The following is a 142,144-nucleotide window of genomic DNA, read 5'->3' on the forward strand; positions in this document are numbered from 1 at the left end:
AATATTAGCTTCATACAACTTCATTTTAAAAAGCCTATGCATACTTACTAAAAGTAAATTCATTCATACCTAAAGATACATAGACTGCATTATCTCTCTCCCAAACCAGATATCCTCTTAGTTGGTAAAATTTGGGTTTAGAAATCCTATGAATTTAACTCTACATTTCAGTTAAGTTATCCTTGGTTTCTGTTTCAGTTTATACCTGATTTTTATTTATGTCCTCAGGATGTTGCAAACCTCAAATGCTACTAAAAATTTAAAATTAAATTATATTGGTGTATTGTTTTTTAGTTATCTCATCTACATTTAATTTATTTGTCCAGGTCAGTACTGCCCGTCTTTTATTAAAAGTGCTAGGGAACATGAATTATGTCTATATGGTATTCTTCATAGAAGTTCCTTGGGATTTTTAAAGAAATTCTCTTTTAAAATGCTATCAGAATTATATCTAAATTGGGGCAGTCATGCTGGAATATAGCTTCGGAAAGGTGCAGACAGAGGCAATGAAGGATCAAAATATATAGGTATTAGAGAAGAAACAAAACATAGAAACTCAAATATCAGGCAAAGAGGAAAAGTGGTCAATAAATTCCAAAGAAGTCCATGATAGGAAGAGACAAAAGTGGCAAAGGTAGAGGTGACACTGCAGGTGAGGGCCTGAGGTAAACATGCCTGTACACACCAGGCTTGGATTCTTGTCTTTTATCACTTTAACATTCTGAACAACCCAATCAATGCAAATGCAGCATCCTAGTCCCTTCAGCAAATCTTTGCAAATACTCAATAAGTATCCATTTGAATACATCACATAGATGTTTACATTCAGTAGAGAAATTTGAGAATTTTCATCAGGATATACAAAAATCGAGTTTGGTAGTTTGTGGTCTAACAAGTCCTCCTACTCAAAAGCAAAGGCTTTATCATGAAAAAGGCTGTTCAAGAGGGGACAAAGAGACAGAGGTTTCAGAGACAATGGGAAATAGTGCACCCACCCAAACTTATCTATGCTAGCCTTCTGGCCACACCTAATTGGACAAGGCTAGATTTATGTGCTTATTCAACTGGGTGTCACACAAAAGAGGAATTGTTTATTTCAATAACCACACATTGGAATTCATGGTTTTGATATTTTTCAGGACTTCGAGATAGGCCCCTGGGTAAGCAGAGTTCTTATTTCTGTCAATGGAGTTGACGACGTTTTAAACTATAATTTTCCTTTTAGTTTATAGTTTTTCACTCTCTGCTATTTATGCAATAAAAGTCATTGATCATATACTATATTTAAAGCATTGTGCTCAGCATGGGTGGAAAGAGATGAATAAAACAAAATCCCTACCCTAAAGGAACTTAAAATGGGCAGTTATCTTTGGAAACAGACCATCACAGAGGCAAACACATATTGCCACTCCAACAAAAATATTTAGGTTTTTAGTTGGTTCAACTTGCCACATTTATTAAGTGATTTGACCTATCGGAATAAATTTAAAAAGACATTTTATAAATATTATATAGAGACATACGTGTGCATAGTATATACAATTGTTACTATACTTTTACAAAGTTAAAAGTGAAGCAAAATTACAAGTGGCTAGGCTCATTCTTGTCATTCATTTTTATTAAATTGTAAGGCACTAGAAATATAAAAATCAGCCTGAGATTGAAAATTAACAATGATAGTAACTTGTGGTTTTTCTATAACCACTATAATCTCCATTCTCCAGTCATGCATCAACAAGGAGCTAAGTCAATGCAATTTCCTTGTGAAATTCACTACCATCATGAGGTTTGTATTTTTCTTTTTTTTTACTTTAAGTTCTGGGATACATGGATGAATGTTCAGGTTCATTACATAGGTACAGATGTGCCATGGTGGTTTGCTGCACCTATCAACCCGTCATCTAGGTTTTAAGCCCGGCGTGCATTAGGTATTTGTCCTAATGCTCTCCCTCCCCTTTCCCCGCAATCCCAGACAGGCCCTGATGTGTGATGTTCCTCTCCCTGTGTCCATATATTCTCATTATTCAACTCCCACTTATGAGTGAGAACATGCGGTGTTTGGTTTGTATTTTTTAAGTGAATCTAAAGAAAGCGTCAGACAGCATGGCCAGGATAAAAAAATACAATAGATGTGGAAGACTCATCCTGCTACCTTCAGACAATATCTGACAGTCATCTTATTGATGTATTTTTGGGGTCCCTCCTAATGACATCCACTTCCATTGTCACACACAGGGTATTTATTATATTGAAGTATCAGGCCGTAGACAAATGGCAACTAGCATATCTGCATCAGATCTATGCAGATGATCTTAGAACATATGGACAAAAAAGGAAAGTTCATGTTCTAGAGCATATTGTCCTGGACTTCAGACTGTAAAGCCACTTTGTGTTCATTCGTATATGATCTGTGCTTAATATCTGGAGCAGCCTGAGCTCGGAAGAGGATTTGTAAATGAAATTTTCCCCACTTAATGCAACTCATACCTCATCCAAACTTATTTTACAAAAGCTAAGATACCTAATCTTCAATCAAATTAAGATCTCTGGTCCCTTTACCCAGGTTTTCTCTCCCAGAATATTAACTATCCCACCTCATATGCTTGTTTTAGTTGCTCCTGTGCACAGCCTATACCCCAATAACACTTCTCTTATGTTTTTACCAGTTCACAGTCCATGGTCCTTTTACAGTGCCCATTTGGAAAGCCTCCAAATTTGTTTCAATGTAAGAAATCTAGTTTTTTGCTTTGTACACTCAGGAAACAAGGAGAAAACCATTCATTGTGAAAATTGTTGCCCCTACAATTTTATGGTTTCTGGCCTCGGCTGGACCTATGATGTTTTGCTTAACCCTTGTGTCTGCCCCATCACTCCTGTTTGCTCATGTTAGCCCTTCCAAATTTTTACAACTTTTCTTAGGCTCTATGTTCTATCCCACTTGCCACAGCCCAGCAGATGATTTCCTCCTACCTCCCCACCTTGTTCTTGACTGCGCTTTTACAGTAAGCTTCCTGAAACATGATTGATCTTTCCCTTCATTAGCTTTGTTACTGTTTTGGTAAAGTCAGTTATCATTTCTTTCCTGGATAATTGCAATTCTCTAACTGATCTCCCTGCCTACAATCTTGCCTTTTCCTGGCATCTGTTCCTTCCTGTGCAGTATATGCATTCCCTCTAATCCTACTTCCATATGCTGGTACCTCTCAAAACCATACCTCCTGCCCTGACTGATCTCCTGAAATACAGATCCATAGTTAGAAATACCCCTGAATACTCCAAAAGGACATTCTGCAGGCTTCAAATGTCTAATATGTCAAAAACTAAATTGTTTAAATTCCTGCCCTGCAGCCTACTCCCTCTTTGCACTAAGCTATTGAATTAATAGTGCATGTTAGAATCTGTTAGTCATCGTGAGCTTTCCTTTTACTCAACAGTCTCCTCCAGACATCAAGTATAATTACTAAGCATTGCTGTTGCACTTCCCAAATCTCTCTTGAAGATCATATCCTTTTCTCTGTAATCTCTTACCAATGCTCAAGCCTTTCATCATTTTTGGTTAGGATCATGAATATAGCCACTAACAATTTTTGCTTCCTCAAAGTCACTCCCCATTGGTACATCTTCCCTAGGGACATCCGAACAAAATTTTTTTAAAAAAATAAATAGTTCATTATAAAAAGGCTGGAAGTCTCTGATAAATCTTCTCACTACCATCTATAAAAACATGAAAAGATGATAAATAAAACTGTTAATTAAGACAGACAATAAACTATACTAGAATTCAGAAAGCATTTAGAAATAAGTCAAGGGCACTGCCAGAGTCCAAGCATGGCTGCCCACCAGAAAGGAGAATGCAATATACATTTATTGAGCACCTACTGTATGTCAAGCAATCTAGTAGATACTTTAGATAGGAAATTAATTAATCACAACTCATTGGATCAAAAATATACTATGCAGAGGGGAGCACACGATATCCCTTGCACTAGGCACAGGTTTGAGAAGCCGGTAGAGGCTCCCACCTCCACCACCTACACCTAACCTCACCACGAAGACCTCCCTGTTCAACTCTGGTCTAAGCCTCCAAGCTTAGAACTGTGCAGACAATATAGTGTGGGCATAATATTAATGGCACATTTAATTCTAGAAGGTGTACTTATTTAATTCTAGAAGGCATACAAGTAAGTCATTACAGGTATAGGTAGAGACAAGATTTGTGGGAGAAGGATATATTGCAGAACGTAGTTTTTAATGTACATGTGTACACTACAGGCAGTGGAATGTAAAAAGTAAATTACATCTTAGATAGATGTTTATCTATCTAGATGCACTAGATAAACTCTGCAGATAGTAAAAACTGGGAAAGAACTCCATACACCAACCAGTTATTATAGCCATAGAGAAGTAGAATTAACCATCACTAAAGTAAACAGACTCTGAAGCCAAAAGGAGAGGCACATATCCAGTGTGTCGACAAACACCAAAAGTGAGTGAATAGAAAAATAAAACTAATAAGAAAGATTAAAAACTGGACTTCTAGGAAAAAAAATAAAGAACAACAGCTTGGAGAAGGTTGCATTACATTTAAGTTCCAGTAAAGAAATAGAACTTTAAAAAATAAATTTAAACTGTATATATTTATATACATAATTTTTTTTTTTCTTGATGAAGTCTGGCTCTGTCACCTAGGTTGGAGTGCAGTGATGCGATATCAGCTACTGAAGCCTCCACCTACCTGGTTCAATCGATTCTCCTGCCTCAACCTCCACAGTAGCTGGGACTACTGGCACATGCCACCATGCCTGGCTAATTTTTGTATTTTTAGTGGAGATGGGGTTTCACCATGTTGACCAAGCTGGTCTCAAACTCCTGACCTCAAGTGATCCACCCACCTCAGTCTACCAAAGTCAGGGATTACAGGCATGGGCCGGCCTTAGACTATATATATTTGTTATCTTAATTAGAACACAAGAAGTCAGAACATTTATAAAACAGAAAAGAAAGCCATAAGGGTGAGATTAAAAACCAGCAGAATCATAGGAAAGAAAGAAAGATGAAATGAGGAATGACTGCTTTCTTAAGCTAAAACACAATAACAGAGATAAAATCCACATTGGAAGGCATAAATGGCACTATCAGCACTGCAGGGTCTCAAACCGGTGATGCAGTAAACACGTTAAAATAGTCTTCCGAAATATTGTAGAAAAACAAGAAAACTAAAAGATAGATATGTAGGAGAGGTAATGAATGTCTAAATAAGCAACAATAGTTAACATCTTTCATAGCATCAGAACATCTTTCAAAGCATTTTACAAAAAAATGCATACATGCTACACATTTAATTTTCTCAACAACTCATTCCTGTATGTATAGATTTTAAAAGCGACTTAGAAAAGATTAAAATGACTAGCCCAAGGTCACAAAGTTCATATGGGGAGAACAATTATAATCAAGGTCATTTGACTCCAAAGTCTGTTGTTAGTTACTATGATATAATGATCCTCAATAAGAACGTCTAGGGGGGAAAAAAGCCAAAGGAAAAAAAGAGAATTTAGCTTATAAACAACTTGAAAAGTTACATCGAACATCAGAATAAATCCATAAAAATAAATACAAACTACACAAAAATTTTACATTATGAAAATAAAGAAAGAGAACAGCTTACATAGCTTTTTTTTCTGCAATAAAAATTGGCAAAAGCAGTTGGGAGAAAACTTTTTGAGCCAATAATTTAATACTCATCCAAGTTATTCTTCATCTGTGAAGCCAACTGAAGCACATTCTTAGATACTCAAAGGTTCAGAAATATACCACCCTTATAACATTTATTTAAAAAAAGACATACTCAAAAAATGTTTGCACTACACGTTTAAGTAGAAACAGAGGTTGTAAAACAATAGCTGTTAAAATATATTATGCCCCATAAATACATACAATCATTGTCAATTAGGAATTTTACAAAAAATAAAATACTACATACAATTTAAACCTTTTAAAATATATTTACATATCTTTACAAATATGTAATATGTGTAAAAAAATCTTCAAAGTTATATATCCAAATGTAAATATATTTTAAAAGTTTTTGTTTTTGTTTATTTGTTTTAGATCATTTTTGTTTTCTTGTTTTTTTATTGGGTTTTTTTGGCAACCAAGGAATTAACTAAAATCAGGAACTTAGGAACGAACAATGATAATATTGAAAAATGATGGTAAGTGCTGAGTTGTATTAAACATAGAATCAAGTTGAAATATCCACTTGATAGTAAAACTAGGAAAACACAAGAAAAATAATCATGTGCTAATAATAATCAATTATAAAACCAATGTTTTTTAAAAAATAGTACCTCAGTAGCAAAGGGCCAAAGAGAGTAAAATAATCCCATATATTTCATCATATGTGTGGCACATACACTACCAAAAGAAAATAATAAAACCGAGATCTTTTAGAAGAAGATATTTTAGTGGCCAGTAAAAAAACAAAAAGCTATTTGTCCTCCTGAATTAAGAAAACACAAATTTAAAAAACAGTAAAATGTTATTTTTCACATGTGAACTTGGCATGAAGTATAAATGTATAACATCCAGTGCTGTTGGAAGTATAGGTAAAATGAGTCACAGTAAAACTCTGTACATGACGGCAGATGCAGGGCTTAGGAATATCTAATAAAATTTGCGATGTGTGCAACATTCACCCCCAGGAAGCCCACTCATAGTATTTCATTACCCCAAAGAAATATTTGACCATGAGCATAGAGAAGCATTTGTAAAAATATTTTGGGGGGACATTATTTGTAACAGCAAAAAAGGTAAAACTTGGCTCTTACTGCTTTGTTGGGAGAATGGGCAGGCTCAGTGGAGGGTATGCAATCCCAGGGCAGCAAGAGTGAGAGAAATAGGAAACAGAGGCAGGGGAGCCAGAAAAGCAAAAACAAGGTGGGTCAGTGTGAAGCTGGCATAGCCTCACAGGAAGCATAGCAGGCCATATGGAGCACCTCCATTTTGGAACAGTTGGGAGCTGGATGGGAAGTAGACTAGAAAACCAGCCCTCACATCTCCTATTCTTCATTGGTCAACTCTTCCTCACAAGTCCCTGAGTTTCTGGCTTGTATTAGTCACCCCCTTTGAATAGTCAGATGTCATGCCCAATGCTCAGTGCTCCTGTGAATGCAGAACCAGTGGAGAGAGACAGAATTGTCAGGTATTTAGATAAGCTGAGCCCAGTTTAGATGCTGCTGCAGGTCCCACTTCTTCAGGGGCAACGAACGAATCTTGACTTCTTGCCAGGGTAACCTGAGACAGCAAGTGATATTTGGGGTGAAGTGACTCCTCAGTGACATAGCCAAAGATCTCTACTGAGAAAGTGGCTAAGACCCTGGGAAGCAGATGGGGCCAAGTGAATCTGGGAAGGTGCATAAATGTTTAATTCTATAATGTGTTTATTAAATTATGTAAATATGCTAAGTTCAGAATTAAAACTGAATAACTAAACAAATTTACTAATATATTTTTACCTTCACTAATAAGGGAAACAATAAAACTAAAATTTTTTAAATGAAAGTTTATCACTAGTAGAATTAAAAATGGGGTACTTACTTTCCAAATTTCTAAATAAGTAAAAACTAAAATATAGTTCACAACAGAAATAAAAGAGACTTCAAGGAAGCACAAAATTATGAGGCATTAAACAAGTACCAAAAAGAAAGATCATACGTTTCAATTATACTAAATCGTTAACACCCCATCAGGAGGCAAGGAGACATAGATAATATTAAAGCAAATAAATAAACCAACATCCAAGTATTTATTGGCAAAACACTCCTCATCAGTTCTTAGACCTCTCAATGCACAAACTAAGACATTACTTTCATCTAGTAATGCAAAATATTGCTAGCTGTCAATAGAAAGAGAGCCCAAATATGCATAGATTAAATATAAATGAATATTCTTAGAGTCTACGCAAAAAATTCTGCGTAGGGCTGAGCAATCTGAAAGTCTGACTCTAAATGTTTTATTAAATTATTTGTGACTGGGCGTGGTGGCTCACACCTGTAATCCCAGCACTTTGGGAGGCTGAGGTGGGTGGATCACCTGATGTCAGGAGTTTGAGACCAGCCTGACCAACATGATGAAATCCCATCTCTACCAAAAATACAAAAAAAAAAAAAAAAATTAACCAGGCCTGGTGGAGGATGCCTGTAATCCCAGCTACTAGGGAGGCTGAGGCAGCAGAATTGCTTGAGCCCAGGAGACAGAGGGTGCAGTGAGCTGAGATTGTGCCACTGCACTCCAGCCTGGGCAACAAGAGTGAAACTCTGTCTCAAAAAATAAAAAATAAATAAATAAATAAATAAATAAATAAATAAGTAATTTGTAACAACATCCAAGCTATCTATAGCAGTAAAAATTCTAGGATAGTTCCTTGGTTTTTAGTATTGGGGAGATGCAAAAAGTATCATTTTTGAAGTCTCAGAAACCATGGTTACATTGGGATTTTTCAGTGGAGTGGAGAGAGGAAGAATAGAGGAAGAGTATGAATCCTTTTGTTGATGAAGAAGATCCTCTGGGAGCTTTGCTTTTCTGTATTTTTTATTTTTAAAAATCTTGATACAGGACTCAACATAAGTATAAAGACAACAAGATAAATTTACCAGTAATAATTCAAATAAGACTTTTAAGAGAATTTACTATGATTAAGTTCCTTATTTTTTTACTTTTTTAAATTTTTGTGGATATATAGTAGGTGTAAATATAAGTTCCTTATTTCTCTGTCTCTGCATCTGCACCAACATAGCTTTTTTCCTTCAATTTTTTTATTTTTTCTAGATTACTATAAATAAAATTTATCTTATTCTTCTCTTATGTCAAGAATCTTTAGCAAATTTTCCAAAGTCACTATGTACATGTTTGAGATAATCATTGCAGTTTAGAAATATACATCTTCCTTCTAAGTCCATATCATTCATCTTTAGAAAAATGTTCAGTTACAATGAAAAATAGTTATTTAATATTTTTCTCTTCCTTTATTTCTCTCTTTGGGGTGAACTTCACCCAAAAATGTATAAAATATGAGGAACAAAAAGCATACACCCAGGATAAAAACAACAAAGACCACCAGAAACTTTTCCATGGCTATAAGTATCCCACAGATTACATGGAGAATATTCTTAATGGCATTAATTTTTTTCCCAAAGAATGATCTTGACACTGGCCTTATATGATAGATAAACATAATAGCTATGATATGTTCAGTTTTAGGTTGTGAAAATAACTTTAGGCATTAATGTCTCTTTATTTCAAGATATTAGTCTTGAAATATCAACTCGTCAGTTCCAGACTTTAAAAGAAAAAGAAAGGGAAGGAAGAAGGAAGGAAAAAAGGAAGGAAATGATGATGCACAAGACCCTCCTTTCCAAAAGTTTCAACCCCACCACTTGATATTTATCATCAGAGATTTAAGTCTTTGCAATTACCAAGTGAGGGGATTCCACAGTGCAAGCTAACACTCAAAAGAAATGAAATGGCAGCTGCTTGAAGAAAGAAATACAGAAAAGCTAAAATAGAAGATGAAGATGATGAACTCCACATGTGACTCTTTTCCCTGGATAAAATTCCATGTGTTGATTAAGGAAAAGGAGCAGAGAGAATTAAACCAAATAAATTATGCACTGTGCACCTACTATATAAATGCCTTGTATGACTGTGGGCTGAAAGGAAGTAACAAAAAGTAGAAATGAAAGTAGAAAGATAGGGAGAAGGCATAACAGAAATAAAAGCTACATAATACCTAAGAGGCTATTGAAGAAAATCCTAACACATACTTGCATTAAATGTGAGAATTTCTAATTGCACATCCAACTCTATTTGGAGATTTGGTCCTTTTGAGATATACAAAGAAATTGATACCTGATGAGAAAAATGCTGGCTACTCCTCATCATCAAGGGCTGCAGAAGATTAACTGTGTAAAAATTGTATGAAAATCTTTAAAAAACATTCACTCAAACTCTGTTTCGGGTAGATACCAACCTACAAGTTGCCAAAGAAAAAAACCGAAGCTGTATGAGTTCTTAAAATTAGTATGCATGTACAAGTCAGAAAGAAATAATAGCAAGCATTTTTCCTCCCTCCCTTCCTAAAAAGAGATTTTGCTAAAAATGTCTGCTCACAAACGTAAAAGCTATAAAGTCTGAAGAACTGCAATCGATGGTCTCACTAAAATGAACTACATGTCTATTTAAATAATTTTTCAAAAACTAGATCGTTATTTTAAGCAGCATTCTTTTATTGATTTTGTCAGCAGATTTGTGTTGAATATTTACTACTAGCAAATCCCGTTGCTTAAAATGGAGAATGTAAAGTTTAGATCCCTTGATCTGCACACCTCCTTAAGGAGTTTGAGTTTCATTGATGAGTAATACATGTTCCAAAAACAACTATAAGGCAAGGCAGAAAGTGATAGTGCCAATGATTTCAGAGAAAGTAGAAATCATTCTTATAGTGTTAAGAAGGGACAAGGAGTGTTTCATGGCACTCATATCAGCTGAGTTGGGTCTAAAGAACATGTAAGATTTCTATAACTGTAAATAGAAGCTGAATAAACTTCAAGTGAAAGAAATAGTGCAAATAAAGGAACAAATGTTTTAAAAAGTGCAGGAGATATTTGGCAGAAGTACATATAATCCAGTTGTGCATGATACAAGAATATTTAGAACAAAAGTATATTAAAAACAAAATGCTACACTTCCAAGATTTTTTTTTCTTTTTTCTTTTTTCTTTTTTTTCTTTTTCTTTTTTTTTTTTTTTTTTTGAGATGGAGTTTCGCTCTTGTTGCCCAGGCTGGAGTGCAATGGCGAGATCTCGGCTCACCCCAATCTCTGCCTCCCGGATTCAAGCAATTCTCCTGCCTCAGCTTCCCGAGTAGCTGGGATTACAGGCATGTATGGCCAGCTAATTTTGTATTTTTAGCAGAGACAGGGTTTCTCCATTTTGGTCAGGCTGGTCTCAAACTCCCAACCTCAGGTGATCTACCCGCCTAGGCCTCCCAAGGTGCTGAGATTACAGGTGTGAACCATTGCGCCCAGCCCAGACTGCCAAGATTTTTCTAGGAGCTACTGGCTCATACCCAGATCTTCAAGATACACTTTTATACAAACCATAAACTTTATTCTATAGAAATAATATCATAAAACTTAGACCTGGGACCTTCTAGCTCAAACTTCCATTTTAGCACAATTAAAACACTGAATTTCAAAAAGGTTAAGAGGTGTTTCCAAGTTCACACGGCTAACTAATGGCATTATTGAGACCCATATTGTAGTTTATTATTCCAGTCGGGAAGGAGTAATTTTTCCTGGCCCATAAATACTCTTTTACTCCGCGTCCTACCTTTCACTCTCTCCCTATTCATGCCTAAGTATGCATTGGTTCACATGCTGACCCAAGCAGTCTGTGACCAAGGGAAGGGGTATTTTCTCTGTAAGTGGCTAAATGGTTCACACATAGAGTCAGTCTCTACCTCGGCCTCGTTAGATCCTAGTTCTAACCAATTCCTGGACTGCATCCTTATTAACTAAGAGGGCCAAAACAGATTGTCACCAAGAAGAAGAATTTATTTTTAAAAAACCAACAGCACTTGAAATGCATTAAACATAACTTTCTTAGATTTGACTCCCTCTAGAGTATGTTGAAGGGAAAGACTTGATCCAGTAAATTCTTTCTCAATACACATTTTAAAATATGGAACATTCATGCTACAAAACTATCTGTCCCAACCTCCAAAAAAAAAAAAAAAAATCTACAAGTTTTCTTAAAAAGGAAAAAAAAGCAAAAACAATATTCAGTCTTTATTAATGGACACAGCTAAAACGTTTCTGTTAAGTAAACTACTGATTTGTAACTTCAACTCATCCATCCACTAGTGCCAGGACCAGAGATCTCTAAAGGAAAGTAATTAACTACTGGTTCTGTAATATAAAGTAAAAAAATTTCAAATTTGCAGTAATAGCTTTTTTAGTATGAGTCAGATAATGTTTTAATGAATTAGCGTTTAATACATGCCATCAAATCAAATAAACCTGTCATGAAACATTTATGTCTACAATTTAAAGTTTACCAACCAAATTCAATGAAATTTGGTTTCTCATGTCTCTGATGAACACATATTCACTTGTAAATATGCAAGTAACATGTTTCTTTATGGCAAGACATACATGTATTAATTTCATATTGCAAAAAAAGTACAAAATTAGAGAGATGCTTAATTCTTCTAAACTCTTAAAACTTGAATACATTTAAGTATTAAGTATTAAGGCAGACTTACTCAATGTAACAAAAATGTTCTCAATGTCACACTGCAGCATTCTGTACCATATATCAATTATAATAAAAGTGTTTATGAAATCCCTCATAAGAATAATATTCTAGGATAATCAAGTTACATCAGATCTTTTTTCTTCTTTCCCATTCTTGCAGGGAACCTATATTTTTAAAAACATACACACATACACATACACACACACACACACACAATGTTTACCTATAGATCTATTTGTGAGCTCTGATGATCTTCCACTATCTTATGTTGATAGACCCTATTACAGTGTTTAGTACTTACCACTTCAAAATTTAAATAGTTACATAAAGAAACTTGGAAATAATATGGGAAACAAATCACAAATCTTAAGTTGAATAACACCTTAACACTTATCTGTATTTATGCAGGAATTCTTCTACTCCATAGGAAACACACATTTCCTTTTAGGCAAAATGACCACTTACGTCATTTTCTCTCTGTAATGCTCCTCCCAGTCATGAAAGCTCTGGCTTGGCCCTGGGTCCCCAGCTATTAGTTGATTAGTAAAGTACTTTAGCTTGTCTACTAATATTAATAATTAACTTGATTGATTAATATACATTAAAGGGGTAGAGGAAAGTCATGCTGGTGGGAACCTGTGAAGGATTGGTTATTTATTTCAACACTATGGTGCATTAAGAGTTCATTTTGACTTCTGTGAATTCTGCAAGGCAGATAATTGCTCACCTTCTACAGAACTGAGAAAAAAACTTCCAGTCATGCACAAGTTGCAAAATACAGTGACTAATCCTTATAATATTGTATTACACAGTTGCATGGTGGCTCCTGATGTCAATTGACCATTTCCCATTCCACAGACGGGACTCACTTGACTTTCTGTTTATTTAAGTGACACTTGTTTGAAATGCTGGGTGCTTCTTATCCCTTTGAGTCACACACTATGTCTCAGAGCCTCTGGTACTTTTAGCACCTAATTAATTACTAACTCTAGTAAAGTCCTGCTGTTTTGCAACTCCCTGTCTTTGTCGGGAAATCACAACTCCTTGCTAGAATGAGAAGGCAAGAAAATAGTTATCAACCAAATATCCAGTTTGGGTCCATATTACAAAAGCTAATTATCTTAGGGCCTTTTAATTCCCCTAGATATTCAAACTAGAAAAGATAACTTATTGTGTCTCTAAACTTCCTTTAAGTTAGCACCAAAGGAAATCCCAAAAATATGTTTTTTAATTGCATTTGCATTCAGCTATTATTCAGAGAAGTTAAATAATCATTAAAGTTTTACAGTGAGAATTGGAAATGAAATAAAAAAATAGTCTCTTAGTTCACACTGGCAAGTTTTCTAGGGATAGCACAAAGCACAATGCCCACAGGCATAAAAGCACTCTCAACTCCTTTAACACTTACCATCCAAATCTCCCATTTGTCCGTCAACATATCCTCTGCTCCATTGTTACTTATTTTTTTGTGCATAGAAGTTCTGACACCTCTGACTCCAAATAAATTTTAAGCACTTCAGAAGTGGAGGCTGTATCCTCTATTTTCTATCAGCAGCACCTAGCAGAGTACCCCACATATTTTTTAAGTAGACGTTTAAAATACATGGTATTTCTCCTACTGCAAAATATAAATAAAACTATAAATAATTCTATAAATCAATGCATGGTCTCAAAAAATTCTTGAAATACAACTTACATAATTTTATGAAAACTAATTTCTCAAACCAACCTGGTACTCTATATCAAGACAGCAGATACATTGAACAAATGCAATGAGTATGTATTATAATGCATTATAATGTATTATAATCAATACCAGTATTAGAAATGTGTTATTGACCTTTGCGTTACATTTATCAGTAGAGAGACTACACATTCTCGAAATTGGTATTCCTCAAACTGAGAATCACATAAGCAAAGAAAGAATCCAAAGGACAGTTTCCCACAGTGCTACAGAATATCGACTCATTCCCTTCGTAATGAACCAGAAGACTCTCAGTCAAGTCAACCATTCTGATTTGATCTCTCTCTTCCCGCAAACCATGGTTATCTTCTCTGAAATGGGCCCTTTCAACACCAGTCCTTTCTCAAACAAAGAGATTTAGAGTTGTTGAGAATCATTCACTGATCTAAGTGCAGCAGTGGCTCTTGATAGTGACAAAGGGATTCAGGCTGATTTGAGTCCCACATCCACCTCTGCCCTCACCCTATTGGATATTTTGGAATCTGTTTCTCATCCCACATTCTTTCCTTTCCATGTTTGTCTCCCTACTTTGTGACTCCACTGCCTCTTGTCCTTTGGTGAAGGATGTAAGTATACAGGAAAAAATGAGTTCCCACAAGGTCACCAGATGAAAGAAATAGAGCCTGAGTTGCTCGTTAAATATACAGATGAACAACTTGCTTTTCTGGAAATTAGGATGTCTGATTTGTAGGTCCTGAATCTAGACTCTGAAATCTACTTTGTTTACAAGGGATTTGTGGAATTTTTATCTATATATCATTTTGGGAAAGAGCAGAGCAGTGTGTCTCAACCTTGGGTGCACACTATAATCTCCTGGAGAGCGTTTAAACCACACAGATACCCCAGTCACCAGACTTTCCGACTTAACTGTGCTGAAATTGAGCCTACTCAATTGTCCTGTTAAAAACTCTTTCAGATGATTATATCATGAAGGGTTCTCAAACTTCAATGTGCATTCAGTCACCTGGATAAATGATTGAGTAGATTGTGATTAGCAGGTCGGAGGTGGGGCCTAATGTTCTGCATTTCTTTCTTTCCTTTTTTTTTTTTTTTTTGAGACAGAGTTTCACTCTTGTTGCCCAGGTTAGAGTGCCATGGCACAATCTCAGCTCACTGCAACCTCTGCCTCCCAGTTTCAAGCGATTCTCCTGCCTCAGCCTCCCAACTAGCTGGGATTACAGGCATGCGTCACCACGCCTGGCTAATTTTTGTATTTTTTAGTAGAGATGGGGTTTCTCCATGTTGGTCAGGCTGGTCTTGAACTCCTGAACTCAGGTGATCCACTCACCTCAGCCTCCCAAAGTGCTTGGATTACAGGTGTGAGCCACCGCACCCGGCCTGATGTTCTGCATATCTAATGAGTACCCAGATGACCTCTGTGCTTCTGCTCTCTGGACTGCCTATAAGTAGCAAGGCCTATTAAACTGAATATTTTGGGGAATGGAGACAGAGCTAAAGCTACTGATCACTCACTCACCCTCTCTCCCCACCACAAACACACACACACACACACACACACACACACACACAAAATTTATATAGTTTAGATTCCAGGGGTGAATAAGATGCACAGCATGGAAGAAAAGGTTGAGAATAACCTGCCAACCGCTCTAGAGGGAAGAACTACTAGTTAAACAAATGTGATGGCACACCATAGTGCCTTGCACAGGGCCTGGAACACGAGGTCTCAGGAAATGCTGCTAAATGTGAAACTGAACCTTCCGAAGGAACCTAAGCAGAGGGTGGGTTATTCAATTGAGAGAGGTCACTCAAAAGAGAGAGAAAGACTTCTTACCCAAGCCTTCCCTTAAATAGTAATGCCTCCCTATATTAATTACTATTTCCCTATATCTCTATCAGATTTAGGCTTGCTTCAAAATCTGGCTTACCTGACTCAAGTCTTTAAAGACTGGTATTTTAACTAAACTGACTTAGTTCTTCTCTTTTCTTGGTAGTTTAAGAGTGATTCTTTTTTTGGTAATAAAGGCATAAATAGAATAGCATTTTTATTACTAATCTATTTCTTTAGGTCTTCTTCATGACTTAGTTATGCACTCCTGGAGACCTGGGTCCTTCATTTTTTTTGGTGTTATTGTCACTACATTTACCACATTTATGTTTATTGCCCACATAGTGGGTACTCAGCATGCTCACTGATGGCAGTGTTAGAGTAGAATCCAAGGGATTTTTATACATTGCATCAATCTGGAAAGAAATGAATAAATTTCAGCAGTGCCAATATAGGATAATATATAAATGCATTGCCTTACTACTTTAAGCAGGTTATTTTTTTCCTTAATTATGACTGAAAAAAAAAAAAAAACCCTAGGGTCAGTTTGTATAACAAATCCATAAGGAGTTCTCTAGTTATAATAATAAATATTTTTTAATCAAAATAAATGCAGAAATATTATGTCTTCTTTCTAGTACATTCAGAACTTACTTAACCCTAAACTTTGCAATAAGAAGTATATGAGAGTCAATGAAGAATTATTAAAAGAAGCAGAATTAAAGTGTTTTACCCCAGGAAATGGCTAAATTCACAATTGTTTTAAACTTTATCAAGTGTTCTTAGTCTAAAATGATAATGAGGATTAAGGACAATGTCCAAAGAAGGTAGGCACCAAGGGAATGTTCAATTAATGTGAGTGAATGAATGAATGAATGAATGAATTGGTGAATAAATGAGTTGTTCTCAGATTCAATTGATACAAAACAAGGATATGGATTTCTAAAGTAGAATGACTGATTAAACATTGAATGCTGAATGAAACAGCATTCAGAATGGTGGTGCAATAAAATATATCCTAGTAATGAGGAGGAGTGGCTTTTAGTCTCAGCATTGCCAGTAGGGCCTTGGGCATGTCACTTAATCTTTTAGGTCTCATTCAAAATAAAATAATGTATTCTAACGATCTCTGAGAGTACTTCCAGCTCTAGAATTCTATGAATTTCATAAGTCAAATTAAACTAGATTCTTTTTCTTAAAAATCAAAAGTTTTTCCAGTTTCTAGACAAAGATTCCAATTTGCTTTTGAAATTTTACTTCGATACAGAAAACTTACGCTGCCATAACCTGCCATTAGAGGGAAATAAAATATTTTTTGAAACAAAATTTGTTCTACCTTTTTTAAAGCTTCTAAAGAAGAGGGAAAATTGTTTCCCTAAAAAGTCTTTACAAACAGTATACATCTTTGTATACAAACAGTATACATCTTTTTTCCCTAAAAAGTCTTTACAAACTGTATACATTAAATATTCTCCTACCTCAGGTTCAGGTTTCAAACAGTTTTCTCTACTGTATTCTAGCTCCCATCCATTGACAGTGACTGTATGCAGCCCTTTACATAAAGAATTCTGAAACTCCTTAGAGCCAGTGGTCCAGAGTGCCAAGATCATATCAATAAAGTGCACTTTGGAAGAAAGGAGTTGTGGCCTCAGACTGAAATATTTGCCAAGTGTGAAAGATTAACTGATTTGTCAAGGACCCTTCAAGTTCTATGTTTCTCAACTTGGTATTAAAGATAATCATTCTTCAACAATGGACATAAAAAAATTCATTCTGTGTTTAACTTTTAAATATCTATGAATTCAGCAACAGCAAATATATCTTATTCCAGCGGACTCAGCTGTTCCATTTTTCGTTCACTCTTGCACACTATCAATAAGAATCTATTGAACTTACTCTGTAAATTATCCATTATTTCCTGCTTTGGTATTTCAGTGGAAATTGTTTATTTGTCTCTTCTTTATTCCCCTTCTGCACACATGTCCTGATTTATATAGACAAGGAACTATTCTGACTGAAATATATGGAAGCTGACTTAAGGGAAATCTCAGCGGCCCAATAACTACAAAATTGTGTTTCTCATTCATGCTGTGTCTAACATAGGTCAGCAATGGGCAGGGAGCGAGGGGGCTGTTCATAGTCACTCAAGGACCTTGTCTGACAAAGACTTCACTCTGTCTTATGCTTCTATGATCACGACAACACTAGAAAGAGAATGTGGTAAACTCAACCCTGGTTCTTCAAACTTTTATCTTCAAGTGACTAATCTCACTTCTGTCTCATTTCTTTCAATTTATACATCCCCACCTAACTTTAAAAGTAACAGGCACTTTGGGAGGATGGAGAAGGTGGATCACCTGAGGTCAGGAGTTCAAGACCAGCCTGGGGAACATGGTGAAACCCTGTCTCTACTAAAAATACAAAAATTAGCTGGGCGCAGTGGTGCATACCTGTAATACCAGCTACTCTGGAGGATGAGGCAGGAGAATCACTTGAACCCGGGAGGCAGAGGATGCAGTGAGCCGAGATTGTGCCATTGCACTCCTGCCTGGTTAACAGAGCAAGACTCCATCTCAAAAAAAAAAAAAAAAAAAAAAAAAAAAAAAGGACAGGGAGAGGCATGGAGATGCAATCTCTGCATGTCTACAGAAAACAGGTTGAGGAGAGACAGAACGATTTGCTGAACAGCCCCGTGTCTTCCACACAATGCCATGCCAGGACCAACACCACAGGGAAAAGTTTTTTGAGCACTTTTCACCCATACTTGAGAGTTGTGCAAGATGTCTCTGGCCCCTGGCAGATCTGCCTTTGAACAATTATATTCATTTCTACAAGCACAGGGGTGATTTTAGTTCATCTTCTACCTTTGATTATTAGTTCTCTATGAACACCTTACACAAGGCCCTAAAGGTGCATAATAATTCTACTCCTTCAATATAAAAAGAGATATGAATAATCAACTGTCAAGAGGAGACTAGAGTCTGATTTCTTTCTGACACTCCCACTCTTTCCTCCAGTTCCAGAAAGGTTCTTCCCTTCCTCTTCCTTCTGACAAGGGCACTTTTTACAGTCCTGATTCCTCACTACACTGTGGCTTTCCATGAAACTGCATATTTGGAACCAAAACTTTGCTGGTATATATAAAGGAAACTTGGAGTTTAGAAATCTCTTTCTCTCAACAAATCCGTGGCAAGACTAACTATTAGGGATTCAAGGAAGGCAGCTCTGAGACTCAAAGCAAAATAGTGAAATTGTGGTCTAGGAGTTATCTCCCGTTACCACCAAACAATGAATGACCTTGGTTCGATAGGTAGAGAATAACTGTAAGGCAACACAATTTTCAGTGAATGAAAAATATGTCCACTTAACGTTTTAAAAGCTAATACCCACAAATTTATCAATCTAGAATATGAAACTTCAGGGCTATATATTAAACAAAACATTTTTATTATGTGGACACTTTTTTAAAAAGAAGGTAGCATAAGTACTAGTATCCAATCAAACATGTCTATGTTGTCACTGAAGTTTCTCTCAAAGAGGCATTTAGAAGTTGGTCATGCAGAGAAAATACTTTCATACAGTCCTCACTAACGGGTATGAATGATAGCAATTTTCAAAACAGTTAAATTTTAAAAGAAAATGAGTAAAAAGAAACTATATGCATTTTGCCCCACGTCCTTGCATTCCAATAATACATACTCACCCACTTTCCATCTTTAGTGCAGGTTCCAGGTAATTTTTCTTCTTTACTATCTCATTTCAAACATCAGGTGAATTTATGTCATTGTTTTGAGAACAATTTATGTATAATATTTTATGCAGTCTCCTCCTATGTTTAGGAGGTTGCCATAATGTGTCAAATTTAGATTTTTCTTAACACTTCATAAAACTATCTCTAGAAAACTAGTGTATCCTTTTACTAAGTTCATCCTTAGCACACTCACACCACTCCTTTTGCTGCTGCTTTTTCTCGCAACTTCTGCTTCTACGCTCACTTTTCCACCTCCCTTAGTTACTCGGTGTCCTTACAGACACAGGTCTCCCTCATAGTTACAGTTCATAATGCCCCTAAACAGGTCAGACCCTCTCTCCTTGTCACATTTCAGAGATGTGTTCAGAAGGAAACAATCTAACTAAAGTAATTCACCCATTCTTAACTTTCTTGGGAATATTTGCATTTAAAATAAACTTCTAATTGTGATGATTTCAAGTAGTATACATATTGATGTGAATAATTTTAACAATGCTAAAAAACAAGTAGAGGAAAAATACAAATATACATGAACAAAGAGAAAGCAAGCTATACATACAAATATAATTATTTGGAGGAGAAATCCTCAAGGCATTAGTTGACTTTTGGAAACCAGGCTGTCCTTGAATATCTAGTATACTAGTTCATTTGGGCTGCCACAACAAAATACTTTAGATTGAGTAATTTATAAAACAACATAAGTTTATTCATTAGAGTTCTGGATGCTGGGAAGTCCAAGATCAAGGTGTCAGCAGAGTCATTGTCTGCTGAGAGCTTGCTCTCTGCTTCAAAGATGGCACCTCCTTGCTGTGTGCAAGCAATGGGCAAAGGGAGCAATGGGCAAAGGGAGCTTCCTGGAGCCACTTTTATAAGGGCATGAATCCAATTTATGAGAGTGGATTCTTCATTACTTAATCACCTCACCAAAGGCCCTACCTCTGAATACAATCACATTAGAGATTAAGTTTCAATATATAAATTTGGCAGAGGGCACATTCAAACCATAGTACCGCATATTTTTTAAAAAAGACAAAAGATGCCATATGGTATATAATTTACAATGTTACTTTAAAAAAGTATTGATTCTTATGATCATAATGGTGAAAATTCACCAAAAACTCATGAAAACCCAATATATCATTCCTAACTAAATCAGAGAATCAAGTCACAGTGAGGAAGTGAATCCATTAGTTAAATCACCTCCTTTCCTAAACACTTAAGGTAAATCTATGTTGTAGGGCAAAATGATTGTACCTCATGTCGTTAAACCTTAGAATTATGGAATTTAATGAGATAGTGCTTCATGCTTCTATGCACTAAAATGATAAGTTCTGCTGCAAATTTTAGTAGACAAAAGGAAGGCCTCCTGGCAAAGAGGCATTTTCACAGGGATTCTTTTCAATGAGATGTCTATATTATATTCACAAACCTTAAGGAATACTATCCTAGCTCTTAAGACAAGAGAAAAGGGAAGGAAATAACAGGCTGAAGAAAAACACTTGTGACCTCCCCCAAGATGAGAACATTGCAAAGATTTTTCTCTATGAGTTCCAAACCATAATTGTTTCTTATTTATGTACCCAAAGCTGAAAATTTGTCCCATCAATGGCCTGGACCTTTGTACTGCTTTGATATTGTGAGGCTTCAAGTCTAGAATTAAAACTCAATTCAGAGAAAGAACTGATCTAGAACCAGACACTCAGTATAGGTGGTCAGATAGGGTATAGGGTAAACCTCAGTTTTGCTTTCTTGCTTCCATTAGGTATCAACTTTCTGACTGACCAAAGAGCTCCACACTTGACTTTATACAGAGGTTAATAACCTGCCCATTAGCTCTGGGGTGGATTTAAAATAGCCTACAATTCTTTGCAATTCCTCCTATCAAAAGATAAAGTCTATTGGGTAAATTCTAGAATCTAGGTTGGTCTTTTGACTTGCTTTGGTCAATAAAATGCAGTAGAAGCGACATTTGTAGGACTTCCAAGGGGCCTTGCAGCTTCCTGTCTCACATTTCTGGAACCCAGAGAGCTCCATGTTGTTGGGATGTAATACTACCTGGGAAGAGAGGCCTGCTATCTCTGCCATGTCAGCTGACCTGACAGCCAGATGTAGCATATGAGAGAGCCCAGGAGAGACCAGCAGGAGAGTCAGTCAACACACAAAATTGCGAGAAGCCATAAACAGTTGATAGTTTAAGCCACTAAGTTTAGAAGTGATTCGTTATACAGCAATACATAACTGATACAAGCTCCCTGGAAAGAAAGTCCTTTGTTGTCCTCTATCTTCCTGCAGAATACGTCTCAGTGAGACAATGTTATCTACAAATACAGAATACCACCTGCCAAATTGGAAAAATATCATGACCATGAGCCACCCGAAGCTTTTTCATAATGGCTTGAAACCCCCCACACCTGTGACATACCCTACAGGCCAAAGTGAAATCAAAATATGTTTCTGGGAAGAAAAGATTATATGGGGGAAGAGAAGGAGAGAGGGGCAGAGCTAAACCAGTCCTTTATCATTAGTGAGCAAGGATTAGAGTTCAAAGTACGGAAATTCTAGGGTGGGGAGAGCTGGAAATAAGACGGGATGAGCCTCAGCAGGAGATTTTTGATAAGGATGGGTGCACAAAACACTGTGTGGGGAGAACATGTTCCAAAAGAATACCAGAATGTATGGAGAGTGCTTGGCATGGAGTTGGGGCAAGAGAATGGGAACAGCCAGACACTTACAAAGGCCAACCCCCATTTCTTTGGTAGTTATCCTAAACGTTCTCAAACACTTGTAGGAATAGGGGAAATGAAATGTCATCTTTCTCACAGGAGAGGAATCTGCCCACATTCTCACTACAGTAAACCGGTCAAATCATTAACCCACACAAACCCCCACACAGGTATCAGCCATGAACTACACTCCCACAGGATCGCCACTGAGCCACAGGAATTGCTGGAGAAGGAGGAAGCCTGATGCAGCTCTTGGAGTCTGGCTGCCTCCCTAGCAAACATGTAGCCAACCATGACCACTGACCTCCTCAAAGCAAGGCAGAAAAGGAGCTTGCCCCCCTGCCTCTGAATCAAGACCAGTCTAAAGCAAAAGGAGGGATCCTTCCTTATCCCCATTAAGATTCACCATTAGTTCTTTAAAATCTGCATTATCTTAGATGCAGAATTTATCTCTTTCCTCACCACCATCACTGCCCCTCAAGTATTGTTCCTCTTCCTTTCCCCACAACACATTGCAGAGCCCTTATGACACAGCAGTTACCATATGGTTTATGTGCCTGCTTCCTTCACTGAGGGTATTCACCTTGAGGGCAGGGGCCTAGTGTCCCTAGTTTTGTATCTTGGACCTAGCATGGAGGTTGTCACATGTTCAGTGAGTGCTAAAATAAAAGTAGCCAGATGACCAAAAGTAGCTACCCAAAGTGGCACCAGCAGTAACAAACATAAACCATAAATGATAGTACGAACACAGGTGGAGGAGGTTTTTGTTCTGTTTTGTTTATGAATATGGCAGCTTTGAAGAAGTACTTCCTAAAGCTTGTTGCTGGGTGTGTCCAGTTCATTTCTGTCATAAACCATAGCATTGCTTTTCATCTGAGCACCAATACAACCCCTCATGTGAGTCCTTCACTGTTCTTGCCTTAAAGGCCACGCATAAAACTCTGCTTCAGTGTGTAGCCTGGAGTTACCCATAGTAGGCACCATCAACAAATATTCATGGGATGAATGGATGGCACATTGAGGTTAGCTCCATCTTTCACTATGCTTTCCAATAAACTACCCTTACCGTGGATTGTGCAAGGCTCATTTTGGACCTACCAGGAAAAAATAAGTAAAAAGTGACTTAGTCAAACCATGCTTTAACATCAATGCCAGCTTTTGTTGCTGCTGTTTCTTGACTCCCTTGCTCTTTCTTTTCCTGTGACTTCTTGTTTCTGATTGCTTGGCTATAAGTTTGAACATGAAGTTTGCTTTACTCTCTGCCATTCTGATTCTAGTTATTCATGGCGATTTAGCCCATGACCTTGCTCTGATGTTTGTTGTGTGCCCACTTCCATACTTTACAAGCCTTCCTGGCTTGTAACATATGCTGACCCTCTCCCTTCATGCAACTTAGTTTTAATCAGAGTGCATTCCTCTGGAAAGGCAGGACCACATAGTAGGAAGGGCACTGGCATTAAATCAGACAACCTGGTCACAAGTCCAAGCACTAACACTTCTGTGTCACTTAGGGACCCAACAAGAATTTTTGAAAGATACTTTTATAAAATGGCCATTTTCTATAGTGCAGACAGGGTTGAAGAAACCAAGAGGAGATGTAGGGTCACCAAGGAACTAAGAAGACGGGGAAGGCATTTCTATCCCTAAGCCCGAGGAGTCAGGGAGGGTAAATGGTGATTCTGAAACCTACTTCAGTGCTAGAGCCACAGAAAAAGGACTGCATGACAGGGCTGTAGCCTCCTGAAGGATGTGGCAAATAATGCCAAAGCAGAGAAGGAGTGGCATCACTTTTCCTTCCCATGATCTGATCACCCTCAGGTACCCCCGCCTAGGCCTGAACTTAACTGGAAAGCAGGGGAAAGGAGTTCTGGTGATTTAGTTTATGGAAGTCAACTTCCTGGGGGACAGGGAGGGCAGAGAAAACAGATTTGGGGGTAATACAAAATAGCCAGAATCTTATAAGCTTAAGCAAGTAACTTTATCTTTCTGGATTCAGTTGTCTCATCTGTGAGACCATGTTTTGAGGAAGTTTTGAGATAATACATGTAAAAGAAGCTACAAAAATTACTCATTGGTATTATCCCTCATCTGGCACTCTACATTTTATACATTTTTTTTTTTTAGATGGAATCTCGCTCTGTTGCCCAGGCTGGAGTGCAGTGGCGCAATCTTGGCTCACTGCAACCTCTACCTCCCAGGTTCAAGCGATTCTCCTGCCTCAGCCTCCTAGTAGCTGTGACGACAGGCATGTTCCACCACACCTGGCTAATTTTTTGTATTTTTACCAGAGATGGAGTTTCACCGTGTTCGCCAGGATGGTCTCAATCTCCTGACCTCATGATCTGCCCACCTCAGCCTCCCAAAGTGCTGGAATTACAGGCGTGAGCTACCATGCCCGGCCTACATCCTATACTTTCATGTCTTTGATAGTAACCCTTCAACCTAAATCTATGACCACAACCACTCAAGCTTCACTGCTGACCTTCAGAAGAGGTTCCTGGGATGAAGGGTACATGCATATAAATCCTCATCCAAAGATAAGAATAGGAAAAATAAAATTTGACTTTTATTTCCAACTTTTTATTACAAAAAAAAGAAAGTAATAATACAAACATAAAAAGAATGGCTCTTAGTGAGATCCACATTCCTCCCTCATCTGTGATTCCTACAAACAGGTCTAAATGAGTGCTCTCTTTATGAGATGCAGAAGTCCTTTTCCCTACACTCTGTAGGACTCTGCCTAGAATCTCGAGTTTATAATTTGTTCTTTCTTGTTGTCCCAAAGTCTGCAGACATCTAGACAGATTGAACTTGTCCTGAATTTATCTTTGCTGGGCCAGAGTCATCTAGGATTCTTGTAATGGGTTAGGCATTTCCAGAAAATCAACAAGTTTGAAAGCAGATTTCTAAATCTGGACCTATTCAATTAAACACAATTCTGTAAGTAAAAGCTGTGATGTCACACAACTAGAAATAGCTCTGACATTTGCAATTACAAGTCTGTCTTTCTTTCTTAGAAATAGTTCCATTATTGTCAGAGCTGAAGGGACTTTGGAAATAGTTTAGTTCAATTTCCTCATTTTTCAGATGAAGAAATCTGATACACAACAATGTAAGTACAAAACAAGGACTCACCTTGATCCCCAGATCCACAATTTAGTGCTCTCTTACTACAACATACAGCCTCTTTCTATTAAACCGCCATGATCATGCAATGTTTTCTGAGCTGTTAAATTCTTCATATTGAGTACTATCGGATATTCACATTTTAAGTAAGCCCAGCAATCAACTGATTTGTGAAAGAAGTTTTAAACATAGGCATACCAGATGGTGCTTGCCACAATTACATAAATGTCCCATAACTTCATCTGGGAGGAAGAACATTCTTTCTTGTTGACAGAAAGTAATCCATCATGGGTCTTGATTTACTCATTTTCTTAATGCTATATAACCATATAATCACTTTCTAAATTGCTACAATAATTCTGTCTCCTTTCTTTCTCTCTCTAAAAATAGTAGTTTTCCTTCATGTACTAATTTCAATGGCGTTTAAATGCTGCTCCCCACTCTGTATTTCAGGGATGACTTCTAGCTGCATCAGTTACACACACCCAGCCAGCAGTACCCTGTTTGACTTACTGACTCAGATGCCTCACGATCTGAGTAACTGGAGAGCTGCGCATTTTCAGAATCTGCATATTCGCTCTGTGGTATAATGACTGATGTCAGCCCCAACTTTGCCAAACATCTCTCATCACTACTAGTTATATCCCTTTCCAACCTATTGGGCTTGCTGTCTCTTTCTGGAGCACACCCCCTTTCACATATTTGCAGTATAGATTCAACAATATGACAATCATTTTCTTTCCTTAGAGTGCCACTGCTGCAATGGATAAAAATAACTTGTTACTGTTGTCACTGCCTGGTTGGAATAAGTGGAAGGAGAGATGAGAAGTTGCAGTAACTAGTCTGGATATGCTTAGCCTCCTACCTTTGTTCAGAGCTATTCTATTCTCCTGGCCCAAGCCTCCCAGTCTCCTGGTTATCCAAAACTCCCTGGAACTAACGTGTTTTAGAGAAAAATAAGCAAACGTTGACCTCTATGCTGAGCCTATGGTTTTTAACTTTCTTTAGGCTTGAGTTCTGAAATCCACTGGCAGCCACAGGCTTCTGTAAGTGCTGCTTTCTTGTTTGAAGAAAAAAAAAAAAAAAGGTACTATGTTGCAGAAAATATGCTATGGCATGCTTTCCATAAGCTTCTAAGACAGTTGAGGGAACGTAAAACTCAGCCAGGCAAGTAAACACACATTTAATATGATGGTAACACGGATCAGGAAAAAGTTATTCTAAAGCACAGCATCAAGAGAGAAAGAATACTCTCCTCTTTTATTTAATGTTTTCCTTATGTTTCCTCTGAGCAGAGCTTATTCCTTGACAAGTTTTTCCTTCCCACTGCATCTAGCACTTCTTTTCTGGGATGGCTCAAGAACTGTAGCTTCTCATCGGGTTTGTTTATTTACTTACACTGCCATTCCTGTTCTCTTCCAAACTAACATATGTCTGCACAACCGCACAGTGAAAAGTAAGTGTCTTTCTTCATGTTTATTTCCCTGAAGTTGTTCATCAAATTGCTTTTTCACATCCCTTTTGCAATCTCATCCCATCCGGCTCAAGTATCCCGGATTAGAAAGGCTGTCTCTGGAGTCCTTTTCAAAGGGAGCCTCCCATAGTCTTTAAATCCCCCATGTTTTATGGTGCAGATATTCAGGACTTGAGGTATTAAGCAAGAAGGAAAGCAAAGCAGATGGGGACAGGCATAGTAAAATAGAGTGGCTTCTTTTTTGGATAATCATTATTGGAATTGTCCTGTTATCTGTAACTTTGCTGGTTCAAAGTGATAAACTCAGTCATTTATAACTAGACATTTTGCAACAGATAAAGGGTGGAAAGGCTGTGTGTGGGGGTGTGCACACACATGTGCATACAATGTACAGAAAAAGTTCCACTACTGAAAGAGAGGTGTTGTAAATGGGAACTCTTAAAAAGAAGGCAAAAATCATAATCTTGTTGGGGTGTTGCCTTCCTCATAATATCAAACCTAAAGGAAGCTATGCATACTTTCAAAATTCCAACACAAGCATGCAGTATAATAAGTGATATTTAACTAAAGAATTAACATCAAAAGACGATCTCTGAGATTCTAATTTTTAGCATCTTGAAAATAATACATATTTCAAGTTCCTTTCCTTTTGCATCCAGCCCACTTTATTGCCTCTATCCTACTTTTGGGATGTATAACAAATATACCAGTAAAGGACTCCAGAGACATAAAATTCGTAGCATTGCAAACTTACAAAATGCTCTAATTCATGTAAATTTACCTAATTTACATAAATGAAAGGAAATCCAGTAATAGGGATTACAAATGGAGGAAGGAGATAGAAGTACAAGTGTCACTTGTTTCTCTGCAAGGCTTTAGCAATTTACCTAGATTGAATTATTTGAGCTGAGCACAAAAATTAGCAAGGCACCTATGAATCAGGGACTCTTTCAAAGTGACCTCCCAGAAGTTTGCTGCTGTGTTAACCTGTAGTGCTAGTGCAGTCCTCCAGATATTCTGTTAAATATAATACATTAAGTCAGGCTTACGTTAAAATCACTTGAGGCTTGTGACTTTCGACTAAATACTTCTTCAGTAATTACTAAAAAGTTCACCGGCTAGTGCTACCAGAGAAAAGACGAGGAAAGCTCACCATTTACTACCGACAGCCAGGGTGTGCCCCACTCAGGGGTGCCAGCCCTCTGTTCTCTCATCCCTGGGTGGGCCAGGGCATCTTACTCCCTGCTGCCTTGGGCCTCCATTTGGGCTGGGAAGATAAGAAAGTAGTAGACCTTCCCTTTCCTTCTCCAAGACTGGGAAAATCTTTCCAAATCTTATTCCCACTCTTCCAGATGAGATATCAATATGTACAGCAGATCCTCTCAAGAACACTGGGAGACCGAGGATGGGAGAGAAAGCTCCAAGGGGGGCGAGTTGACTATAGAGGGAATTGCTGAGAGGGAAAGGAATCTTCCAAAGCCACAGAAAAGGCTTGGTTTGGGAAAAAAAAAAAAAAAAAAGGCCGTAGCACAACTGCATTTCCAATGGGAAGATCCTGAGCGCACACACTTCTGGGTCCTCCCCGCTCAGAGCAGGTAAACCTCAGAGTAGCTGACCGGCAGCACCCACAGAGTTTCCTCCCGACCACCCGCCTGGCGACCAACTGCAGCCACTTTTATTGAAAGAAAGAGAGAGAGAGAGAGAGAGAGAGAGAGAGAGAGAGAGAGAGAGGAAAGGGAGAAAGAAAGAAAGGGAGAAAGGCAACAGAGGAGAAGGTCAGGAAAGCCGGGAACAAGTCAGCAGCCAGAAACTCTCCAGCGATCTGCCAAAGGGGAGAGGGTAGTTGCGCGCCGGCGCTGGGAGTGGGGTGGGGGCGCCGGGGCACAGGGGCGCAGGGGCGCACGGCCACCGACAGTCGGGTGCGCCTAGCTTGAGGCCGCGGAGAAAAGCCGAACTTGAACGGGTGGGGGGTCTTCGACCTCAACACTGCCTGCCAGCCCCAGTGCGCCCAAGTCTCCCCGCCGGAGCTGCCCTTCTGAGGGGCTCTTCGCACGCACTGCTTTTCCCATTCTCCTGGCTCGAGTTCTCCCGCCGTCACTGCAGTGTCCAGAGATGCTGCGCTGTAGACCCGGGACCCCTTAGGCGCCTCTTCCCGTCCCTCTGCCAAATCCCAACGCCTGTACTTTTCCAGCTCCCTCTTTCCCTCTTGAAATTGAAAGTTATTGAGGTCGCTCAGGGTTGTTGCTCCAGCAGTTTCCTTCCCCGCCCCCGAGCTCCCCCCGCCCCCCACAGCCATTCCCCCTCTTCTCCCCCTCCCTGCCCTCCTCTCCCTTCCCCCCTCCCTGCCCTCCTCCTCCTCCCCTATGTGGTGCTCCCGGGAGCCCAGCCCAACACTGGAGCGTCTCCTGCTCGCGCACGCCAGAAGCAGCTCGGGGTCTCTCCGCCGCCCCTTGGCCATGGCCGCTGTGCCGACGGCGCCCGCTCCACTGCGCTCCCGGGGCCCCCGCCACTGCAGCCGCTGCCGCCGCAGCTTCTGAGCCTAAGGGGCCGCCGCTGCCGCCGCCGCCGCCGCTCGCCCGCCCGGATCCCGCCTGCGGCAGTTGCCGCACAACATGCTACCTGCGGCCGCCTCGGCGGCTCCTGGAACCCCGGTTCGCGGCGATGCCAGCCACCCCAGCGAAGCCCCGCAGTTCAGTGCTTGGATAATTTGAAAGTACAATAGTTGGTTTCCCTGTCCACCCGCCCCGCTTCGCTTGCCACCACAGCACGCCTATCGGATGTGAGAGGAGAAGTCCCGCTGCTCGGGCACTCTCTATATACGCCTAACACCTACATATATTTTAAAAACATTAAATATAATTAACAATCAAAAGAAAAAGGAGAAAAGGAAGGGAAGCATTACTGGGTTACTATGCACTTGCGACTGATTTCTTGGTTTTTTATCATTTTGAACTTTATGGAATACATCGGCAGCCAAAACGCCTCCCGGGGAAGGCGCCAGCGAAGAAGTAAGTGCAGGGTTTTTTTACGCGTTTGCTCCCTCCCGCCGCGTTCACCTGTCGGGTCGCTTTGCCTGTCCGGAGCCGGCTCCCAACGGCAGCGGTCCTCCCGCCCTGCGCCCTGCGCCTCCCAGAGGAGATGCGGGTTTGGGCTCTGGGGGTATGGACGGCGTCTTTCACCCCTGCCTCTCCGCGCCACTGCCTCCCGCAGCATCCTAGCCGGTGCGAGGGGCGGCGGACGCGGCGCTAAGGTGGCTCCCGCCCCCTGGTAACTTCAGGTTCGCGGGAAAGTTCGGTCCTGGGTTAGACTCGCACCCGGGATTTGTGCTTTCCTTTTGAGGATCGGCCAGGGGCACCCAGCCCTAGGCAATTGGGACGCCCAGCGCAGGATGCCCCTGACCCCTAAGTAAATGCCGAGGGAGGCGCGGCCGCGGCACTCGCTCACCTCGCGCAACCGCCTGGTACAGGGAGACCTCGGCTGGGCCCTTAGGCTAGACTCCGGTAGCCGAGCGCCCGCTACCCGGCCAGGAAGCCAGGGAGCTAGCCCCTGAGCGGCCGCATCCCCGACACGCACCAGCGGAGCCAAAGGGCGCGCGAGGCGCTGGGGTTCGCGTGTCTGCGCGTTTGCAGAGCTGCCGGACGTCCCACGCCCAAGGGTTGAAGATAGCAGAAACCCAGCTGTGGGGAGCCGGAGGTGCAGAGTTGACTGTCACATGTGAGCATCTGTACCATCTCTGGCCCTTTCAAGTGTGTCCCCTGAGACACACACGTACAGAGAGTGGGGTCCCCCTAAAGATTCGCCTCCTCGCTGCCCTTAATGCTGTTATTTGGAAGGTTGGATTGTGGTGGCTTCTTAAGACAGTGCCGTAGCTGGAATTAAGCGGACACCACCAGGGCAGCCTCAGCTCGGGTTGGTCTGTCTGAAAGGTGGAATCTTCCCGAGATGAAGGGACAGATGGGAAGATGTCACCTCTCCTCGCTCCAGGGCATCCTGGCGCCCTCGCTGCTCTAGTGTCTGTGTTTCCATGGGGAGTCCTTTCGCAGATCGCAAAGCAGGGGTGACCCGGGCTCTATGGCTGGGGGCGCTGGTGGGGAGAGGGAGGAGGAAACCTCTCCTGGAGCTCGCGAGGGGCAGGAAGCGATGCTGCTGCTCTGGCCCCTCGCACCTCCGCAGCGTGCAGCCCATGCCCAGCGGCCCTACCTGGTTCCCCAAGGGGATCCCTCTCCCAGCGTCCCGCCCGGGAAGTCTTTCTGGGCAGGCGTCGGGGCAGCGCGGAGGACACAACACGGGCTTGTGTGAGATGGAAATTTAGTAATCGGTTCTCGGCCGCTGTTTGTCCCTGCCCTGCCCCTGGGCATGAGGGTCCCCTGAAAGCTCCCTTTGTATTGCTGGCCTCAGCCAGACAAGGTTTGATTCACCTGAAAATTGCCTTTTAAAAAGGTGGCAGGGCCAGAGCAACAGGGGCCCTGGCCGGGCCTCACCGCCTTTAGGATCGCCTAGCAGGGGGCAGGAGAACCCAAACTAAATATGTCAGGGCATCCGATTTATTATTCTTGGCCTCCAAATGGTGTGTACTCTGGTAACTCCCCACCCACTCTTTCATTCCGGCCCGGACGCGGAAGGGGCTGCCTGGGGCTCAGCGGTGTCCACGCGCCTGGCGATCCCCGCCTCCTCTCCTCCCAGGGTCTGACCTGGGGAATTGAGTCTCGGGGTCAGTGGGCATAGAGAGCCCGAGCTGAAACGCAGCCCACTCTGCTTTCCATCTGCTCTTCCAGCCCGTGCCCATTGGGCGTCCCAGAGCACGCTCCCTCCTTTAGCCCCACCGAGGACCCCCGGGCTGGGAGCCACACACTTGCCAAGGAGAAACAGGGTACTGAGTGTCAGAGGCGTCTCGCTTTGCAGTTTTGGGGCCCCTGATTCCGAAGGAAGAAACAGGAAAGAAAGCTTGTAGTCCACTTGTGCCCACCTCCCCCAGCGAGGACCACGGCGCAGGAAGCTTTCCCGGGGCGCTGTCTCAGGGAGCTGTGGGATAATGCACCTCTAAGTTTGGCCGAGAGGAGTCAAAGGCAAACAGCTTTTCGACCTGCCTTAATCATCTCAAGGCCAAGTCAAAGGCGAACTCTGTGTTGCGGGAATGAAAGAGGGAATGGGTGGAACTGGGTTGCAATTCCGGTTATTCTTTGGGAGTGGGACTGGCAGACAGCTCCCGCAGCGATGCTCTTGCTCCTTCGCACTTGAGTCTGCGTTTGCGGCTTGGTTTGCTGGTGCAATCCTGGTAGAGGGGCGACCCCTTGCGTCCTTGGAGGAGACAGACTAGACTCTCGGCAGGTGCAGTATGACTTAAATGAGGAAGGAGTGGAGGGTAGAAACGTCCTCTTTAAATGCCCAGAAACTCAAGGTCAAACTGCATATGCACAAACTCAGATATATCGTTTGTTTTGAAATCTCTGGGGAAAAAATAAACGAATAAAAAGACTCAATTCACAGTTCCTGTTTCTCAGGTAAGGACTAGGAAACATTTTTAAAACGAAAACATGTGGTCAAACGTGTTTTCAAAAGAGGCTGGCTATCCTAACTGTTTCTTCAAGAGACAATTAAGTGAATATTTAAGGAATCTTTTGGCCTGTAGTTAAATAGTTTCAATTTCCTAAGCTTAAAATCCTCAGTAAAGATATGACAGATAGAAAATTAAGGTGTTAAAAACTGCTTTAAAAAAATTTTAGTGATCTCTCTTGATTGTTTTAGTAGGAAAGTTTTTTGTAAACAAGAACATTCATTTGAAGTGTTGAATATTGTCATGTCCAAAGAACCATGCATTATCCTCGGAAATAGCAAATAAAGCCGTATCAGTATTCTCCTGTTTCCCTAAAACAACTATAATCCCATTTGTCTCTACTTTGATATAAATGCTGATCCTAGTTATTACAAACTATTGTTTCTTCTCATAAAAGAAACAGTGTTTTAAACAAGACTCTTGTACTTTAAAATGTCTATTTAGTTATGGGTGAATAAATACACAATAAATTTTTGTCTATTTGAATTGGTATATAGATCTTAAAAAGGACTCAACCTTTGAATTCCAGATTGTGTGCTAATAACATTAAGAAGCACTTGTTTTTGCCACAATGATAGCCGCAATATCTTAGTGAGGCCTCACATTTTCCCTTGGATTAGTTATTTGGGCCCTGAAAAAGACACTGAAGTGTAGAGGCAGGTACGATTAATCTTCCCTTCTTACAAAGAAAAGGCCTGAGAACTAGAAGCTCAGTAACCTACATAATGTCATATATCTAGCAAGTGGAACTTGTCTCCTGCCATGAATCTCACAGTTATGTACACATGTATTCTATATTCTGGCCACAGAGAAGATGTTAGGTTTATTAAGAAATAAATTAGATGGTCTCAAGGCCATGATTTATTCAATAGGTTTAGAAAATAAACTGCTCTCCTTGAGTGGAAATTTTTGAACTGATATTATTATTTATTATACAATGATGATCAATGTCAAATAATTAAATACCTAATAGTAAAGCTTCCTAAATAGTATATATTATTTGATCATCTAGAAGATGCTGTAGGATTATATTATGCCAGAAGGTTATTGTTAGAAACATTAGATGGCATTTAGCATCCTTTTTATTTGATGCCATCTAGTAGCTGGGTTTTAATTGTTCTGACTCTAGATAAATGCAAGTTTTGAAAAGCCATTATATGCATAATAATTTAAAAGCATTCATTGCACAATCTGTAAAACTTCACAAGTCTTTCATAAAGAAGTCTGAAGAAGAAAGAAAGAAAGAAAGAAAGAAAGAAAGAAAGAAAGAAAGAAAGAAAGAAAGAAAGAAAGAAAGAAAGAAAGAACGAACACAAAGGAAATAATTTTCATGGTAATAAAATAAAAACAGACTATTGGAATGTACTGGTCATTGCCCATGACATTGTTTCAGATGTTGAGCCAGTCTTTGAAATTATGACACACTCTTTGTGATTATGTTGTGAATCCTGGAAAATAACAAGTTAACTGATAAAACAGAAAAAACCTTTAATTCTACTAAACATTTTGTAATATTAATTTCAAATGAAAGTTTGGTTTGGATATTGACTACAATGTATTTTTCACACTTGTCTACATTTGTCATCAGTCTACCTTATTTTTTAGAGTAACAGTGTTTTAAAGATAGAGATATGAGTAGAATTTGCTGAAGTGTATTCTTTGATACATCATGTAATAGCTGTATAAATCAAGACAAACGCAAACTCATGTGCAGTAGTGGCAACATCTAAATGCAAGGAAAAACGTCTTTGTGAATTCAAATTTAATCATCATTACATTGTGAGGGCTGTTTCTCAAAATATCCCATGGTGATGCTATTTTAATTCTCCGTTTATTACCTGAATAGAAGTATTTTAACAAGAATGTTAGAAATGATTATTTTAAAACATTGTCTTTTTAGCCCCAAGTTATTCAAGTAATGAGAATATAAGAATGAGTATGAAACTGATTTAATGTTATTTCAATATTCCTTTAAACATGAAATATGAAGAGTATTTGAACTTGTAAGTAGATAAGCTTTACTAAGTCATTTCTCCATTAAATAATTCCCTGGCATTTAATATTGTACAAATTAGGTCTCCAGAAAGCAATGAATGGAAATTACAACGTGTAGTAAAATTTTATTTTCAAGTTATTTGGGGAAACCCTTGCTGCAAAATGAATTTATTAGACATTGGATTATTTTAGCTGATTTGAATCTGGACAGAGATCTCCAGATTGCTACTAAATGTCTAAAATATTTTCTAGTTAAATGGTTTATCTTTTTTTAGTTGTGATAATTCTTTTGAATCCTATGCAATGTTGGCAGAGTACTATGTAGAGTTGTCAGAGCCCTATGTAGAGTTAAGACCAAAAAACACCTCCGCAACTATAAGAATGAGCTATCAAAAAATAAAACTGTTCTCGATATACTGATTTACCAAATTGTCTTTTCCCCTTTGTCTCCATCCAAATGTTTCATTTTAGACATGTCTTGATCTCTCTCTTCCTACTTCTTCACTATTCATTCACATATCCCATCCCCACCCCAAAAAATTCTTTTCCAAGTAGTGAATTCTTGAAATGCCATCAGAGTGGATATTGTGTTTCATGAAATGTAAGAAAAAACTTTGGTAACCATTAGGAAAACATTATTCAGTTTTAAGAGCACGGTAAGGATCGTGCAAGACAGTGTGTTGAAATTATGTGTTTAACTTGGTTAGGACTATTTCTTCTAACAGTGCATTCTGTGCTGGCATTTTTTTTTTTTACGAATAATAATTTGAAAAAATGTTGCATCATAAATTGCATAGTTTTTTGTTTGTTTGGTTGGTTGGTTTTTTTTGCTTCACCTTTGATTTTAAGGGAAAATGTAGATTGCTTTCTTAATTAGAGATTTTTCTCAGGGTTTCACATGGTTGAATTATCTTAAAATTTGATATCTGTTTGACAACCTAGTAAATTTGAAATGCTTTGCAACTATAACTAAACACATGAAGTATACCATATACATATGTAAAGGTGTTAGCCATCTTTTCTCTTTCTCCAATTCTGCCCATCAGATCTTTCCATTTAGGAATATTACTGACATTCTGATTAAAGTAGTCATCCAGCAATACTGAAAAGAATGGGGGTGTTCCATTCTCAAAGACTGTGGGGGTGCTGGGAATGCTAAATATCTAAATGTCATCGATTGCTAAGAATCCCATTTTCTGCTCTAAAGTTTCAATAACATAGATCTTTTAAGCAAAATACCTGAATTCTTTTCACATTTGAACTCTTGGAATAATTTTTAAATTTTATTTTTAAAAAACAGGGTTGCAGGTGCCTCCGACAAAAGCATTTCTGCTTCATTTGTCATCTCAGCAAGGGACCTAGGTGCTATCTGCTGTAGCTAAAATTTTTCTTGAATTTTTTTAGAGAAAATTCATTGGTACTAAAGAATATGATTGTCCAATTAAATAAATATTTAATGGCTTTTAACTGTCCTTATGTTTTATGCAAACATCTAATCTACTCTTCAAAACACTGCCTTATTAATGTTTCATCTGACCTTTAGAATTTAATTAATTGCAAGTATCATAAGTTTGTGGTAGAATCTGAGAAGGAAGGCTCCTTAGTGTATGTTGAGAAAAGGTAGACTGAGAAGTTGAAGACCTGGGTTCTAGATCCAGCATTACTGCTGATGCCTGAATAACCCAAGAAAGTCCTTTTACTGTACCAAGCTGAAGCTTTTCATCTGTGAAATGAGGAGGTGGATCAAAAACTTAGATCTAGTGATCCCTATGGTCTTCGCAACATTTAATCTTTTGGTAAGAGAATATAAGTCACAACTAGGGAGTTAAATAATAGCTTATCTTAATCAACTAAATTTAACAGATAAAGATTGAGTACAAACAAAAATAAACATTCATTTAGTATAAGTAAATTCATCACATAAAGGTTAATAAGTAAGTGATCAATGTGGATAATGAATTAATTATGATATACCTCATCATTCACATTTTTTGTTGTCTGAAAACCATAGTTACAGCAACAATCATCATACTCAGTCTATAGCAGGTCCATCTTGTCCTTAGGCTCAGGGTTAGGGAGCTGGTTCGGAATACTGACTCAAGGGTCACTTCAGAGCTTCCCTAGCGCGGCAGGCTTTCAGAGGTGGCCTGTAATGATGAGGAAGAGATGATTACAATAGTCCAGGTTTAAGAAAATAAAGCCCTATGCTACAACAGTGAATGATTGCACAGGAGAGTATATATAGCAGATAATTTCTTTTAACCAAATCAGTAGTTCTTGGCAATTAATTGGATATGAAAGGGAAAGAGATGTAGGCTCATATTTGGCAATAAACTTTGGAGTGTAAGGACTCAGGCCTGGGTGAATGGAAAAATGATGACGATCAACAAAAAGAAAAATAGGAGAAGCAGGTCTTGTTGGAAATCTGTTTCTTTTCTGAGGAGCCAGTAGGACGTTTAGGAACTCAAAACTCAAACACCTGGGATTAGAGTATTAGGGCTGAACACAAGTACTTTAGAGTCTCTCACATAAAAATGATGTTTATTATTATCAAAAGTGTGTGATCTCCTACTGATATGGGGGTGTAAAAAATATGTGCTGTGCTGACATTGAGACTCACTCTTCTTGGTAATGTCAAAATAAGATTAATTACATTAAGGTACCTTGTTTATTTTAAGTAGTTTAATATATCATTTTCAACTGTGGTTTTTAATTTTTTTTTATAATATTCTCTGTGTTACATAAGAGGATGGTCACTGGTATCATGAGCTGTAGTTTTTGTTGCCAAATCTTGCAGCTGAAAATTGTACTTAGAAGTCTTCTTACCTGTGGAACTTTGCCACATATCACAAGGAGACCTGGAAAACTATGATAATGAAAGGCAAGTTTACATACGGTATAAAAGTAAAATTTTGAACCATTGAATTTGGGTCCAGTATCTGTTCATCACAGTAGCGTTCTACTTTTAAGTAGATTTCTCTACAAAGTGTGCTCTCTTAATATAAGAGAATCTCTGGAAGGGATAAAACTTGAAAGAATCCAGTCCATCTACACAGTGTGGGATCACTTCTACAACATTCCCACTGAGTGATTGTCTAGCCTCAGCAACAGTCAGCCCCCTAAGCTCTCCCCTCTTTTCCTCCTATTTTTAGGGCTTCTGTATCAGAAGCAGTTTATTCTACTAGTCCTCTTCTGAGCACTTGGCATGGACATAGGATTAGATCTAGTTACCTTAAAACACCTTTCTAAAATGAACACACAGTAATGCAATGTGCTATATTCACTCCCAAAAATTGTCCTTAGAAAACTAGCTGGTAAGCATATTTATAATTATACCCCAATACAAAGCACATTCCTGAGAGTAAGTGGTAAAGCAGCCCCCATTTTATAACCACATAATACAAACCACTACCACACAATATAAAATAACAGAATTTGTGAGCTGCTTATTTTAGAACACTGTTTTCTTAACATATGCTCAATAAGTTGGTAAGAAAAAGGGCAGTCCTTTCTCATTGTTTTGTTCCCTTGTTCTACAAAGAGAAATCAAAGGTAAGAACACTGTCATCTCAACAAAGACTGTCATATACACCAGGGAAATATCAATCACATTTTGCCAAGAATAAATAATATGCCAAAATATGCGTAAATGTTACATGGCAAACAACAGCTTTTTAGCTCTCAGAGCCACTGTTATATTTATATACATCTTATCTTAATATGCATGTATACTTACTAAAGTGAATATTATGATAATAGTTATTACTCAATAGCTCCCATGTTGTAATCACCAGTAAGTGCCAGACCCTTTGCTTGATGCTTTTGCAAAAATTATCTCATTTGATCTTCATATCCACCTGTAAGGAATGTGCCAATAGTCCCACTTTTGTTGATCACTCAAGGAAGTGAGGTGGCCCTCAGATCCCAATCTAGGCTTGACTCCAAAGCCAAGGTCCTTCTTTGATTCTTCACTCCACCTTAACTATTAGGGTTGGTACTTGAGGCATTCATGGTGCATTTTCCAAATTCCACCTCACTTTTTCTTTCTCTTACTCTCTTCTTTCCTCTTTCTCTCTTTATCATCATTTAACAAACCATAAGTCTTTTTTCAAACATTTACTATAAAGGTTGCTTCTGATATTAAAGTACCCTCCTCTACCTCGCTTTCTTTCCTTTTCCCTTTGTCCTCTTTCTTTAAACTTGTCTTATTGATGGCTTTTAAACGTAAAAATTTGCTGATTTTTTTTTTCATTAAAAACAATGGGATTGCAGTTTATATGAAAGACTCTATGATTATTATTTCCAAATATGGTGTGCGTAACCAAGAAAAGATTAATGTAGGCATGAGGATGTGGGAAAAGTCTATAATTTTGCAGTTAAAAATCAGAATCCTTCTATGTAATTTACAACCACAAAAGATATTTTACTGGCTGGTTATTGTTATCCAGAAAAAGTTATCTTTATGGCACTTCATAAAGTCTGTTATTTATATTACTTTTACCATGAGCATTAACAGTAACCTCCACTCTGAATTCTTGCTTTATGGGTCTTTGTACAATGATTTTCAGCCCTGAGTTCACATTAGAATCTCCTGGGGATCTTTAAAAAGATACTAATGCCCAGACTCCACCCTCGAACAAATGAAACAATCTTTGGGGATCGGACCTGAATATCTGTATTTATTAAAGTAGTTCTGGTGATTCTAATGTGCAGCCAAGACGGAGGAATATTGTAAGAGCCTTAATTCAGGAATCACTATTGCAGCTAAGCAACCATTGAAAACCATGCCAGTTTCAGGAAGGCTAGATGGACAAAATAGGCATATGTGGAGTGTGATTACAAATGAGATAGATGTCATTTGAACAAATAGTAGTGTAAAATATAAAGTGTTCTGAGATTATTGATCAATACTCTATTGATCTGTATTGTTGATCAAGAGTGTTATTAAACTTGTAGCCCTGATTGGTACAGACAAGACTGTCTGATAGAGAATTATCTCAGTCAAAAGAACACAGCAAAATGCACACAGTAGGACACACTAGTGAATATAACAGATGCTGGCTTCATAAAGTAAAAGCACAGCTACTAGGAGAGGTACAAACCATGGGGGAGTGTGCTTGCTGCTAAGCTATACTGTGTGGAGGGGTATAAATAGGACAGTTGTAGAAAATGGTTATCAGCCATACTCAACTTTTTGTTCAAAGCTACTTAATAATAAACAACTGTTTTTATGTCTTACCAGATGACTGCTAATGTGCCCTAGAGTCCTCCTTGTTTTTAGGGAAAATTTAATGGTTAGGAAATGCCTAACGATAAATAAACGTCCTTTTCTTTTATAGTTTCTACAGTTCCTGACTCACTTTAGATTGACTACTGGTGATCAGTAAAACGACTATAAATAGCATAGTTTTAACTCTACCTTAATCGGTTCCGTTTTGCAGTAGGTCATTTATTCACGAACTTATCATTTCTACTTCACTCCTAATGTGCTCTTCTTTGAGTAGTTATCTCCATTAAATCTTGTTTATGAGTCTTTTTTAGTCCGTGAAGGATTTTCAAATCTTGCCATAAACTGGGGAAAGCTCCATGTAAAAGTGGGGTGGAAGTCTGGGCTTCCTGACAGACTTAATCCTGCTAGTTAAGGTGGCTCTTTGGGATAATATGGGTTCCAATGAGTCACTAGGCCAAATCCCAATAACCGCAATTGCCAAAAGTAATTAGACTGAAGAAAGCCAGGCTCCTTGGGAGGAAGGTCATCACAGAAAGCTTTAGCCATTGCTCCAACGTCAGACCTAGTTACTTGTCCCTAAGGATGGAGAGCAATCATGAGTTCCAGAGAGTAGGAAATATACCAGAAAACAATGCTTTTTCACTAATTTTTTTCTCAATAGGTTATTTACCCTAAGCATGCAAGAGATGGAAATACGTCATCAGTATGTGCAGTTTATGTCACTATCCTCATAAACCTGTGTTTATGTTTGCCTGTGTGAATGTACATGCCCACAAAGAGAACTCCTGATTCATCACTGCAAGTTCTCCTCCTCCCTTCCTGAGTAGATAAAGAACTCAAAAGAATTTAATCTAAGTTCTTAAAAGAAGGTGTCTGACTAGCATGGAAATGGAAGGGAAGGAATTCTTGTAAACATCCTTAGGTCAACTTAAATATTATATTATTGAAGTAACGTTTGGCAACAAGAAAATGGTAATACATTATATCAGGCAAGCAATTCTAAAATATCTGGAGCTAGAACAAACTTATGATTTCTTGTACTGAAAACAATTCACTTTAGAAACATGCTGATGTAAGTATCTAAGTAGAAATGATCAACAAGTAAGTGGTGCTATAATTCCAAGCTTTCAATATTTGAGAAATTAAAAGATTGTTAAACCTTTTCCTAGGAAAATACTCAAGTAGCACAAAAGTATTCTTCCTCAATAGCCAAAGTAAAAGTTTGCCTTTGAAACCATTGGCTTGGATACCCAGAAAACATACTCCATCACTTCATGTGATGGATCTTTAACTGAACAAAGACACTGTCCTTACAGTGGTAAATTTCAAATTCCTTTATGGTTCAGAATGACTTCAGTATATTTCAATATTCTTTTGAGGTTAGACTACCAGTTCTCTGTTTAAATATATGGATGAGTGATATTGCTTATGTTAAATCTACAGACAAGAAGTCAAACTCTTTTTCTGGCCAGCTTTTTCTGGCAACTAGAAATCTCCGGGTATCATTTGGTAGGCAAATAAACCCTGTCCTTGTGCACTGCACACATCTAATAGTTATAATTACCTGATTGTCACTATGGCCAATATTGTGGAACAATGTATTTGATTTTCTTTAGTCTTAGATTGACAATAAGATAACCAAAGAATAGAAGAATTCTAATTTTTTAAAAACTTAGCAAAATTTTTTTGCTGTGTTTACTTGTACCACTGGTCATGTAGTTTCTGCCATAAAATACAAATGGTACGGACAAATGCTGCTTGGCCAGAAACTGAGGACATACTGAGAAGCTACATATTTGTTTCTTATAGAATTTAGTTGTTTTTTTTCAATTTATGATGAGTTTTTTTTTTTCATTTGGAGTCCAAAAGGACCCTCATTACTTGTTTGTTAACAAGGAACAAGGTCCAAACATGGTAACCTTAGCCCCTCTGACTTTAATTCACACACTCTCATTTCATGCCATCCTCAAGATGGTAACTCTCAGCCCCCTCCACAAAGACTGAATATAATTTTTAAAGGCCAGTCTCTCTTTCATATAGCACATTTCTAAGACATCCAGCCAACCTTCCAGTTCTGTCCAGAGCTTGATGTAGATGCAAGCTTTTAACATAGATCAGTGGGATTTCCTTGGAGGCCAATTAGGCTTGCAGTATCACATAGATGCATACTTGGCCCTAGTACAATCAATAACATTTGCTATCATACCCAGCCTGTGTTTTTAAACTTGTGGGCATTATGTGACCATACCCCAAAGTTTAGTTTCTAACAGAATAAGGGAAAGTTGCAGCAAGAGAAGCTCCAAACCATTTCATGCTATCACTACCATCTTCACTATCCATGTGGGCATCCCATTGACATTCCAGGAATTCATTTTAAACTGTTTGCCTCTGAACTTAGTATATACTCTAAGGAGAGCCTACAATCCAAGAAAACGTTATGTAATAGTTTTTACCCATACTACTTAATTCACAAGCTGTTGGGCTGAAGTGCTGTAGGTCATCAGATAAGAACACATTCAAATGAAAATTGCCAAGATTTCCCAGTGCAGGGTATTTTCGTCACCCTTCCTAGCTCAAATTCACTTCCTCATCCACTCCCCAAATTCTAAACCCCTACTAAGATGAGTTGAACAGTCTTAATTTTATAATCTTCCAAAGAAAAAATAAAGACACAGACAGCCAAGTTAATTTATAAACAGTGCTGCATTTATCTTGGCAGATTTCAGTTTTCCCCCCACTAACTCTTTCATGCTGACTTCTTAGCAACTCATGGGAAGATCAAGTCATTTCTACGTATTAAGCACCTTAAGAACCATTGCACAGAATAAATTTGGTGTGTTTCTTCACAGTTCTTGTACAAATTTATTTCCTCATAGACAATTTATTTACTGGGTCTCTGAAACCTAAATAATCCCTTTACTTTAAACCTGAAGCAAATGGAGAGTCATTTTTACAAGAGCAATAAACTAAAGTGGCTGTTCAAATATTTTAATTGAATTGCTCTGGGCAATGAAATACCTTTTTGTTAATACAAACCCTTCATATTCTAGCAGGAAGACCCCTGAAATTCTAGGGTTGCTTAAAATTATATAACCAGGAATCTCCCCTCTCCCACAACACCAGCCCCCTGATCCTGGGAGTATGCCAGCAATTTTGCAGGATTCATTCTGACAAACTGTTCTGGTGTAAATGTTTATAGAAATCCTTTCCATTAGAGATTAAACAAAGTTTAAGTAACTGTTCCTAAATGATAGATCTCAGTAGTGTTTGCAACAGCAGGTCTGATGCTATCTGATGCAAAGATTCTGATACTGTATAATGGAGAAAATGCTAAAAGAAAAAGAATCAAGAGAGGAGTTAGTATGAACTGTATGTAATCGAACTGCAAAATATTATAAGTTATCACTATACAGATGAGTTTTTTAAATGTGCACAGGATATAAGGGAAATGAGTTCATTTAAATTGAAAAATAGTAAAAACTGACTACTGGAGCTTTAATGGTTTTAAAAAAAAGTGGAGGCATTTACAAATCTTATCATCATGCCAGTTCAAATGCAATTCTTGGCTAGTTCTCCAAATTCTCACCAAAATGAAGTAACATATCTGAGATCTGATCTGATATAAACTCTGATATCCACATTATTATTATTCAAAAACTGCTAAAAGGGATAACCGCTGAGCTCTAAGCCTTATATTGAATATTATTTATTAAAACAGGGTAGTACCCTAGACCTCAAGAGGTGAAAGCAAACCAGTGTTCCCTTTCTGTGCTTTCCTGTTTGCACAGCATTTTCAAGTGTTTATTATATACTAGGGGATTACACAGCTAAGCAATTTAAAACCTCAGAAACTTCACTGACTGAATTTCAAATTAATGCTACAGCATTAATGATTCCTGTGATACTTGACTAGGAAAGGCATATGTCATTTAGACTAACTAATGTTTCCTCCTTCCCTTGATGATTTAAGGCCTACATTAAAATTTAAGAACCCATTAATCTTAATTTCATTTCTTTGTTGTTAAGTCACAATATGAGATTTCTTCTTAATATCTAGATTTTTTTTCCTCACTGCAGACATAGGATTTTTTAAATTTTAAGATTTTTTTGTGAAAAACCATTTTAGTAAAAGTTCAATGTAAATGATGTTACAACATATGCAATGGAATTTTACTCCTTTTTGTTTTGCTTCAAACATAATGGCGGTCATTCACTGCTAAGTTTCCAAATGAATCCTATTTAAATACTGTATTTGCTATAAATGAGCAAGGAAAATAATCAAAATGGATCTATGGAATATGAAATAGAAACTTTATAAATTTAATTGGAAGATAATCGTGTCTTTCTAATTACCTTTCTAATTACCTTCTTAGAGTCTAGATGTTCTTGATTTGACTCTAGTGAGAAGAATCCCACCTTAGGAGGCAGGGACATTGATTTTAGTTTATATACTGCTATATAATTTAGACAAATCATTTAGTCTGTGATTTGATTGAATCTACTGTATAAATGAATTCATAATCTTTCGTTTATCTGAAAACAGAAAACTGATCTTAAAGGCCATCCCTCCAACAGTAAGATCAATGAGCTTCCCCTTTTCATTTTTGTAGCATGCTCTAATCTTAGAGAGTTGTCCATCCAAATGTCTAGAATGCTGAGTTAGGGCTAGAATTCAAAAGTTTAAGTTTCTTTTTGCATGTTCATGGAAGTTTTAGACCATATTTTTAAAAAGCTAACAAGCCAAAAAAGGAATCTTGTTAGGGGAAAAATACGGAAAAATCAAAATTGAACTTAACACTAACTACAATATCATACATTTATTTATTTATTAAACAGATATTATGTGCCAAAATTATGAAAATGAGCAAAACACACCTGGAACTTGCCCTTGTAGTATTTCACAGTGGTTAAGGAAAGAAAATATTAATTCAGAATTAAAAAACAATATTTGGCTAAAGATGAATTCGAGCACTTTAGATATCATTTCTAAGCCATATAGTACCTCCTTTTTTATTTGTTTAATAGCATTGGAAATTAATTAGTTTACAATAAACCTAATGCCTACCCAGATTTTTCTCTGGGAAATAGAGACAAAGCTGAACAAAACAGCATATGGGGATGAAGCACGAAGGTGGAAGGAAGATTAACTGAAAACATGGGAATTTATTAGGCCTTCTGGTATTTTCTTGTCTTAAAATTTATGAGCAATGAATAGGAGTCATTACTTAGCATGCCATTTGTGACAATCATAGGAAGTATGCTATTGTCCACTTTAAATGTAGTTAGCATTTTTAAGTAAGCCTTGTAATGGAGTGGCATAGCTTGGCTGAGTGAATTTCCGTTTTCGGCACATTGACTAATTCTATAGCTGAACTTTCACACTAGTTCATTAACTGGAATTACTTTTACCAAACACTAACATATTGTATGTTTAAAAATAGTGCATTTTTTTGTCCATCTCTCTGAAGCATTTTCAAACCTTTTATGGTAACCCCATGACCACCACGTAAAACATACAAGTCAATCTACTTAAAGCACCAGTTTGGCAAACACATGTCAACAAGTTATTTGGATTCTTATATAACTTTGTTATGACCTTTCCTAACCTCAGTTGATAGCTTTAAATATATCAGTTACCAAAATTCAGTCTTGAAAATAATTTGATTCAATTCTTTTCTGTATGTGATCACTGACTTGTAAAGGTCTTTGAGTAAAGAAAGGACACTACCAGCTACTTCCACATGTTTATCTTATGCAACCTTCACAACAATTTCATGAGGTATTATTTCATTTTATAAGTAAAGAAATTGAGGCTGAAAACAACTAAGGAACAGGTCAAAATGACATAGCCAGAGATGGTAAACCTAAAATGTACATCTAGATCTTCTGACCTAATGAATAGCTTTCCCCAATACACTCTGCTTTGCATTAAGCCTGTAAAAGAGAATGCCAGAGGAGGTTTAAATGAGAAATAGTTACCTTTGCAACTGAGATGGAACTAATAATACCTCATTAGACAAAACGTAAGGGTGTGAGAAAATAAACCAGACTACTTGACAGAGTGGTTACTTAGGAAGTGCCAGGTCAAGCTCTTAAACTGTTTTTAAATCAGAGGCCCAATAAGATCACAACTTTTGGCTGGGCACGGTGGCTCACTCCTGTAATCCCAGCACTCTGGGAGGCCGAGGCAGGTGGATTACGAGGTCAAGAGATCAAGACTATCTTAGACAACATGGTGAAACCCCATCTCTACTAAAAATACAAAAAATTAGCCAGGCATGGTGGCGCATGCCTGTAGTCCCAGGTACTCAGTAGGCTAAGGCAGGAGAATTGATTGAACCCGGCAGGCAGAGGTTGCAGTGAGCCAAGATCGTGCCATTGCACTCCAGCCTGGCGACAGAGTGAGACTCCATTAAAAAAAAAAAAAATCACCACTATTGTTCTTAAAAGATCCCTCTGATTGGTAATGGTAGCAGTAGTAGTAGTAGGAAATGGGAAGATGTGAACTCTATTAATCAGAAAGGTAGAATCTGTAAGAAAGGTGATTGGAGATGAGGATGAGGAGGGCTCCTAGATTTCTGATTGTAGCATCTTCATGCAGCCATTTGCTGCAACAGAAAAGCACACGTTGACTAGATGTGGTGGCTCTCACAGGTAATCCCAGCATTTTGGGAGGCCAAGAAGGGCAAATCTCCTGAGCCCAGGAGTTCAAGACCAGCTTGGGCAACATGGCTAAACACTATCTGTACAAAAAATACCAAAATTAGCCAGGCATGGTGGCTCACACCTGTAGTCTCAGCTACTGTGGGGCTGAAATGAGAGTATCACTTGAACTCTGGAGTTCAAGGCTGGAGTAAGCAGTGATCATCCCTCTGCACTCCAGCGTAAGCAACAAACTGAGACCCTACCTCAAAATAAATAAATAAATAAATGAACATGTCAATTAAGTGTACAAGAGTTGTAATAGCTAGGAAGATTTTTGTGAATTCTATATGCAGCATAAACCACTCGTGTTACTGAAGAAGATAAAGAGAGACCAGAGAAGTAAGTGACTTCACTGAAGTCACTTTGCAGTGGAGCCAAGTGTAGAAATAACGCCTGTGGCCATTCTGTAATACCAAATGCTACACAGCAGATGGTTCCAAGGGTTGACATTCCAGAGAAAGGCTCTATGGATCCTCTGCCAATCTGATTTCTTATGTGTTTAATAATGGCCTTTTTGGAGAGAATTATCTGTTCATTGACTGAAGAGTTGCTTCACAGTCTCTTTATTTCCTTACACCAAGATATGCCAAACTTTAAAAAGTTACAATAACCTGTTGCCCTAAACTAAGATGACTCATGACAAGGCAAAATTTTAAAAAACAAACCAATTACACATACCATACTCTCATCAAACACAGTTATCCGTTTTCTCATCAAACATATTCTTTTTTTTTTTTTTTTTTTTTGAGACGGAGTCTCGCTCTGTCGCCCAGGCTGGAGTGCAGTGGCCGGATCTCAGCTCACTGCAAGCTCCGCCTCCCGGGTTCACGCCATTCTCCTGCCTCAGCCTCCCGAGTAGCTGGGACTACAGGCGCCCGCCACCTCGCCCGGCTAGTTTTTTGTATTTTTTTAGTAGAGACGGGGTTTCACCGTGTTAGCCAGGATGGTCTCGATCTCCTGACCTCGTGATCCGCCCGTCTCGGCCTCCCAAAGTTCATCAAACATATTCTATTCCTGGGAAGGAGGAAAGTTCAAATCTGACCCTGAACTAGAAAAGTATCATTTTGCCCATTATTAGCAATAACTTATATTAATATGATTTTGTACAGCATATAGACACTTTCTCATCATCTTATTTGATTTTTTTCTCAACACCCTTTTGGAATGGGCAGAACAGGTTTTGTCATACTCATTTCACAATTAAAGCTCAAAGGTGGCAAGTGATTTATATGGTATCATAAGGCTAGGAAGTTGCAAAACTTAGCCTCAAATTTCTTGTAGGGGGATAGTTGTTTTGTTTTTTCACAGTTCTATGACTTTTCCCGCACTACCACAGTTCTCTTATATCTACCCTGAATTTCCTATTATTAGTATAATTCCTTTGGATTTGACAAGAAATGCATGTAGATTAGAGGAAATCTTTATTATAGATGAGATTCTTACTAGATGACAAAGTGAACTGGCAGATCTTTAACGTCCTGTCCCATTTGAATACCCATGAATGAGCTTATTGTGGGGAGAAGGAGATACGAAGCAAGAGCATCAAGCATTGTTTCACAAACTGTCTTCAGGAAAAAGCAGAAAACTTGCTGGGTGTTCTCTATGGTAGTAGAACTTTCTCAGAGAAATAGTTGAGTTTTGATGTGATGGGATGTTTATTAATAAATGTTGTTACAGGCTGGGCACGGTGACTCATGCCTGTAATCCAGCATTTTGGGAGGATGAGGCGGGCGGATCACTTGAGGTCAGGAGTTCAAGACCAGACTGGCCAAATGGTGAAACCCCGTCTTTCCTAAAAATATAAAAATTAGACAGGCATGTTGGTGTGAACCTGTAGTCCCAGATACTTGGGAGGCTGAGGCAGGAGAATCGCTTGAACCCAGGAGGCAGAGGTGGCAGTGAGCGGAGTTGGTGTCACTGCACTCCAGCCTGGGTGACACAGAGAGACTCCGTCTCAATAAATAAATAAATATCATTATAAGAAATTTGTATGGGCTTTCCCAAAGTATCATGATATTTGTTTTACTAGACATAATCAAGTGGACTGTTGCAGGGAAGTACTTTGAACTAGATACCTCTAAAGTTACCAAAGTTTATGATTCTATTGACTGGAAGCTGACTATATGGATCTTAATATTCTCATCTGCAAATTTAAGGCAGAAGGAAGAGCTTCAAGAGCCCTTTAAATTCCGTAGGTAAATTCACCGTCCTCTCAGATATTGTGTATGTATTCCTACATAAAGCATTTTGTTCATAACATTTTCCCTCTTTCCATTTGTCTCAGTTTTTCTTTTTCTTCAAGTCCCATAACCATTTCTAATTGCTCTCTGTAGTCTTTAAATATCTCAATTATCAGTAATTGCTACTGCCTTTTAATTTGTTGCAATAAATTTCTAGTCTATACATTTATGGTTTTTAGAATATAAAAGTATTATTTTATTAATTGTATTGTAGGCTTCCTGAGTCAGAGACTATGTTTTGTCTCTCAGTATGATCAGTACCTAGAAGACTGCTTCCAGCAATCATTGAATAAACAATTATTTGTGAAGATAATGATAATGTAATTGAAAGTGCGGTATTTATATCACCTTCATCAGATTCACCTGGGATGCTTCTTATCAATGCACTTACCCAAATCCACTGGATTCACTTCCAAATCAAAATATTTGGGAGTGGCGTCTGTACCTCTTCATTGTAAACAAGTAATCCAGGCCATTTTTACACACAGTAAAGTTTTAGAATCTTTAGACCTTTGGTTTCTCTATGCCATATAGACCTTCGGTTTCTTAGTACCATATTGATATCATTTCTATGCCATATCTTACCTTTTTCAGTCTGTTTAAGTAGGTGTTTGTCTTCAGTGAGCAGCTAGTGCCTCAGAGGTCTTCTTGCCCGAGTTGTTTGTGACTCCTGTTAAAGTCTGTGTCTATGGTCCTTAAAAAGTAGCCACTCTCTATGACTGTTAGTGAGTTCCTGGTTCCCCAAGCTTCTCAGAACCAAGCTTCTCACAGCTCCTGTATTAGAAGCCTCAGAATGTGCCCTCTTTTCAGCCTCCTTGCTTAGAGGTTTCTAAGAGTTATTATTGGACAAAACTGCCAGCTGCTTCAAATATGGATGATGATAATATAGGATGGGTTTAGTGCCTCTTGAGTTAAAGTGTCTTATACCTATGATTTTGATGATTGTCTATGAGAGTGCTAGGCACTTTACACAGCATCTCACTTAATCCTCTCAAATATATATCAAGCAGATATTCCGGTGTTACAGATGAGGAAGCCTAGGCTCAAAGAAATTAAACAACTTTTGTCTAAATATATAATCAGACTGGAAATTCATTGACACAGATAATTGGTTATATTCATCTTTGTATGCTTACCTACTAGAACACTGTGTGGATGTCAAATAATTTAATTTTTAAATGAATAACTGGATGAAAAAAAATATTGGTAACTGAGCTAGAAAACATGAGAACTAGGGTTCAAAATCAGACTCTAGATGAGTGCAGAGCCAGTACCTCTTCACCCTGTCCCTGTGCTCTTCTAGGAAGTGTGTGGGATCCATTTCTGAATGAGGTCGCAATGCAGGGAGCTATGCATGTAAGTATAAAGATACATCATACTTACAAAGGTGCATGTATATTCCTCTTCAATTCTGTTAGCAATTTTGTAAATCTAGGGAAAAAAATGCACTTATTTCCTTTGCTCAGAATTTTATATGTGATACATAAAGCTGGATTTTTTAAAAATGGTATACTCACTATTTGTACATCTTCTAGTGCCTGTTGAAATACCAAAAGTCTCTCACTTGCTGTTTGCTTATGCTAAGGCCTCAGCCATCAGATATGCTACTTTAGCATGCTATGTAGCACGAATATCCAAGTTTATTCATAATATAACAAAGTGGAGTTTGTTTTTAGCACAAACTGAAGTTTGTTTCTTTCAAGAATGTGAAGTTAGTAGTTATGGACTCACTCATGCGGATTCATTACCATTAAACTATCACATTTTCTGTTTATGTTGATTTCTAATTATTTCTTCCCTTAAAAAAAAAAAAAAAAAAAGGAATGCCTCTCTCAGCCAGACCACAGCACATAATGATTCCCACTGTTGGATGAACACTGTTGGATCTGTCTCATGAAAAACGCTGTTATTACCACCCACTAACTCATCAACAGGTCCTGGCTCTCTACAGAATCTGGGTCTCATCACCCCCATCCACCCCCTCTTGTCCTCTATTCACCTCCACTTGGGAACATGGCCACTTGGAGAAGGGGAAGCTTTCCCTCTCTTAGCAACAGCTGGGGATGTTGATTCAGTACCTTACATTTTACACTCATAGCAGAGTGCTTTCACTTCACAATGGATTTTTCTACTTGCAGTTAGGAAAAAAAAAAAAAACAAATACCTCTTTATTTTGGTTCTATGAGTAGTTTGTAACAGTTTCAATAGCAGCATCAACTGTAGCTAGTCAGTTGGTCACAGGAAAGTTCATATGATTTTTACTACTTTTGAAGTATCAAATTTGAAATTAGTCCATAGATTTTGAATTAATTTAAGGAATTAAAGGTCATAATATTAAGATACTAATAGAAATATTAAATTAGAAGTAAAAAGCACAGTGTTGTTACTCTAAATTATTTAGACTGTTTCAATACGCATTGCTAATGGTAAGAATTTAGAAAAATACAAGGAAAGAGTATATGCAAGACTGTAATCTTTTTGCCTTTTATTCTTTCTTTGTTCTTATGACCTTTTATGTATTTGATAACTTTTTTACTTCTCCCCACTTATTGCCCCACACACACATACACAGAATGAAAATTAAAACCCCAAAGCAAACTAAAATTACTACTAGAGAAAGATGGGAGGAACAGAGGGGAAACGAGATAGTCCCAAGAGCAAAACACATGTAGATTGATGCACAGCGTCTTCAAAGATTGGAATCTGGATGTAAATTCCCAAGTTTGTTGCTAGTTAGAACATTCTCCTCTAATATAAAAGTTAATAAGAGAACATATTTTCATGGAATACAAGATGCTGGTTCAGTTCCAAGATCCATAAAATTAACACAAATTAAAGTAACTATATCAGGCAAAATGTGTTCTTTCCTTTCCTTCTAATATTTACTTAGAAATGCAGAGGCTACATGTACTTAGGTTCTTTACTTTGGCCCTCAAGGGATGGGAGGATCTGGCTCCAACCACCCTTTGTAACTCATTTTATAGCACTCACCACACTGCAGCCTCATTGGTTCCTGTCTTGTTACTCCTTGTGCCCAGCTTCTCCCACGGCTTTATACTGTTTGCATTGCTGGTGCTCTACCTGAAATACTCTTCCTGGGTTTACGTTATGACTCCTTCTTATTCTGCAGGCCTTGGCTAAGGAGTGGCCTTAAAGGGTCTTCCCTGACATGTATTTAAGGAAGCTTCCCAGAGTTATTCTCTGCCTTATCCACCTGTTTGTTGCCTTAACAACACTCATTACAATCTTTAACCATTTGATTCCTTGTTTACTTACTTATTACCTGATGAACATCATGTCTTCAGGAACTAGATTTCTTATTCATTCCTGCCTTTCCTGCATCACGTGAAATGTTGAGCACACTGTGGGTGAAATTTTTGTTGAAAACCTTAATCATAGTTTCCACAGTGTATCCATATACAGTGAAGCCTACTTGCATCTATCTTTCATTTCTAGTCCTGATTCTGTACTAGATGTGGTTAGGCAAAGCATAGCCTTCAGTTAGCAGGTTGGCACTGAGCTCCCAAATATTCATCATATCTTAGATTTCATGAATTCTACAGCTACCATCATTTGCTAGCCATTTTCTTAATATTTTGGGCTGACTTGATTTTAGTGGAAAGCCCAGCTATTTGCTGTTTAATGTTAGGTTTGTCTTATTGCTGTGGTTTTATTTTAAAGTATTTATAGAATATAAATATTAGACTCCCTTCAGGAAATTATTATTCAGGAAGAGAAAGAGAAAGAGTTTCCAAGTTCTCAAAGAAACCATTTCCATTAAAAACAGTACGTTTCCCCACATAATAATGGTGGCGCACCAACTGGGCTATATTCAGCAGCTGGTGAAGACATTCCTCTCTGAGACTCTTAGGAATTCTTTCAACCTTTGGTGTAGGCACAAACTTTCAGATTAAATGTTGATTTAGTAGGGCAAAATATACAGCAGACTCTATTATCCTAGCTGTTACAGTTCAATTAATGTCTGTACTTTTGAGTTTGATGAAAGACCAATAGAATTTGTATGTTGGTATGTGTGCATGCATGGGCATGTATGCATGCATATGTATATGTATATACGCATGCACACACATGCATATAAACACATATGTGCACATATTTAAATATGTGTATTTAAATAGCATAGGTGAATTTTAATTGACTTAATGGTCAAAACGTTGGTATATTAAAACCCTAGAACCATCAGATGATAAACAGTATTTCAAAAATGGCAGGGTCTGTATATATTTGGACATATAAACATGTGGTTCTTTCAATAAGTTATCAATAAAATATAATAATGAATAAACCTGTATTCACCCAAATATCATAGTTTCATGATCCAAAAGGAGTGTTGTATCCCAATAAGTAATTATATTTATTCAAAAAACCTTTTGTACGTATTTTGCTATCTATACCTAAATTTCTCAAGTTGCCTAAATGGTTGTAGAGACCCCGCCATTGTCAGCTCTACTTTAGAAGCTTTAACACATGAACAAATAAGAAACATTGACTCTGAATATTTTCTTGGGTTGACTGGGCAGAAGTTTAGAGAGACAGCCAAATAATTCAAATTTTTAACATTAGACTTTTCTTAAAGTGAACATTGCCAAACATTCCAGAGGAATCGGGAAACATCTCTTAATTTTCAATAAGTATAATATTACTCCAAAGTTAAATGTGACTCTGTAATAATCAAGTCCCAAGATATGGTAGAAATGCATTGTCCTAACTTAGGCAAGAAAAAGCGCCACACTTTCTCTAAGGGAATGAATTACTGAAGTAAATGACACATAAAAAAGCTGTTATGTGGCTTCACTTTGAATGATTGATTTCATAATTAAGCATTCAAAGTTTATGTAATTGGAACTTGATTTCTTTGCCAGATATTCCTAGGCATAGCCCACTTAAATTATTATAGATACTTTCTGTTAAATATTTACTATTTTAACTTTTTTTTTTTTTTTTAGACAAGGTCTCGCTCTGTCATCCAGGCTGAAGTGCAGTGGTGCAATCTTGGCTCACTGGAGCCTGGGCCTTCTGTGCTCAAAGGATCCTCCCACCTCAGCCTCCTGAGTAGCTGGGACCACAGGTGTGGGTCACCGTGCTCAGCTAATTTTTTTTTTTTTTTTTTTTTTTGGTAGAAACAGGGTTTTGCTATGTTGCCCAGGCTAGTCTCAAACTCCTTGGCTCAAGGAAAGTGCGGGGATTACAGGTGTGAGCCACTGTGCCTAACAACATGTTTATTTTTTTTTAATGTAGCTTTTTTATATGTATTGTGTTCATTCCTTCAATAATCAAAATCACTTTATTGAGAACGTATTCAATAAATAGCTGCCATGAATGGAAGGTGGGAATTATCTCAAATTCCTGAAACTATAGAGGAAAAAAGAAGAAGAAATTATCAAACCATGAGACCTCTTCCCTTAGGAAGTATACAGTCAATGTGAGCACACTTCTAAAAAGAGAAGGCATGGAGGAAAGGACAGATGTAAAAAATCCTTTGATTGTAGAATTCAGTTGGTCTCTTCTCTCTACCCTGTCTCTTAAGGCCACTGCATGCAGAAAAACAGGCAGCGAATGTTGTGCAGACAAGTATGCTTTGGAGAGACTTTGTATATGATGTTTTTGTTGTTGTTAAAACTAACTTAGATCAAATTTGTGAGTTTATTAATTTTTAATTAGATTATAAAATCAATGTTGCTTTTATTATCTGGCACTTCTTTTCAACTCAGTCAAGCCTGTTTTATTAGTCTAAAGTCTACTAAAATTTACATTTCTGGAAATTAGCTACAAATAAATGATCAGCAGTAATTAACAGCATGCAATAGTGGATTTTTTTCACATAACAACTTACAGTAGCTCTTAGTACATTTGTAACTGAGCTTTAGAAGTAAATTAAAGTAAAGCAAATGCTTGAAGCTTGCACTTAAATTGTCACAGAAACAGAATTTAGTTCCCAATAATGTATTAGTTGATTCATCATAAACATTGAAAACAAGTAGCGAAAGGCTGTATATTGACCAAATGTTCTGGTTCCATTTAAAATTCTATATTCTGGATGTTTTATCAAAGTTGAATTAACTCTTATGATAATAGCAAGTCTCTTAGGAATGGTTGCATTAGTTATGTATCACAAGTTAAAGGTTATCAAATAGTAGGAAGCCTTCTTTAACAGATAGTGAAATTGAAGTTTCTTACTCAGGGAGTGTTGACAGTTCAGACACTGAAAGTAGGTTTAAGTTATGTATCAGTGTATACCCTTTTCGTACAACTAACCATAATAAACAAGAAATAATACTTCCCTCTGTCTTAATTTTAAGGATAGACATATTAATTTCATTGTGTATGTGACACATTTTTAGTAGAAAGTCCCAATTTAAAGTTTCCATGAATTATGCCCATTTTCCCATTCATATCTACCCCCATTACACATCTAAAGTGTACTTATATATAAAGATATAGTTACCAGATATCAAAGATCTCTATTTTCACCTCTGATCTAAACTCACTATTTTTCCAGCAGATTACAGCATTCATTTGAGTCCAAGTTTGAAGTTTCGAAATAAATGATTATGATAGCTTCTACTTACTTATATCATAAGGCAATTACCACAGTTAATTTAGCATTTGAGTATGCTTTGAAAGCAACAGTGAGTCACCTAGAAATTCAAAGTATTGTTTAAAGCTGCTGATAATACATTTTGTTCTCTTACCAAATGTCCCCTATTTTGCATGATGTCCTCTTTTTCTTTAAGTTTTCATTAGTTCCCCCCTCTCCTTTTTTTTTTTTTTTAGGCAGAGTCTCACTCTGTCGCCCAGGCTGGAGTGCAATGGCGCGATCTGCGCTCACTTCAATCTCCAACTCCTAGGCTCAAGCAGTTACAGTCGCTGGGATTACAGATGTGCACCACCACACTGGGCTAATTTTCGTATTGTTAGTAGAGATGGAGTTTCTCCATGTTAGCCAGGCTGGTCTCAAACTCCTGGTCTCATGTGATCAGCCCGCCAGGGATTAGAGGCATGAGCCACTGTGCCAGGCCCAGTAGCTCCCATGCCTTTTCTAATTAAGTAACCACTGTCAGAGACTCATGTGAACATCTCCAACAGCCACTCCAAAGTAAGCTCCATCTATTAAGCATCACTCTCTGGATATTTCACAAAATCTGCAAAATTAATGATTCCAAGCCAGGTTTATCTTTTTAAACATCGGTATTCTATGCACCATGCTCTACTCTCCAGCTGCAGACTTTCACTCGCCTGGTAGCCCCTCCCCTCTCTATTCACTGGCTGGACCTAGAAACACACCTTTTCAAATCCTCTTTCTTGTTCAGCCTACATGCCATTGGCCACTATATTTGATTGATACCACCTCCTAAATATCCTTGAAACATACATCCCTTCCTCACTACATTATATTGCCTCTGCCGTGTTTTAAGTTATCATCAGCCTCTTACCTTGACCACTGCATTATTCTTTTCCTAGTTTGCATGCCTGCCACACTGCCAGGGAAATTTCCTTTCCAATTCAAATCTTATATTTCAATCACTAGTGTGATTGAAACACCCTATATTTACGGAAGAATTTCACTGGCCTATCTCAAAAAAGTTTCTGTAATCTAGATCTATTTTATGCTTCCAATCTTCTTGTTATTCCCCATATCTTCATTCCCCACTACTTATGCACCAGTTGCATCAAACTCATGCCAGTCTCCTTCCCAGCTTGGGTCATTGTAGTGTTTCCTTCTCTAGCCACACATGGCCACTTAGGTACTGATAAACTCCAACTCGTTTTCTAAGATTAAGTTCAAACATTGAGATTCTGTGAAACATTCCCTACCTCTCCACCAACAATTTCAAATAATAGTAGGAAAATATTGTTTGAAAAAGGTGATTTAGAAATGCAAAATGAAGTTAATATTGAATGGGTAATAAAAAGAAAGACACATGAGAAAGTAAAATTCTATTTTCTGTCTCAGAATCACAAGATTTTATGGCTGAAAGTGTTGTTACAGTCAATATAGACCAAAGTTTTTGTGGTTTCCATATAAAAAGTAAAATCTCTTGCCTTAAAATGAAGTTTGGGAAATTTGTACCTAGTTGTGTAATACTGACTGTGTAATTTGTGTGATCCTTATACGGCATTCAAGAAAGCTGTCACTATACTACATAACCATAAAAAAGTCTAGACTCATTGAATCTGAGCTTCATAGTCTCCATTTCTCTCTCTTCCCACAGCCAACATTTAAATCTCCCTGAAGAAATAAGGTTTGCCATCATTTGATATTCAAAATTCATTGCCCATATTCAAAATTCATTGATTAAGACACAAAATTTTATTGCAAGTTGGGACAACTAGGTCTTTCTTGCTTTTCCAAAAATCAAATTTTTAAAAAACCTTTGCCTAGGAAATCAAAATATGAAAAAAAAGCAAAAAGAATTATTGTAGCACAATGTTGACTGTGCTGCATTTCATCAGTAAACGTTTTAGAGACAGAGGGAATCAAGCAAGGTATTTTGGCACATCTCATAATTTCAGTGGATACGGTTACAATCATGAGACTTACTCAAAGCTCTCTCCTGGAGAACATTCCAAACATTCAAAACCTAGTTTTAAAAATAAAATTTATCTTAAGGAATGTCACTTTTTGAAGCTCTGAATATGTAAATCATGTTTACATTAATAATTGATATATTTAAAATTATATCATAATTGGCAAAAGTTTCAGAATACATAAAATTAGAACTGTGTGTTTTCTTTCAGCAGCCACATTTCAGAGATAGGGATGGATTGGCATGGACCAATATGGTCCATCTTCCTTAAACCCAGAGTCTCTTAGTGCCCTGAGTGTGAAGCACTTTTCTTTCAAGTTGAGGTCCACTCTTCCATAGACAATTCTATGAAAAGGTCTTACAAGTTTTTATCTACACCTCTTGCTTCTTGAAATGGGTAATGATAGATTCTGAACACGTGTCTGAACACATGGAAATCTCTTGCCCCTTTTCCCTTCTAGGATCTTTGCAAGCTTACAATATGTACACGTTTTCTGTAAGTCACCAAATGATGAGTTACTGGCATGAAAAATGACCCTGTTACTTGGAAAGTAGTTTCACTTACAAGTCCCCCAGGCCCTGTAATGTCTAAACCTCCTGTGCCACTTTATGTGACTGCCCCACCCCCACAGAGGAGCATGCACAGGAAAAGCAGACTTCCCTTCCCCCACACATTTCCTTAGTTTATTTACAAAACGTCTTGGAATGAGAATGAGCTGCTTGTGGTTCCTGTGGCTGATTTGGGGATGGTTTCCTACAGGCAGAGGATGCTGGTCAACCGAATGACCTCTCTGTAACTAACCCGTGCACTCCTGTGGTAAGGCTGTTTGGTCTTATGGGTACCTCTTCTAACTAAGCCTGGAGGGATTTGTTTTTGTGGTAAAGAACTTAGCAATAACCAAACGTCACTGTAAAGACAGACTTAACTATGCTAAGGTCCATCAGAGTCTACTCCTTCTACTACCAACAAAAGAAGCCAGAAATACACTGGGATGCCTTTAGATTCCTGTGCATGAATCTTTCTTTCTCTAAGGATTATGATTTTTTTTTCCTCTGGCATCTTCAAAGGACGATAAAGCTATTAGCAATATACTTGAGTGAAGAACACAATAGGAAAAGAAATAATCCTAAACACCAGCTATATGAGAAACGCCCCTTAGCAGTTTTTATCAGCTCATGCAGAGGTAATGATGACTAGTTAATAGTCAAAAGAAGATTTAAAGTTGTGATGATCTTAAGTAAGCATAAGTCTCCCAAATATTTGTTTCTGTTTGTTCAGACTTGCTAACGAACACTCTTAACTCACACATTGGTAACTCTTGAAAACCCTGGAATGTGTGTAACAGTGATTCTTAAGGTAGACTGGTCCATTCTCACCAAATATACATTTCACTCGAGTAAGTAGAAGATGAGGGCACAGAAACTGTAAGACTCCAGTCCCAAAAGAGAAAATATTGAACATAAATTACCATAAGTAGTCACAGATCCACATGGAAATACTGGTGAGATAAGCATCACATTTTCACCATTATATCTATTTGAACTGGCAATGATTAAGCTCGTGTGAGAAGAAATATTTCATGAAGGAATTGTGGGGTGCTCAACAGCTAACATAGTTCCAACATCAGTTTGCATTGGATCAAAAAGTAAAATTGTGTTCTCTAATACACCACAGTTCAAAACAGATATTATAAAACTTAGTGTCCTTACTCAAGTTAAGCCCTAGTGTACATTATTTTACTTACTGAAGAAATTAGAAATATATGCTTATCCTCCATTACGTAAATGAAAAGCAAAGCAAATGTGTATTAATTTCACTGTGTAAATGAGCACAAAATTACCAGTCCCCAATCTCCCAGGGTGCTAGTTCAGTGAGGATATTATATATATAAAGAGAATATATGTATAATTAGTTATACATAATTATACAGTATATATTACATATAAAGAGAATATGTATACACACACATACATAGATAAGTCCTTTGAGGAGTATATTCTTATTTTTCAAATGCTCAATTTTAAGAACTTTGAAATTAAAAACAATATATGTGCTAAAGGGAAATAAAAGATCACAAAAACTGGTAGGAAAAAAATCCCACCTCATTTACTCATTACCAACAAATTGAAACCTAATGAAAGAAAATGTATATCCTGCCCAGAAAATGTCATCTAACTTTTATATCTGTGGTTTAACCTTTGTAATGTCTTTCTACATTTGTCTCCGCAGTGCATCCTAACGTCAGTCAAGGCTGCCAAGGAGGCTGTGCAACATGTTCAGATTACAATGGATGTTTGTCATGTAAGCCCAGACTATTTTTTGTTCTGGAAAGAATTGGCATGAAGCAGATTGGAGTATGTCTCTCTTCATGTCCAAGTGGATATTATGGAACTCGATATCCAGATATAAATAAGTGTACAAGTAAGTGCCTACACGAAATTGTATTTTTATCTCATCCTTGGTGACTTTTCCAGATTGAAATGGCCTCTAATATATTTGTGATATTCAATGTTAAGTAAACAATAATGTTTATCTGATAATTAGGCTAAACCATATTTGGACTTAACCATCAGAACCAGAAAATTTTATCACTAACTTACAAAAAAGCACTCATGTTTTGGTTTTCTTTTTAATTCTGAAAGCAAAAGCTGGGAATGTGATTATTGCTCATTGAACCTATAGAAAAGTACTGTAAGTCTCAATTCCATCTGAGTTTCCATTATCAACACAAAATCCAAGTATTAACTAACTTGTCGAATCATTTCAGCTATTTTGACTTCAAGAGAGATTCCAGAGCAACTGAAACATTTATTTATCAGTGGGAAATAAATGTTGGGAGTACTGTCATCTGGACCCTGAAAACCTGTTTTTCACACTGCAGACCAAGTGTGCTTTCTCAAAAATGTAAATTAGGAAATACCACTCTATTCAAATATCATATGTAGTTCCATCAATCTCTCCAAACTCATCTCCTACAACTCCCCCTCAGCCATTTTGCACCAGCCTCACTTGCCTTCTTGTAAGATCTTCTCACCTCAAGCCTTTGCAATTATGTTCTACACTGGCTGTTCTAGCAGTTGGAAAGCTTTTTGCCCACATCTTTGCATGGCTGGCTGTCTTATTTCATTGATGATTTTGCTCATATGTCACCTTCTCAGAGAGACACTCCATGATCATCTTTTCCAAAATAATCAGCCTGTTCCCCCGTCAACCGTTCTCCATCTCTTTTTCCCACCATTTGCTGTTGTTTTTGTTGTTGTTGTTGTTGTTGTTTGTTTTCCAGAGCACCTATCACTTTGGAACTAGACTGCTTGGTTTCAAAAAGCAGTCTGATCTGTTGTCCTGGGTTAGTTTCATACCCTTTGTTAGCCTGAGTTTCCTTATGTGTAAAATGAAATTATACCAATGACTACCTCATTGGATCGTTGTAAACTTTAAATGACTTAATAATATTGTAAAACATTATAGCAATCCTGGCTTACAGTAAGCGCCATATAAGGGTGAACTATTTTTACTGTTTACCATACGTCCTCTCCCAGGATGTAAACTTTCTGAAGCCTGACTCTTACCTCTCTTGTGCATTGCTGTCAACCAATATAGAAAACAATGCCTGGCACATAGTAGGCAATCAAATATTTGTTGTAAGAATCAATAGCCCTCAAGAACAACACGAAGGCAATATCCTTTGTATATTTTCTTAAGGTTCTGATGAAACATTTTCACTATCACTTAATATAAACAGATATTTCATCTTATAAATATTCTTGGCTATATATATATACAAAACAAAGATTTTTTTCATAGGACAATCAGTATAATGATTTTAAAATCAATAACCAATGTACACCAACTAAATCACTGTGGAGGGATCCTGAATTCAGTCTGGCAAAATAATTTTGGACTTCAGGTGTTTATTTGATACTAAAGTTGTGTGTGCCTGTGTTTGACACATGCAGAACATAAAACTTTATGTTTTAAAGATAGTTTTATGTTAAGAGAACATAATGCAGGCATATTTCTCTTTCTTTTTTATCTTTCAGAATGCAAAGCTGACTGTGATACCTGTTTCAACAAAAATTTCTGCACAAAATGTAAAAGTGGATTTTACTTACACCTTGGAAAGTGCCTTGACAATTGCCCAGAAGGGTTGGAAGCCAACAACCATACTATGGAGTGTGTCAATATTGGTAAGGAGAACCTGGAATAATTTGAAGAAGTGATAATGTCAGTCTCCATGGAAGTGCTTTTCAAAGTCCTTTGTCAAAAGAACTTGAAGGTTCTTGGGCTGAGATCTCTTAAGACTGTCTCTATCCTTCTTTATAAAGATACTCTCTTAGAGGTGTTTTTTATAACCTTATCTAGTATGTATTATAGTACAATTTAATACAGTGGGTGCTTCCTTATTACTTAAGGACTATCAATAATTGTTTCAACTGTTCTGTTTATGATAGATTTATTTTTATTATTATTTAATGACTTTTTATTTAAATTATTATTTAATGAATTTTATTTAAGTAAAAATTCAGTCAAGACACACACACACACACATATATATATATCTGACAGTGATCTGTTATGTGACATACATATATGTCTTGAACTTAATTTTTACCTTAAAGCAACAGTTTCATAAAACACCTAAGTCTGATCTCAACTAATGACCAAAGTTATTTTCCAAGGAGGGAACATATATTCTCTTGACACAGCCCATTAATGCTCAGTAAGTGGATCAAAGACCTAGGAACTGGAAGTGATTTAGTTGAAATCTCACTCTTTTTCTCTCACACTGCTATGCTGAAATATTCTGCTTCCACGGGTATTGATATATAATAAAGAGGATTGTGGACTTACTCACACTGACAGATTGAGATAGTCCCTGGGTCTGATTAATTGCAGGCTGAATTTCCTGAAGGGGAGGTCCCTCAGACAAGTTGTTTGTCTAAATAACAGATCACTGTCAGGCTATATTTTCCCTCTTTTAAACGTTGTGCAGCTACTACAGCTACAACTTTGATGAACACTTGGGAAGCAGATGCTAAACCAAATGGGAAAATAGCCTAGGAAATCTCAAAATCCCCTGGGCAAGAATTATAAGAACCTTTGATGCTGCGGTGATGTTGGCATATCCACACAACTGCCCTCCTGATTCAGTACAAGATAGTCTCCAGGACTCCCCTGGGGTCCCCATCTTAGGAGTCCCTTAGAATCTAAAGTGCTGGAGTAATAACTCTAAAGTGGTGGGTTAACCATTTCAAGTCCACCGCAGCACTTTTATTTCTAAACAATGTTTTTGATAGAATACAATAAATAGATATTTTAAAGATAATTTTAGAAGCATCTGGAAAACAACGGTCTTGAAATAGTTCATGGCTCATTTTGGTTACGTTTTTTCTTCTCTAGTTGTAAAAACACATGGAAAAAAAGCAACCTAGGAATAGGGTAAAAAGTACAAAAGAAAAGCACTACAAGTTCTTTTTCTTATAGGTCCTGAGGGCTGATGATTAGAGGTAATAAGTTCCAAACACTGGAAAAAATAGAAAACACGTCTGTGGAATATTCAAGAGCAGAAATTCAGGATGAGTTGCAGAATGTTTGCAACATTTCTCTACCCGGAAAAAAAAAGGCACATAGTTAGATTTTTTCAGCTGTTGAAGTTGTAACATTCAGTTCTGGAAAGGCTATTTACCTGAAATGTATTAATGCTTTTCTGTCAGGGAGATCATTTCACACTTGGCACTATTGGATTTGTCTTTAAAGCTTACTGATAATTTATACTACTAGTAAGACTAAGACTACTTATTTCTTAACACAACTACATTTAAGTTTATATATTTTGGAAGAGAGTTTAGCAGTCCAAAGGCCAGTTACTGAATTTGGTTCATTTAATAGATGCAAATGACCTAGAACACTGTAGTAACACAAATCACCAACTTTCATTCAGGGCTGGCTCCTGTTGTTTGCTCGATAAGATATGTCTCCCATCATATGGTGCCTAGCCTACAGGTACTACACCTGCCATGCCTTTAGTACAGTCCAGAATTTCAGGGAAGATGACAATGACCTGCTTCTATATCATGAAGGAATATTAAAGCCTGTTCCTTTTACAAATGTGAAAACTAGGATCCAGAGAGCCAAAATGATGGCCCCAAAGAAACATTTTAAGTTATTTTCAGTGCTGTCATTAGTAACTTAACTTCAGCTTCCCACTACTCACCCAACAGAAAGAATGTGTCTTTCTCATTGCTAAAATCCACACCGTATTTCTAGTTTCCTATCGAGATTTTAAATTGAGAGGAAAGGTCATAAACAGAGGAAATGCTACCCTGATACAGAGCTGGGATGAAAGAGGTATGCCACAATATATCCGCTTTCCACGGTTTGCAGGTCAAATGGAACAGAAACATCCACTGAACCAAATTTTATAAGAGAACATATTCTTTTCACTTTGTGCTCCAGATATTTGCTTCCTTTCTGCACTGTCATTTTGTCACCCTCATTGCTTCTCTTAGAGAGTTGGATTTGTTCAAGAAATCACAGAGAGAATATGTCTCACTCCAAGCACTGAGTAGTAAGGGACATTCTCTTGCTGTGTTCTATAGGTAACCATGCAACTAGTCAACAAGAGTTAGAGCAAAATGACAAGTAAAGTCATTACTAGTAGGACATTACTAGTAGGACATCGTATTCAGCTTTCTTACCAATTCGGGAATCGCTTTTACAGCATCTCGCACTGATGATCAACCACAGCACAATCATTCCCAGGAACTGGAGCTCATTGCCTTTATGGGACATGTGCTTCATTTGCTTCATTAGTGAATAGCTAAAGATTTCCAGTTTTCAGATTGTTCTTAATACAGAAGCTAGAAGGAACACAGAAGGTGAATATTCTGTTTTTTCTTAACTGCCTCTTAACCAAGGAGTGCTTCGATTCCACATTGTTCATTAAATGATCTGAAGAGAACTTAAATCACCTTTTGTGTTGTCTTTAGCACTTTTTTTCAGTTTTCTTTTTTTTTCTGGAAATATTATTTGGATGCTAACATTGTAGGTTTATTCTACAGTATTTCTCTAAGATAAATTCGCCTCATCTCATGGTGCTTTAGCTCTCTGGTCTCATTAGAGCTTTTTACTACCTAAACTCATTAGTTTTGAATATGTTCCCTCCACCAATGAAACTATCTAAGGTTGTCCTTAGAATTTAATTTTTAAAACCATTCATCTTCTGACTGTAAACTAATAATTACCTAAGCTGTATTTTTTTAAATATGTTTTTCTGAAGTCCAAGTATACATTTGCTTAGACCACTTTTGCTATTATGAAAGAGCACCAAAGTTCTGGTCACTTGCACATCAGATAATTTTTTCTAATTCAGTCCTCTTAATTCTGGAATTAAATGAATACTGGACAAAGCAACAGCTCACAAACATTGACTTTCCTCTTCTCATTTGCTTTTTTGGAGGTGTTTTTTTTTTTTGTAATGCTAAGGATACACTAGTTTTCAATGGTTAATATCAGAATGGCATGCTGCAAGATAATATCCATAACCAACAAGAGATTATAATATTATTAATTGACTTACTCTACTCTTGAATGAAAATTGTAATGGTATAACCGAGCATGAGGACTATTTTAAAATGGTTCAATAGAGTTCATTTCACTTAACAGAAACCTAAAGTCATGTATTTAATCAATTCCATTTAATTCCGTGTTGCACTCAGGGACCTAAAACTGCCTGAAAAGGCCTGTGAAAAATGTATCATAAATGGATTTAAATTTCTAAAACATTTAAGTTATCTTTCTTGAGGCTGTTAAGAGAGATAGTATTCTGCTCCAAAGTAAGGAATCATTAAATCAGAAGGCAATAAGGGAGGTTACTGGAAACTTCTTTTTGTGGAGACAGTCTTAAGTCATCTGAAAGAGTTACTGTTGCTGGCTGTTTTTATACATTAGAAAGTTTTAGGGACATAAATATAATAGCACCTTGTAGATGTTTCTTTTCTTTAGAAGTGCAAAAATCTGTTACAACCTGAGAAAGCCATTATTGAAAAAAAGAAACTAACACAGAAAAAGGAACCAAATCTCCAAAAGAAGCTTCAGAAAAAGTACATCAGGTCATCTTAGGAATCACTTGATCAGGTTAATTTTAGAAACAGGTTATCAGCTGAAATTGACACAGAATTCACATATAATAGACACCGCTATGTCTGAACCATACTCAGTAACAGGTATCAATATTTAAGCATACAACAGCACATGAAGTAAGAAAAGGCAGTAAATAGTAGGCCAAAGACCTGGATTCATTTTCTGCTCAAGCGTTCTCTAACACAGAGTTTCTCAAATGGTGTTCCCAGTACCTGCAAATCAACATTACCTGTATTGTTAGGCAAATTCACAGTCCTACCCCAGTTAACCGAATCAGAAACTCTGGTGGGGGCTGGTGGGGAAAGCTCCAGCATTTTTTGTTTTAGCAAGCCCTCCAAGTGATTCTGATGCATGCTAAAGTTTGAGAATCAATTCTCTAACACATAGTATAACAACTGTTCTTCAAATTCAGGTCAGGATCAATCAACAATTGCAGCAGTGCTCTGGAAATTATAAAGAATTGATCAATTTTAGTGATTATATTAAGGTTAGTGCCTGTGCTAATCAATCTAAAGAAAAAGGAAATCCAATGCAAAAATGAGTTTACCTGATAATGAGTACCAAACTGAAAACATTCAATTTCTGCCTTTCCCATTCTCTTGTTTTTATATTTAGGTCATCTTGCCCGACTTTGATCTGCAAGATTTCTGCTCAAATTTGAGCAAGTTTTGATTGAAGCAAATTTTTTTTAACTCAACAATAGTGAAAGTGGTTGTGAGCCAACTGAGTCTGTTTCTTCTGTTCTGTTTCAGTGCACTGTGAGGTCAGTGAATGGAATCCTTGGAGTCCATGCACGAAGAAGGGAAAAACATGTGGCTTCAAAAGAGGGACTGAAACACGGGTCCGAGAAATAATGCAGCATCCTTCAGCAAAGGGTAACCTGTGTCCCCCCACAAATGAGACAAGAAAGTGTACAGTGCAAAGGAAGAAGTGTCAGAAGGGAGAACGAGGTACAATCATAATAACAAAATGTGCTTGTTTGAATCCTCATAATCTGTTGCACTTTTCATTTTATTTCTTAGGAAACATTTGGCATTATCTCTCATGCCTAATATCCTAAAATGTGTACCAAACAAGAATGTTGCTTATAAATTACAGAATATAGATGCGGTAATTCCAAAATATGGAGCCTGATGTCAGAACTTTAAACTACTATAGAAGTGTGGTAATTGAACTTTGATGAACTGCTTTGTATTGTAAGCATTTAGGGCATTATCTTTAATATAATCTGCTTTCCTAGTACTTAGAAAATTTTTGGGAAGTCTAAATGACTTTTGGTATAAGAACAAGACAAAGAAACACTACCATCAAACATTCCTTTCCTCACTGCCTGCAAACCAAAGTAGTGAAATTTAGTGGTAAGCTTTTGTAGCTAAGCATATATATATATACAAAATATATAATATAATATTATATATTATATAATTATATATTATATATTATTTTATATTATATAATATGTAAATATATTAATATTTATATTATATAAATATATAAATATATTATATATTATATATAATATATTATGTATTATATACAAGCATATAATGTATATAATATATAATATATGCATAGCTACAAAAGCTTATATATATATATAATTAATTAAAGACAGAATATCATTCTGTCATCCAGGCTGTATTACAGTGGTGTCATCATAGTTCACTGCAACCTCAAACTCCCAGGCTCAAGCAATTATCCCACCTCAGCTTCTCAAAATGCTGGGATTATAAGCGTGAGCCACCATACCTGGTCAGTACAGTTAATACTGACTTTATTTTGAATAAAATGATCAAGGCCACATTTTATGAATATAGCAAAATCATTAAAGATATTTGTCTCCAGATTTCTTTTCATATCACACTAACTTTATAGACCAGATTACAGAACCTATTCCATCAGTATTAACTATTAGAATTTGCTATGAAATCAACAAGGAGAAATATACCATTTAATAATATGATCCATTAGGGTGAATAAACTTCCAGCTAGAAGACCCTCAGTTGCCGATCTTTAAAATATCATTTTTCTATCTTTCTCATTAATATCTTTAGCACCACTTCCTACAAATAATACATTGTGTAGTTTTATGTAACTATTGGCAGTTATCTGGTGAGTCTATAAATGATCTTCTCAATTAATTCCAAAGGGGTTTGATTGCCTCTGTAGTTGACCTTTCTTAGCTTATTTCTCCATAGGTGACATTTATTAGGCTATTTCATTCATTTACTAGCTGATTTCATTCATTTATTCATTCAACCTAGTTTTATTATATTCTTACTTTATGGCTATGCACAGTACTAGCGCCTAAGGATTCACAACTGAATGGCGTACTGTCTCTCTATTGTGAAGGTACACCGTGAAAGGTTGAGATGTTTAAACAGATAATCACAACATCATAGAGTAAGGGAGATTATAGACATGTGAACTAGTTTAAAGGGAACACAGAAGAGGACACTGCAAACTTGAACATTGCTTATACAAGAGAGAATTTGGGTCACCTGTACATTGCAAAGAAACATCCATTATGCCAAAAGAATTGGCCATCACCAAAAGCTATAAAACCTGCTTCTGCCATTCTAATCAAGTAGTTAATGTGAAAAAATTCTTGAAGACATGGGTTATTTAAAGAGAACTTCAAACTTTTGTAAATTTGTAGGAGGTTTTGATTAAAATTTAGTTTAAGGAATGAAAGCTGGCTAGTGAAAAAGCCTTTTGGCATTTGTTACCAATTAATTTAAAACATCTTAGATTTTAAAAGTTGGATTTGGAAGTCAAATATTTCATCATTCTACTTGTTGGTATGCTCCCATTGCCATACATTTACTTATGTTTACTAAATTTCTTTAAAATTTAATGACTTACAGGTGGTCTTTGTTCATATCATTCTTTTCACAAAGATTGTATATTATTAATCAGTATTCAGTATGCATTCCTTTTAAAATATAAGTGAAGAAAGTTATCCAATAGCAGAATTAAATCACAATTCTAATTACATTTTACTACTTTTACTTGAGAATGTGATCTTTCAATAGAGTATATTTTGGTAGCACTTGACTTAAACATTAACATTGAAAATGTCAGCTGTTAAAACTGGCATTTATCTCATCTAGAAAAAGATAAAATAAATAATACCATAAGAAGTTTGAAACAGTAACCTGTGACATAAGATTTTGCTCAAAACTGTCTTTCTGGTTTGTTTTCTTCCCCTCTGAGGATACAGTGACATTTTACATTTACAAAGAGAAGTTTATACAGCTAGAAAAATTTAGGTGTTTTATTTTTTCAAATTTTATAAAATATAGACTAACAAGAGGCAAATACGAATCATATTTACAATTTACTTTCCAGATTTAGTCCTACTTTTATTTTTCTTCATTTATTTTTCAAGGTGTTTATCAAAAACTTTTTTTAAGTAGCCTAGAAATTTAAGGTAGGAAGAAAATCACTTCTCTCTTTGTTGTTTATCTCTCTAATCCTCCAGTTTTCTTAACTTCTCTTAAGGTTTAGTTAGCCAGTATCCTATTTGAACACAAACCAGATAGAAAAGTAATAATGACCTCTGGACATCCCACCCTATCCTCTCAATCAAGCATCATATCAAAATAATAACATTATCCAGAGTCTTCATTTAGGCTCTACTATATATTTATATATTACATATAATATATAATAAAAATATCTTGACAATTACTCGTCTTGAATTTATAACCTAAAGGATAAGATCCCCACATATACATAGAGAGAAGCATATCATCAGAGCAAATTTAGTAGAGGACTTTATCTTTATATTTTTCTATATAAGATGACATTTCTTATTTTAAGTAGAGTAAGCATTAGAAACATTTAATCAACTTCAAAGATAAACACCATAAGTGGTACGGTACAGACATGACTTCCCCTCACACTTAGGATAGCTATTATTTGAGTTGCTCCCAGATGCTTATAGATTAAAAAAATTAGAAGATTCTTTTAGGTTCATAGCTTGAGCATTTCTAGATGAGCATGCTAAAAGATAAAGCTTTTCTTATAAAATTAAAGCTTGAATTTAAAGTTAGGTCTGTGATCCCTGCCTAAGAGGTTAACAATAGACAGAGGTAGATAACTCATATTTGGAAAAGGTAGGAAGCATGTGTTCAGGATTTTTTCTGCTCTGTTGAAATTGCCAAAGGCAAGATCTCCAGGGAAGAATGATAAGATCCAGAAATGACTTTTCAAAATGTACACAAATAAGAAGTTGAATAGAAGAAAATAGTTTGTAGGAACAGAGTGGATTCATCTAGTTGGGAGATGCTTTTTAAATATGTATGTGTTGCAAAATCTTACACACATTTTTTCTTCACTACCATTTTCTCATGCTTAGAATAAGTTAACCCGAGGAGATAAATTTAATTGTTGTATCCTTACATTTAAATTATCTCATGTATTTGTTTACAGTATTTCAGATTATTCCCCTTTACTTGACATGCTACCTTTTAATCAGCCTGAATTTCTCCATCAATTACTAACTTTAGTAAGAGGTTATTACCAATAGAATTCTTTCTAGCTTGAACTTAATTGAATTATATATTTGAAATATCAAAAATATAGATTTTAAGAAATTATACAGACTAGTATATAAACTATTATCACATGTGTATTGAAACATCATATTTAAGTAGAAGTAAACAAGGAGAAAATGCATTTCCAGTGATTGCCAGATTTTATTTATTGACTTTTTGGACATACAGTGTGTAACCATCTCAGATAAGGAAAACTGAAACAGCTCAGGAAGACGTGTGTACACCTGCATTTGATGTAAAAAGGTAGTTTTGTGTATGTGGTGGTGGAAGCAGTCAACAAACACATTTTTCATTCATTTGTACCTTCCTCTAATTAACTAAAGAGAATTTCCTATAGATGGTTTTTAAGGCAACACACCAAGAATAAAAGAAATTTTGTTCTTTGGTTAATTTTATGAAAAAGATTCTTATTAGTCACGTTAGTGTAAGATCTTGGGATAGGAAGGAGAGAGAAGAGCACGTTGCTGGAGGAAGTGAGGTGGAGATCTACCTTCCTGGTATAAAGATAAGCTAGCATTCATTCCACCAGAGAAACAGAAAAGGAACCCTTTAAAATAGAAAGAAATAAAATGTTTAGGGACACTCCACGGAAGAAACAAATGTGGGAATCATTGTATTATTGTACTATTTGTGTATACTCTAGGTTGCCTTACATACTTTCTCAAAATTAAGTATAATAAAAGTCTACCAGGCATTACATAAAGGAAATGTCTTACGTGTTAACTTATGAAGTGTTATGAATCATGCCCTCTAATACCAATATTATAAATACATATTATGTTTATTGTGAGTACTATATTTAAATTACAATAAGATCAGTTTTTAAAAATCTAAGCCAAAATGGCAGTGAGTCTGTTGTGTTTCCTCTGCTGTCCTTTAGTTTATGCCTTAAAAAATAACTACTCCACTGCTGTATCATTGAGTTCTATGGAAAGGATTTATTATATTAAATATTAATTCAGATTTAAAACAAGATATTTAGCTAAGATTCCCAGTACAATTCATCAAATCCATATAGATGGATTTATTAGCTCAAAATTGTGGATGCCAACTGGCTTTGAGTATTTATTTCATGTCCTCTCCCTACTTTAACCTCATGAAGACCAGCTGACCTGAAGACAGTCATCCTGGTTAAGCACTGGGGAGTGGGATCTTTCTACTCTTTCCCTACACCTGTTAGTGCACTAGTCTCTTGACATAGTTCTGAGAAAAAAATTAACAAAGTACAGAGCTGAGACAATAATGGCATTAGAGAATGTGGTTCTCAACTGTGGACAACTTTGCTCCCCAAGACACATTATTATTTGCTAAGAGGACCAAGGATGAGAAATCTTGGTGTAAACTCAATGGTCTCTCTTGTCTCTCTTTTTATCCTTCTTGGGGCCTAGCCATTCCCTACCTAAATGGGTTGCTTGTTCAGATTCTGGGGAGGATCAATTGCTACCAGTGAAAACCGTTGGTATATTTTGCTCCCCACTATAAAGGCAAAAATCAATTTTACTCAAAGTTAATATTCTTTTAATTTAAAATATTCCAGAGCCACACAAAAATATTCTACTATATTTAAAACCTCCAAGAAAGGTAGACTATTGTAATAAATAACAAGCCTTGTTTTCAGAGAGATATTCCTTAATGTAAATGAATGTATTCTCCTTTTTTTTTTTTTTTTTTTTTGAGATGGAGTCTCACTCTGTTGCCCAGGCTGGAGTGCAGTGGCGCGATCTTGACTCACTGCAACCTCCGCCTCCTGAGTTCAAGTGATTCTCCTGTCTCAGCCTCCTGAGAAGCTGGGATTACAGGCACATGCTGCCATGCCTGGCTAATTTTTTGTATTTTAGTAAACCCGGGGTTTCACTGTGTTGGTCAGGCTGGTCTTGAACCCCTGAACTCAACCCCTGAACTTTAATTACATGCAAATTAAGGAGCACATTATGCAGAAATTTCTAGGAAAAGGGTGGTAACTTCTAGGTCGTTGAGTTGTTGCTATGAAAAGGGGTGGTAATTTCTGGGTGTTGCCATGGCAATGGCAAACTGACATGGCACATTGGTGGGTATGTCTTTTAGAAAGGTGCTTCCACCCCATGCCTGTTTTAATTAGTCCTCAGTTTGGTCTGGTGTCTGAACTCCACCTCCAGAGTCAAGTCTCACCTCATGAGTCAAGCCCTACCTCCTACCTCACTACTAATCTTTAAAATCTCTCATAAAAACATGTTTGGTCTTCAGATGCTCTTTAACCATGGTCACATATGACCTATTCTTTGTTTTTATTTGATTTTTTTTCTCCTTAGCTATATTACTCAATCCTTATTCCTTTTTTTTTTCTTTCCCACCACCTCCAATTTAATCACTGAAACATCAAATCACCTTGTAAATTCAGTGGACAAGTATCAGAATGTATTATCCATATAGGTGAAAACATTTTATAACCTCAGTGACAGGCCCCAATCTCTTATTGTTTCCTCTGGCATTGACATTATAATAGCAGGATCTTTGTGAGCATTCTTTGTTGCCTAGGTTTTTGGGTTTAAGACTGAACTGAGAGGCTTTATATGCACAGTTGACTCGCCTGTGTCATAATGAAGCAGCAGAATCACAGCCAACAGCTGGATCAATGTAGAAAAAAAAATGAAATAACAGTTATTAAGTTTCTTGCCCCTAACACATTTTACATCCTATTATATGTTCTTAAACTTCTCAACATTAAAGAAAAAGCTCTGCAGAAAATAAAAAGCCTTTACTTCATGACTTGCAATCCTTGATATATCAGTTCTTAGAACTCAACCAGCAATTACAATTCAGACCAAGTTTGCTCCATACCATTTTTGTAGGCTCCCTGAGATTTTGGGGATTTTATTAACAGTGGTCAAAAATCATGGTGGACATTATTCGTGATGGGAAATACTTAATTGTTATTATTATCCATGTAATTCCTTCATTCCTATGATAGCATAAAAATTATTTGTAGGCTTTTCTGCTAATTGGTGTGTACCTCAGCATTCCTATTCTAAAACAGACTTTGTAATAAATGATCCTTGAAAATGTCCATATTCTCTGAGATTTCACTTAGTGATATTTATAAATATCTAGTGCTTTGTGACCCATTGGTGAGTGTGACATAACACACAGTGGTCAGATTATTGAATAGAGTGTTAGCATTCTTCAGCTCCTAAGCAAACAATGATCTTGCCATTGTTTAGATCAGCTGCATGAGGATTGTTTCAGCTAGCTTTTGCTGCATAACAAATAACCTCAAAACATAGAGGCTTAAAACAACAACCACTTAACAATTTGTGGCTGGGCAATTAAGGCTGAAACCTATTGGGCAATTTTGATCTTGGCTGGGCTCCATCACATTGTTGGATGGCTGGAGAATGAAGAAATTGCCATGTTTCTATTATCATCAAGATGGCAGGAGGTCCTACAGCCTTCCAAAGTAGAAAAAGGGAAGTCATTCCTCTTGAGGCTAGGCACAGAACCTGCCATAGTTTTTACTTCCACCACATTCTGTCAGCCTATACTAGTTATAAGCCTATTCCTGATTCAAGAGTTGAAGAAACAGATTTTATCTCTTGGCAGGAGAAAGTGCAAACTTACTTTGCAGGGTGGCATGCATACATAGGGTGGGAGAGGAGAATTATAGCCGTTTTTGCAATCTACCCTAGAGGTCTTTCTCTTGTTTGTAGTTAGATTAGTGTGATTGCTCATTCATTTAACAATCTCTTACTGTCTGAAATGCAGTAAGAGATTTGTATTTCCTTTGTAAATTTCCTTCCTTCCTTTGTAAAAACAGTCAACTGTTGATGCAGGACATGTTGCGTTGGATATTATTTCTATTGTACTTTCTAATTTGTAAAGGGCAGAATAGGAAGAATAAATAAAATGTGAGGCCAAGATACCTTCATACGCTCAACAAATATTTATTAAACTTCCACCACATGCTGGGCACTCGTAGGTGCTGAGGATAAAGCAGTACACAAAAAAAGACAAAATTTTTTTCATCATAGATCTTATATTCTAAATGGTTTATATCAGTCCACATGGTAATGACCATAGAGGATCAGCCCTTTCGTAAGCATATACCTTTGTTAACAGTTTTCACCTTTGTGATTTGTACCTCCAGTAGCTACTGTCTTCATTAGATTTTCCTAACACATTACAAAGACATTTGTTAATGCTGGCAAAAATGAAATTTCTCTGCTTACATTTCATTTTGGTCTCAATGTGAATACATCTATTTTTTCTGTGACCACTATGTTGATGTGCTAATATGCTTTTGTAAGATGGCTAAGTAGGGTTAAAGGTACAGCTTGTGGTTGTGGAACAAGGCTGAGTTAACCGGCCCTTTGGAGAAATGACCCCAAGACCTTGGCTTCCTTTACAGCCTGTTCTAGCCAACTGAGATCCCTGCCAATTAGGAGGGTTCCCTAGAGAGAGACTCGGAGAGCATCAGCATAAATTTAAATTCTGGACCCCCAAATATAGTTTCCAAAAGAAGCTTCTTGTCCTTTGCTAATTGCAAAGTAAACATTTCTCCAGCAAAAAGACACTCCCTCCTTTCATGCTCCTGTTCTCCTTCCCATCTCCCTAATAGAGTCTCTCCTTAAAACTGCTAGTGTTGCCGAAACCTCTTTGGCATAGGAGACACCCCACATTTGAAGGCACAAAGAATTATTCTTTCCATAGATCATTATCTTGCTTTTTATCTCCTCCAGCAACTTCTTCATAGAAGCATTACAGACTAACTTTGTAGATGTCATAGTCTGCAGAAAGGAGTAGATGCCTCTCAAGAGATGTGACTAAGTAGGCTATCATTAGCATGACAAAATGGATAGAAATGGAAAATTCTTCAAAACCTCTTAATCCACTTTTTCTCACTCTCTTCTACATGCCCTTCTCTTTCTATTTAATGTCCTACTCAGTTCCTTACCTTTCATTTAAAGCATCCCGTTTCTCAGGTCCCAAATCAGAAAAACCTTTCTAAAATTTTTCTGTTTTTCAGTTTCTGTAAAAACAATATTTACATGACATACTTATTACTTTAATAGCAAAACAATATATTAGCATGTATCTCTCAATGATAGTCCTTTTTCACCAAGCTCACTGTTCTGCCATTCTGCAGGACATTTTAATTGAAAATGACAGATCTCAAATTATCTTAGGCAAGAAGAAAATTATTGGCTTAACCACAGACTGCACTAAGTCCTCAAACAGTATCACTGGGTCCATCGCCTTCTGCTCTCACCCTTTCTCACCATTTCAGCTCACACTGCCTTCATTCCTCATTGTTTGTTGGCCTTATTCTCCTCTGCTGCAGAGTCTTTCTCCTTTTGGGAGGAAAACTGGCTCCCGGCAGCTCCAAGTCTATATATCCACATTACTCCAAATAAAAAAGGATAGTGCTCTTGCTCTCCCTTTCAGTATCCCTGCATCCAATCTCATGAAAGGATTCCAGTGGACCCTGCTTTGAATCACTGTGGCAGAGGAATTAGGGTCCTGAGATTGGTCTGTCTAAGTAAAATGCCAGCAGTTGAAGCCAGGGTCAAGTGAACCATTTTGATTGCTGCCTCTGTTTAGAAACAAGGGTACTGACAAAAACACAACAGATGTAAATCATCCCCCATCTCTCCCCACCAAACAAGAAACAAAATTTACCAAATCTAGAAACGTATGTTCTTCTACAAGATAATCCCTTTTCAATACTGGTTTTGAAAATAATTTTAAGTGAGGAAGAGTAACCAAAGTTTTTTTCCATCTATTTCAGACTAAACACACTTTCAGGATAATGTTAAGAATATTTTAATTTAACTATTTTTTTCTAGTTTCTCTGCATTTGCTAGAAACTTTTTTATGGAAGTAAATTGCTTTAAATGAATAGAAAAAATAATCTACTATGCATATGAATGGTTTCTGGATTTGAATTGTGCAGGCCTAAGTAAAGACATGTCCATGTCCATTTCTAGTTGCTGAGGGTTCTTTGTGAAATGCACCAGTGTGGGCAATGACCTTTTACTTGATTATGCACAAGGCCACTGAAACGTTAAAATTAACTCTAACCTAATTACTGAACTCCGGTGTTTATACTGTGTATACACCACCAGGTCATAGCTCTAGCCTCTGTGAGCCCCAGCTGCCATAATTGAGAAATATGTCTTGCAAATGGTTGTTTTGTTTACTTGTTGTTTCTGCTGGAAGAGCTTGCTTTTCCCATTTTTGCAAAGAATCAGATGTAGGGAAGAGTTTCTGAGTAAAGTTTAATTACATTTTACATCTCAACGCAAAACATGTACATCTGTAAATGAGACATTCCTTTTACTTTTGCATTACATAAAATGTAATATCTGAAAGCACAATGCCACTTACTATTCACTTTTTTGAGTAAAGCACATTTTAGGTAATATCAATATACTAAATTCACATGCAGAAAAGTTGAATAGTTGCTAATTCCAAAAATAAAAGATATAGAAAATATGTGCATACTTAGGATCATGAGTTAATATCTAATTAATTAAAACTCATGATCAAAAATTATTGTCTTAATTGACAGAAATAAGAACCTAGGTTTTCATAATGTAATTAGTAGAATACTAATTGGATGGCTAATTATTTTTTATGGAACATGTAAATATGATAGTAAAATATTTCTCACAGTAATAAATACAATTGTAAACATCTGCTATGCTGCTTATCTGTTTTCCAGCCAACAGCAAAATCATGAAGGGATTTTGTTTTATTTCAAATTTGGTCTGTTTCAACAGCTAAGATACAGTTACTAAAGTATTTCATTGGCAAACCTGTAGTGGCTTCACATTTGTCTAGTTTGTCAGGGTCTTGAAATGTATAAGACAAGGGAGTTTTTAAATTTAATTTCTCTCCATCAGCCCCTTGGCTTTCTACCATGTTTTATACCCTTCCTTCTACTTTGTCACCCTTTCCTTCCATCTCGGCAGATTTCTTCAATTTTAATTAAAATTATCTGCTCATAGAGTAACTGTTTCTTCTCATGTTAATGATCTTCAAAAGCTAATGTTTAATATTTGCAATGTCAACCTAGAGAACTAAAAAAGTACTGAAATAATTTAAAAACCAGAACCATCTCAGTTAAGCTACAGGTTTGTTATTTGTTTTATTCATTTCTTTGTTTGGTTTACCCAAAAGCTATATTTTTAGTATCAATAATGATGTGCATGCTCTTGTGAAAACACAAAAGCCTAAAAGATACATAAATAAAAAATTAATAATCTCACTCTCCCTCAGTCCAGTCCTTCCCCTGAGGAAAGCAATGTGAAAGTGGGCTGTATATTCTTCCACATTAATCTTCTGTTTATAGAAATAGACATACAAAAATTCCATAGAGAATGAATATATTATTTTCTTTATAAAATGCTTTTGACTTTTCTTTCTATGTCTACAGAAAAAGAGTAAATTGTGCACCTTGGTAGCTCAATAGTGTGTGTGTTTACTGTGTCATTTTAAAATTTGTATATCATGGACGTCTTTCTAATTCATCTTTTTAATAGCTGCAGAATGTTCCATTCTATGAATATCACATAATGTGTTCAACCATTCTGCCATTGATGGATAGTAAAATTGTTTCCCATTTTTTTGCTCTTCTTACTATAACAAAAATCTCTATCATGTTAATGAACTGACGCATTCACTTTCTATCAGAGGAAAAGGAGGTGATGCATCATGGAATTTAGAACACAGGCTTTGGAACCATGTCGTTTCAAATTTCATTTGTGCTTTTAACTAGCTCTATGACTTTCAGCAAATTCTTTAGCCTTTATATATCCCATTTTTCCCCATCTGTACAATGGGATGATAACAGTAACTATGTTACAAAATTGTAGGGAGAAGTTATGAGTATGTATAAAACTCTCAGACTTGTGCCTGGCGCAGAGTAAGCACTCAATAATCCTGAGATCTAATATTAAATGTAGTCCCAAACATTGGATGGATAAACCAAAGGATGTGAACATTTTAAATATTAATATATTCTGCCAGATTATTTTTCAAAAAGGTGTTTCAGTTCACATGTGGAATACATCAAAAATACCTGTTTCCTCATATCCTGACTCTAACTGTATGTTATTAGTCCTTTAAACTCTTGCAAATATGATAGATTGACAAATGCTATTCTATTGTTTTATTGACATTTTCCTATTTATAAGGCTAATCTCATGTTTAGAGGCTATTTGAATTTCCACAGGATGCCTATTTGTATGTTTTGTCCAATTTTCTGATTTTTCTATTGAGCAAAACACCACTTAATAGGAATTGTTTGTATATTAGAGATTAACCTTTTGTCATGTGCATAGCAAATATTTTTCTTATTCTAGTATTTATTTGACTATAATGAGTTTTGATTATCTTTTTTTATATTACTGATATACTTGAGTTAGTTTATTTTTTTCCCTCAACTTTCATTTTAAGTTCCGGGGTACATGTGCAGGATGTGCAGGTTTGTTACATAGGCAAACGTGTGCCAGGGTGGTTTGCTGCACAGATCGTCCCATCACCTAGGTATTAAGCCCAGCATCCATTAATTATTCTTCCTGATGCTCTCCCTCCCCTCGGCCACAACAGGTGCCAGTGTATGTTGTTTTCCTTCATGTGTCCATGCGTTCTCATTGTTCAGCTCCCATTTGTAAGTGAGAGCATGCAGTGTTTTGTTTTCTGGTCCTGTGTTAGTTTGCTGAGGATAACAGCTTCCAGCTCCATTCATAAAGGGCATGATCTGATTCCTTTTTATGGCTGCATAATATTCCATGGTGTATATGTGCCACATTTTCTTTATCCAGTCTATCATTGATCACCATTTGGGTTGATTCCATGTCTTTGCTATTGTGAATAGTGCTGCAGTAAACATATGAATGCATGTATCTTTACAGTAGAATGATTTATATTCCTTTGGGTATATACCCAGTAATGGGATTACTGGGTCAAATGGTATTTCTGCCTTCAGATCTTTGAGGAATTGCCACACTTACTTCCACAATGGTTAAACTAATTTACACTCCCACTAACCATGTAAAAGTGTTTCTATTTCTCCACAACCTCACCAGCATCTGTTTTTGGTGGTTTTTTTTTTTTTTTTTTTTATCTGTTTTCTGTTTTTTGTTTTGTTTTTTGTTTTACTTTGTTTTGTTTTTGTAATTACAACTCCTCCTTCTCGGATGCTGATTTTAATAAAATTTGTTAGATACTGCAGTCTTACATGTGTGGGTATTAATTCACAAGCATTACAGGTGACAGTTGTGTGCCAGACATAGTGCTAGGCACACTAGTGTAAATATTTTTGCGTGTACTTATGATCATAGGTATATGTAAGCTATCTTACCCTGTATCCCTCATAAACTCTTCTGCCTCTGCTGATGTAATTAAGAAGACTTATGTTAGAACTAATTCTAGATTTCCTCCTCTTGTGTAGGAATAACAAAACATAAAACATCAGAATAAGTCAAAAGTTACCTTGGAGATGCATACTTCATCATTCTTTTTTGCAATAAGCAACACCAAAGAGTTAAAGTGATTTTGCCTAAGTGACCTTATCACAGGGCTGGTAATGACAGAAAACAAATGTGAATCCTAGTGCATTATGGTTTCCACTGTATCATAAGGCTTTATGGACACAATGTTTTGTGTAGTATTGTTTACCATGAACTGTGTTGACGTTGTTAATTCAATTTGTGGAGCTATCCAGATATTTAATAATGTATCACCATACTAACTGCTTACTTGCTTCTTTTGTTTTTTTAATCACTTCTTAGAGCCTTATTTTTAAGCACCAAGGGGAGCCACTTACTTGAGCCACTCTCCCCTGCTGCAATGGAAAACAGTCTCCCTTCAATAAAATGGCTGTTCTAGCAGTTTGTTCTCGCTGAACGATGTGGCTTGGGGCCAGGTCTTCTGTAAAGCAGATTTGAGCATTAGACTAAGAGAGTTATCCTCAGAAAGGTGTTCTGAGAAGGGCTGCCAAAAAAGTTGAGGCTTAAAAAAATGTAAGTAGGAGTAGTAAGAGGAGACTTTTAGTGGGCAACTTTTAGCGGGCATTTGACTGGGTCTTGCTTTCCTCCTGGTAATAGATTGCTTGGCTATCTACAGATGCTTACAAGATGAGAAAATTGAAGTAGAAAAAAATTGTTGTAAAATGGATTTTGGCAACAGAACCCTCTGCTCTGTTAAAATTGTATGTAGAGCCCAATTTATACAATGATAAAAAATAGATGTGCCTTATTATTTGCAAAGATGTGGGAAAAGTTGGAACTATCTTGCACTATTGATGGGAATGTAAAATAGTACAGTCAGCCACTATGAAAACAGCATGTTGGTTCCACACACACACACACACACATATATGTATAATTACCATATAATTCAGCAATTTCATTTGAGTATACACCCAAATGAATTGAAAATAGAATCTCAAAGAGATAGTTTTACACCCACGTTCATAGCAGCATTATTTACAATAGCTAAAAGTTGGGATGGCAGCAACTAAAGTGTTCATTGATGGATGAATAGATTAAACAAACTGTGATATAGACAGACAATGAGATACTATTGTCTTTAAGAAGGAAGAAAATTCTAACTCATGCCACAGCATAGATAAACCTTAAAGACATTATACTAAGTAACTTAAACCAGTTACAAAATGGCAAATACTATATGATTTTACTTATATGAAGTACCTAAAGTAGCAAGTTAATAGAATAAAAAGTGGAATGATAGTTGCCAGGAGGTAGGGAAGGTTAAATGGTGAGTGATTGTTTAATGAATACAAACTTTTCAAATTTTGCAAGATGAAAAGAGTTCTGAAGATGGATGATGGTGATGGATATACAACAGTGTGAATGTACTTAATGCCATTGAACTGTACACTTAAAAATGGTTAAGATGGTTATGTGTTTTTTACCCCAATTTAAAATAAAATAAAAACAAACTAAGTGCTTCTATTGAAGTAAGGTCTAGCCAACCAGTAGCTCTGTATCAAAGTACTGTATTTTAAAACTGTTGAACAAGATGTTTCCTAAAACCTCTTTTACATTTTTCAGTTTTAATCATGGTAAAATCTGTATTTGACATTCCTGTGGACTTTTTGCTACAGAAAAGCACAAAACGTTTTTCTTAGGAAAATTGCTTGACTCTCAGAAGGAAAAATATATCCGTGTGCTCCCCAAGGCATTGTGCAGAGGTTATATCATATGTCTTGGAGTCCATTATGCTGTAGCTGTAGGATGTTGTAGGGTAGCATGCAATAAGTAGCTTTGAGAAGTGGCTCTCTAATGATATACTAACATGCTGGGCTTTGTATTTCTTTCTTTCTAGGTTTTCTCCTCAAGTTCATATTCATTTATACCAACTTATAGAAACATCCCTTCCACATTTGTCATTATGACTATAGTAAAACTATGGAAAACAAAGATAAAACTGTAACATTCCTAAAACATATACTGTGCACATAGCCTTTAACTTGTAATGTTTAACACATGACACTGTATCACTTTAAACAATATCTCTTCCTCTTATTTGTCCCATCGAATCCTCTCGCATAATGTTTTTTTTCATGATTTCTGTCACTTATCCTTCCTCTTTTTGATTGCTAAATACATAATCTAAAACATTAGATTGCAAACTAGCCTCAAATTGGCTAGAAGCTTGGGAGAACTACTCTGAAAACTTTTTATATAAACTCTAAGGAAGTCAAATTTAGAAAAATCTCAGCTGCTGGACTTGGATCCCATTAACCACTGGTCATTTATAATTAATATTAATAAATGGCAGATGACACATGTATATTGCTTAACTAAAAATGTGTGTGTAATAGCAAATTTTTAAAAAGTTAGTTAAGACCTTAAGGACTTGAATATATGTATCGGAATAATGAAAAGAACAAAACTATCAACATGTGATCTAGTATCTTCTAACTACAAGCACCTAAAATTACAGAGGAAACAGAAGTATTTTTAACTCATCATATTAAACATTGTATTGCCATGAACCTCTATACCTTTACACTAAAATGCCTGTTTCACAAGCCTATATTAATCTGGACAATACACTTATGAATCATTATAGATATACAGATATAAATATATATATACACACACACATTCACACATACACACACCTAACTGTTAATCTCCTAGTCTAAAACCAAATTGTTTAATATATATGGTTTTTATAATCAGAAAGAAAAAAATAATTTCCAAATGCTGAGTTGCTTTAAATCCTAATGTTCCATAGAGCCCCACTAAATAATATAACAGCTGGCAGGGATTTATTCATCTCTAGACACTAAGGAGTTAGGGCACAGTAGTTCAGTTACCTGGTTATATAATTCTGGGAATCCATATGATGATTAAAATGGAAATGAGACCTCCAGTTATTGCAATGAAGGTAAAATGGTTTTCCAGGGGAATTAAACTTGGACTCAAAATTACCTTACAAAAAGCCAAAAGACAGAAAAATTCATTCGCTTGGGTTATATGTCCTTATTCAACCATATCCATTACCATAAGCATATTAACATAAATTCTTTCCGATTGGACTGTGATTTAATAATATTATTTGTTTAATTGTTGGCAATTTTACATAATTATCTCACTTAATTCTTTAAATATTCCAGGTATATATGCATTATTGTTATCGACTGCATTTTAAAGATGAGGAAATTGAGACTTTGACTGTGAGTAGTGAATTTCACACTCAAAGACCAGGACTCACACCCAGACCTAATTCTGAGTCCACTGATATTTCAAGTATTTGAGGCTGATGAAAAGAGTATATAACTACCTTAAGAATGCCAGTTAATAAGTAAGTTAGTCAGTACTAGAACCTAAATCTTTTGTCAATCTGATCTTTCCATTCTATCTTTTTCAACACTTTTGCCCCATGTTCAAGATGATCATTTATTTCTAATCATCTGCTCTTTTCTAACTATACTTATCACACATGAGGCTTTGCATCAACCATTATTTCTTGTTAATGATACTATCATTGTTGAAAAAATTGAAAACCTCTTTTTACCACCAAATCTGCTTCATCTTTCTGTTGACAACCATTCTGTTATTCAAAGAACAAACTTAACTAGCAAATTGGCCAGTGATTTCCTCTTTTGCTTCAAATCATACTGATGTTTTAAAGCCAAATAGTTTTCACGAATTGCCAACATCGTATTCAAATGCACTAAATGGTTATGTTAGTGCTATCATGTTGTCTAAACAAAGGCGCTGTCAGTCAGTAAGAGTCAGTGACCTTCAGGTTGTTAAGTGGTTTGTGCAATTTTCACAGGATTATGTTTAAATATAAATCCTAATAAAGAATCTCATTTAGCTTTTTAAAAGGTTGTGAAAATTAATACTTAATCCAATTTCTATAAAATAATATTGAAGACACGAAATAAAATTTACTAAAAAATGTATTTCAAAGGTTTGCATTTTCTGCTCAACTTATGAAGCATATGTGGTCTCCTAAATGCTGTATGAATCATTGGACATGTCAGACACGAAGCAAACTCCCCACCCCAGGAGGCTTCTCAGCCCGAAGCAAGCTGAAAGTGAGTAGAGTTCCAAGAGGGAATACAACATGCATGTGCGAGGAAAGCAGATGCAGCATGACTTTGGGTTTGTTCTTTGGGAACACACAACTATATGGAAAAATACATGCTGCTCCCAATTGCTGTAGACATCTGCTGATGGCACGTGAGATTGAGACTAGGGAATGGTGCAGAATTTCTCCTAGAGTATTGTAGTTTAACTTTGGAAGCAAGGGGAACTGGCTGTTAACAGAATACGAGTTTCATTCTAACATGAAAATTGCACAGCATGTTCATTCATGTGGACACACAGTGGGCGTTAAGCTATTTCTTTATAAAAGCATGGGAGGATTGATTTCCTTTAGCAGTATTGTTTGATATCTATTTACAGTTTAGTTGGTTGTCAAACATCAATCCACTTCTAATAGCATGTGTATTTGTGATACCTTGCTCGTGGCAAAGGCTTAAAAATTCAAAGAGGCTTTTAAATACTTTTTAGGCATGAAATTGAGCTCACAAAATAAGCTCGATGGCAAATTAGTCAGGAACACATGGATATGTTTCGTTTAAATTGTATACAGATTTTCAGAATTAAGATGTGGTAAAACCTACTAACAGTCTATTAAGCCTTCTAAGGCACTTGCAACAGAACTAGAGCTTTGCAAATTCAAGGTTGGCCTAATAGAAAAAAGAACAAATTTGTGTTTGCATTTTAGCATTGCCTGAGTATTTTTACAAACAGTTCATTTAGCATAATTTTGAAATGGTGGATATGTTCTTATCAGAGGACTAAGAAGTATGAAGAGAGCAAAAGAAACATGTTTAAAAAATCAGGATAATAGATCCGTTAAGAAACTGCTTCTGTGCTAGCTTTTATTTTGTTACCATTGTCCTATGGGAAGATAGGACTATCTTTTCGAGTTGGACTCGAAAGTTATAGGACTATAACTTTTCTAGTTGATCTCCTTGCTACCATATTCTCTAGAGCCACTAGAATGGATCTAGTCTTCTTCTGTTTCCTCAAAGATTTAAGTATGTGTATGATACACAGTTATTTATCACTTCAATAATAAAATAATTGAAAGTAATTGTATGGAGTCATAGAATTGAACATAGTCACCAACATATTTTTTTTTAAGTATTTTATGGTCTATTTGTGTTTCTTTTCAGTGATATAAGAGATTTACATTTGAATTACCCAAGAAAGTTTTCTTAGGGCAGTTCAAAGGGAAGTCTAACAGAAACAGTGTTTAGGTTGATGGAGAAGCTTTCTACCCTTGGGCAGCTTTCTCTTAAACTTTAAGCTAACCATGGAATCATATGGGTGAGGAACTCTTAGACTTCTTTCATTTATATCCCTGACTTTAAGCATAGATGCATGAAGATCTATTTGATTTTAAGACTTTTTAGTGAATAGGTTTTCAACCTTACTTCAGTGCAAAAAGGTGATTTTCCCCAGCTCATCAAAAGCTTTCAATGCTCATTCTCTTTACATTCAATAATTCATGTGTCTCCTAATGTATACATTTTCCCAAATTAAATGTAATTTATTCATTTATATTTTTTCCTATATTTGCCCTTTTGTCTGTCTTAAGTTTGCCCATTTGTTTTATTTTGGTTATTTGTCTAACTTAGAAAATAGAATTCCCTTGTTGAATACAAAGTCCTAAAGCATATTATTTAGTTTGTGTTTCAATATTCAGCATCTTGCTGAATAGGTGACTACTTCAGTTATCAAATAATACTACCTGGCCATATCGGTTTTGTTCATATATGAGCATAAATTATTGGAAAACTTTATACTTTTGGATCATTTACATCTAAAAATCATAGTTTGTTTCAATATTAATTTGCTTAAGAAATCCTTTTTCTCCCTGTCAATATTGCAGTGACCAATTTTAGCACAGTTGTGGCAGTTCCTTCCAACTCATAAATTACAAATTGATGGGCTTAAACTGATTTTGTTATTACTCAGCCTCATTTCTGCATCTTAAGACTAGTCTCATTCTGAAAACTAGTAAGAAGAGATCTAATATCAAACCTGGATATTCTTAAAGCCTGGATTCTTTAAGACTGGTTCACCAAATTTTATAATACCAGTAAATGTGGACACATTATATTGAATAAGGGTATTGTTAGCCAAATTCTCTCTAAGATTCATCTTAAATTGTTTTCTTATGAGAATTGTGTATTTATCATTTTAAAAATCACTATTATTTTAAAACACTTAGAAAGTGACTATCTGAAAATGATATGCCTTTGGATGCTCTGTAATGTTAAACAGACCCAGACATAAAGACAAAAGTAAATTCCAGGGTATTTTTTTAGCTGTGGAATCACCATAAAAAGGGGTTTTTGACCCTAATGTTACCGTAACATTGTCTTCAGCATTTCATATTTAATTACAGTAGATTACTCACCAATATAATAAATATAGATTTATGAGATACTTTAATGTTCTAAAACAAATGAAAACCACCCAAGAGGAACCTCACCAAACCTGAGGTTGTCCAGATTGCATTGACTAAGATTAAGTGAAAGATCATTCATCTCCAGAGGTCACGCAATTAATCTCAGAGTGGGAGTTAAAGCAATGACTAAGCAGAAAAGGAAGCCGAATACAAGTTTGTAACAAACGGAGCTGGGGCTCCAACATCAAGGAACTTGTGATTTCCTTTTTATTTTATTTATTTATTATTTTTTTGAATAGACCTAAAACACTCATTCCTTACTACTGGTTTCTTTGGGTCCTAAAATTCTGCTTGGTTGGGTCAGCTCTTTTCCATGACTATTTTTGATATGGTCAAACAAATACAAAGAATAAGTTTTTAAAAAACTACAATGGGTTTTCATGTCTAGGGAAACATGACACTTCATTTTATTGTCAACAGAAAGTAATTTAGGATGAATGTATAATAATCCAGTATTTGGACAATGAAAAAGCTCAAGATACACTTTAAGGAAGACATATTATACTCCAGAGTTTTATAATTATTTAAATTCAAATAAAAGTCAAAGTTATCTCCATTTAACTCAGGTGATACCTGTTGCAAAATATTGAGGAAAATGTTTGGCTGTCATTCCGTGAAGCTGAATCTTTATACCCTTGCTTGATAATCTCTACAATTCCCTGTGGCAGCAAATTTTTATTTCTAGTAAACACAGCTTGTTTTTTCCTTCACCTTATTGAGATTCCTAAACCTTGTATTTTAAACCAAGAATAATTTTGAACTTGATCGTTCCTTACTGCGAGGACTTCCTCCAACGAGGGTGAATTTTGACCCATGGTTAGCCTGCCTTTGGAGTTTATGATGTGAAGTGCCACAGCTGATGGCCCATGAAAGAGACTGTTAAGTCTATTGCTCACATCAATATTCCCGCTGGATATTTTGCTCATTCCTTGGGAATTTCAAAGAATAACAAATAACCAACAAATCATCAAAAACTATAACATGTTACCCAATTCTTGGGCATAAGCCAATGAGACTAAAATCTGCTTAAGTATCACAAATGTGAATTCCCAGCATTTCAAGCTTGTAAACTGTATCCAACTCTCACCAACGTCTATTCCATTTCTTAGTTGCACAGAAGGGGCACATTCATCTGGTAACTGTCAACAATGAGGTTCCTTCCTTCTTGAACCCAGCTGGCCATACAAGCAGGCAGGAGTAGCATGTTTGACCCTGAGACAGCAGAGGGTATTGCCCTGTCGGGAAGACAACAGGGATGCAATGTAATCTGGAATCAATTTGAGATTAGCACCAGATGCTCCATGCCAGTAATAAGCACTGATCATAAGACTTAATTTCATATGCTATTAGAATTAATGATAAGGTATGAGCATAGTATGTCCCAAACTATAGGAATGAATAAGAGCAGAGTGAAAAACTGAAATGGCAAAACAAGAACAGAAGTTTTAAAATAGGTAAATTGAAAATATTTGTTTACTTTATTTTTATAGCTTGAGTAAAAGAATTGGAAGACAAAGGAGAAAAGGACTTGCAAGAAGCCAATTTTTTTTTTTTATGAATGTGTTTGTTTTTCCTCAAAAGTCAGTTGTAAATGCTCTTCAGGGAAGGGAGTCAGAGAGAGCCAAATAGTGGTCTTAGAGTTTTGTTTGTGTTATTATAGTTTTCTTGTTGTTTTTGCAAAAAGAGAATGGTGAAATAACTTTTGTCACGTTAGTATTAGTCTCATAATCAATGGAACACAGTCCTTTTTTGAGTCTTTCCTGAAATAGAAATGAGCATGAAATGAGCCTGGTATTCATTGAATATTAATAGATACATTTAGCTGCATGTCTAGGACTGTGCAGTATATGAGATATCCTTTACTAGTCACCTTGAATTTAAATATTGAAATGTTAACTAATTATATTTCACTTTATAGATTTTTAAGTAGTAGATTATATATTATAGTTGGCAAGGGGAAACATTGTATTATTTGGCTGGACAACAGCTAATGATATCACAGACAACTCCTTGAGATTCTCTGAGTTCTACACATAAGCTTCTTAATTACTAAACTCAACAGAATACGTGTCTTGAAGCAGCTTTAACATGCTTCCTATTTTTTATATAATTGTAAAAATAAAAGACAGGTTAAAATGATTAATATTGGCGCAAAATGGTTTTAGGTACCCCTTCAAAGATTTTCCTAAAATGATTTGTAATCTGGCAAATAAAAATATTCTCCACTCCATAAATATGCTCAGTAATAAATCAGAAGTAGAATATCAATTTCTATGGATTTTCAAAGAAAAACATGCTGGGTTAAGGGCCAACATGATATAACATTTATTGCCTTGTATTACATTACATACACACACACACACAGGCTTTGTGAACTTCTATAAATGGAATCAATAAAAATATGTGTATATAAAAAATATTGTTGTAGATATCAACTATACTTTTATATTATACTTCAAAAATATGAAAATATTGCTGAGAAAGGACCATCTGTGTCTTCTCACATATAACTTTTCTTGATTATTTCTAGGAAAGCAGACTAAACATACAGTTCTGACATAATACAGCATCCCATTTTGATTTCTGGTTAGCTCAGAAGGCTTTACCCGCCGAAAGAAGTCTCTGAAAAGGGCAAAACTCTCTGACCTCAGGAGGTTCTGATAGGAAGAACTGAAGCAGTGAACACCCAGAGGAGAGAAAACATGGGAATAAATTCCCCAAAGTTCTGTAACCACAGTGATGTGGGTGCATGGAGGAAGACATAATTTCATTCTTAAAGAATGTCCCTGTTTTCACATTCTTTCATTTGTCTTAAAGTTGATTTTGCAGATGATAGAGTCCAGATGAATTTCTGCTTAATAGGAATTCTTGTTCACAAATGGACAGAAAAATATGCCAACCATATATGTAAAAATAAAGTGGAGAATACCCAAGCATAACATAATACCTTTCTCATAATTCAACTAATAATCTACCAGATCATGTTTAGGAAAAGGAAATTTTTGCTTCTTGTAAGAATTAGATTGAGAGTAGAGAATTAGATTGAGAGTAGAGGTATAAACTTGTAATAAAAATTATAATGTGGTTTCTTTCTGATGCTCTGCTTCCTTTGATTTATTAGTTTGCATCTTATCAATAAATTCAATTTATCCAAATTTGGTGGAACAACGTTTTCAGAAAGGAAATTAAAGCTTTTATGTACTAATATTCTGTGTAGACAAATTAGATGCTGCTCATAACCAAAATGATCTCATTTAGTTTACCCTAGAACATTTGAATAGTGGGATGAGGGTCTTTAAAACTGTTTTGGACATATGTGATCTGAAATATAAGAAAATCATTACAAAGTTGGGTTTGTATTAGTTTTCTGTTGCTGTCATCACAAATTACCAAAAACTTAATGTCCTAAACGACACAAATTTATTATCTTACAATTCTGTAGGTGAGAAGGCTGACATAAGTTTTACCATGCTAAAATCAAGGCATCAACAAGGCTGTGTTCCTTTTTGGAGACTCTAGGGTAGAATCCACTTACTTGTCTTTTCCAGGTTTTACAGGCAACTCACAAACCTTGGTTCATGGCCCCTTTCTCCAGCCTCAAAACCTCAAGTGGCAGGTTGAGTCCTTTTCACACAGCATCTTTCTGACACTCTTCTGCCTCTTCTTCCACTTTCCACTTTTAAGGACTCGTATAATTAAATGGACCAATCTGTATAATTTCAGATAATCTCTGCATCTCAAGGTCAACAGATTCGTTACAAAGATATTCAAATATCTATGAGACTCCTTTGGAAGTTCATAATTTCATGGGAGAGTTGGTTGTAAACAAATAAATGCAAAATTGACAGATATGTCCTCTGGAAATAGAGGAGATAAATTATTATTGGCTCTTAAAGGCCAAGTAGAATTTTCCAGCTAAAGAGAGAGAGAGGAACTTTCCATTGAGAAATAGCATCAATAAAATCACAAAAACAAGAAAGAGCATGATGTGATCAAATTATAGGGAGCTATGTAGTGTGACTGAGCAAAGGCAAATTAGGGAAGGAGGTGCTGCTCAATAACATAACCAAGAGTCAGATTTGGAAGGGCCTTCTGAGCCACGCTGAGAACTTTGGGAGTACAGGCACTGGGCAGATTTAAAAACAAACAAAAAGCAAACAGGAATAAAAGACCAGCCCTCTGCACTGTAAGAAGGTAACCTGACAGCAAAGTGGAAAATATCTGGAAGAAAACAAACAAACAAACAAACAAAAAACCTGATCTTTGCAAAAATCATTCTAGAGGTTCTAGAGATGACAGAGGTTTGAACTGAATGAGGATAAAGAAGGAATGACACATTTGAAAGATATGCAAGAACTAAGTGGGTTAACGACTTTCACCAAACATCTTAAAGGGATTAAGTGCTCCTCAGATTTTACCCAAACCAGATTAAGGCTGTTCTAGTTTTAAAGGTGACTTGACTCACTCAGCTGTTTTATAGTTTCATAGAGACCATTTATTATCATTACTAATGATTTTTATTTTAGGGATTATAATTTTAGAATTCTTTTCATTTTCAACTACTTATATATCATTTGTTTCTCATACCTACTCCAAATAGTGAAAATAGTAGGAATTATTGATTCTATTTTATAAATGAGGCAAACAAAGCACAGAAAGTGCTATACTTAAGGTCACATTGCTGATGAGTAATTTAGCCAAGTTTAAAATGCACATTTCCTGATACCTATTTCAGATATTTAAAATTTAATGCCCCACTTTTTTTAAGCACACATTTTAAAAGATGAGGTCCTGAGAGTTTAAGTAATATCCCCCAAGGATAGACAATGACTAAATAGCTTGGCAGAAAATCAAACTTGGATCTTTCTAACTTCAAAGCCCAAGGTCATAGCAGCTATACATTACTACATCCCTCCTCACCTGGTGGAGAAGATCAGGGAAGAATTAACAGAGAAGTAGCCTTTAAAATGTATCTTGAAGGACGTAGGTAGGTAAGGGGGGGATCTTCAAGATACTTAACAACTACTACAGTAAAATATATAAATATAGTAACCCATATATAAATGTGTTAAATATATTATCATACATAGATAATACAACTGCTTACCAGGTGTTGTTAGCAGTAGTGCAAATCATTTGTGAGGTTATTCAGTGATGCCTGAAAAGAGTTGCTGATTTTTAGAAATCACCTGGTATTGTTTTCGGTTTGCTAGGGTTGATTCATACGCCCACACCCAGACCCATTCATACTCAGGGAAGGCTTCCTCAGAGACATTTTGTGCTTAACTCCTTAAATCCTCTGCAGTTTAAAAGTTCCAGCAGAGTTTGTAGGATCCAAAAGCGTGCTTGATTAAGGGTGGGCAAGATGTAATGGACAAAAAAGGGATTCACCTTCCTCTCCCCAAATTCTGGCATAACAGATAAACAAGTAAGTCAATCTTACTTCTGCTTTCCTTCAGTATTTTCACTCCCCATTATTTGTAGTCACTCCGTGACTACGACTCTTTCTTCTAAATATTCTCTGGAGATAAGGGAATGGCTTATATACAGTCATTGATCACATATCCCTGTTTCTACCTGTCTCAGTCCATTTTTGTGTTGCTATAACAGAATACCTAAGGCTGAGTAATTCATTCAAAAAAAGAGGTTTATTTGGCTAACAGTTCTGCCAACTGTACAAGAAGCATAGCACTAGTATCTGACTGGTGAGGGCCTCAGGATGCTTCCACTCATGACAGAAGAAAAAAGGGAACTGGCACATGCAGATCATATGACTAGAGGAGAAAAGAGAGAGTGTGTGAGACAACAGAGAGAGAGAGAGAAGGCACCAGGCTCTTTTTAAGAAGCAGCTCTCTGGGAAACTCTCTCATAGGAACTAATATAGAGTGAGAACTCACTCATTACCATGAGAATGGTACCAAGTCATTCATGAGGGACCAACTCCCATGACTCCCAAACACCTCCCATTTGGCCCCACCCCAAACATTTGGGCTCAAATTTTAACATAAGGTTTGCAGGGTCAAATATCTAAACTATAGCGTTACCTTAACTAGGTCTTATGGTACATAGGAAGTTTACTCACAAAATAAAAAATATGGGATATTTCAAGCTCTTTACCTCTTTAAAACTTTTTTTCTATCTATTTCGTCTGGCCTTCTTATTTCCAGGGTCACTTTATTTGATTCTTAAATACTTCAATTAAATGAGAAATATTTATTTTAGAGATTAAGACAGTGTTCTTAGAGATTGAGTAAGACAGTGTTCACTCTTTCAGGAATTGTCACATTTCCTTTAATTTTCAGCTCATTTGCTTAAGCCTTTCCTAAGACTTTCTCTTCCCATTAATTGCATTGCACATAACATCTGCTGTCCTTGCTACACCCTCTTAAATGGAAAGTTTCATCATACTACCCAATGGTCCTTCATTTTGGTGGCATTCCACTGAAAGCAAAATTCAATGGATTACAACAAAAGCCACAGTTATTCGAAACTCAAGGGGAAGTCAGGCTTTTGAGACTGTGTAGTACCACTTCAAAAGAGGATACAAAAGCCCCAAGATCAGGCGAGATGGGCTAGATTCATATTTCATGACTTTAAAGGAAGACTACATTCTCAACTCCACCAAATAAAGCATCATTTATGCTTGCTATAGAAGATAATTAAGGAAGACAAGGCTGTTTTGTCATCTTTCAACTTTTGACAACCATCCCAAGTCCTTTCCTCTCTTCCTCTATTTCTCTTTTATTTGTTCCTCTTCCTGATCACCTCTTTTTCTCCAAACAAGCTCAAAAACTTTTTGGTAGGCCACTGTTTCCAGCTCTGGTCTAAGAGATGGACTCTGGTCCACATTCCCAACCTCAGGGAAACTTTGAAGTCTTCAAATCACTAAAACTGTCCTAGAACTCAAATGCTTTCTGGAAACAAGAGAAGAGAATGGAATTCTTCCTAACTTATCTGTTCCAACCTGGACTTCCTAATGCCATTTCTTGAAACAGCTTTAGAGATACTCTAGTTATTCATCATTGACTTGGTCCCAAAGGACCAAACAGGACAAATCAAAATGATATTCCTGAAAACATGATATAGCTCTCTGGAGTTCACTGTAATCTCTTGAAGCTGATATTGGAACAGAAGTAGCTAACTGGGCGAGTACTCCCCAATAAGTGGGACTTATTAAGACAGGTTGTTTGGGACACTGGGTAATCACAGCGTGCCTGCATATGACAGCGTAACACCAAAGCATGTCTGTCTATGCCTGTCCTTCTCCAACTTTAACTCAAATTAAGTCATGGTCAAGAAATCAAGAAAAGGGAACAATATTTTTCTTGTTCATTTAATTCATTCAACGAATATTTATAGACTCACTACTGTTCTCAGGCTCTTGCCAAAGAGAAAGGAGGAGCTACCACAGTCTTTACAGCAATAGTAGCAGTGCTTATTAATGTACCAGGAATATGGGCCTCATATGTCTCCCCTTGTGCACAAAATTATGCTAATAGATCAGGGAATCACTGCTGGAATCTCCCAATACTATCCATCCCACCTGTATTAGTGCATTCTCACACTGCTAATAAAGACATAACTGAGACTGGGTAATTTATAAAGGAAACAGGTTTAATTGACTCACAGTTCAGCATGGCCTCAAGAAACTTACAATCATGATGGAAAGGGAAGCAAATGCATCCTTCTTCATATGGTGGCAGGAAGAGAAGTGCCGAGCAAAAGGGGGAAAAGCCCCTTATAAAACCATCAGCTCTCATGAGAATTCACTAACTATTATGAGAACAGCATGAGCGTAACCACCCCCGGGATTCAATTACCTCCCACTGGGTGCATCCCACGACACATGGGGATTATAGGAACTATAATTCAAGGTGAGATTTGGGAAGGGAAGCAGCCAAATCATATAACCATCCTACTCCAAAATAACCAGTCCTGTGAATTGCATTTCCTTTTCAATAATAGGTAAATCAAAATTAAGGTTGAATTTCTATAAAGAGTAAGTTCTTTATATTTGCAGTTGTTACTACATTAATTGTTCTTCCTAATACCATGAAAACTGGAAACAAAATTCAATATCACCTTAACAAATTGCAAAAGGGCCTAGAAATATCAATTAAAATTAGTAGATAATATATTGGGTTGCATATAGGGACCCAATCAAACGAGAGAAGGAAACACACTAGTTAGTAGCAAAGAAAGAGGAGTGAAATCTACTAATGATAATGTTAACGTTGGGAGGGAAAGTCTAGGCATAGGAGGTTGACTATCCAAAGAATGAAAGTAATTCTTTGATCTCTTCTGCATTAATCAGATGCTTATTAGAAAGCCATATTCTATTTTCCTCAGGACATTCTGAGAGTTTGTGAAGAGAAAAAGTAGATAGGGTACAAGTCTTAATATGCTACATGGAAAATACGGTTGAAAAGAAAAAGTTAAAAGTCATATAACTTACAGAAATCACTAAATTGAAAGATTCAGACTTCTAAAGAGCTCTTGTAAAAGGATGACACTCTTTTCAGAATCATTAAAAATTACATTGGACACTTTGGGAGGCCGAGACGGGAGGATCACAAGGTCAGGAGATCGAGACCATCCTGGCTAACACGATGAAACCCCGTCTCTACTAAAAAATACAAAAAAATAGCCGGGCGAGGTGGCGGGCGCCTATAGTCCCAGCTACTCGGGAGGCTGAGGCAGGAGAATGGCGTAAACCCGGGAGGCGGAGCTTGCAGTGAGCTGAGATTCGGCCACTGCACTCCAGCCTGGGCGACAGAGCGAGACTCCGTCTCAAAAAAAAAAAAAAAAAAAAAAAATTACATTGGAAAACAGGCTGTCTTAGAATCGATACTTAAAGTTCACCCCCAAAAAATAGAACTTTTCTGTCAGTGGTGGAAAGGGACCTATAAATAAATATGTGCATATACATTTATATATGAAAATATATACACACACAAACATACATACACTTTTGTTGCTCATGTCTATACTTCCAAACCTACCCTCATCAATCATGATAGAGAAAGCACAGAGAAAAGCTGTAAAATAGATACAATAAAATCTTACTAATCTTGCTAAATTACAGGGTGGATATTTCTAGATTAGTTAACACTTAACCTCCAAACAAATTTTAAAGATGATTAAATCAGTTGTATTCCCTTCCAAGTACCATATGTAACCACTGTTGATGAAGTAATTATAAGGAGCTACCTTGATGATTGTGGAAATGGATGTTGAAAGTATTTCTGATTAATAGACATTTGCTTCAACAAATAGAATGGGAGAAAAAGTACTTAGAACAATCTGCATTACCTGCTATAGATGAAATACTTCTCTTATCATATATTATGGGTAAAATTTATCACAGATTTTAATGTAGTAGAGGTTGAGTGGGGTTTTCTATGTTTTTCAAACTAGTTAAGAAACCATTAGTTTGAAGCCAAATCTGCAACAAAAGAAGAATGAGTAAAATCCTGAAGCATAGTGAAACTATTCAAGAACATGTTTGAAGATGCATGAAAATCATCTTTACATATGTAATTAATAAATAGCTGAAAACATTAAACCATCACTATAAACATGTGTATTATCTGTGGCTAAAATTGCATGGAGTGGGACACATGATACATAGAGTAGTACAAATAAGAAACTGGAGTCATTTTTCCCCACATGATGTAATTCCAGATTAAAGGTACATTTTTCCCTATAGACCAATAAAAAGCTTCAGAGAAAGACATAGTGGGCTGTGTTAGAATGAGAATTAGACAGCATAGTCAACTAGTGCATAACATGATGAAAGAGTAGAATAATATCAAGATTTCTTGTATAATCAATCACAGCAAACATGTCAGCAAGTATGAGGCCATCCGCTCCTGTCCATACAACCCAGTAGACAATTTGAGTAAGGGAGTGAGTATAGTAGTGCCAAACACGGCTATCAACACTTCTTCTTTTTCTGTCTCAAAAGAACAAAATTCTAAGACAAACTCTTAGAACAAATGGAAATTTATCCAAATGAAAATCAAATGATAAATGCCCAGAGAATATTCTTTCTTTGGAATTCTTTCAATTCCTTAATTTAACCAGCTGGAATAAATTTTCAAGTAGCATTCTGCTCAGCCTTTTGAAATGAAGGACTTTTCTGTTAATTGGAAAGTTATATTCCATCAAAGATGAAGACAATGCTTTTGGCTTAGTGATTCTTAGAAAAAATAAAAGGCATTTGGTGAATATTTATCATAAACTGATTCCAGAACATGTATTTTAAGCACAAACGAATGAGCTGTGAGCCTACACATTTAACTAAAGAAAAATAGGGAAAATTCAAATACAAGTTTTATTTTAAACTCTACATAAAAACTAACTTTCACTATGCTCAGTCATGAAAGGAATACGTAAGATCTAACCTAAGATGATAGATAGGATTTCAAAGTTAAGTTAAGAACTTCTGCACTGAAGAAAAAAATTACTTATTGCAAATGAACTTTTAACCAAAAAGTAGTTGATTCAAGAGAAATAACCACATATAAAAGAATGCAAAATTTAAAATACTTAATATAAATTATAATAGCCTGCTAGCTTTTAAAATATTATACAATAAAATACAGAATATCCTTTACTTTTATAATAAGTAAAATTTGTAAACATTGCCAATATTTTAAAAAATCTTTGGGTACTTTCTCCCCGATCACTTTTAACTTTTCTTTTAATATAGAGCAGGAAGACATCCTAGTATGCAGTACCTAATACCTTTAATAGTTTCTTTTGGACTCCAGCTAATGGGCCTTTTAAATGGAAGCAAGGATTCCAGGCTGCGGTTTCAGGCAGCAGAAGCAATGAGGTGGAATGGAGTTAGCCTGAATGAAAGGGTCATGGAAACTTCTATCAGGACATTGAGTCAAAATTCAAAATTTCAGATTCTGAATCTTTAGTGGATAATAAAATTATTTAAACAATGGAGAAAAAAATCTGTAAAGGCCTATTGGCAATGGTCCATTTGTAAGGACGGTATTTAATTTGGCAAAAGAGAGTTCATTATGCTTAAAGCAGACTATGAAAATACGTATTCTAAAAAATTGTGATTACTGATATTTATGATGTTTGTTATAAGGTGAAATGATTTATAATAGGACTGCATTCAAACCTCAGTAGGATTTTAAAATTTTAAAGCTATATAATTTTTCTTTCTCTCTTTTAGTATTAAGTATAACAAAATATGAAAATATGTGATAATTTCATTAAAGTTTCAAAAATGTAATGGTAGTAGTCTAATGGAAAATTATTTCTAAATTAGATATAAATGATATATAATTTTCAAGTTACATATACATATCATACCTCTATATGTTGGGGGAGTGGAAGTACTAAAATATAGGCTTGTAGCAAAAATAAAAAGAGAATAGAGAATGAGATGGTGCTGAATGGTTCTGACTCAAAAAGTTTATTCCAAATGCTGTTAAGTTCTGAGTTAATTTCTGATTAGCAGCTCTTTCTTGCCCAGTAAGTTCAAATTTCCAGAGATTAAGAAAGTACACTCCAAATCTTTATTTTTATAAAACTCCTCTCTTTTAAAAAGTTAGTCCACAGCTGCATTCCTTCCTTGCCTCAGTAGCTGAAGTGACATAAGTAAGGATAGCATGTCACATTGTGCTCTACTGAGAAATAATGTGGAAGCAGAAGGGTGCTGTGGTTAGGAACCCTCCTTGTCCTCATCTGTAGAACAGGGGTTGAATAGAGCTTCTAGGCACCGTACTCTTACTTAGAAGTTGGTCTGGTACATATTAAAAGTAATGGCACAAACCACAATTATTTTGCACCAACCTAATAAAAGTGTGTGTTGAATTTTAGTTATAATTATTTTTACTATTTTAAAAAACAAACTATCCAGGTCATCTTCATCTTGATCTGCAGCAGGGTCCTAATTGGGAGCTGAGAATACAGAGAGGAGAAATGTAAATAGTCTAGCCTACGAAGAGGTTAAGAGAGTGAGGAAGGTTTCCCTGAAGGCCAGAGAATTCAACAGTAAGTCTGAGTTAGGGCAAGGGATCTAGAAACCGCATTTTAGATAAATGTATCCAATATATGGGATCAGGAAACATTATGGCGGGATAAGTGCAGGGGTGACTAAAAAGACAAGTGTGAGGCCAGCAGAGTAGATAAATAAGCAGATAAAAGTAGATAAGTAAGTAGATATCACAGCAGACGAGGACCCTGAGGGTCACGTTAAGAAGCTTGGGTTTATCTGCTTTCACCTCTTAAAGTTTATATTCAATGCCTTCCAATCATTATGTTCTTGGTTCTGAATTCCCAAAACAACATGATACAAATAGATTGCATCTCTTAAACTGGTTCTTTGAAATTGATATAACATGTTATTCCAATCTCCATATATTTTAATGATCAGAGCTATCTTTGTAACAGTGGGCTCAAGGTAATACCCAAATTAACAGCATTTAGTAAAGTATGTAATGATGTATCAAATTATTTTTCTTTGAATAATTAATCAGAAGCATCTTGAAAATTAAATAGAAAAGGCAATAGAATTCATGTGTAACCTACAGCATAGGTAAATCAGGTAGCTTTAAATTTCAATTTGGAGAAATTAAGTGTCTGCCTATTTATCAAAAAGCAAAAGACATTCGTTCTTTGATATTTTTACTATATTTGTTGTAAATTCCTAGGTTAAATTTACAGCAAGAAGAATAAGTTTTCTATTTTATTAAAACAAACAAAAGACAAAAGGTTTTGATGCATTTCTCAATTTACTTGGTAATAATATAGGCCTATAAATATGTATCTACACAATACATTATAATTGCCCCCAAAAAAGAAAAAAGTCATACTAAAGCAATTCCTCTTCCTTGCACATTTTCCCAGTGATATCTTAATTTAAAAAAACAGACCGGGTGCAGTGACTTACTCCTGTAATCCCAGCACTTTGGGAGGCCGAGGCAAGTGGATCACCTGATGTCAGGAGTTCAAGACCAGCCTGACCAACATGGTAAAACCAAACCCCATCTCTACTAAAAATACAAAATTAGCCAGGCATGGTGGCAGGCGCCTGTAATCCCAGCTACTTGGGAGATTGAGGCAGGAAAATTACTTGAACCGGGGAGGCGGAGATTGCAGTGAGCCAAGATTGTGCCATTGTACTCCAGCCTGGGCAAGAAGAGCGAAACTCTGTCTCAAAAGAAAAAAAAACAAAAACAAAAACAGAAAAGAACACAAGCTGGAATTTTTATTCTCCATACATCAAAATCAGGTCCAACTCTAGATTCAAAAATAATAAGATCAACCCTTTTACACCGTGAGTGCTTTATGGAAGGCATAAAGCCATGGGTTTCCGGTTGAATTTCATTCCACACCAAATAAAAAGAAAAATGTAATACTTATTTAATTGGTTTGAGTCATAGAATTCGTGATATTTAGTCCTCAGTCTGTAATGTGGAATACATTTTTAGCATTTGGGTAAAAATTATAACCTAGTTTGTCTTGGGAAGTGAAGTACTTACAGCTCAATGGCTCCCCTTAGTGACACTTTGCAAGAAATTCACAAAGCAGCAGCTTTTATGAAGACCTATAGACGGATTTTATCCAAACATCAAGAAAATAGCTTATATTCACAATTTAAGTGGTTCTCAATAAATGAATTACAGTTGCGATTCTAGGGATATAAACTCTTTTATTCATAACCTCATTATGTTTAAAGGATATTGAACGTGCTCTATGGTTTGCATTTTCACTTGGAATTTAAACATGTACTATATAAGTTAGGAAGAATAATTCAGGATCATTCTCTTTGTCATTTTTTACATGTTTATTTCTTCTAGTTCATATATGCACTTGAACAGATTTTAAAAAGATAACCTGCAACTAATTTAATTTATATCTGGGTGCCTATTCCAAATGTATCTAGTAAGAAAACTTGCCTTAAAATTAGTAGCTACAGTAAGTCAAAAGCTTATTTGATATTCATTAGGAAAAATGAAAGAAACAAAGGAGGAACCATGTGATTTGAAGTAAGTTTTGAGAGTATATATTAAAAGAAATTGGGTCTTCTATTGCTCCTCAGCTTTGGCCTTTATATGTGGTTGCACATCAAAATAAACTGGCAGGGGGAGGTGAACTTGTTATTGATTACAAGTTCTTGAGCCCCTCATAAGAACAACTGAATCATAATCTCCAGGGGTGGGATCTAGGAATCTGTATTTAAAAAAAATATGTTTGGGAACATTGTCTGCAGAAGGCCATAGAAAATGTTTATGTAAAAGACTGTATGTGTTTATACTAACAGAAAATAATTTCAGAATCTTAAAAATATCAATTATATATTCAATTATGTGATACTAGTATGCAACAAAATCTTAAATAAATATGGTTTTTTGGTCTACATGGAGATTTTAGCTACTCTTTCAAAAATTAAGGTTCAAAAACAAATACCAACCACTGACTACATTCCCTCTATGGCATCTTATTACTTACAGCAGTTTTCTGAAATAGGAAATAAGGTCACATGTCAGAATAGCCTATTGGCCTTTTCTAAACTCATCACAAAAACATCCAAACTCTGGCCTGCTATCTGAATTCGATACTTGCCCTTCTCTAGTTTTCAGTACGCTGGTCCTCAGGACAAACTCCCAACATGGCAATTGAAGCCCGTATATCTTTCCAGCTTCTCTGGGTAATAGTCTATATATAGACTCTGATCAAACCAAGGAAGTCGACTTTCAATGCCCCAGATTCACCATGTCCTTGCATGCCTTAGTGCATGTTCACTGCCTGGCAGGCACTTCTTCCCTCATCAGCCTAGTAAACTCTCAGTCATTCTTTTAGGCTCACCTCAAACATCATTACATCAGGGGAGTTATTTTCAGTCTCTGAAATCATTTTCAGTCTCTCTTCATGGAGTTCAATGCTTTCCCACTGTATCCCCAACAGGACCTTGTACACACCTCTATTTTAGCATTGGCATGTGACTATGATTATTGGCAGTCTCCATATCTCACTTATATGCCCAGGTTTTATCACACATTTTTGGCATGGAGTAGGGGCTTTGTTCATGTTTGTGCAAGGGGTTAATAACATTAGTTGTCATTTGTCCCATGAGTAACATATGCCAGGCACCATGCTAAGTGTTCTACCAGCATCTCATTTAATCCTTATGAAGTTTAGCAAGAAGTAAGGATTATTCACATTTTAGATATAACAGAGAGTTAATCCTAAGAAATATTAACAACTTGCCAGAGGTCACACAACTAGTTGGTGGCAGACCTAGAATTTGAAAACAGAGTTTTTCTGACCCTAAGGACAGTGTTCTTAAATGTGACACCATAGTGCTTCTCTGCAAGGGCTCAGATTGTAATTGACTGCTAATAGCAAGTTCTCTTTGATGTTTTCTACCCAAACACCCTCATAGCTAGAACATGAAGGGGAGATGAATGCTGTTTTAATCACTAGAATGTTCCAAAACCCAGTTCAGGCATGTACGTGCATGTACACGTGCACACATACATGAATATTGAATGAATGGCAAAGCACACGTGTATATGTATATACATACACATACACGTATGTGTATATATACACACACACGTGTGTGTATATATATACGTGTGTGTATATATACATATATGTGTGCGTATATATGTGTATATATACACACATACGTATATATATGTCAGATTGTCATAACTGGAATGCTTAGTTTGCAAAATTGCCTTAAAAAAGGTTGAAAAAAATATTAACCACATCAATGAAAAGTCACCAGAATAAAAAAGGAAGTCCCCTTTAATGAAAACCTTACAAAATTATCCCAAATTACACGTGATTTTTAATGGACTACAGCCACTCTTCTGTATTTCTATTTTATTTCTTGGACAAGAAGAAAATATATTTATGCAAAGGGTAGTTAGCATTTCCAACCACTAACACATGGCCTGTAAAAAAAAAAAAAAACATTTTTCTGTTGTGCAATAGCCCTCTGTTGAGCAGCAATAATGTACAATGTGATAGTTTCCTGTTCCTTTACTAGAGCCTTCCCTTTCACTCACTGCCCAGACTAGTTATTCCTTGGATATAAAGTTATAATACTGAGTTTCAATCTACTTCCAAAAATGTTTAGGCCTGTCTTAAGAAAGAATCATAGCAGTTTGCTAATAAGCAGAAATGCACTGCCAGTTGAGGATGTTGTCACAAGTGACTAAAAAACATATAAATCAATCTGTGACCAAGGAAGAAACAATACATTTCTTATGTGTCCAAAACATTATGGTTGGGATCACAGCTGTAAGATGTTGGACCGTCATCAAGAGAATAATGTCAAACACTGAACTTCTGGATGATTTCCACAAAAATAACATTTTGCTTGGGGTCAGTAGTTTTTATGGAACTTTGGAATGGTTTTCGCTGACAATTTTTTCAAGTTGAACTCAAACACCTCCAAAATGCTCCTCAATATGGAAATATTATGTAATCCAACCTTTGCAGCCATCTCCTTCTGAAAACTAAGCACATAGCATGAAAACTAGTATTTTTCCCTTTCTGTTTGTACAGTTTTATAAAATTTAAATTATGCTACGTGTTCAGAAAGGTAAACTTACTCTTCAGTTTTCCCTGTTTGGTTATTATATTCAAGTCAGCACATCAAATGTGTACTCATTAAATCCAGCACGGAAAGAAGGCCCTGATCCCTTCTGTAGAAATCTTATCAACCCAGCAAAATTCTTTTCAGTGAAAAGAATAATGGAATCGAGTAATCAGAATATAAGTAGTTCGGCTTAGGCCTAATAGTTGACTCTAATGTTGTTTGTTCCTTTCTGTATGTCTGAAACAATTTGCTTCACCCTTGGATGAATTCTGATTTTTGTTAATTGTCCTTTTAGATTCCAGAATTTGAAGGTATATTGTGCTAAACCCAACAAGGAAAGCTTTCATAATGTAACTGGAAGGTTTTATAAATACAATCTCATGACAAAGCTAGATGTGGCATAAAATCATTAATCCAAGGAGACCGTATTGGCGTTGTATACCTATGCAGTATTAGTAATACCACTCCCTAGGATTCTGTAACCAGAGCCCAAGGAAAGGAAAGCCAAACCACTGAATTCAGTATTTGCAGCCTACTTTGGGACATGAAAATATTTTGGTTCTCGCTTGCAAACAATTTCTTCAAAATATTTTTGTCAAAAGTGACTTATTTTAGAAAGTCTAATTTCAAATTTTAAATGGCCCAGTATGTGGGATCCATATTCAGAATTTGTCATACCTCAGGGAATAGTTGATTCCTAGTTTTTGTTTACTATAATATTGATTTGAATCTAAGTAATTTCTCATTGGGATATGTTTGTTTATGGATGTTACTAAAACCACGCCCTCGGACTACACTGTAGACTGCATATGTAAAAGGTGTACACGATAACAAAGCATCCAATTAATTCACTATTTAGAAATAAATAAAAGTAATCATCCAATTTAGTGCCAGGTTTATCTACTTTGATCAAATTATTCTCTTCTTTTAAAACTCCCAGCAGTTCTCCAATGCCGACAGAATAAAATCCAGTTCTTCAAGTGGCTCCCTGTTGGCTACAATAATACCTTTTCTCATCCAAACCTTTAAAGTCATGTTGATTCCACTTTTAAAAATTTCTCCTCTCATAATGTGAATCTCAGTTAAATCTATGCTTCAAACCCAGCTCCAGGTCAGGGGCCTGCATGAAATCCAGTATACATGCGATAAATATGTACTCATTTGCTGGATAGAGACTCAACCTGCCCTGGTAGCTTGTACCAGAGGGTTATTGATCAGTTATAGTCATCATCACCCTGCAAGTAGAGAAATTACAATCCAAATTAATTTCAACATACAAATATTTGTGTTAAAATACAATTATCTTGTTATTCATCCTAAATTATTATTTCTGCATTTGTTATGCAAATAAGTCCTCTTCTCTTAGATAGCAGGCAAATATCTTGACAAATTATAACTATGTAACTGCTACTTGGAAAAACATTAAATACAAAATGGTGCCTTAAAAATAGGAGCCAGATAAAAAAATCTCTCTTTTTTTTTTTTTTTTTTTTTTGAGATAGAATCTCCCTCTCTTGCTCAGGCTGGAGTGCAGTGGCACTGTCAGGGCTCACTCTCACTGTGGCCTTGACTTCCCAGGCTCAAGCAATTCTCCTACCTCAACCTTCTGCATAGCGGGGACACGGGCATGCACCACCATGCCTCATTGATTTTTTAAATTTTTTGTAAAGATAAGGTCTCACCATGTTTCCCAGACTGGTCTTGAACTCTTGGGCTCAAGCAATCCTCCCACCTCACTCTCCCAAAGACCTGGGATTACAGGGGTAAGCCACCATGCCCGACCAAAATATACATTTGAATAAATGTTTTCAACAGCAAGAAATCTGTCTAAAACTTTCCATGAAACATGCATAAATAACTACCATGTAAAATAAGTTCCAAACTTAGAAGAACAAAACTATTTGGATTTCAAACTGTCATATGTTAGTTGCCTTATTATATCATATATGTGCTTCACATTTACATTGTTTGGAATACACCACGGACTTAATAATGGTTGAATTATTTAAATAGTAGATATTTAACATCTATCATTATGATATATAATCTAAGGGAAATTTAAGTCTTTTTTAATTTAATTTTTTAAAAAATAGAACATAATTGAATGTAATTTTTAAAAGACTATCCTTTCATTTCAGGAAAAAAAGGAAGGGAGAGGAAAAGAAAAAAACCTAATAAAGGAGAAAGTAAAGAAGCAATACCTGACAGCAAAGGTCTGGAATCCAGCAAAGAAACCCCAGAGCAACGAGAAAACAAACAGCAGCAGAAGAAGCGAAAAGTCCAAGATAAACAACAGAAATCGGTATCAGTCAGCACTGTACACTAGAGGGTTCCATGAGATTATCGTAGACTCATGATGCTGCTATCTCAACCAGATGCCCAGGACAGGTGCTCTAGCCATTAGGACCACAAATGGACGTGTCAGTTATTGCTCTGTCTAAACAACATTCCCAGTAGTTGCTATATTCTTCATACAAGCATAGTTAACAACAAAGAGCCAAAAGTTCAAAGAAGGGATACTTTCAGATGGTTGTCTTATGTGCTTCTCTGCATTTTTAGAAGACAAGAAATTTTTGTACATATTATCAGTAGGCTATAAGATGTAACAGCATAATGATGACATCTGGAGAAGAAACATCTTTTCCTTATAAAAATCTGTTTTCAAGCTGTTGTTTTAAGAAGCAAAAGATAATTCTGCAAATTCAAAGACACACTATCCCTTCAAAACAAATAGGAGATCAGGGAAGAGAAACATCCTTCAAAGGACAGTGTTGTTTTGACCGGGAGATCTAGAGAATGCTCAGAATTAGGGCCTGGCATTTGGAATCATAGGATTTATCATCACAGAAACAACTGTTTTAAGATTAGTTCCATCACCCTCATCATGTATTTTTGTGAGAAACACAAGAGTGCATACCAGAATTGAATATACCATATGGGATTGGAGAAAGACAAAATGTGGAAGAAATCATAGAGCTGGAGACTACTTTTGTGCTTTACAAAACTGTGAAGGATTGTGGTCACCTGGAACAGGTCTCCAATCTATGTTAGCACTATGTGGTTCAGCCTCTGTTACCCCTTGGATTATATAATATCAACCTGTAAACATGTGCCTGTAACTTACTTCCAAAAACAAAATCATACTTATTAGAAGAAAATTCTGATTTTATAGAAAACAAAAAATAGAGCAAGGAGAATATAACATGTTTGCAAAGTCATGTGTTTTCTTTCTGAATGAGGGAAAAACAATTTTATTACCTGCTTAATTGTCCACCTGGAACTAAAAGGGATACTACTTTCTAACAAGGTATATCTAGTAGGGAAGAAAGCCACCACAATAAATATATTTGTTAATAGTTTTTAAAGTTTTGTTCCCTTTGTTTTATTGTTTGTTTTATTGAGAAATTCTTATTCTTAGAGACTCATGAATTAAGAAAGAGAATTCTGCTAACTCAGAGAACCTGGTTCCTATTCAATTCAGAATATATTACATTTCTCAGTAATATTTGTTTTTTGAATCCACCTTTATCTGAGCCTATGGAGATTTACTTACAGGGTACTAGGAGATATTTATTCCACTTTCTTATTTTAATCAACATTCTAATTATAGACACATGGGCCTCACTAACTGATTTCACTGCTCCCCCTTTATTGCTTAGAAATGAGCATAATTTCTTGTATGTCAGATCCCCCTGAATCTTCAACATTTAGTCTTTTCTTCTCTATATTTTCTTTTTTTTTTTTTTTTTTTTTTGAGACGGAGTGTCGCTCTGTTGCCCAGGCTGGAGTGCAGTGGCCGGATCTCGGCTCACTACAAGCTCCGCCTCCCGGGTTCACACCATTCTCCTGCCTCAGCCTCCCGAGTAGCTGGGACTACAGGCGCCCGCCACCTCGCCCAGCTAGTTTTTTGTATTTTTAGTAGAGACGGGGTTTCACCATGTTAGCCAGGATGGTCTCGATCTCCTGACCTTGTGATCCGCCCGTCTCGGCGTCCCAAAGTGCTGGGATTACAGGCTTGAGCCACCGCGCCCGGCCTTCTTCTCTATATTTTCTATCTGTGGATCTCTTTAGGGGATTGAAGTCACCCTAGCTGAAGGCCTCACCAGTGTTTCACAGAGGACACAGCCCACCCCTTGCAGGAGGAGGTACCTCTGAGCGTGCAGCACAGAATTTCATGACCCACCTTAACCTTCCTGTTGTCATGGAAGGATGCACGGCTGCTCTGCCCACCGTGATTCCTAGCCCTCTCAAGATCACTGCTTTCTGACGAATTTGCAATGGCTCTGGCTTCTGGCTGTCTATTTCCGGGCACCCTTTCTCTACCAATTGTACAGTTCATGTAGTCTGCTTGGCTTAATTGATTTTCCACTTCTCTCTTCCTCTTCCAAGATATAAACCTTTTAAATGATTTATTCCTGTTTCTTATTCTGATGTTTCTTTCTTGTCCCTATGAGATAAGTGTTTCAACTCACTAGATCTATTCCCAATGTATAAAATAATTCTAACTCCATTTTCAGCTAAAACATATATTACCAAGAAGAAACAAACTTTATCCTACAGAATGATGTTAGGTAGAAATATGTCCCCAGGTTTGAGACCTTTCGGATGATTTCATATACCATCTTTCTTCTGAGTGTTACCCAGTCAAGTATAAGTAGCCAAATTATTTTTGCACATCTTTCTATGTTTCTCATGTTTCCATTTATTCAACAAGCACTCACTGGGAAGGTCTACACCTGCATAGGCAATGCTGGAAAAAGGGTTAAGTAAACCAGGACATGACAATGGTGGCAAATTACTATCTGGTCTTCCCATGTGTTTGACTCAAAGTTGTTACCCTGTGGTCCTTCTGACAATGGCTGAAGGTCTAAATCCTTGATGCAAAACTTAAATAAAAGTATAATTATTACAAAGGAAAAAGAAATAAAAGCTAACATTCATCTTCATACATTGGATGAAATATAAATGAAGAAAAAAATAACATCAATTTTAACTGTAATTCTCCACCCACCAGTAACAGATCCTTAAGACTATAGAATCATATAGTATTCAAACCAGCAGCCTTCTCAAATTTGAGCAAAAACTCTTTATCAACCTATGGTAAAGTTCCTACACTAGTCACAGAAGGTGTTAACTTTCTACTCTGATTCTGTCTCCGTAATGGGTAAACTGTTGATAGTTTACCTCATCAACAGATGGTCGGTAAATTATTGATTTGAAGAATCGAGAGAGTGCAGCAACATAAATCTGTTAATGTCTGATCCGAGCTCCTGCCTTATTCTCCAAATTCGGCTTCATAATTAAGTGAAGGCCTCATTCCTATCCTCAGATTTAGGTTCTAGTAGCAGTTGCGTAACCACTGGTGAGTCACTTAACTTCTCTGGGTCCCCATTTCTCATGTGCAACAAGAAAGAGGAGGACTGGAGATGATCACTGTAGTTCCAGACAAGGGAAGATTTCACACTTTGTTTACTGCAAGGTGATGTCCCTGAGTCCTCATTAGTGACTGTGTCCTTTGGAAGTTATCCCAACCCTGCTTTTCTCAAAAGTGAAAATGTATAAGCTCTCAGAGGAGACAAATTTAACTCTGCTTCTCTAATGTTATTGAATTAAAAGCTGTTCACATTAGTGGTTATTAAAATATTGAAATAAATAACACTGGGAAGAAAAAGAATATATATATACAGCTAATAACAAGAATAGATATTCATCCTCACAAAAGGAGACAGTAAAGAAAATGGAAAGTGCACTGGTGCTAGCATTACACAGCTTGTGTTAATGTCTCAATTCCTCTACTAACTAGTTGCAGCTTGTGTGACCTTGGGCACATTGTTTGATCTCTCAGAGCCTCCATCCCACATCTGCAAAATGGAAGTGGCATCATCTCTTTTGCAAGGTAGTTATGAGAATTAAAAGGTTCTTCACTCAATACAATAATAAATATTTTGTATATAAATAAATATCAGTTAAAAGTTTTTGACTAATTCTACAAGTCAGACACATAAATAAATTTTATTTCTTCATTCATATGTGATAGTGTCCATAAAAATGTACATGCATGATAATTTCAAGGAATAAGTATATATATGAGAATCATAGAAATGAAATGAGTACTATTAACTAGTAATTAAAATGTAATTTTGTCTTGAGTCTTCTTAAAATTAGGAAACTATTTAAAGTACATTTTTTTATAAATGGGCATAAATAAAGACAGTATATATTTTCCATGGATATATTTTCATAGCAGAGGAACTAACTAGATTCTTTCTCAATACAACTGCAACTATTTCTGGTCAAATTCGTGGTTGATCTGTTACAAACAGGGTGTAACTTCTTGTAATGCAAAGATAATTTGTCTGGAATTCATCCTCCACTGGAAAAGTAAGATTAAACAAGTATCATGGTCAAATCAATTGAGTTTTTTCCAAATTTAAGCAATAACATTTCATCTTACTAACATAGTAGATTATTGTAACTTTATTTTAAATGTTCTTAGAAAAACAAAACAAAACAAATGACTGTACCTCCTTTATATTACCCACTTACCCTCTGACTATATTATATTATGTAATTATCCCAAAAGCCCTGTAAGGGAGTCATTGATGTCCTTGTTTTGCAAAAGAGGAAATTGAGGCACAGAGAAGTGTCTAAAGTCACACAACTAGCAACGTGTGAGTTTGGAAGTGACACTCAGCTCTGGCTGACTCCAAAACCCACTTTCCTTCTCCTTCATCATAACCTCTAATGTCATATGTATTATTAGTTCCAAGATTGCCCATGATGTGCAATAGTGAAGTATTTCCTCATGATCTAAAACTATTATCCCCCATTAAGAAGCCTGAGAAGTCAAGTTCTAGAGGCCTCAACCCGGGATAAGACTTAACTCTGAATCTGAACTGGAAATGTGACTGTGTGTGTGTGTGGTGGGTGGTCGCGGGGTGGGGGGCGGGGTGCGATGGTGAGAGAGACAGAGAGAGAGAGCTGTAAGAAGACTATGGGCTGGCTGGATGTGGGGTTTGCGGGGAACAGTGTATTGGGGGAGGCAAGTGCATTGGTAGGCAAGAGGAATAAAAAGGAGAAATGGGAAATATGTACTATCAGAAAAGGACCAAAGTTCAGAAAGAGAACAGCAAGTCTGGCTCCTCGGGAAGCCTTTGATTGTTACAGCCCTTTATGTGCGTGGAGCAGCCCTCAATTCAGTTCTTTTCTGGTATAAGCAGGGTATTTACCAGCACGATCATCTTTCCCCTCAGTCCGTGTTCAGAATTGCAATGATCCAGGAAGAAACAGCAATGGATCTTCTTCACTGTTGGAACTACCAAAACAACTTTCTTCAGAAGATACTTCATTTTCTCCCAGCTACTTTCAGACATTCAATATCAGGATTTTAATTGTCACACACCTTTTCTTGCCCATACTGGCTCTCAAGTAATTCTGAGGCTAACATATCCATCACATACACAGGCACAAAAAATGAAAGAAGAAACAAAGAAAGGGAGGAAGAAACATAGGAGAGACGGAGGGAGGGGGGAGGCAAGAAAGCAAAAATAGTTATCATTTTTATTCATAGTCCTTAAAATACAGTGGTAACACAACTCCAACTAGTGGAAATATTTCATTAATTGGAAAATTGGCTACGTAATAATTTCAAAAGACATAATTACATGACCACAAAATAATCTGACATATAAACAGTTTGTAAACTGTTACAGTTACACTTCTATATCTATAGCTGTGTGCAATGAAAATTGTTGTTCAATATGATGTCAAGGCAATCCAATATATTGAATCACCTACAAAAGATTAAGTTTTATTTTTAAAAAGAAAACTGGCAGATACATATTAGAAAAGTTTCTAAACAAGGTTAAATAATAACTTTACCAAAGTGTTCTGGCTGAGATTTAATCGAAGTATTCACTTTTGTACTATTAGCATCAGTTACTATTTTAGCTGCTCCAAATTTCTATCACAAATGAATTTCAAGCAAGAGCCAGATTTTTTCAACAAATGTAACAACTTCTTAAACATTTTAAAGAGGAATCTACCTTTATACTCAAATCTAAAATAATCAAATGCATTTTAAGTGCTTTGAAATTGTAAAGCACAATAAATATGTAAGCACGACTGTTGCTAGCCAGTCCCTAGCTACACCAACAGTTTGACATTCCTTTCCCCATTGCTCACACTGCTGCCCACACTGGAGATTTTGGTCTTAGAGGAAATTATCTATATTCTTCCCCAAAAGGAGTCAATAGAAGTATGTGATGAGACTATATATTTGAGAATGCAACAATGTAGCCCTTCCTTACTAGAAGGGAGTGAGGACATACTTTACTTCCTTCTAGTATATCTGCATTTTTTTTTTTTTCTGTAGCTGCTGGCAATGGAGCTATATTAAACACAGAACTGGAGGTGCGACTTTACTTTGTACACTGTGTGATACCCAAATACAATAAAATAAACTATCACTAAATGTTCAATCTTGAACTGGAGACATTTCTGAGTCAGTTAACGCTTCCACATACAGTCTCCCCAGAACACGCACATTCCAGGTTGGTCCCAATCTCCCAAGAGGTAGAAAATTCAGTGAAAACTCAGTCAACTATCTGGCTATGATGATCTCAAGATTTGAAAAAAAGTAAAAAGAATTCTGATCCCAAAAAGAAAGGGACCCTTATTTTCATCCTTACAGCTACTCATGACATATACTGCCCCTCCACATGCCAAAAATGAGTGCCATGCCCCGAGGCACTGTGCTGTCCCTGACAGCAGTTGTTCCATCCTTTTGACTTTCTTCCCTACTTCCGTTCTACACTTCACTTATTTATGTTTTTTGATTGACTTAAAGAGAAATGACTGTATTTCTTTGGGAAAGAAAATAAACCCTACCTAATTATGTAAAATTTAACCTAGGAATAAACTGGAGAAGACATAATTTAATAAATTCCTCTAAATATAGAGCTATGGAAAGATTATTATTTACACTTCTTTTTTTTTTTCTTTTTTTTTCTTTTTTCTTTTTTTTATTTTGAGATGGAGTCTCGCTCTGTTGCCCAGGCTGGAGTGCAGTGGCGCGATCTCAGCTCACTGAAAGCTCCGCCTCCCGGGTTTACGCCATTCTCCTGCCTCAGCCTCCCAAGTAGCTGGGACTACAGGCACCCGCCACCACACCCGGCTAATTTTTTGTATTTTTAGTAGAGACTGGGTTTCACCGTGTTATCCAGGATGGTCTGGATCTCCTGACCCCGTGATCTGCCCGCCTCAGCCTCCCAAGTGCTGGAATTACAGGCGTGAGCCACCGTGCCCAGCCCCATTTATACTTCTTAAAAGAAGTTTAATAACAATAAAAATAAACTAGAAAACAAAAATAAAAACACTTTGTGTTTCACATACAAGAGATTTTCCTCATGTGGTAACTATTTAGAAGAAGGTCCTATTTATCACTAAGTTCACCCTTACTGATCTTTTTCCCATAGTAAAAAAATGATTATGACTCACTTTATGAACACACCAAATGGTACAGGAAAATAGATTTTAGTTTTATCCAAACCAGCAGTGAGAATAATTTATGATTCCAAAAAAGACATAGACATGCAGAGTCAATTTAGGAAAGTGAGTCAGTTTCATGCAAATAAGTTCTAGCTTTCCTGATTACCAGTCTTCTTTTAATGTTGGAGTTTCGGGGTAGGAGGGGGGCGGGGGAAATGAATTATTGTGGTAAACCAACATTTCCACTTGTTAACTGTGGAATATTTAAAGGATAGTTTAATATGTACATGTGAAAGGGTCAAGAGAATAGAGTTTTATTTGACTATCCAGATGATCCAATTAAATCCAAAATGGTATTATTAATAGAACAGAAGAGATCATTAGAATGTGCTGTTCTAGTATCTCTAAAATTCTCAAATTTATTATGAGAATTATCCTTTCCACAATTGTCAAAATAGATTGTTTGGCCATAAGCATCCTTGCAGGCCTAAGCAATTTGAAATTCAGGGCCTATATCAGTTTCCTTGCCTCTACCCCTTTCACCCCCAAAAGAAACCAGTCAATTAGATAATGGATAAATTAACACTATATTGACAAGCAAAGTATAATTAGAAATTAATAAGCTTAAAGAGAAATGACTGTGTGAAAAAAAATCACTTGTTTCAGGTTTAATGTAGTCACTTTGGGACAGGAATATAAAACATGGAACATGAAAATAGCAGATGCCTTTTCCATCCATTAATAAAATATCTTTTAAATAAATAAATAATCAATCAACCTATCAAGTCCGCCATTAGGAAATTAGCAACAGTGCTTTGCTGTACCAGTACAGCTACCAGATTAGAGAACCTTCATATGTATAGGTAACAAAACATTCTCCTAAAATTTTCTATCAGGTTTCTATATGGCGGTTCAAGGCCTTGTGTTACTTTGTAATAATTGATATACTAAGCCTAGCATCCACAGTAAATGTTGATGTTTTCCATTCTGTAAAAATGATATGAAAACATATTAGTGCTTTTATAGTTATGTAACTTTGTATGTTTTGATACCAAAAAAGTTCCAGAAAATGTGAAATACAGATGGCTATCTAAGTATAGCTTCACAGAGATTGAGTGATTTAATTATCAATTTGAAAGAAAACTTCTTTATCTGTAACAACAATCATAACTAAACTACTTAACTGGCTAGCAAAATTAATGTCTTGATCTGCCACTCAAGCAGTATTTAGTCATTATTTTCAAATGACTCAAATTGAATAAATTAAACTATACCTTTGAGGATCATTTTAACTGGAGAAGTAGCCAATTATAAGGACTAGCCACAGGCAGTGTTTACAAAAAGTCTCTTTAAGAGGTGTAAGATTATTTCAGATCCACAAAGAAAAAGCGGCAGATGGTCCTGCTTTTCCCTTGTATCACTTGAAACATACAAGACTTGAATATTAAGTTAAAAGTGTATTGAGAATACTTCAGAAAACAAATGTATGCCCAAATCACTCCTTAAAGCATGGGAAGAAAAATAATACTAAAGTGGAGGAAAATAATTAAAAGTGGAATGCCCTATATATTCTAATTTGCAAGATGAAGCTTCACTCTTCCTGCAAAATACTACATTGCGGATATGAAGACGCCACACCAGTCCTAACCAAAACATGTCCTCAGCCCTTCTCCAGCCTTCACCAGATATCACACTGCCAGCTTCTCTTTTGTCATGTTCTTGCACTTCCGTAAACTGGATTTCCCATCAGAGTGTTAGTACACTCTGATGAACTCAACAAAGCAGAGGTAAGAAAAAACAATTTTAAAAATGTTGTTTTTATATTATGAAGCAATATTTCAAATAAATGTTATTCAATATTACTGAAATGGCATTGAAATAGTCATAATGAGAAAAGTGAGAACTTGGTTGAACTTTCTTATGCTGGTTTTACAGTTTAATTCTGTTAGTTTGCAATACATTAAAAAAAAGGAATGACAGAATCTTTCAAAATCCTTGGTCCAGCCCTACTGCACAAACACAAGCAACTACTGCCTCCATTCTCTCTCGCTAGTAAATCCTAAGCCTTCTTTGAGAAGTATCAGTGATTCTGTCAAATACAACAGACTGCTCTCTATCCTGAGTGCCTTGAGAAGTTCTCCAGCTATTTCGGCGTCACCTTTGACAGGAGGCAAAGGTGGTAAGCAAGGGGCCAAGGCCCTGCCACCCATTCTGCCTTTTGTTTCTTTCATTTCCTGTACAGGGTAACTGCTCAGAAAAACTCAACTATTTCTCACAGGACAAATCATATGAAACCTTACAGGATTAAAAAAGACAGAGAGAGAGAGAAAGTGCTTGTAATGAAAAGAAATTAAAGAAATAATAAGAGAACACACAAGAGGAAACCAGCCACACTCATTCTCTCTAGTGCTATGTAGCTTAACCCAAACCCAGAGTAAACTGCCTTCACTTCAAGAAGCTGTCTCACTGTAAATAAACTGACCAATGTATCTTTAAGACATAAACATCTTGGACTGCCATAATAAACATTGCAAAATAAATACAAAATAACATCCAGAGGCAAAGATTTGCTTGGAGTGGGATGAGAGGGTGTGCTAGCTTTTCTTAGCACCATTAATAAAGTATTAATTTCATTTTCTTTTAGTTTGGAAAATGCTTTCCATTATTAACCAAAAACAAATCAAAGACTTACTGATTTTACTTTAAAATCCAAAGAATGTGGCCGGGCGCGGTGGCTCAAGCCTGTAATCCCAGCACTTTGGGAAGCCGAGACGGGCGGATCACGAGGTCAGGAGATGGAGACCATCCTGGCTAACACGGTGAAACCCCGTCTCTACTAAAAAATACAAAAAACTAGCCGGGCGAGGTGGCGGGCGCCTGTAGTCCCAGCTACTCGGGAGCCTAAGGCAGGAGAATGGCGGGAACCCGGGAGGCGGAGCTTGCAGTGAGCTGAGATCCGGCCACAGCACTCCAGCCTGGGCGACAGAGCGAGACTCCGTCTCAAAAAAAAAAAAAAAGAAAGAAAAAAGAAAATCCAAAGAATGTAATACTGTCTGTCCATAATGTCTTTTTGCAAGTTGGGCTAATCTTCTTAGTTATATTTTAATTCCCTTGTTTTCTGTTATATGAAACTAGCACTCAGTTACCAAGCAGTTAATTTAGATATGAAAATGGTTTATATTTAGGTCTAATTATTATTGTCCTGTTAGATAAAAATCTTCTTTCTTTCTGTCTTGGGAAACCAATTTCTCCAATATAATATACCAGAAAAACATAATGCTTCCATTGTAAGAGTGTATTATAATGATTATGGCATTCAACCATTGTTTCTCACTGCAATGGTAGAGACCATGTTTCATGCACTTCCTATCGGCATCCAACTTATGTGTAGTTATCCCATTCAATTAACATTTACCGTAGGCCAACAGCAACTGGTCCAGCTCTCTACCTGTACAAAATCATTACCTCAAATGCTTGAGCTGCTCCTAGTAAATTTTACTATAATGTTATTATGTAGATAATTGCCCCAGGAATTACTTCTCTTATTTTGTGTAATGCTCTGATAAGATTTTTGGAGATGACATAGTAAGCATTGTATTCCAATGCCAAGAAAAAAAAAAAAACCCTTAGAAATATATGTAGCTTACAGCCAGGTGCCATGGCTCATGCCTGTAATCCCAGCACTTTGGGAGGCTGAGGTGGGTGGATCACCTGAGGACAGGAGTTCCAGACCAGCTTGGCCAACGTGGTGAAACCCCGTCTCTACCAAAAATACAAAAAATTAGCTGAGTGTGGTGGCGCACACCTGTAACCCCAGCTACTCAGGAGGCCGAGGCAGGAGAAGCGCTTGAACCCAGGAGGTGGAGGTTGAAGTGAGTCGAGATTGCACTATTGCTCTCCAGCCTGGGCAACAAGAGCGAAACTCCATCTCAAAACTATAAAAGGAAAGAAATATATGTAACTTATGAGTAAATTATAGTACCTCCTAAAAATCATTATACCTAATTTACAATAACTACTACTAATAATAGCAAAATAAATTATTCCAAATATGTATACCCTAACTTATTTTTTGTTCCCCATGTGTAAATCTTTATTTTTTATAAAATGAAATAAGCTTGTTAACTATCAGTAGAATAGTAAATGCCTTCCATTTAGTCAAATAAATATGTAAGGATATTTAATCTCATGTAAGTGTTTTCTAAAAGTATACTTGTCTCTCTTTCCATAGGAAGTAATGTCTGGCAGAGGAAAACTGCTGAGCTATGTCTGAGATAGTTTCATCTGCTCACAGTCTGCTCCTGATAGCACACATTTATTGTGTTTCTCTCATGGCCTAAACTATACCAGCAAAATGAGGAATTCAGCTTTCCTTTTAAAAAAATGTCCTTTTGAAAATAATAGGCATTTTACTAAACATTCCTTTTTTTCTTATTTTGATTAGCCAAAATGCCAGTTGTGGGCAAGCTATATGAAGGATATTCTAAATTCCAGACCCTCTTTCATCAGATACTGCAAAGGTTGAAAGTAAGATCAAATTTACCCAACCTACAAGTTGTGATAAATATGAAAGAATCATCTTTGGCTTCCATGATTAGTATGTCCTCTCTTTCAACAAACAATAATTCAACAAAGAAAAATTTTAAAAGTTCTGTATATTTTAGGCTTTGCAGATAGAAAGACTTGCATTTAAATCTCTTTATTATTGACTGTACACTCTTGGAAAAATAATTTAAGTTATTTGATTCTCCATATATTCATATATAAAATAAACATAATATTTTTTACGGACTGTATGGAGTTGTGAAGATTAAAGGAAACTGGCATGCCACGTACATAGTGGGCTCCCAGTAAACTGCTACTAATTAAAATGTATGTGCTTTAGTTAAAATAGAATTTCCAAGTCACTCTGAAACAGAAATATAGATATTTTCTTATATGTAAATATATATAAATGCACTCATGAAAACACACATATATTTCCTTCAATAACCCATCTTTCTATAATATTTAATTTAATCAATAGGTATTTACAGTATATCTACTGTTTACCAGGCAACATGTTTGATACTGCTAATAGAAATCCACAAAATAAAATTCTTGTCTTTGAACTTTCCTACTAGAAGAAACACATAAGATACCCAAATGCTATGAGTGTATTTTACCCAAGCCTGTGCCTCCTGGTGTAGAGGTCAAGAGGAATGAGCCCTAACTCAGGCTTGGATGCAGGAGCAGGAGAGGATGAGTGTTTAGTAACGTGAGCTAATTCGTCAATCATGAGTACTTCTTTGGCAGTGAAACAAAATAGGAAATGAATGTCAGGTTGGTTATCACAGGCCATGAGAAAACCCTGGCATTAATGAGAATATGCAGTTTCGGGAATTACAAGTAGTTTCTGTGTTGTCTGGCAAGAGATTTGGGAGGTGTGACTAGGAGACAGATGATAAATGGCCTAATATGTTATGGGAAAGAGTCTATACTTTATCTTGAAAACAATGATGAGTCTATCAAGGGTTTTATGAGGAACAATGAGATAATTCTATTTGCCTTAAAAGTTGCCTTTGGTGGCAATGAAAAGATGGATTTTTAAGAATGAAGAACACTCAGATGAGTAACAGTTTTAAGTATAGGAGTATAAAATTGCATAGTCAACTTCAAAATAAAAAGAGCCTGAATTAATGCAGAAAAAGATGAAGGGGAGGAGGGAATAGACACCAGAGATCATTTGAAGGCAGAAGCCATGAAACATGTAACCAATAGCAAGAAGCAGGGGAGCAAAGTGAGTCCCATGTCTCCCTGGGCAAGCAGTATCATTAATCAGAGAATCATCCACAGCTGAGAGTGGGATTGCTTATTTGCTTTGTTGAGATTGAGGTGTGTGACAGATATTCAATGGAGATAGTCTCCTAGGAGTCTGGAATATTATAGGTCTGTCCCTGGGCTAAACTTATGAAAGGTAGAGATATTGATTTAGAAGTAATTGTCTAATAAATAAATCAGAGGGCATATGTGAGTGAGTCTAAGGAGAATTCAGTGAAAGAGAAGAAAAAAAGATTGAATACAATTAGCAATATTTAAAGCATGAGTAGAGGAACAGGGAGTTATGAAGGAAACTGAGAAAGATGGACTCAGAGGTAAACAGGTCAAGAATAAAGAAAGCAGTGTTACAGAAACATTATGGGGCATGATCATATCAAATATTGCAACAAAATCAATCAATCTGAAGACTTGTAGGTGTCCCCAGGACTTGCCAATATGGTGTTCTTTTAGAACTTATTTCAACAAAGTTCTGAGGACAGAATCCAGGTCTCAGTGTGCCAAGAAAGAATGAGAGGTAGGGAATTGAAGATGCGGAATGTAGGCAACTCAACAGAGAAGCTCTTCCATCTGTGGGTAAGAAGGAAACTCAAGGTAGAGCCTACAGAGAGTCAACATATATTTTATTTGGGTCTGCTTTATGAAGAAATTAGACTACAGCCATTAACTTATTGAGGCAAAGGAGAAAAAGAAGTAAATGTTCTAATTTAACAAAGAGTAGAATTATCCAAACCTGTGATAAAACTAAAAGTCCGACTATAAATATTAAGTATGAGGAATAAATGTCAATTTTAACAGCATTTCCATTCACACTTGTTTTCTCCAATACATCTTTCCAACTTTCTCTCTTGATTCCCCATATCACTTCATAATTCTCAGTAAGATATTTTTTTTTGCCTTCTCCTTTATTTCTCTTTCTCCTTTTCTATATAAATGCATTTGGTAATGCTACTTCATCTTAACTGATTTTCTTTCATGTAAAATCAATCTTGGTTGCTGCCCTCCTTAACACCTAAGTCAAATTTCTCAACTTTTATGCAATATTCCCTATTCAACTCTGTGCCCCAAACTCATGTATACTATATTACTTTCTACTTTTTGTACAACCCCGTCTCTACTAAAAAATACAAAAAACTAGCCGGGCGAGGTGGCGGATGCCTGTAGTCCCAGCTACTCGGGAGGCTGAGGCAGGAGAATGGCGTGAACCCGGGAGGCGGAGCTTGCAGTGAGCTGAGATCCGGCCACTGCACTCCAGCCTGGGTGACAGAGTGAGACTCCGTCTCAAAAAAAAAAAAAAAAAAAAAAAAAAAAAAAAAAATTTAAACCTGTTACTTATATTTTATTTAATTAAATACATATATATGTTCCATATTTGCATTTCTTTTTTCAAATACATGCAGCAGCAGTCTACTATATGCAATCCTGTTTAATGCAAGCAGTTATTTTTTGTAACAGTTTATAACTCTTTCACATATTGGCATCATTTCAGCTATTCAATTAAAAATGAGATTTTTTTATTAATGTATTCAGTTGCTGATATAACACATCTTGTGCTTAGCATATTCAGCAAAATTAGGGCTATATTGTTTCCATTAACTTATTATTTAATCCTTAAAAATAGAAACCTAATGTAATGGTTATAGTATGAATCCAATACTAAATATAGAATTCTAGTTTCTACCCTATAGAAACTCAGATGATCTGTAAAAAAAAATCACACATCTTCACAACTTCTCCCAAGCCAACAAAAGAGAAATGCTTGCTTTCAAGTTAGAGTCTAAATCATAAAATTTATTATATAAGGCCAGAAAATAAAGGAAATTATCTTATGTCTATTGTAAATCCTTTTGAAAAAAATCAATGATGTTTCAGCACCCCTCCAAAACTGTTCATTTTAAAAAATTTGTTTGTTTTCAAAACATATTTCCTTTTTGCCTAAATAACAGGGCTTGCCCTGAGAAACAATTGTGGATTTTGAAGACTACATTAAAGTTGTGTGTTGATATCTGATAAAAGTCTAAAAATAATGTTAAACTATTGATAAGAAGCTAGAGTACCAGCCTTTACCATCAGAGAAAACGACAGGACACATGGAATCACAACCCCTCTCCATCATGCTCTCTGCCTTACTAATCCCATTTTTCTATTGTGGTTTAGTTTGTTTGTTTTTAGAGTTTTTAAAATAATCGATTATGGAAGTTTTACAGAATGTGTATTTAATTAAATAAGAGATTTGACGGAACTTCTCTGTATATATTTATATATAAGATTTAGAGAAGCAGCTACAATTAGATGGATCCATATCTGATTGAACATCCCTATGTAAGAAGCATTGATAAAATTATCTATGTCAATCTCTTTGTCCTTCATCTTGCCCTGTTAGCCTCATCTCAATAGCTTAGATTAAGCTAAAGAAATCATTCCTACTTGAATTTGGAAAAAAAAAAAAAAATAGAACAATGCTGTCGGAAATAACTGATACTTTGGAGGAGAAATTCAAAACTGTAAAATAGCAGGTGTAATGATAGGCTGGGCCAAAATGATAAAATCAGTAAGAAAAGAAAGAATAGGCCTACATTATAGTACAACAAAAAACATGGTACAAGGAAATTAATGGCAGTTGGGTATGGAAAAAGTCAACCCTCAGAGGTTTTATTGGATCACAAACTTACCAAGAGCTAAGAAGCTGATAATGGTGCCCAAAGGAGCTAAGGAAGCAATGGTGCTGTGGACAACCCACCATTCCCAGGAACTGCTGCTACTCCGGCCCCCACCCCGCAAAGTCAGGTCCTGGGAACAAGCTAATCTAAGCATCTGCATTCTTGGGCTAGAATTTCTTCAAAGGCACCATAATAAAATCTCCATAACACTGAGTTGGGGCCTTGAAAATGGCCATTCATTCATGTCTTCAAACCACAGCCTGTTCAAATTCACCCATGAGCTCTATCAGGAAGTGTAAGTCCAGGGAATTCCAACACATGAAGTGGGATTTTTCAAGGCCACTCCTGTTTTTAAGGGAATTATTCAAATGTCCACTAAATGAAAGAAATGGACAGCTCAATTTAGAAGAGTTACCTGTTGGATTCTAGGTATGGATAGAGAGATGGATGTGAGAAATGGCTAAATCAGACTTGAGGCAGCACAAAATAAATAGGAAAAGCATAGAATTTGGGGTGGGGGGGATGACCAAGAATGAGAAAGATGTACATGAAGGAAGAAGAGCCAAAAGAATGGGACTTTGGCCGGGCGCAGCGGCTCATGCCTGTAATCCCAACACTTTGGGAGGCCGAGGCAGGCGGACCACTAGGTCAGGAGATTGAGACCTTCCTGGCCAACATGGGAAAACCTCGTCTCTACTAAAACACACAAAAAAATTAGCCAGATGTGGTGATGCACGCCTGTATTCCCAGCTACTTGGGACGCTGAGGCAGGGGAATCGCTTGAACCCAGGAGGCAAAGATTGTAGTGAGCCGAGATCGTGACACTGCACTCCAGCCTGGCTGCAGAGTGAGACTCCGTGACCAAAAAAAAAAAAAAAGAATGGGACTTTATGTTACTGTTTCTAAACCTTAACTTCTCTTAAAGGTCAGAACATCTGGCAAAATCATGCCTTACACTTACTGTACCATTACCACTTTTTTACTTCTACCACTCCTGATAGACTCATCAATTACTTGAACAGATCAATCCACTTTCACTCCTATCTATACTAATCTTGGACAACTGCCACTTCTGTGTGGACAGTATATCCAACACTCCAACGTTACTCTTTATATATCTCTGCCTGGACACCCTAGTCCATATCATATCCCAATTCATCTAGCTCCAGATTTCTAACTTCTTGATTACCACACTCTGTCCACAATCTCATGTGCTTTCTGCTTCCTCAACTTTTTGGTCCACTGATAATACTGATAATATCCTTCAATCTCTTTAAGGACGTCTTGGCCCTTCCGTTTTACTTAATCTCTCATCCTCCACCCAGCTTCACTAAATTTTTCAGCTGGGCTTCATTTTCCTCACTTGTAAATGGGAGTAGGAATACCCACCTTACATATTTGATGTGAGAATTAGAGATAAATTCTGTAAAACATAACGTTGTTCCATGCTAAAAGTAGGCATTAAGTGATGGCTACCAACCTTAATCCCCATAAAGCTCGTGACATTTTACTTAGAAATCTCTCTTGCCATTACCATCAGTTCCCTTGCCTTTTGTCCTTCTTCTGCACCTAATTAGCAAAACTCAAACCCTGGATCAACCAGTCACTCCCTTTCCAGTCACACATCTGGCTGCCAAGCACTGCTGAAAATAAATTCCACAACCACATGGATTGATGCCACTACAAATTTATGGTCTCCCACATCAGTTGGGCTATTAACACTACACAGTAAAACTTCTAACTATCCCTAATCCACTTCCTCTCCCATTCACCACAATAATATTTTCAAACTTTCGCTAACCTGATTTTCTCCATCATTCTCAGCAAACGAACTCTGCTTTAGAGAGAAAATACAGATCATCTTGCAAGAACGTTCTCCACTTCCTTTCTCTCCCCACAACACAAACAAGTGTAAATATAGTCAGAGTCAGCCTTACCTCTTCCCTTTCTATTTTAGCTAAATTGTTGTCCTACATTTCAAATGTTAAATCTACCATCTGTTCTTTGAATCACATCTTCTCATTTCTTTGGGAACCTTATATTGCGTGTATCTCTTCTCTTCTGTATTTCAACTTCTGTTTTTCTTTCAGTATATCCTATTTTGTCGCTCTGTTTCCTTCTAGTGAACACCTTAGTTTTTCATTCACCTTAGAACCATGTTTCTCCAAAGAGCAGAATATACTTACCTCCATGACTCCATTTCCTTGGACTGTGTCAACCACCATATCTGTGTTTTTCTATCTCTACTACAGTAAATTCAATCTTGCAAATGTCTTTGTAATTACCAAAAACAACAAGCATGTTTCAGTCCTTACCTTACATGACCTTTCTTCTATTCATGATGTTGCTTGTCATCTTTATTGAAATTCTTTCCTCCTAGGGCTGTTAAGCCATCATCTACTCTTGATTTTCCTCTTCTTCTTTCTTTTTCTGGGGGGGCAGGGGAGCGTGGGGGATGGAGTTTCCCTCTTGTTGCCCAAGCTGGAGTGCAATGGCATGATCTCAGCTCACTGCAGCCTCTGCCTTCTGGGTTCAAGCAATTCTCCTGTCTCAACCTCCCGAGTAGCTGAGACTACAGGTGCCTGCCACTATACCCAGGTAATTTTTTGTATTTTTAGTAGAGATGGGTTTTGCCATGTTGGCCAGGCTGGTCTTGAACTCCTAGCCTCAGGTGATCTGCCCACCTCAGCCTCCCAAAGTGCTGAGATTATAGGCATGAACCACTGTGTCAGGCCTCTTCTGTCTTTCATAAAGAAAATCTCATTCATTTATAGGATTTTAACTACCAGTAACCTTAATAGTCCAACATCTAACTTACTTCTTGACTTGAATGTCATATCACATTTCAAACATATTATATCCTAAATTGAACTCACCATCTCTTTCGTACCTTGAAATTTGCTCATCTCCTGTTTTTCCTATGTTGGCAAACAGTACTACTTCCCAGCCGTTTTCTCAAGCCAAAAATTGCATTTAATCTATTGACTGAGTCCTATTATGTTTTTCCCTCAATAATCCTTAAATCCACTCTTTTGTTATTATTATTCTATGATTACTGTTTCAAGTTTGGCTCTCTGTGTAGTTTTCTACAAAAGCCTCCTCCTTGTATCTGCTAAAAGCCACTGGAGCAATACTCATCATCCCACTGCTGCCAGGTATCCACCCAATCAAAAATTTTCCCCATTGTTTGCCATTACTTTAAACAAAATTATCCAGTACTTACCCTGTATAGTAACTTTTTATATGCCATTTACATTAATGCTAAAAATAATCCTTAAAGTAAAAATAAATGGGGTCAGAATAATTTGATACCCAAGATTAACTAATGAATAGAAGTAGCAAAGCCAGAATTTGACCAAGAGACTTTCTGACTGGCAAAAGTGTGCTCATAATGGCTATTATATAACTGAGCCAAAGACGGCCTCTGTATCTTGGTCTCTAGGTTGTTTATTTCATCACTGCAGGCTGAAACCCATTAAATCAAAAGTCCGCCAGCACCAAACTCAAATGTGTATATATCCAATTATTTTTGAATAGCCCAAACACCCAGATTTTTAACCAATTAGCGCCTTCTTACTTTGCACACCATTAGAAACTTCATCCTACATCTGCTGGTCATTAATAAGATAGAGGCTTGTGGTTATAAGACCCCAAAATGTTGTGGCAATTTTAAATAGAGTGGACAGAGAAGACTTTAGGGAGGTGCCACTTGAGTGAGTTTGAGATTTTGCTCTGAGGTAGATGGGGAGCCATTAGAGAATTTGAGCAGAGGAATTCTACGATTGGACTAATATTTAACCGAATCACTCTAGCCTCCAGGTTGAAAATCAACTTTAGGGGACAAAGAGCAAAGGAAGCAGTTGAAGAAAGATGGTATTACAGAATAGAGTGGATGCAGTAGAACTGGTAATAGAAGGTCAGATTCTGGAACTATTTTGAAAATAAAGCTACCAGATTTGCTCATAGGTTATGAGTAGGATGTGAACAAAAGAGAAGGATGAGGGATGATGATTTCAATGTTTTTTGGTCTGAACAACTAAAAGGGTGGAGTGGCCATTAACTGTGATAGAAAGGCTTTTGGTGAGGTCTTAGGGTTTATTATTTCTGTTTAAGCTTAACCTTCCTCCTCAATGAACAGAAATTGTTAGTGTACATCAAAACTTCAAAAAAAAATATTGATTCCTGGAGAAAAGAGTAATCTGAACCCAGCAATCATATTTTACTATGAAATACAGTGATGACAAGTTGGATGGATCAGTGTATTCTAGATACTCTGATATTCCATATGGTCTAAAGAATAGTAGAATTCAGACTGCATCCATAATAAATGAGTCCCAAACATGGACTGTTTAAGACTTGAAAAAGTACAATAAAAATAACAGAGTGGATTTTAAGGTTTATTTTTGAAAACTCTATTTTTCTTTAGTTTTTGTTTTATAACCTTCCTTTTCCTTTTCCTCCTCCTTCTTTTTCTATTACCTTCTGCTTATTCTTTTTTCTTCTTTCTAAAATGCATTTTTTTTTCTTAGTTGCTCTGTAGGCCATTAAATTTTTAAGACATCAGTTTTTTCCTGAAGTTAAAGTGTGATTTCTGGAGCATGTGTGGAGTAGAGCTCATCTAAATCCATCATGTTTTATTTCAATCAGCCTCTTCCTATTAGCATTGCAAAAAGACCCAAATCTACTATGAAGCCTAATTGGTAACAGAAGGGCACTGGTGCATCTCTCATTGTGCGTAGGTGGAGTAGGTGCTTGCCTCGTGATTTGCCTGAACGAAATACACACATTGCTTTAAAAATAGAAAGCCTCAGGATAAAGATAATCAAAAATTTATGTCAGCCTGAAAAACTGCATAAATTTTAAAGTCAGAAGACTTGAAAACTATGCTTTATAGCCTGCAAACTGAGTGATTTGGGGCAAGTCACATAACCTCTCTGAATCATAGCTCCCTCACTTCTAAGGCATCATTGTGTAGTTTTTGCCTTTTCTTCCTGTTTATCTTATTTTCCTTCCTTTCATCTTTACTTTCATTCTCTCTTCCTTTCCCTCCCTCCATCTCCTCTTTCCTCTCCTTTTCTTCTTTTCTTCCTCCCTTCCTTCCATTATACCTTATGCCACATAGTATTTGAGAGAGAGTTCAATAAGAATATATCCAATAAAATAATAAGAACCTGAAAAGTAGATGTAGAAAGCCAAGAGTAGAAAGACATAGGCTTAAAAGCACCTATGGAGATTTCTAGGCAATTAAAAGTTGAAAATTTCAGCCTAGGTTATCATATTTTGGTTAGAATTAAAGTATCCAATCACCACTGTTAGCTGAATAGAAAGCAATGGTACCACATTATGGAAGTGTTTGCAGTCTCACTTCTTGGTCTATTCCATCCTTTGACCACATGAGAACACAGTTATACCACCTGTAATATGGTCTTCATAAAAGTCTCTCTACTCTCCTTTTTCTTTCATTCTTTTTGTATTTTTAGTAGAAAGATCTTGTTCTGTCTCCCAGGCTGCTGCAGTGTAGTGGCACAATCATAACTTGCTGCAGCCTCAAATTCCTAGGCTCAAGCAATTCCTCCTGCCTCAGCCTCCTGAGCAGCTGAGAATACAGGCACATGCCACCTTGGCTAATATTTATATTTTTTTTAGAAGTGAGTGTCTCACTGTGTTACCCAGGCTTGTCTTAAACTTCTGGGCTCCAGTGATTCTCCCACCTTGGCCTTCCAAATTTATGGGATTACAGACATGAGTGACCGTGCCTGGCCTCCCTATTCTTCTATGTAACTTACTAGGTGGATAAACTTTAGCAAGTTGTTTAACCTTCCTAAACTCAAATGTAAGTCTTATATTATAATAAGAATAAATAATATAGTGTATGTGAAAGTGTTCATATTCATTTTCTATTGCTACTTAACAATACTACCACAAACTTAGAGGCTAAATCATCTCTGTGGGTCAGCAGTCTGGTCACGGCTTAGCTGGATCCTCTGTTCAGGGTCTCACAAACCTGCAATCAAGGTGTTGGCCATACTGTCATTCTTCTTCAAAGCTCAGTGTTCTCTTCCAAGATCATTCAGGTGATGGGAAGAATTTGGTCCCTTGCAGTTGTAAAACTGGGGCCCCAATTTTCTTTCCGACTATTGGCTGGTGACCATTCTGAGTTTCTAGAGACCACCCGCAGTTCTTTATCATGTGCTTTCCACCGACAGTGCACAATCTAGCTCTTTGCTTTCTTCCAAGCCAGCAGGAATGTATCTGCTGATGCTTCTTATTTAAGAGCTTATCTAATCAGGTCAAGCTCATTGACGATAACTTCCATTTTGAGATTAATCAGTCAACAAATTAGTAATCTAATCATGCAAGTGATATCATATTCACAGTTTTACCCACACTCAATGGTTGAGAGTAATACAAAGAAATAGATCATTGAGAGTCATCCTAGAATTCTGCTCATTGTATGTAGCATACCATGCCACCAACACTCTATAAATAGAACAATTAAAACAAGATTTTATAAGAAGTGCTACTTTGTGTAATCTTTTTTTGAACATCAGAATCTTAACTATAATAATCAATTCAGTCTAGGAACCATTATGAAATAGTATTACCTCAAGGATTTCTCAAATTCTCGATTTTTTTTCCTAAATTCATTCATCTCCTTCTCATTCACTTAACAAATATGTGTTGGCTCTCTACTCTGTGCCAGGCACAGTGGTAGACACTGATGATAAGATAGTCATGGTCTCAGCCTTTGCAGAGCATATAATTCAGTAGGAAGAATAAGATGACTAAACAAAAAACCCCAAACAACTAAAGAAACAAATAGGCACAATATTTGCTAACTGTGCTAAGAGCTTTCAGTCATTGTAGGGCTTTCTAGTCACTGAAGATCCTTAAATTATTCTCTGAGTCTTCTTGCTATTGGATGTGACTTCAACTGGAATTTTTTCCAACCAGAATATTTTATCACTTATGGTTAGTTTGGCTATAAACAAAGTAACAGTGACTTAAACTAGAATGAAGTTTATTTCAGTCTCATGTTTTTTGTAAAAAAAAAAAAAAAAAAAAAAAAAAAAAAAAAAACACCTAAAGATATGCACTGCAGGGCCTGTATGGGACTGAGCTATGCTTCAGGACTGAGCTGGGGTAGAGGAATAGGATAATGAGGTCATAGAGGTCACAGTGGAGCCAGCTTATGTCAGGCTCTCCCTTTGAGGACAATGGACTACCATTGGAGGGTTTTGAGTAGAGCCATGGCATGCCCTGATGTAGATTTCAACAGGCTACCATGTAACTGAGGCAAGAGACATTGCAGCTAAGACTAAAATGGTGGCTGCAGTATCAGTGAGAAGTGGTTAGACTGAGATTTGTTTTGAAGGGTAGGGACAACAAGATTTCCTGATAGAGTGAATGTGGAAATGTGACTCTAAGGTGTTTGGTCTAACTAGCCAGAAAATGGGAGTAGTCATCCACTAAGATGGGAAAACTATGAGTACAGAGAGATTTGGGGCAAGAATCAGGAGTTCAGTTTGAGACATTTTAGACATTCAGGTGGAGATGTTGATGGCATTCAGATATTAAATTCCATCCATCGAGAGAGGTCTGGGCTAGAGATATATATTTAGGAGTTGAGAGTATGCATATGGCATTTTAATTGATGAGGCAAAGAAGAGTAGACCCAGCTACATCAACCTTAGCTCATGACTTCCACCTCATGACCTAAGAAAACTGGTCAAGTTCCATCTGGACTGCATTACAGCCAGCTGAAAAAGCAAGAAAGCAAAAGGCATATGTCAGATGACCATTACAGAGGGTTTTGTGAAACTATAAACAAAAATCCAAAAACTTATGCTTATGTCTTGTTGACCAGAACTTAGTCACATGGCCATACCTAGCCACAAGGAAGATTAGAAAAGAAAGCCTTATTTCCAGGGAACCAAATGTCCAGCTAAAATCCACGGTTTTAATTACAAGAAAGAAAATTAGAATGCAAACTATGGCAAACCACTAGCAGTCCCTGCCGTGCAATAAAAACCCCGAGGTAGATTTTAGTGGAGTAAGAAAAGTCCACAACTTTTGGCAAGTTTTATAAATAGGTCACTCATTCAAGGCCGGGCGCGGTGGCTCAAGCCTGTAATCCCAGCACTTTGGGAGGCCGAGGTGGGCGGATCACGAGGTCAGGAGATCGAGACCATCCTGGCTAACACGGTGAAACCCCGTCTCTACTAAAAATGCAAACAATTAGCCGGGCGAGGCGGCGGGCGCCTGTAGTCCCAGCTACTCGGGAGGCTGAGGCAGGAGAATGGCCTGAACCCGGGAGGCGGAGCTTGCAGTGAGCCGAGATCGCGCCACTGCACTCCAGCCTGGGCGACTAAGCGAGACTCTGTCTCAAAAAAAAAAAAAAAAATAGGTCACTCATTCTAACCCAATCTGAAGGCCCAGTCTCATCAACTAGAATTCCCAATATAAAGTTTGCAGCTGAAGCCCCAGTTAGAAATGGTATAGCAATGTATTCATGGGATAAAATAAAACAAATGGAAGTCTTGGTATCTGACATATGTGACAGAAACCCACCTTGAACTAGCTTAAGAAAAAAGGAAGATTTTTTTTTTTTTTTGCAAAGATATTTGTCTCATTTTCAGAACTTATAAAATTACCAAACAACAAAAACTCTGGGAGAACAAGTATTGAACTAGCCTCAGGGATAAAACAGATATTGAAGGGATCTTCTAAATATGGTAATATTCTTGGGACGTTCCCCCTACCTCTCATCATTTCTATTACTTTGGGGAACTGGATGGTGACAGCTTTATTTTCCTAAATTTTGCAATACAGTAAATATGTGGAATGCCTCCTAACTAACTAATCAAGGGGAACATCCCAAGGTTCCTGATTAGAGAAGAAATAGAAAGAGACTCACTTCCTGGAAAGAAATTCTGGTTTGTTCAGTTTGGGGAATATTCCCATCCACGGGCAAATGACTGTCAGCTCCCATCCAAACCAGGTGGATGAAAATACAAATGAATGAGAGCTGCACATGAAGAAGGGGGAAAGCTACTGAACAAATAAATTCATCAGAGCTCTTCTAAATCTGGAGCTAACATACTAACACTTTGGAAGTCCTGAACAACAGTTCCAACAGCAGGAAAAGATGCAAAAAGAAAATCTATGTTCCTGCACCATTATAGAATTTCAATGTTATTCAGGAATAATTTGAGGGTAAAATCCATTTAAGGGACTTCTTTTGTGGGAACAGAGGACGTTCTTGATTAAAAGGAGGGGTTCATTTTGTTCAGTTTTAGAGAAAAAAAATCAACTTTATGTACTTTATATCTCTGGCCTTATATAACTGAGCTAAGCTGTGTCTGGTGCATGTTGTATAACCCTGGCTAGTTTTCCGCCCAGCTGCATAAGAACAGCCAAAGAAGCTCCCCTGAGGTCCCCTCATAGCCAACCCAAAAAACACAGAGGATGGGAATCCAACCAGCTCTGCCCTACTCTTTGAGCCAAATACTATCTTAGCCTTCAGTGCTTTCCTCCACTGCTTGTTGTTAGAGGTGTGCTTTCCTTGACTCGATGAGTGTTGACATTGAGAATTCAGATTTAAACTTTGGAGTAGAAGCAAAGAAAGCAAGTAGGTCTTCCACTCAACTTTTATCCTAGACTACATAGGTCCAATCAACCAAGCCAAAAGAATCAGTGAATGGTTAATCTAAGCTCATCCCACCCAAGATCTCCATGCGAGTGTGGAGCCAACCCCAGATAGTAATAAAATATTATTTTATTTGGTTTTGTTTTCTCTCTATATATATTTTTCCTGGATTCGTGGGTATTGTACCTGTTAAGAATCAAATTAAGGTGATTGAGATGCCCTATCCTGACTAGTCATAGCCGTATCTCTTTCCATAAAATCTCTTGCAGTTTACATGTATATATGTACACATAATCAGACATTCATCTATTTTGTCATAACTAAATACAAACATATACATATGGAAGTTGATGAACTCATATAGCAGGGCTCTAAAATAGACTTTTAGCTATATTTTACTAAGGAGCTTATGAGACCTCCTTAGCCAGTTTGAATGAAGATAGCTGGTATCTGTACTGCTCCTGTCTGGAATCCTCTTATATTCACATTTATTGCCCTGATAGTTTTTATCAGGCCACCTACCCTGGGATTTGTGTCTTTCTTATTTAAAAGCCCTCATTACTATTTTCAGACTGGCTTTCATTTTTGTATCTACAAATGCTTAAATTTCACTAATCATCTGATTTCTACAGAGAGTTGACTCTTCTAATTTGTGCCACAAAATAATTTCAGCCTGCCTTATTTCTTAACCTTGAAATGTTCGTGTGTGCTTGTGTGTGCATGATCTCTCTCTCTCTCTCTCTTTTACTCTCTCCCGCCTCCCTTTCCCTGTTTATCTGTTTCTTTCTAAGATGGATGGATGGGTGGAAGAAAGGAAAGAAGGGAAGGAAGCAGGGAGGAAGAGAAGAAACTTCTCAAGAGAGCATTGGTATTATGTTGCACAAATTTGGGCAAGAGCAGTTGTCTCTGGAGGGGTAATAACAACTTTTACATTGACTAAAGTATGAATATCATGTATGACACATCCTATGCCAACACTGACTACAGCAGTTGAGTGTGTATCTATTTAACCATTTTATACATAGCACCATAGAGTTTATGGTGGACGTAGTTAAAACTCCGTATTAGTTTTCTTCTCTTTTGGTAGAGAAGAAGCACAGAGGTGAGGCAAACATTTACAAGACACCCAGAGGGGGCAAAAAGAGACTCAAACAAAAGAGAGACCGTGGCTGCCAAATACGAGCTTCCCTACTTCTGTGCCTCATGCCTTGCCCTCAGTTGGCCTTTTCTGTGCTTTAGACACCCTTCAGGGAAAGGCTTTGCAGGGCTTAGGAGAGGACTTAAGGGTCCATTTGGCACCTATGAAATCAGGGAATCCGTAAGAAATTGTCTCTCTCTTGATTTTTTTCCGGATGGCCTGGGTCACCTTGAATAGCCCAATAGTATCAGAAGTCAACTCTTCACACCTAATTTAGAAGCCATGCTGACCTGAAAAGGTTAATTAAACTGTGATTGTATTCACTTTGAAATGACTCTTATTCTCTTATGTCATTGGTACTTGTGCCAACTTGGAAATACAATCACAGAAAAACTGAGTTTGAATTAAGGCACAAATATGTTACTAATCTAAAAAGAAAGAGAAATTAAGTTCTAGCTAGTTAGATATAACCATGTTGTGACACAAAAGGTAGCCACCAGATAGGGAGGATGCCACCTGCTCGATGTTAAAGTACCAACACTTGTGAGTGACTTGTTTTTAGAAAGTAAACTTGAACAGATTCAAATTTTATTCTTAAATTGTTATTACTCCCATTCTTGCATTTTGACATATGTAGGGCCAGGAGAGTCTCAGCGTTCTGTCTAGATCTCTTTGGATTGCCCTTACCATTCCTGAGCAGCCCTCCTCCAGTTTCTGGCCTCAGACTCTTACAAAAACTGCCTGAAGACAGCTGAAGCTATTTTGACTACAGGCTAAGAGCAAAGGAGCTGAAAGTTCCTGGGAGCTTATGTACCTCCCACATCCCCAGTCCTTGGATGATTACTTACTGATGCAAAAATATGAAAGCTTGGTCTTCTTCCTTCTTCAATCAGGAAAATGCTGTGGTGAATTTTACATTTCAGAGAATTTAATGTTTCCACAAAATCAGGTTGAGGCTCTTACCTGACTTCTCCTGTATTATTGTCCTGCTGACACTATTTCCTTCCTGGAATCTCCTGCAAGTACTTTCTTTACAGATCACTTGTACACACACACATTCTTGTCTCAGGGTTGATCTGCTGCTGAGAAAATTTACCTAAGGCAATATATTGTCTTGAATAGAAGAGAAATGAAAAACTTAGAGATGTTCTGTCAGAAATTGCACAAGACCCTGATATGGTTTGGCTGTGTCCAAACCATATCATCTTGAACTGTAGTTCTCATAATCCCCACGTGTCATGGGAAGGACTTGGTGGGAGGTAATTGAATCATGGGAGTGGTTACTTCCATGCTGTTCTCACGATAGCGAGTTCTTACGAGATCTGATGGTTTTATAAGGGGCTTTCCCCCCTTTTGATCGATACTTCTCCTTCTTGCCATCACATGAGGAAGAACATGTTTAGTTCCCCTTCTGCCATGATGGTAACTTTGCTGAGACCTCCCCAGCCATCATGATCTGTGAGTCAATTAAACCCCTTTCCTTTATAAATTACCCAGACTCCAGCATGCCTTTATTAGCCACATAAGAACAGACTACTATACCTCCCAATTTCACTCAGAATTGTCCCTCCTAAGAATGTCATCTGTCAGGTATGCCACTCCAGAAAAAAAAGGATTGAAATTCTTCCGTATACTAAGCCTGGATGAGGAATCTTTTCATATGTTGCACTTCAGGAGTGAAAAATTTTAAAGTCAATGTCTATACAAGTTTAAAGATTATTATATAAACTGTGGAATTTTTTTTTTTTTTTTTTTTTTTTAGACAGAGTTTTGTTCTTGTTGCCCAGGCTGGAGTGCAACGGCATGATCTCGGCTCACTGCAACCTCCACCTCCTAGATTCCAGAAATTCTCCTGCCTCAGCCTCCTGAGTAGCTAGGATTACAGGCATGCAACACCATGCCCAGCTAATTTAGCATTTTTAGTAGAGACAGGGTTTCTCCATGTTGGTCAGGCTGGTCTTGAACTCCCGACCTCAGGTGATCTGCCCACCTCGGTTTCCCAATGTGCTGGGATTACAGGCATGAGCCACTGTGCCCAGCCTAAATTGAGGAATTTTTTAAGAGAGAGAAGTGTATTACAATCTACTCATTTTTTAAAATTAATAATGGGAGTGTTGAATTCTACTGATTTACTCAGAAAATAACATTTTCATGTCAGTTACTTTCCAGAGAAATGTGAGAAGTAGAAGAGAAAAAGACAAGGAATAGAGACAAGGAAACACAGTGAGAATTAGAACTTATAAATGATATTTAACGCTTAGGGCTATCATTCTAATACACACATATATATGTGTGTACATAGACATACATGTACATATATACACACATGTATTTATCTAGATATTTATTAATTTATCCACACAACAATTCTATAAGGTGAAGACTATTATACCTTCATATTTCTGATGAGAAAACCCCAACAACACTAAGATATGAAAAAGTTTGCTCGAAGTCATCCCACAGTAAATGGCAGAGCTGAAGTCTGGTCCCAGGCAATTGGGCTCCAGTATCTGTGTTCTAATTCACTACCTGTCCTGGGAGAAAGTGAGAGAAATTATTAGAAAGAGACAATGAAGAGGAAAGAAAAGGGAAATAGAAAGTTAACTAAATAGGCAAAACTGACTCATATAAACATAAAGATCAGGCAGAAAGGAATCAACGAGATAAACACAGACACATCCCACAGAGGCAATGGGACACTGATATAAAGAGAGTCTCATTGTAACATAATTACAGACAGAGATCCATATGCAAAAAAGGACATGCATATTTTATAAAAATAGACCAACATGCAAAGCAAGGCAGAATATATATATATATATATATATATATATATATATATATATATGGCATACTCAGCTGGGCAATTGTTTTGCTCCACAGGGTGCTGACTCACTAGTTTTCACCTGGAAGCTGGGCTGGGCTCAAGGATCCAAGGTGCTTTTACTTCCATGCATTATGTCTTGCTGTGGTCAATTGGAAGACTGGGCTCAGCTAGATTCTTCTGTCTCTCTCCACATATTCTCAATACTCTCCATGTGGTCTCTCCAGCAGTGTGATCTGACTTCTTATTCTGTCCCTGGGGGCTTTAGGAGACTGAAGTAGAAGCTGCCAATCTCATAGAAACAAGGTCTAGAACTGTCATAATCCCTGTCACTGCACTCCATTAGTGGAAACAGATTAATGGCAGTCCAGATTCAAGGAGATGGCAAATAGGCCCCACCTCCCTATAGGAAGAATGTCAAAGAATTTGTGGCTGTAGTTCATCTGCCACACGATTTAACCAGAAACAGGCTAATAATGCACAGATGTGTGAGAAACTAGAGAGGGATCACGCTTTGGACACTTTCCAGAAGGAAGTGTCACGGAAAGCTAGAGTTTAAGAGCAGAAAATGTCTCTGATACTACTGGCAAAACTGAAGATTGGATAATTGTGGAAAAGGAAAGAAATGAGATGACAGATTTGGGGTTGTAGACATGCACATTTGTTTAGATCTAACGAAACATGCTGTACTACTTGGTCCAAAACGTTTTCTTCATGTCCTAGATGACATGTTTCCATTGTGTGTATTGTCTTGACTGCCTACATGATTTTCCCATTCTGCTTCTGCAACCATGTTTTTAAGATTGTAAATTCTGCTATTTTTTATTGTCCTTTATGTTTCTGAAATGTCTCCCATCTGTAAATATATCTGGATACATATGATCCATTAATAGTACATAGTCTCAATCAGGAGGCTCCTGTTCTATTTGATAATTCAGAGACATACAAAAAGGTAGCAATGGATACAAGCCTGGTGTAGTAGGTCTAACCATTAAACAATCATATCATCAGTAATTCCCCTTCCCAGGCCAAAATAGAATAGTTCAAAGCAAAATAGGTGGTATGGGTAAAGCATTCACTGTGTGGTCAAGCAGAAATCTGCCATACCATTTGCAAGGTGCATAACTTGTTTAAGTCATACTTAATATGAAGTTAGTACTACTTCTTTTCTAGGGTTGTTAGGATCATTTGAGAAAAGGTATAACATGTAGATAGCACATAAGAGCTATTCAATAAATCATAATAATTATTATGAATATTATTTCAACTATAATATAATGCAAGTAGGGAACTATAATAAAATACAAAATCCCATATATACAGCACATGAATCTGGTTAAATATCTGTGTTCCAGAACTTTAATTTCTAAAACAAATAATAATATAATATCCATATGTTACTCATATGATTATATATTGTCATTAAATATGAAGATACATGTTATATTATGGTTTTTACCAAAATTTAGTTTTAGAAGTAGTGTTTGCTCTCTTGTGGATTTGATTTGACCAGTGTTTGACTTGAAAATTTTCTGTTTGCTTACACATTTTTCATGTACGTGAACATTAGAAGATATTATTGTTAATAGAAATAGAATGAATTTAAAGATGAATAGAATTTAAAAGTTAATAGAATAGATTGAAAAGTAAAATACTTTATGGTTCCAATGACAGTTTTTGTGACTAAGCATATTCTTTAGATAACAATTATTTTTAAATGATTCTCCACAACATAAAACTAATATTACTTAAAAATGCAAGTAGTACTACAAAAGAAAGTTTCCAATAAGTTGGTTGTCTTCTAAAACAGAAGAATACTTAAAATGGACCTTTATATCTCTTTTTTTATATTCCCTTAGTCTGGCATTTTCTCTTTGCTATATCTCCAGAATTTGGTTGCTAGTTCTGTTTTTCTTTTCTCTCTCTGCAGGTATCCCCAAAACTCTCCGTGTAGACCACGCAAGTATAATTAATCTCTCCCTCAGAATTCTTTGTTTTTAAGGGGAGTATGTTGTGTTTTTTTCTGTAAGAACTTTTTATTTTTTATTTTTATTTATTTATTTATTTTTAAGACGGAAATAAAGCTTGGTCACCCAGGCTGGAGTGCAGTGGCGTGATCTCGGCTCACTGCAACCTACACCTCCCAGGTTCAAGCAATTCTCCTGCCTCGGCTTCCCAAGTCACTGGGATTACAGGCACCTGCCACCATATCCAGCTAATTTTTGTATTTTTAATAGAGATGGGTTTCACCATGTTGGTCAGGCAGGTCTCAAACTCCTGACCTCAAGTGATCCTCCCGCCTCAGCCTCCCAAAGGCACCTAGTCTTCTTTAAGAACTATTTTGGCATTTTAATTTGGTGCTTTATTTAAGAGTCGTTTGTGTTTATGTTTGTCTCCCATACTTGATTATGCACTCATGAAAAGAAGAAAACTAACCCCATGTCCCCAAAATACAAACCAGAAAGCTTTATACATAAAAGATATTCAATAAAAAAGGTTAAATTTACTAATGCACACACATAAACCAATCATGCACTTCATTACCCAACCAGACACTGGTAATAATATAAAACAATAGGGTTGGCAAGATGGCCAAACAGGAACAGGTCTGGTCTGCAGCTCCCAGCGAGATCAATGCAGAAGGCAAGTGATTTCTGCATTTCCAACTGAGGTACCTGGCTCCTCTCACTGGGACTGGTTAGACAGTGGGTGCAGCCCAGGGAGGGCAAGCCGAAGAAGGGTGGGGCATCACCTCACCCAGGAAGTGCAAGGGGTAGGGGAACTCCTTCCTCTAGCCAAGGGAAACAATGAGGCACTGCGCCATGAGGAATGGTGCACCCCAACCCAGATACTCCACTTTTCCTTGCAACCTGCAGACCAGGAGATTCCCTCAGGAGCCTACGCCACCAGGGCCCTGGGTTTCAAGCACAAAACTGGGCAGCCATTTGGGAAGACACTGAGCTAACTGCAGAATTTTATTTTCCATACCCCACTGATGCCTGGAATGCCAGCGAGATAGAACCATTCACTCCCCTGGAAAGAGGGGCTAAAACCAGGGAGCCAAGTGGTCTAGCTCAGCTGATCCAACCCCTACAGAGCCCAGCAAGCTAAGATCCACTGGCTTGAAATTCTTGCTGCCAGCACAGCAGTCTGGTTGATCTGGAATGCTTGAGGTTGGTAGGGAGAGTGGCAACCACCATTACTGAGGCTTGAGTAGTGTGAACAAAGTGAGCAGTGTGAACAAAGCTGCCAGGAAGTTCAAACTGGGTGGAGCCCACTGCAGGTAGGCAAAGTCACTGTAGCCAGACTTTCTTTCTAGATTTCTCCTCTCTGGGAAGGGCATCGCTGAAAAATAGGCAGCAGCCCCAGTCAGGGGCTTATAGATAAAACTCCCATCTCCCTGGGACAGAGCACCTAGGGGAAGGGGTGGCTGTGGATGCAGCTTCAGCAGACTTAAAAGTTCCTGCCTGCTAGCTCTGAAGAGAGCAGCAGATCTCCCAGCACGGTGCTCGAGCTCTGCTAAGGGACAGACTGCCTCTTCAAGTGGGTCCCTGACCCCTGTGCCTCCTGACTGGGAGATACCTCTCAGCAGGGGTCGACAGACAGCTCATACAATAGAGCTCCAGCTGGCATCTGGTGGGTGCCCCCTAGGACGAAGCTTCCAGATGAAGGAACAGGGAGCAATCTTTGCTGTTCTGCAGCCTCCATTGGTGACACCCAGGTAAGCAAGGTCTGGAGTGGACCTCCAGCAAACTCCAGCAGACCTGCAGCAGAGGGACTTGACTGTTGGAAGGAAAATTAACAAACAGAAAGGAATAGGATCAACATCAACAAAAAGGATGTTCACACAGAAACCTCATCTGAAGGTCACCAACATCAAAGACCAAAGGTAGATAAATCCACAAAGATGAGAAAAAAACAGTGGAAAAGGGCTGAAAATTCCAAAAACCAGAATGCCTCTTCTCCTGCAAAGGATCACAGCTCCTCACCAGCAAGGAAACAAAACTGGATGGAGAATGAGTTTGACGAATTGTCAGAAGCAGGCTTCAAAATGTGGGTAACAACAAACTCCTCTGAGCTAAAGGAGTATGTTTTAACCCAATGCAAGGAAGCTAAGAACCTTGAAAAAAGGCTAAAGGAATTGCTAACTAGAATAACTAGTTTAGAGAAGAACATACATGACCTGATGAAGCTGAAAAAACACAGCATGGGAACTTCATGAAGCATACACAAATATCAATGGCCAAATCGATCAAGCGAAAGAAAGTATATCAGAGATTGAAGGTCAATTTAATGAAATAAAGCATGAAGACAAGATTAGAGAAAAAGAATGAAAAGGAATGAACAAAGCCTTCAAGAAATATGGGACTATGTGAAAAGACAAAACCTATGTTTGATTGGTGTACCTGAAAGTGATGGGGAGAGTGGAACCAAGTTGGAAAATAGTCTTGAGGATATTATCCAGGAGAACATCCCCAGCCTAGCAAGGCAGGCCAACATTCAAATTCAGGAAATACCAGGAACACCACAAAGATTCTTCTCGAGAATAGAAACTCCAAAACACATAATCATTAGATTCACCAAAGTTGAAAAGAAGGAAAAAAATGTTAAGGGTAGCCAGGAAGAAAGGTTGGGTTACTCACAAAGGGAAGCCCATCAGACTAACAGCAGATCTCTCTGCAGAAACCCCACAAGCCAGAAGACAGTGGGGGACAATATCCAACATTCTTAAAGAAAAGAATTTTCAATCCAGAATTTCATGTCCAGCTAAAATAAGCTTCATAAGCAAAAGAGATATAAAATCCTTTGTGGACGAACAAATGCTGAGAGATTTTGTCAACACCAGGTCTATCTTACAAGAGCTCCTGAAGGAAGCACTAACTATGGGAAGTAACAACTGGTACCAGCCACTGCAAAAACATACCAAATTGTAAAGATCATTGACTCTATGAAGAAACTGTATCAACTAATGGGCAAAATAACCAGCTAGCATCATAACGACAGGATCAAATTCACACATAACAATATTAACCTTAAATATAAATGGGCTAAATTCCCCCATTAAAAGACACAGACTGGCAAGTTGGATAAGGAGTCAAGACCCATCAGTGTGCTGTATTCAGGAGACCAAGCTCATGTGCAAAGACACACATAGGCTCAAAAGAAAGGGATGGAAGAATATTTACCAAGCAAATAAAGCAAAAAAAAAAAAGTAAGCAGGGGTTGAAATCCTAGTCTCTGATAAAACATACTTTAAACCAACAAAGATCAAAAAAGACAAGGGCATTACATAATGGCAAAGGGATCAATGCAACAAGAAGAGCTAACTATTATAAATATATATGCACCCAATACAGGAGCACCCAGATTCATAAAGCAAGTTCTTAGAGACCTACAAAGAGACAGTGTCTCAGACCACAATGCAACTAAATTAGAACTCAGGATTAAGAAACTCACTAAAAACTGGACACCTACATGGAAGCTGAACAACCTGCTACCAAATGACTACTGGATAAATAAGGAAATTAAGGGAGAAATAGATAAGTTATTTGAAATCAATGAGAACAAAGATACAACATACCAGAGTCTCTGGGACACAGCTAAAGCAGTGTTTACAGGAAAATTTATAGCATTAAATGCCCACAGGAGAAAGCAGGAAAGATCTAAAATCGACACCCTAACATCACAATTAAAATGACAAAAAAGCAAGAGCAAACAAATTCAAATGCCAGTGGAAGACAAGAAACAACTAAGATCAGAGCAGAAATGAAGGAAATATAGGCATGAAAACCCCTTCAAAACATCAATGAATTCAGGAGATGGTTTTTTTGAAAAAATTAACAAAAATAGATAGACCACTAGTCAGACTAATAAAGAAGAAAAGAGAGAAGAATCAAATAGACACAATAAAAAATGATAAAGGAGATATCACCACTGATACCACAGAAATACAAACTACCATCAGAGAATACTATAAACACCTCTATGCAAATAAACCAGAAAATCTAGAAGAAATGGATAAATTCCTGGACATGTACACACTCCCAAGACTAAATCAGGAAGAAGCAGAATCCCTGAATAGACCAATAACAAGTTCTGAAATCCAGGCAGTAATTAACAGCCTACTAACCAAAAAAATAAATAAATAAATAAAAGCCCAGGACCAGATACATTCACATCCAAATTCTACCAGAAGTACAAAGAAGAGCAGGTACCATTCCTTCTGAAATTTTCTCAAACAATAGAGAAAGACAGCCTCCTCCCCAACTCATTTTAAGAGGCCAGCATCATCCTGATACCAAAACCTGCCAGAGACACAACAAAAAAAGAAAATTTGAGGCCAATATCACTGATGAATATCAGTGTGAAAATCCTCAATAAAATACTGGCAAACTCAATTCAGCAGCACATCAAAAAGTTTATCCACCACGATCAAGTTGGCTTCATCCCTGGGATGCAAGGCTGGTTCAATATATACAAATCAATAAATGTAATCCATCACATAAAGGGAAAAAATGATGAAAAATATATGATTATCTCTATAGATGCAGAAAAGGCCTTCAATAAAATTCAACACCACTTCATGTTTAAAAACTCTCAATAAACTAGGTATTGATGGAACATATCTCAAAATAATAAGAGTTATTTATGACAAACTCACAGCCAATATCATACTGAATGGGCAAAAGCTGGAAGCATTGCCTTTGAAAACCAGTGCAAGACAAGGATGTCCTCTCTCAGCACTCCTATTCAACACAGTATTGGAAGTTCTGGCCAGGGCAATTGAGCAAGAGAAAGATATAAAGCATATTCAAATAGGAAGAGAGAAAGCCAAATTGTCTCTGTTTGCAGATTACATGATTGAATATTTAGAAAACTCCATCATCTCAGCCCAAAATGTCCTTAAGCTGATAAGCAACTTCAGTAAATCTCAGGATACAAAATCAATGTGCAAAAATCACAAGCATTCCTATACACCAATAATGACCAAACAGAGAGCCAAATCATGAGTGAACTCCCATTCACAATTGCTACAAAGATAATAAAATACCTAGGAATACAACTTATAAGGGATGTGAAGGACGTTTTCAAGGAGAACTACAAACCGCTGCTCAAGGAAATAAGAGAGGATAGAAACAAATGGAAAACATTCCATGCTCATGGATAGAAAGAATCAATATTGTGAAAATGGCCATACTGCCCAAAGTAATTTATAGATTCAATGCTATCCTTATCAAGACATCATTGGCTTTCTTCACAGAATTAAAAAAAATACTTGACATTTCATATGGAACCAAAAAAGAGCCCATATAGCCAAGACAATCCTAAGCAAAAAGAACAAAGCTGTAGGCATCACGCCACCTGACTTCAAACTGTACTACAAGGCTACAGTAACCCAAACAGCATGGTACTTCTACCAAAACAGATATATAGACCAATGGAACAGAACAGAGGCCTCAGATATAAGGACACACATCTACAACCATCTGATCTTTGACAAACCTGACAAAAACAAGCAATGTGGAAAGGATTCCCTATTTTATAAATGGTGTTGGAAAAACTGACTAGACATATGCAGAAAACTGAAACTGGACCCCTTCCTTACACCTTATACAAAAATTAACTCAAGATGGATTAAAGACTTAAACATAAGACCTAAAACCATAAAAACCCTAGAAGAAAACCTAGGCAATACCATTCAGGACATAGGCATGGGCAAAGACTTCATGACTAAAACAGCAAAAGCAATGGCAACAAAAGCCAAAATTGACAAATGGGATCTAATTAAACTAAAGAGCTTCTGCACAGCAAAAGAAACTACCATCAGAGTGAACAAGCAAACTATAGAATGGGAGAAAAATTTTGTAGTCTATCCATCTGACAAAGGACTAATATCCAGAATCTACAAGGAACTTAAATAAATTTACAAGAAAAAAAAACAAACAACCCCACTAAAAAGTGGGAGAAGGATATGAACAGACACTTATCAAAAGAAGACATTTATACAGTCAAAAAACATGAAAAAAAAGCTCATCATCACTGGTCATTAGAGAAATGCAAATCAAAACCACCATG

The 142,144-nt window shown here is 36.9% G+C and overlaps 1 protein-coding gene across 1 annotated transcript; it reads left to right on the forward strand.

The window, feature by feature from the left end:
• The first annotated feature begins 29,255 nt into the window (after positions 1-29,255).
• On the forward strand, positions 29,256-105,853 carry RSPO3 (R-spondin 3). Its single transcript, XM_025383096.1, has 5 exons — positions 29,256-29,928; positions 59,424-59,615; positions 61,235-61,381; positions 66,089-66,286; positions 104,630-105,853. The coding sequence occupies exons 1-5, from the start codon at positions 29,832-29,834 to the stop codon at positions 104,815-104,817; spliced, it is 822 nt and encodes a 273-aa protein (XP_025238881.1). The 5' UTR covers positions 29,256-29,831; the 3' UTR covers positions 104,818-105,853.
• The last annotated feature ends 36,291 nt before the right edge of the window (positions 105,854-142,144 follow it).

This window comes from Theropithecus gelada, chromosome 4 (assembly GCF_003255815.1).
Source record: "Theropithecus gelada isolate Dixy chromosome 4, Tgel_1.0, whole genome shotgun sequence".
In the NCBI taxonomy this organism is placed as follows: Eukaryota; Metazoa; Chordata; class Mammalia; order Primates; family Cercopithecidae; genus Theropithecus; species Theropithecus gelada.

Bases quoted from the DNA above. Each gene is read 5' to 3' on its own strand.
- RSPO3 (XM_025383096.1), top strand. From the start codon at position 29,832: ATGCACTTGCGACTGATTTCTTGGTTTTTTATCATTTTGAACTTTATG. The intron at 61,382-66,088 runs GTAAGGAGAACC...GTTCTGTTTCAG, and splicing joins TATGGAGTGTGTCAATATTG to TGCACTGTGAGGTCAGTGAA. The intron at 66,287-104,629 runs GTACAATCATAA...CTTTCATTTCAG, and splicing joins GTGTCAGAAGGGAGAACGAG to GAAAAAAAGGAAGGGAGAGG.